The sequence below is a fragment of the Salvelinus namaycush genome, chromosome 15, assembly GCF_016432855.1.
Source record: "Salvelinus namaycush isolate Seneca chromosome 15, SaNama_1.0, whole genome shotgun sequence".
NCBI lineage: Eukaryota > Metazoa > Chordata > Actinopteri > Salmoniformes > Salmonidae > Salvelinus > Salvelinus namaycush.
The window spans coordinates 25,421,520-25,565,698 of NC_052321.1; the positions used below are offsets into that span (position 1 = coordinate 25,421,520).

General features: G+C 42.5%; 5 protein-coding genes and 2 pseudogenes across 21 annotated transcripts; 2 read left to right on the top strand and 5 right to left on the bottom strand.

The window, feature by feature from the left end:
* Positions 1–8,618: 8,618 nt before the first annotated feature.
* On the bottom strand, positions 8,619–47,866 carry LOC120060351 (annotated as a pseudogene).
* Positions 33,311–36,516, top strand: LOC120060350 (BTB/POZ domain-containing protein 6-B-like). Of its 2 annotated transcripts, XM_039009583.1 has the most exons (5): positions 33,311–33,647; positions 33,877–34,162; positions 34,370–34,460; positions 34,556–34,674; positions 35,113–36,516. In XM_039009583.1, exons 1-5 carry the CDS (start codon positions 33,557–33,559, stop codon positions 36,143–36,145), a joined length of 1,620 nt encoding a protein of 539 aa, XP_038865511.1. In that variant the 5' UTR covers positions 33,311–33,556; the 3' UTR covers positions 36,146–36,516. The 2 variants fall into 2 exon arrangements, with proteins under 2 accessions (XP_038865511.1, XP_038865512.1); XM_039009584.1 differs by lacking the exon at positions 33,311–33,647 and having other exon boundaries at positions 33,843–34,162.
* A 6,442-nt stretch (positions 47,867–54,308) lies between the features above and the next one.
* Positions 54,309–61,220, bottom strand: LOC120059901 (zinc finger FYVE domain-containing protein 21-like). The gene is made up of 7 exons (XM_039008973.1): positions 61,059–61,220; positions 57,697–57,747; positions 57,320–57,488; positions 56,811–56,886; positions 56,528–56,619; positions 55,004–55,134; positions 54,309–54,835 (listed from the first exon to the last, which is right to left on the bottom strand). The coding sequence occupies exons 1-7, from the start codon at positions 61,182–61,184 to the stop codon at positions 54,800–54,802; spliced, it is 681 nt and encodes a 226-aa protein (XP_038864901.1). The 5' UTR covers positions 61,185–61,220; the 3' UTR covers positions 54,309–54,799.
* Positions 61,221–63,684: 2,464 nt separating this feature from the next.
* On the bottom strand, positions 63,685–96,879 carry LOC120060352 (kinesin light chain 1-like). 7 transcript variants are annotated; one of them, XM_039009587.1, is made up of 17 exons: positions 96,425–96,482; positions 96,063–96,161; positions 85,299–85,569; positions 84,798–85,028; positions 84,601–84,679; positions 79,641–79,869; positions 78,445–78,532; positions 77,829–77,930; positions 74,397–74,570; positions 74,161–74,260; positions 73,876–73,928; positions 73,349–73,416; positions 73,148–73,256; positions 72,683–72,838; positions 68,338–68,468; positions 66,651–66,717; positions 63,685–65,764 (listed from the first exon to the last, which is right to left on the bottom strand). In XM_039009587.1, exons 3-17 carry the CDS (start codon positions 85,566–85,568, stop codon positions 65,699–65,701), a joined length of 1,923 nt encoding a protein of 640 aa, XP_038865515.1. In that variant the 5' UTR covers position 85,569; positions 96,063–96,161; positions 96,425–96,482; the 3' UTR covers positions 63,685–65,698. The 7 variants fall into 7 exon arrangements, with proteins under 7 accessions (XP_038865515.1, XP_038865516.1, XP_038865514.1 ...); XM_039009588.1 differs by having other exon boundaries at positions 72,710–72,838; positions 96,063–96,501; XM_039009586.1 differs by having other exon boundaries at positions 96,063–96,499.
* An 800-nt stretch (positions 96,880–97,679) lies between these two features.
* Positions 97,680–105,281, bottom strand: LOC120060355 (cytochrome c oxidase assembly factor 8). The gene is made up of 5 exons (XM_039009604.1): positions 105,007–105,281; positions 99,075–99,272; positions 98,352–98,415; positions 98,155–98,245; positions 97,680–97,831 (listed from the first exon to the last, which is right to left on the bottom strand). Exons 1-5 carry the CDS (start codon positions 105,151–105,153, stop codon positions 97,714–97,716), a joined length of 618 nt encoding a protein of 205 aa, XP_038865532.1. The 5' UTR covers positions 105,154–105,281; the 3' UTR covers positions 97,680–97,713.
* Positions 105,282–105,532: 251 nt separating this feature from the next.
* bag5 (BCL2 associated athanogene 5) lies at positions 105,533–120,126 on the top strand. 10 transcript variants are annotated; one of them, XM_039009597.1, is made up of 5 exons: positions 105,729–105,812; positions 112,748–112,848; positions 115,535–115,719; positions 116,461–117,309; positions 117,437–120,126. In XM_039009597.1, exons 4-5 carry the CDS (start codon positions 116,495–116,497, stop codon positions 117,972–117,974), a joined length of 1,353 nt encoding a protein of 450 aa, XP_038865525.1. In that variant the 5' UTR covers positions 105,729–105,812; positions 112,748–112,848; positions 115,535–115,719; positions 116,461–116,494; the 3' UTR covers positions 117,975–120,126. The 10 variants fall into 10 exon arrangements, with proteins under 10 accessions (XP_038865522.1, XP_038865528.1, XP_038865525.1 ...); XM_039009595.1 differs by lacking the exon at positions 105,729–105,812 and adding an exon at positions 111,606–111,803; XM_039009596.1 differs by lacking the exon at positions 105,729–105,812 and adding an exon at positions 111,846–112,029.
* Positions 120,127–137,401: 17,275 nt separating this feature from the next.
* The window catches only part of LOC120060358, a 14,023-nt pseudogene continuing 7,245 nt past the window's right edge, over positions 137,402–144,179 (bottom strand).

Sequence of the window (144,179 nt, forward strand, 5' to 3'; positions counted from 1 at the left end):
CATTACATAACATGAATTCCAAGCAAACCCGGCTCCAACCAATCAGAGAAGCCATTTGATACCAGTTCCCAGGGGGTGGTGAGGGGTTGCTTAGTAACAAGCCTTGTTGACCCGGCCGCTCGTGGCAATGTTTCTTCCTGGTTGCTGTAGCCTGCACTGGGAGATTCCATTAATGGCTGCCAAAACCACATGAGAGAAAGATGGAAAGGGAACAGAGCGGGACACAGCAGCAGAGGGATGAAGGGTGGGTGAGAGAGAGGCTCCCTCCTGTATGTTCCAGCCCACACCGCCTGAGTGCATGTGAACAACCCAGCAGGACACGGCCACATTCCTCTCCCATTAGTGAGACTGCTGCTGAAGAATCACTCTCCCCCATCTGGTTCATGGGAGACTAGAGGCTTGGTTATGTCAGTGATGTTGTCCACAGCAATCAGTCAGAAAACCATGGGTAGTGACAGAAAGGTATAGTCTGTTTTGTGTGTTGTGAGTGTAGGGTGTAAGAGACAGAGGCAGGTGTATCATCTTACCTGGTCCAGAGCCAGCTTCTTATGGGGCTGTGCTGATATGAAGGGCCGTAACCTGAGACAAGAATACCTTTGTGAAGACTAGACCAAGTGACATAACTGCAATGAATGGCAGAGATGATAGAACAAGACACAAATGATGGAGATACATATCATAATGTACAAAGACAGAGACAGACAGAGGTGCTAACAGCAGCAGTAAGATCTCCAGTGGATGAAATTAGCATCTCTCCTGGAGGCTCCCCCCTCCCCCCTGCCTGCCCACCCTGACAAGAGAGGCTCCCCCCTCCCCCCTGCCTGCCCACCCTGACAAGAGAGGCTCCCCTGGGGGCTTACTGTAAGTGCCTTACTCACACTGATAAGAGTGGAGAGAGAGCGCTTTTAATTAATCTGCTTTACAAGGAGGAGGGAGGAGGAGAAAGGGTGTGTGTTCACTGTTTAGCAAGCAGGGCCTCTTCACTCCCTTTGTCAGAGCTCATTAGAAAAGTATCCAGCAGCACCAGCCTATCCTGGGTTTAGTGAGGTGGGCCCACAGAGCTTGAACTAGGCAGGACTAGGCTAGAGGGGTTCCCAAATGTGTCCCTGTCACTTTAGTCTCTGATCACAAACATGATCTTGGAGGCACCAGCAACTATACACATACAGTAATCTATCCACTGTTGTGAGATGAAAAATGCTAATGGGATTTTAATGATATTAGTTGGATGAGGAAGCTACGGTATTAATAAATAATGATGATGATAATAATCAGGTCTTCAAACTACATTTTCCAGGCTGGGCATCAAGTCTCCCCTCAATCAAACCATGCATAAACATTAACCACATACACGAAACTGTGGTGCCCACTCCCTCTTTCCCAGTACACACACACACTCTCCCAGTCTCTCATTTGGCAGGCCTGGGTGAGAGCCGCCTATTCAGCCTGCGGTGCATTCTGGGACAGACAGAGCAGAGCTTGGCAGCATGAGACTGATGCGGCCAAAAGGAGCGATTGTTCCCTCTCTCCCCCTTTAGTCTATCCTGAACCACATGGCACTGACACCATTCATTCTCTAGTATCGCATCTCACACAAAAACACTTCTCAAACACACGCTTGAGTAAGTACACACACTCACAGTGTACAAGCGTCCAATGTTTATGATGACTTAGGCCAGGGGACCAGCCTTGTTTGTTACAAAACATGGATGACATTTGAGGATGAGGACGTTTTAGGGCTCTGTGGAGGGGCAGAGATATTAATGCTGCTGTCCCTGGGGAATTCTGACCTCTAAAGAGGATTTTGTCATCTGTGGCCTGAGATTTGCCCTGCATTCCTATGGGCTCCCAGCAGCCTCTGGGTCTGGGCTAGACAGACATTCAGTCACACATAAGAGTGTTGGGGTGGTGTGGGGCGGCCGGGCAACATGTCGTCTGTCAGGGATCAGGCTGGGGGTGTCAGCTGGAAGAGTGACAGCGTCTGTCTGACACCATGCCCACCAGGGGAGGATCACAGAGCAGGCTCACCACACAGACAGACAGGGAAGATCAGACGACTACTACTGTACTACCATCATACTATTACTACCCTGCCTGGGAGTACCACAGGCTCAGTATCATCACACAGAGTGGGAGGATCACACACTACTACCACCCTGACAAGGAGGATCACACACTACAACCACCCTGACAAGGAGGATCACACACTACTACCACCCTGACAAGGAGGATCACACACTACTACCACCCTGACAAGGAGGATCACACACTACTACCACCCTGACAAGGAGGATCACACACTACAACCACCCTGACAGGGAGGATCACACACTACAACCACCCTGACAAGGAGGATCACACACTACAACCACCCTGACAAGGAGGATCATACACTACTACCACCCTGACAGGGAGGATCACACACTACAACCACCCTGACAAGGAGGATCACACACTACAACCACCCTGACAAGGAGGATCATACACTACTACCACCCTGACAAGGAGGATCACACACTACAACCACCCTGACAAGGAGGATCATACAGTGCGGTCAAAAAGGCAGGCAGTCAGAGACCCTTTGGTATTTTCTGACAAACAGTCCAAGTACTTATTATTGCGACACCACTTCAGCTAGAACAGTAGACGTGTTCCAAAAGCCAACTTCTCCCTCACAGAAGAAAACATGTCTGACACTTCTCTCTAATAAGGTCAGGTGTGGTGTAGCTGTGACAGGAGTGACAGAGATGCCAGCCCAGTCCCCCTCCATCCTCCTTCCCCCTGCCTGTTCCCTCTCCCACCATGAGCCCATTCCTTGGTATGGTGCAGGCATGAACACAGCTCAACCTGGAGAGCGACACAGTAACACAGCTCAACCTGGAGAGCGACACAGTAACACAGCTCAACCTGGAGAGCGACACAGTAACACAGCTCAACCTGGAGAGCGACACAGTAACACAGCTCAACCTGGAGAGCGACACAGTAACACAGCTCAACCTGGAGAGCGACACAGTAACACAGCTCAACCTGGAGAGCGACACAGTAACACAGCTCAACCTGGAGAGCGACACAGTAACACAGCTCAACCTGGAGAGCGACACAGTAACAGCTCCCTAATGGAACAGTAGTAACACCACCACACTGTCAGATGTCACAGAGCCAAAACGATACATTGCTTGAGAAAGCCCTGAAGACATCAAAAGTAGTTATTGCTTCTAAACTTCCCAGAAAAAGCTCAAATCTAAGGCTACAGATATTCCATTAAAACATACATCCAAACTACTGGGGACTACTCGTTAGTCCCTAGTGTGTCAATATCGCCATAGTAATAGTCTGTAGTTTTATATCCAAAGTAATGCTGCTTGATACTGATTAAGCATTGATCACTTTTAAATCATCACTAACTCTGATTCAGAGGAGTTGGGTTAAATGTGGAAGAAACATTTTGGTTGAATGTATTCAAGTTGTGCAACTGACTGGGTATCCCCCTTTCCCTTCCCCCAAATATCCTTGCGCTATCCACTCCTAGCGCCTCCTTGTACCTGCAAGGGACACATCTTGCCTTAAAGTTCAGAGGTAGAGCTGGTGTTCAAAGTTGAGCCTGCAGCCCACTTCCCCCTGGACATTGTTAGCAGCAGCGGGGAGCGCCTCTTTTGACAGAGGAGTCATGTGACATGTATGAATCGCCTCTCCCAGTACAATGGAACATATGAAGCACTCCATTGTAGTGACGACCCCGCCGCATGCTGACTGCCTCCACCTCTCTAAAAAGGTCAGACAGGAGACACTCCATCACTCTTCTCTTTCTCCGACTGCCATTCACTCTTTCCCTCTCCGTCTGCCACTCCTCTCAGACTCTCCCTCTCTGTTAGACTATTACTCTATGCTGGGCTTAACGGCATGTTTCTAATCAGCTTACTGCCAATGAGACTAAGCCTGAGCTGAAAAGGCGATTGACGGAGAGTGTTTAGCCAGTGGCTAGTGACTGCTTAGAGCTGGGGGATGGCAACTATGAAATTAGAAGAAAATCATTCAAGCTAAGAACGAGGAGTGAGACAGACAGTATGACGGTGAAAAGGAGATGGAACTCTTGAGGATAATGTTACATCAAATCAGTAATATAACAAAAGAAACGGAGACGATTAAAGAGAATGAGAAACAAAAAGAAGGCAATTGACCCTTCGCTAAACCTCACCCCCCTTGATTATTGTTATTTATATTTATTATTATTATTATTATCATCATCTGACAACATTTTCCTGAGAAGCCCAATTCCCCATTCAACCACTAGCAAAATCCCCTCACAATGGTCCAAACTGTGTTTCTAATACACAATGAAATTAAACACAAACTACCCCTTGCTAATCAGGAAACCCTTAGTTATGTTGTGGTGTGCTGTCATTACAATTGCTTCACAGGAACCTCGTAAAATTAGCGTATCCTGATGTCGACAGCAGATGGGAGTTGTATTCAGAACATTGCTAACTTAGCTAGCTAACATACATTTTGAGAAAACATGTTCTATTAATTGGGTAGCTACATTTGGTGGTCAATGAGGCGGGGCTAGCTAACCAGCTGTGCAAGCAAACATGCCACTAGGGGTCTTTTCACTGTCCAACAAATCCAGAACAAATTCAAGAAAGCGTACAGTATTATGTAACTCTGTTCCATCTCATATTGCTCAAGTGAACAGCAAACCTGGTTTAAAAGAACAGATCTATGCAACACCTCACGGCACAACGCCTCTCCCCTATTTGACCTCATATGTATTCTACATACAAACTATTTTTTAAACAAAAAAGTAGTTTTGTCCTTGAGCTGTTGTCTATTAATGTTCTGTATTACATCATGTTTCATGTTTTGTGTGGACCCCAGGAAGAGTAGCTGCTGCTTTTGCAACAGCTAATGGGGATCCTAATAAAATATAACAAAAAAATAAACATTTCAGGAAAAAAAAATGCTCCATCAGGCTCTGCATTTCAAGAATCACAGAAGCATGTCCTCCTGATCCACTGTTAAATTATTTAGCTATTTATTTATTTATTTTAAAGAAAACTATATTTTTCATAGCCCTCACTGGCTCTCAATCAATGTAAACGTGAGCTTGTCTGAGGTGTCGGACTCAACAACAGTTATCCATTGGAACGCTGTGATTTTTTGGCCAACATTTTGAAGCAGGGCTTAGACAAGGGTCAATTAACTCTTCATATAAAAGCATAAATCAGAGATTTTCACAAAAGCAAGTCTGTCACTAGGTGATGAGCACTTCACACTGGAAGAGGGTGAGAAAGCAGCAGTAGTGAGAAAAGGAGTTGGCTGGTGCCAACAGTCAGTCCTTGTCCTTTGGGATCTCCAGACAGACCACTCTGGTTCAGACACTTCCACTGTTTAGTAGGTCCCTGTGCTTACAGTACTGACAGATTGATCGTCTGAGTGTTGTAATTCCTTGATGGCTGCCTTTGTCACCAAGGCAGGTGCTATACATAAGTGGTGACTATAAAACAATGTACAGTGAGAAAGGCACCGTGTACTGTAAGTGCAGTCGTCAGTCCCTTTCTTACTTACTCAAGAGAGACTATTTGACTGGTTCAGGGCAGGCTGCGGAGCCATGAACTATGACTGCAATATCAACTCTGTCTCAACAGTTCCCGTGGTGCTTCCTGGGCGGTGGATGGATATACACTGGGATGGAGTCCAAACCGCTCACTTTGGAGCTCGTCTGAAAAATTCCACTCTTCATTGTACCATTAGTTACAGTGGGAAATCGTAAGAAGAACAAAGGCTTGGCCGTTAATGGCAGTTTCAAAACCAGGGGGAGAGGAGGCTGCTGCTAATGGAGCAGGATATCCACAGAGAAGGAAATGTCGTTTCCCAGCAGTCTAGGCCAATGTATGCCACCTCAAGTGGGGTGGATTGCCTTCGAGTCTGTAGCATTGTAACAAATGGAGCCTCAACCAGGCAGTGGTACCCAGAGAGTTCTCTGTTGGTTCTTGTGTGAAGCAAACAGAGGCATCCTATGGAAATGCTTAGTGGTCAGTCAGTCAGGGGGTGCAGTGCAGTGGGGGAGGTCAGAGAGAGGCTGGAAACCAGAAGGAGACTATACTCTCCCGTGTGGCTCAGTTGGTAGAGCATGGCGTGGGTTCGATTCCAACGGGGGACAAATTTGGAAAAAGTATGAAAAATGTATGCACTCACTACTGTAAGTCCTCACTCCCACCTATCTGAGATATCTACTGCAGCCCTCATCCTCCACATACAACACCCCAAAGCACACATCTCTGGGTTGCTCGACTTTTCAGTTCGCTGCAGCTAGCGACTGGAATGAGCTGCAACAAACACTCAAACTGGACAGTTTTATCTCAATCTCTTCATTCAAAGACTCAATCATAGACACTCTTACTGATAGTTGTGGCTGTTTTGTGTGATGTATTGTCGTCTCTACCTTCTTGCCCTTTGTGCTGTTGTCTGTGCCCAATAATGTTTGTACTACGTTTTGTGCTGCTACCATGTTGTTCTGATGCCATGTTGTGTTGCTACCATGTTGTTGTCATGTTGTGTTGCTACCATGTTGTTGTCATGTTGTGCTGCTACCATGTTGTTCTGATGTCATGTTGTGCTGCTACCATGTTGTTCTGATGCCATGTTGTGTTGCTTCCATGTTGTTGTCATGTTGTGTTGTCACCTTGCTATGTTGTTGTCTTAGGTCTCTCTTTATGTAGGAGTCCTTTTATGTAGGCGGCCTTTTGACTTGTAAATAAGAATTTGTTCTTAACTGACTTGCCTAGTTAAATAAAATGTTAAATAAAAAATAAGTCATTCTGGATAAGAGTGTCTGCTAAAATGTAAAACAGCTGCTATCTTACAAAAAAAATATATATTTTGAATGGACTGGAAATAAAAAGTGTGAAGCGTAGTGGTCCATGTGGGGGTGATGGGATGTCTACTCTGCTGATGACACCGGCTCAGAGGCTGAATAGGAATGCAGAGAAAGTGATTTCTACACAGGCAGCAGGGAGAAAATCGATAGTCAGAAACTCACCACAGCCCACTCCCTTAGTGGAAGCTCTGATCCAGAATCTGGTCTAAAACTTTAGGGTCAGATTTACACTTCTGAAACAGACTGAAACCACCCCCCCCACACAAAATATGCAGTCAAGAATTCCCCCCCAAAAAGTGTGGAATGGGCAAAGGGCTTTAAAAGTGAGAAGAAAGAAAATCAGCTTTGAATGGAAAAAGGGAACAGATGGAGGAGGGAAGAAAAAAAGCGCTTGAGGGCAATTATCTGGGCTATTTATGGAAGAGTGCTTTTCCATCCTCCAGTAGGAATGGAGGGAACAGGGAGGCCCTGTTTGGCAGCTGGCTGGAAAGGCATGGAGTGGTATGGCAGGAGAGAGGGAGAGGGATGGAGGGACTGGCAGGTGGGAGCGAGGGTCCTGTAAAGTACAAGCCTGTGACCGGGTGAAGGGCTGGGGGAAAGGGAGAGCTCAGAGGCCTTCCCTGGAGGCCAGGCTGGCCGTGACTGAGGGGAGACACTGTACAAAGCAGGCCTGAGACAGGACCAGGGGCTGGTTCCTACAGTGGAGAGCCCTTAAGTGAAGTGGAGTGTGGGGAGCAGAGCCGTGGTTGGAGGAAGGGGAGTAGGAGCACAACGCCTCAGTGTAGCAGTCAGTAAGGCCCGGAAGCAGGCAGCACAATGGAATTACTGTCAGCCACCGCTCTCCTCCACTTCCCTAGGTCTCCCTGACACCATGTCTCCCCTTTTAAATAACCACACAAACAATCTTTTTAGAGCTCCAGTAACAGTCAGCTCCTCAACCAACCAGTGAAAGGTCTCTTTCTACTGTCAACAGTCAGTCATGTTCTCATTTAAAATGTCAAAATTTACAAAAAGGTACAATGTGCGCAAAGATACCAAATTATCAACATATTATACCATGGATTTGTTGAATCCTTGTTTCTGATTGGCTTGAAGGGCATTCTAGAGTGTGCATTATTTCCCTAACGCACGGTATATTTGCGCGGTAGAATTCATTCTTACATGTTCGAGCTGCTTTTGAAAGCAAAAGTCGAATTGAAAACATTATTGGCATTGTTGAATTTGATTTTCCTAATGTCAAGCTAGGACTGATGGTTTGGTTAGCTAAACTACCAAGTCTGTGTTTGGCAACTAATGTAGCTATCTAATAAACTTGCTAGCTTACATTTCTAGTGTCAAAATGTGTTAAATTATAACCATGGTATAAAATTATAATCCACATGGGGCTCGATGCGTTGTCTGGAAAATAACGCAACTCCGTGGAAGGTCAGTTCCACTCCACTAGCGAGTCATGGAACACACCTAGCACATGGTGTGATCACCGTCCTGTGGTTTAAAAAAAACTTGTTGAGCAAGCAACACTAAAGTGCAAAGCTCAGCTTTTTCTCAGCAAGTGGATGTGAGTCTTAAAAGCTACCTGCTAGTAAAAGCACAGTCACATTCAGCAAAAACAAGTGAAAGTGTACAATGAATGATTCAAAAACCATGTACATGAAATATTTATTGACGTGACATTAATGCATTTTAAAAATGTAACAAGCGGACAGTTAGAGGGAAATGGCCATTCTTAAAGAAAGGTGGAAAAGATTTGTCAATGACAGCCTCTTCAATAACGGAAAGTATTCTTAACTGGATATGTCTTCAACGTGTAGGCCTACAGTCAATGTAAACTTTTCAAGGAAGTGCTAGGCCACTGACTGGAGCCACTAGTAGTGGACTGGTGCTGTTAAAAAAACATTACCCTCCACTCCAGCCCTCGCTGGGTTATTTCTAAAGCCGGTGAGATCAGAGTATACACAGGTTTGAGGGTTGGGCTGGTTGGAGGGAGGGACTGCAACCAGATGACTCCAGTAATACTGACCACACCAGGAAGGCGGAGGAGCCTCACCTGGTTCCACCACTAAAAGGTCTAGGCTGTGCTGGGTCTAAGACTCGTACACCTGCAAGACGGTTTCACCGAAATTAGATTTAGTGTAAGAGGTTTAAAAGCGGGATAGTTGGGAAACCAATTTCAGTAATACCAAGCAAACAGAAAACGTCAAATGACTTTTCTCAAAGCTGAAGAAACAGATTAATTACAGCAGAAAGTCTCAGTGGATCATAGCGTACTGAATGTGTGCGTGTTGAGAAAGAGGGAGAGGAAAAGAGAGAGAGCAAATGAGAGCTCAAGCAAATCCCGGGAAAGAGAGAAGGTAATTCTCAGGGAAGTAGAGTCCCACGGGAGTGAGTGGCAGGCTGAGAGTCCACAGCCTTCCAGGGGAAAAAAGGAAATGGAATCATCTGTCTGCCTGTCGCTGGTGATCATTCTAGGCTAGGGGAAAAGTGCAGCCTCATCATTATTAAGAACAGCAGCAACATTGCTTCAACAGGCCGGGAAGTGGGCATGTTGCCCCCAGTGACAGACCGGAGCCTTGGAGAAGGACAAAGTACTGTTGCATCATTCTGAACACTGTAATCCTGATAGCCTCATACTCACATTTCTAGTCATCTGCCCTTTATTCTACACTGCTGCCGTAATTCAGTCTTGAAGCTTATTCAGCCGATACTGAATATATTGAATAATATATGACAGTGAACAGCAGTGGGATTATTAAATATACTGAGTCGCACTGTGGTTCTGCTCCACCTACCTCTTTCCCAATGTGCTGAGTGGTGTGCCCAGGCTCAGAGGAACGTTGGTAGGTTTGTGGTATTGTCCAGTCAGCCTCTGGGCTCCAGGGGTGACTCTTTTTGGGGACTCTGCTATCTGGCGGGCTGGACTGGTGCTGGGCTTAACGTTCAGCTTCTTTAGGATGTCGTAGTTGATCTTAGAGGAATTTTTCTTCTGTTCCAGCATCTTCTCTATAGCCTCGTCGGCCGTGCTGGCATGGATCAGAACCTTCTTCTTGGAGGCCGAACTCTTGGGATGCAGGGCACACAATGGGGTTTCAAATCACCCAGTACCTTGTCAATTGCAATTACTTAGGACACATTGGTTCTTTAGCTCATTGTACAGTTTTAACTATACTTTGCACAATGAAGGGATGCTCTAGCTATGCTAGAGTATATGGGACGGGGCTGATTGTGACATTGGACAGCATGGCATACGGTTGTTGGATCAGTGCTTTCAAAGCATCCACACCTCATTAGCTATATGTTGCGCTGCAGTTAATCTAGCTAGTTAAAACCAGAGAGCAGATGTTGGACCTAACAAAGGGCCTGGGCCTTGCCAAACCCTGACGAGAAATTAGAGAGAAACCCATTGGAGTGGAAAATATGCACACACACATTGACACACGAGAGCTTAGTGTCTGTCTGCTCGGCAGCGAGAGTGCTCAGAGGGCTTTAGCAAACCCAGGCCATCCCAAGCTCATTGCTTCTTTAGAATGGCAGGATGTTGTTGATTTACCTTCTCCTTGTAAATCCCCAGCTCCTTCTCTTTCGCTATCCTCTCTTCCTTTCCTGAAAGTATAAATGGGGATTGGGGATTAAATTGGGAATGTAATTATCAGTAAGGAGAGTCAAGACAAAACAGTATGTTACAATATGAACATAGTGTGGTGTGGCTGAACCTTTCTGCTCTTTCAAGTCGTCTTCGTTCTGTTTCATCCAAAGCTCAGTCTTGATTTTCACCTCTTTGTCAATCAGGAGATACTGCAGTGAAGGGAAGTACATAAATTACCTTAGTTATGCATTTCCCATTTTTATTCGCCGGCAATCCTGTCATTTCAGAATGAGTGGATGTTTCAATAGAAGGTGCCCTCTAAATGTCAAAATGCAGTACATACCAGCTCAATCTCATCAATACCACTTAGGTCGAGCTCTCTATTTTCAGTGTCCCCATCTGAAAAATAAATTAGACATCATCATCATTATTATTGTTGTAGGTTCTCAGGTACGTCAACTCACTCTGGGAGAAAGAGAGAAATTCCCCAACAGATAACACTTTACAAACACTCATCAATTGTGTTTCTGCAAAGAAAATTGTACCTGGATATTTATCAGTAAATAATAAGCACAGCAACTTCTGATAACAATAACTAATAGGCTTAACTCTGCTTTAAGTTGATCTGCCTGTACAGAGTTTCTTTTCAATTACGATGTGCTTTCAAGATTGCAGTAGGCTTTATTTTGTTGCTGAAACAACAATTTGCATTTTGATGCGAGACAATGGATGCCTGAGCTGCATTTCCATTTTTACCCTCCTTCCTCTGATGATTACTCAGGTTGTCAGAGAAGAAACAGCCACCTTCATGCCGAGACAAGACAGGAGATCGTTCAAATCCCAGCGCACTCAACACTTCAACGATGGAAGGGGGGGAAAAAAACTAGTTCCACAAAGGAAAAGTTTTGATTACCTTTGATAATGGAGACAAAAAGGATGGAGGGTTTGACTTCGGAAAGAATGAAAAAATAAATACAACAGCTTTCACACAGACTCTTCTCCTTGATTAGCCATTTTCCAATAAAGTAGGACTCCGTCACCTGCCTAAAGACATCAGACACAGTCCCAGTCAAAGGGAAGAGGAGAATCGCATCTTAAGAGGCAATATGTTGCAGGTTTATGGGAGTCGTTTAACTTCTGTCAGCTCCCAGTCTTTTGACGTGTTCAGAGAGCCCTCCTTCCCCGGGTTCACACTTCAAAGCCGTGCCAAAAGCATCCACAGGCAGCCTTCCCAGTTAATTAAGGAGAGACAGGTGCACAGGACATACACACACACACAACCTACCTTCAAGGTTGGGGTATAGTGAATTGCAATAATACTACAGAAGCAATCCAGCCAGTCGAGTTCAGTTGAGTAGCAGCTAGCCTCTCAAAAGAGCTACACAGATAGGTCCCAAACTGTCTAGGGATGTGCATCTTTCCCTTTCAAGACGATTCGATATGTATCCAGATACAGCGCATTCAGACCCCTTGACTTTATCCACATTTTGTTACGTTACAGCCTTATCCTAAAATGGATTAAAATCGTTTTTTCCCCATAAATCTACACACAATAGGCCCATATTGACAAAGCCAAAAAAAGGTTTAGACATTGTTGCTAATTTATAAAAAATAAACTGAATTACATTTACATAAGTATTCAGACCCTTTACTCAGTACTTTGTTGAAGAACCTTTGGCAGTGATTACAGCCTTGAGTCTTCTTGGGTATGAAGCTACAAGCTTGGCACAACTGTATATGGGAAGTTTCTCCCATTCTCTGCAGATCCTCTCAAGCTGTCAGGTTGGATGGGGAGCGTCGCTGCACAGCTATTTTTAGGTCTCTCCAGAGATGTTCGATTGGGTTCAAGTCCAGGCTCTGGCTGGGCCACTCAAGGACATTCAGAGACTTGTCCTGAAACCACTCCTGCGTTGTCTTGGCTGTGTGCTTAGGGTCGTTGTTCTGGTGGAAGGTGAACCTTCGCCCCAGTCTGAGGTCCAAAGTGCTCTGTAGCAGGTTTTCATAAAGGATCTCTGTACTTTGCGCCGTTCATCTTTCCCTCGATCCTGACTAGTCTCCCAGTCCCTGCCGCTGAAAAACATCCCTACAACATGATGCTGCCACTACCATGCTTCACCGTAGGGAGGGTGCCAGGTTTCTTCCAGATGTGACGCTTGGCATTCAGGCCAAAGAGTTCAATCTTGGTTTCATCAGACCAGATAATCTTTTTTCTTTCTCATGGTCTGAGACTTTAGGTGCCTTTTGGCAAACTCCAAGCGCGCTGGAATGTGCCTTTTACTGTGGAGTGGCTTCTGTCTGGCAACTCTACCATAAAAGCCTGATTGGTGGAGTGCTGCAGACATGGTTGTCCTTCTGGAAGGTTCTCCCATCTCCACAGAGGAACGCTGTCAGAGTGACCATCAGGTTCTTTGTCACCTCCCTGACCAAGGCCCTTCTCCTCCGATTGCTCAGTTTGGACGGGCGGCCAGCTCTAGGAAGGGTCTTGGTGGTTCTTAACTTCTTCAATTTAAGAATGATGGAGGCCACTGTGTTCTTGGGGACCTTCAATGTTGCAGAAATGTTTTGGTACCCTTCCCCAGATCTGTGCCTCGACACAATCCTGTCTTGGAGCGCTACGGACAATTCCTTTGACCTAATGGCTTGGTTTTTGCTCTGACATGCACTGTCAACTGTGGGACCTTATATAGACAGGTGTGTGCTTTTCCAAATCATGTCCAATCAATTGAATTTACCACAGGTGTACTCCAATCAAGTTGTAGAAACATCAAGGATTATCTATGGAAACAGGATGCACCGGAGCTCAAATTTTGAGTCTCATTGCAAAAGGTCTGAATACTTATGTAAATGTATTTTTAATTTGTAATACATTTGCAAAAAAAAAAATCTAAATACCTGTTTTCACTTTGTCATTATGGAGTATTGCGTGTAGATTGATGAGGAAAATATGTTATATTTAAATCAATGAGAAAAAGTCTAATATACAAAATGTGGAAAAAAAGTAAAAGGGGTATACAGGAACAATATGTTTTAGTTTAAAACGATTCGATTTGATTAGAGAAACGAATCAATGAAATTCAGTGTACTAACATTTGTTGCATAAACACATTAATTTTCCATTTTAAATTAAAATATGCTGCTGGTGGAGCTGTCTGAGCTGTGTGTACTGTATGTAGGGATCTCATAAGGAGTTATAAGGGAAACTGGGCATCCCCCCCAAAATAAATATTTGCAATTTTTGCATATTAAACAGTATTAGAGCTAGTAATGTATCAATATTTATCTTTTAAAAATTGCTATGATTTAACCCCCGTCTCATAATCGAATGGTTTAAAGCTCAGACACACCGGTAGGATTGTCAAACATTTGCCTGCCGACAGTATTTTGCCAGAGCCCCACCTGTTTTTTGTTGTCTGTTTTGCATGTTATTTTGACATTACGTGTCACATATCAGTTTGCAAATAATGTTTTTTTTTAAAAGAGTTAATAAAGCCGCATAGAAGCATGGTCTCATTTTTGCTTTCTTGAGTAAGGCAGCTCCAAAATACAGGCGTTTCAGCCTAGCTCAGTACTTTGTGGTGGTGGTGCGGCAGCCAGTGGAAAATATGGAGCGTAGGGGTTGATAATGTTCTCTAGTTGCGCCGTGATTGGTTCAGTGTTCTGTCACTCATGGCGACACTACGTCACAGCAAAATCTACAGGGAGCGCTTGAAAATTCAAGCCCATTGGGTGCTGCCATAGAGTTACATTAAAAGTGCACTTCCAAGAAGGCTCAAGGTCATTGGCCACAGATAAAATAACTTCAAATCACAAAGCTACCGTATCTTTGATTGGACTGACCATGTCAACATCATACTTTCAAAATCTTTGCTAGCAAGCTAAACAAGCAGTCATCATGTATCAAGTCGACAATCTACTGGCAAATCCTTTTCAATCCTTGTCATATGAAGAGAAATTATAGATAAAACGTATCGGTGCTCATCGGCCATAAACATTACACAAGTTGGAAATCGCAAATTCAACAATGAGTGGTTTGGAGGGAATCAGTGGCTAACTGCAAGCGTTGAGAAGTAATCACTAGCCTGCTATTTAGTGGAGTGGGTGTGTGGTCCATGTCTGGGTTTAAGGGTCTCTTTTCCAAGCTTAAAAGGATAAACATTCACATACAATATCATGCAGAAGAAAAAGGTTGAATAAATTGGCCATGCTGTCAATCCAGCATGACTTCTGCCACATTCAAAACAACTGGGAAATCTCAGACTTCAGTGAGTTCAAGACAACTGGAAATTCAGGGGGAAAAAACGATCTCCGACTGGGAAAATACGTTTTGAACGGTCATCAAACTCACAATTCCAAGTCGGGAACTCTGGCCTCTTACAAGAGCTCTGACCTGAAGATTACTGATGTCATGATTCAACCTTGTTTTTCCCCCCAAATTCCCAGTTGTGTTGAAAGCACCATAAATCCAGAGAATGCCAGACTTTGATGATCAAATTTGCCCACAAGGACCGCCGCACCACCTTCCTGTTCAAGTGAGGACAACACAAGGTGAGTCCGAAAATGTATTGTATGCTGCTGCATAATGATGTAATACGCCAGGGAGATATGTATACTGTAGCTAAGAAAGTAATACTAAGTGTATGTTGTGTAGTAAGCTGTTAGCAGTCCATGTACCTCACCATAATAAATTTGGTCCCTTTTCCACACTTATTTTCGCCTACTGTTCTGACTTGGTGGTGCACATGTAGTCTATAGCCTGTTTTAGAGAAATGTAATCATTTAATATTGTAAGAGCTTTCATTAACGTATCGTTTTGTGTTGTGTAATGGCCTTGCATCTTTAAAAAATTGGGGAGTGTAAATGCTAGAATCGTACTTAGCAGCTCTGGACAGTGTCGGCAGTCAAGCTCTTTTGTGTTCATACAGAAAAATGTGGAAGTCATCAGCCACTCAGCCTTGTTAAAATACTCCAAAACAGAAAGTGGCAGTAGCATTGTTTGGCAAAGCATATCCGTGCATATTACTTATGGTCTAGATTCCAAGGTATTTGCACTAAATGTTGCTATTTTGTAGAAAGCCCTTGATGATACTAGCCAGAATGCCAAAGCTAAATAACTAATGTAAACTCACCCCATTCCGTACAAATGTGCACAACCGCGACATTCAAACGAGGCTACAAAGAAAACTAATGGGACTGTAGCGACTGTGTTGACTTCAAAATCTGGGGTGTGAACTACGTTTCTATTTAAGCATTGATCGACATGGTAATGGCTCTATAGTATTGGAGAAAAGTTGAGAAAACTGACCCTCCGTTACATCGTGACGTGTCATGCCGTAACGTACAGCACGCATAAAGCAACTATTTCTGTCTTACAATCTCTCTCCACCAGGTGTAGCACTTCTCTCATCGTTTAAAAACAAGAAATGGACAGTGACGGGGGTAAGGGGGGGATACCTAGGCATTTTCTGCGTCGACACAGCAAGCATCATGACTTTCAAAGCCGCTGTTGACTTCTGAAGATCACTTTAGCACCGCCCTAAATACCCAATTCAAATTCGACACAAACCTTCAAATAGGTATGTAATGACACATTATATAAACTCTTTAGTGTTTTATTTACATTTTAGAGGCGGTAAGGTGATAAGTTGGACAGAGAGTGAAAAAAAGTAGTTCTCACACATCTCCTCTCCTTCTCACTATCACGCATTAGTTTCGCTTCCCCTCCTGCCATTTTTAAAAAGACCCGAAGGAGCTCATTGCCTTCTTGAATTATGCAGAAACGGGCCGCGTGAAGGTCTCGGCATGAATTCTGTTGGAAAGGGGAGAAATTGTGCTTTAGAATGGTATTGAAATTACAGTTGATCTGGAAGTATTACGTTTTTGGGGGCGCTAAAATAAGGTAAATTGTACGGACCAAGGCGATGTACAAAAGTGAGTGAGTTTACGTTACCTAGAAAGATGACTTAGAAACAATTGAATTCACTCTCCATAATACCATACTGCCAGCCCATAGCCAAATGTTTAGCTAGCTAGCTAACGTTAGCATATTCGCTAGCTAGCACAACAGTTACACTGCACTAACTTGTCAGCTGTTTCATGGAAACTTGCTAATCCATTGTAATTTAATTATAATGTCAATACTAGCTACAGTGGTTTGTTAGCTTGGAGGAAGTATATTGTGTCATATGCATTGCGTCTGTGCACTTTGCTAGCTACCATCCCATAGCCTACATCGCATATGAAGTGTGACTGGCTCAGTTGTGAATGTAAGTAGAAAATTGCCAATTTATTAATTTTTTATTGGCTGCCCCACGTGGGGGTTCGTGATCTCTGTCTCAAAGTCAAGTTGTTGGCCATTGACAAGAATTGCGATTCTAGCTGTCCTCTTTATGAAATGATCAACTTTATACTGTATATCTAAAAATGACTATATATACAGATTTTTTTCAAGCAAAACTATTGCAGATGGTGAACCTGAAAAATGGAAATAAAATATAGTGCTAGAGGCGGTGCTAGAGGCGTCACTACAGATCCAGGTTCGATCCCGGGCTGTGTCGGAGCTGAACGTGACCAGGAGACCCATGAGGCAGCGCACAATTGGCCAAGCGTCGTCTGGGTTAGGGGAGGTTTTGGCTGGCTGGGATGTCCTTGTCCCATCGCGCTCTAGCGACTCCTTGTGGCGGCCAGGCAAATACACGCTGACTTCGGTCGCCAGCTGTATGGTATTTCCTCCAACGCAGCTGGCTTCCGGGTTAAGTGAGCAGTATGTCAAGAAGCAGTGCGGCTTGGCGGGGTCGTGTTTCAGAGGACGCATGGCTCTTTACCTTTGCCTCTCCTGAGTCCGTACAGGAGTTGCAGCGATGGGACAAGACTAACTACCAATTGGATATTACAAAATTGGAGAAAAAGGGGTAAAATATATATTTTACCACTGTTTTAATTCAACAGTGCATTTGATTAAAATAACGTAGCTAATTACATTGGTTGTCACTCAACAAATAAAGCCTGATATTGCTTAAGCCATTTCTACAAACATTTGAATGCTGAAGGTGACGCACATCTGTGCCAGATTAGGAATAAGCCTACCGCTCGTTGGTCAGCATGCGAAACTGAGGTTGTCAGGCATGCAAAATGACTTATAGATTAATGAGTGTCAACACAATTACATGCTTACTTTGACACTGGAGGACGCAGTTGTTACAAAAGAGCTATTTTCAGAAGGTAGAAAGAAAGTAATTTGAGCAACAACAAAAAAGAAAAAGTGAACCGGTGATTCATAACGTTTGAATCGATATTCTGACCAATGAATCGGTTTGGGGTCCCGCAGACCATATCTTATACATTTGAACAGGGACCGATGTATTTCGGTGAATCGTTCCATCTCTACAATTTACACATTCTACTCTCCTTTGATAAAACCCTACTAAAAATGATATCATAGTGGGGGATTGTTTTGAGAAAAAAACTGGTTTCTACAGTCTCGCTCTGCCCCTCCCCAGCACCTAGGCCTGGGCTGGCTGACGGGAGCCTGAGGAGTTTTGGCAGAACCTCAAGTACCCCCAGATCCCAGTACAAGGCACAGCACACCCTGCATATCGATGCCATGAGCCCCAGGATTTCTTGGGCCTTTCCTTTTCCAGGGAACATTTATTTTCCAGCAGATTCCCCTCCCCCTGGAGCACTCTGGAATGCACTCTCAATCCGCCACAGAGGGGAGAGGGAGGCAAGGAGGAGGAAGTGGAGGAATAGACCACTGTCAGATCATCAATTGTGTGGGCAAGTTAAAAACACCCCATTCTGTCCAGATCCTCAGATATGGGTAACCTGACTCGTGCTCACCCCCACCCCAATCCCCTGCACGGCTCGGTCTCAGGCGGCCTAACTGATGGCTCACCCCATCCCCATTCCCCGCACTGCTCGGTCTCAGGCGGCCTGCCTGTGATGTGGTCAGAGATTAGACGCTACACGCAAAGCTTCACTGATATAAATAAAGAAAAGAAATATGCCCTCAGGAACAAACCCTAGCAGGTGGAGAGAGCCTTTTGAAGATGGAGAGAAAGAGAAAGAAGAAGAGCATCGCTGAAGTTCATTGATCTCCTTGAGCCCATATTTCATTTCAGTCTTCAGAGGAAAAAAAAGTGTGGTTCAGCAAATGACAGGGACCATCGGTGCTTGTGTCTGCCGTTCCTTCTCACCTGCATCCTCCTCTCCTCTACGCTCTCTTCCCAGAAAACAAAAGACTCTCCAGAGTTTGTGTGATCCTCAGGATGAATCAGCTAGTGACATGGTGCTGCTCACAGTGGATCACCATTACCCAGACTTCAAGACTACCTTGATGTTCCCAACAACACTGCTCCAAGCATATCAAACACAGCCTTTCCCTTAACCTGAGAACATGACAAGCCTCATCATTCTCAAAAGTTTCCATTCAGAACCAGCAATCGTATCAAATAGACTACATGGCAGCTCTGCCCTGAAGACAACCAAACAAGGAGAGCAGAGGAAATAAAATAAAAAAAGTGTAATACTCTCCATGACTGACAGGGGCAGGCCAGGCTGAGGCGAGGAGAAGAGCACCCATTAAAATGTGACCTCCCTAACCTTGACAGAGCCCAGACAGACCCTACTCCCACACAGCCACCTGCTCCTCATGCCTGGGCCCCTGCACTGAGCCAGAGAGGGAAGGAGTGCAAGAGAGATCGAGACGGAGGGAGATCGAAAGGGAGCTAGTGAGAGATATAGTGCTGCTGGGGGCAGGGCATTGTGCTGGTTCATCATATTGAGCGCATCTCTAGTACTCAACCTTGGGAGACAGGGATCCACCAGGCATTACAGCCCACTTCATTATCCTTCCCAAGCCTTTAACATATCTGAATTCTGTGTGGTTATCTTTTTCTGATAAGAATCAATTTTATGAAAAGACAGTTTCAAAGGCTTCCTTGCAGACAGGCCATGCGTAGCCATTGTGATTTAAAGGATACTTATTTTTTTTATCCGGATATTTTCTATCTGCAGGCTGCAATGTATTTATTTGTTGGCTTTATGTCAGCTATTTTCACATAATGGCAATAGAAGTCAATTTTAGATCTGTACCATTTTCATTTAGATATCATTTTGATTAACCACATGACATTGACTTCGAGATGAAGACTTTATTCTAAATTAAACTGTTCCACAAAAATGTGCTTATGAAAATCATAACTAGCACACAGATCAATAGAAATGATACAATAACTTGGCACTCCAAATGGAAAAGGTTGCCGACCACTGGTGTAGCCGGTTACAGGCAAATTCAGGAGCTTAACGGCAAACAGCTGGAGGAGGAGGGTCAGGGGGACGGTCGGGAACAGGTTTTTTCCCCTTCTGGTTAGGCTATACTGATATCTGGCTACCTCTTTAGTAACATGTGCATCTTCATTTTTAATTGCAGTGCTTAAAGCATCAGACAAGCTCAGTATAGTAGTTTTATTCAGTATAGTAGTCTTTATATATGGAAAAATACACGTTTAAAAATGTTGACCAATTGACTGGTTGAAAGAACAGTCGACTCTCGGTCAACTGAGATTTGTTTTTGTTGGGGACAGTTCTACTTCTGACCCTATACTGCATCAAGGTCATTCTGTGGTGAATGTCCTGAAAACCACCAATCTGGTTTCTTGTGTGTGTGGCATGCGTGATATTACAGCCTGAGGCACATGCTTTCCTGCTACTGCATGGTAAACGGCTGCCGTCATCTCCACTCAGGTTGGGAGCTGCAGACACACCGTTTCCCTTCCCTCCCCAGGCCAGGGAGACAGATCATGTCCAGTCAGGACTCTATCAGATGACATGTCAGAGACTATGATGCAGCATCTCACTAAGCCTAGGAAACACTACTGCAGCTCTTCAGAAAACACACATATTTCAGCCTGTTCACATTCAGAAAAGGGCTTTGTGAGACTTGCTGAAAAAGTGTAGTAGGCCTGTAGAGACAGAGGCTTAAAATAAATACTAGAATCTTTTTATTTCTTCCACATTTTAGCATCTCTCTGTGTTGTCATCAGTCATCACCCCACCACACCATTCTTAGAGTGGCTGGCCATCCAGCCATCTGTCAAGCTGGCCCCAGTTCTACTGTACCGCCCCCAAGCATTGTAAACACCCCACATCTCGCCTTCTCACTGTGGAATTGAGGCATCCATAGCTGTCAGAGACAGAGTGTAATGACTAAGCGGAGGATGGGTGTGTGTATGTGTGGGTGGAGGTTAGCTCCATCTGACCTCTCTATGATTGCCTTTTTGTTAAATGGGAAGGAGGATAGAAAAGCTGTGGTGTTTACAATGGACTACATTTTTTTTAAGGCTAGCTCTGGTAGGTCGGTCACATGGGTGGTGCTGCTGATGCAGTAAACATTTGATTCTATTCCACCTTTAATAGCTTCTAAATATATATTTTAACAGCCAAAATGAAGAAATGGCGTTCCCGTCACTGCTCAGTTAGATCTGCTGTAAGAAATTCTCACACACAGGTTGTTATAAATTGGTAGGTTTAGCTATAAGTGTCCAGAGTAGTAGTTGTAGTCTTAGAATTGGAGAGGCAGGATTTCTGCTTGGGTGAGTCTATTTACAAATGGCTTTAAGCACTGGCAGCAATGCACAACTTCAGTCCTTGGGTGACTAATGATTATCAACACCTGACAGATGTGGGGAAAACGAGGCGTGAGTTTGGTTTCTGGGCAATCAACTACTGAAATGAAAGTGCTGAGATTAGAATTGCAAAACTACCGGTAATTTACCAAAGTTACCAGAATGTTCAGAGAATAGAGGTGAAACATTAAAGAGAAAAAGGAAAGGAAGGCAGGCTAACGTTTTATATCTGTGTCCATATTGTCCATGAGTTTGCAGTGGATAGGTCATATGGTTCAAGAGGAAATAGCCTAATTAATGAAAAAAGCATCCAAATCAACAACGGCATTTGTCATAAACGTACTTTTCCAACTACTTAATTTTTTCACAACTGCCACTAGTTGTGCCAAAACACAGACATGGGACACTTTTTATAAAAGTTAGAAGAAAAAAAATCATGCTGAAACCCTCATATTAAAACACCAATGGTATTCACTAAGTTGATGATACTAAATATATAAAGGCCACACAGAGGGCCAGAGATAATTACAGACACCTGTGTTAATCTGAAGTACCCAAAATGTAATGTGATAAAATAAAAAAAACGTTCAAGTTACAAAAGTTCTGATAGTTAACTGGTAAAACATACAAAGTCACCAGTAATACTGTATACCCTTCCCTTTGCAACCCTAGATAAGATTCACCTACATTCAGAAGCCAACACTTTTAAAACGGCCCTTGCGGAGCGCTGACATTCCCAGCCCATAAAAGCAGAGCCGTTTAAAAAGTGCCAGAGGTTGACTTTGCTCAGTGAGGCAGTTAAGGTCAGCCAAAAGTCATTGATTGGATTAAGTGCCTGGATGAAAGCACTTCAATCAATGCCTGCTCTAAATGGTACAGGACAGTGCTCCCTTAAGACAAAACTGTGTAGACCAGGGCCGCCGGCAAACGTGTGGCGAGCAGGCATTTGCCACAACACTTTTCAGTCAAAATTATATATTTTTTAATGATTCAACCTTTTTTTTTAACTAGGCAAGTCAGTGAAGAACAAATTCTTATTTACAATGACGGCCTAGGAACAGTGGGTTAACTGCCTTGTTCAGGGGCAGAACAACAGATTTTTACCATGTCAGCTTGGGGATTAGATCTAGCAACTTTTTAAACTCAGCAAAAATGAAACATCCTCTCACTGTCAACTGCATTTATTTTCAGCAAACTTAACATGTAAATATTTGTATGAACATACGATTCAATAACTGAGACAAACTGAACACGTTCCACAGACATGTGACTAAAAGAAATGGAATAATGTGTCCCTGAACAAAGGGGGGGGGGGTCAATCAAAAGTAAGTATCAGTATCTGGTGTGGCCACCAGCTGCATTAAGTACTGCAGTGCATCTCCTTCTCATGGACTGCACCAGATTTGCCAGTTCTTGCTGTGAGATGTTACCCCACTCTTCCAACAAGGCACCTGCAAGTTCCTCTGCCCTGACCCTCCAATCCAACAGTTCCCAGACATGCTCAATGGGATTGAGATCCGGGCTCTTTGCTGGCCATGGCAGAACACTGACATTCCGGTCTTGCAGGAAATCACGCACACAACGAGCAGTATGGCTGGTGGCATTGTCATGCTGGAGGGTCATGTCAGGATGAGCCTGCAGGAAGGGTACCACATGAGGGAAGAGGATGTCTTCCCTGTAATGCACAGCGTTGAGATGGCCTGCAATGACAACAAGCTCAGTCTGATGATGCTGTGACACACCGCCCCAGACCATGACGGACCCTCCACCTCCAAATCGATCCCGCTCCAGAGTACAGGCCTCGGTGTAACACTCATTCCTTCAACGATAAACGTGAATCCGACCATCACCCCTGGTGAGACAAAACCGCGACTCGTCAGTGAAGAGCACTTTTTGCCAGTCCTGTCTGGTCCAGCGACGCTAGGTTTGTGCACATAGGCGACGTTGTTGCCGTTGTCTGGTGAGGACCTGCCTTACAAACAGGCCTACAAGCCCTCAGACCAGGCTCTCTCAGCCTATTGCAGACAGTCTGAGCACTGATGGAGGGATTGTGCGTTCCTGGTGTAACTCGGGCAGTTGCCATCCTGTACCTGCCCCACAGGTGTGATGTTCGAATGTACCAATCCTGTGCAGGTGTTGTTACACGTGGTCTGCCACTGGGAATATATGCAAATTAATATTACTACCATTTAAATGTAGATTTTTTTGCATTGGATATACAGTTGAAGTCAGAAGTTTACATACACTTAGGTTGGAGTCATTAAACTTGTTTTTCAACCAATCCACAAATTTCTTGTTAAACTATAGTTTTGGCAAGTCCGTTAGGACATCTACTTTGTGCATGACAAGTCATTTATCCAACAATTGTTTACAGACAGATTATTTCACTTATAATTCACTGTATTACAATTCCAGTGGGTCAGAAGTTTACATACACTAAGTTGACTGTGCCTTTAAACAGCTTGGAAAATTCCAGAAACTGATGTCATGGCTTTAGAAGCTTCTGATAGACTAATTGACATCATTTGAGTCAAATTGGAGGTGTACCTGTGGATGTATTTCAAGGCCTACCTTCAAACTCAGTGCCTCTTTGCTTGACATCATGGGTAAATCAAAAGAAATCAGCCAAGATCTCAGCAAAAAAATTGTAGACCTCCACAAGTCTGGTTCATCCTTGGGAGCAATTTCCAAATGCATGAAGGTACCACATTCATCTGTACAAACAATAGTACGCAAGTATAAACACCATGGGACCACAAAGCCGCGTTCTGTCTCCTAGAGATGAACGTACTTTGGTGCAAATCAATCCCAGAACAGCAGCAAAGGACCTTATGAAGATGCTGGAGGAAACAGGTACAAAAGTATCTATATCCACAGTAAAACGAGTCCTATATCGACATAACCCGAAAGGCCGCTCAGCAAGGACAAAGCCACTGCTCCAAAACCGCCATAAAAAAGCCAGACTATGGTTTGCAACTGCACATGGGGACAACGATGGTACTTTTTGGAGAAATGTCCTCTGGTCTGATGAAACAAAAATAGAACTGTTTGGCCATAATGACCATCGTTATGTTTGGAGGAAAAAGGAGGAGGCTTGCAAGCCGAAGAACACCATCCCAACCGTGAAGCACGGGGGTGGCAGCAAATGGGTCTTCTAAATGGACAATGACCCCAAGCATGCTTCCAAAGTTGTTGCAAAATGGCTTAAGGACAACAAAGTCAAGGTATTGGAGTGGCCATCACAAAGCCCTAACCTCAATCTTATAGAAAATTTGTGGGCAGAACATAAAGTGTGTGCAAGCTAGGAGGCCTACAAACCGGACTGTTATACCAGCTCTGTCAGGAGGAATGGGCCAAAATTCACCCAACTTATTGTGGAAAGCTTGTGGAAGGTTACCAAAAATGTTTGACCCAATTTAAAGACAATGCTACCAAATACTAATTGAGTGTATGTAAACTTCTGACCCAATGGGATTGTGATGAAAGAAATAAAAGCTGAAATAAATCACTCTACTTTTACTCTGATATTTCAAATTCTTAAAATAAAGTGGTGATACTAACTGACCTAAGACAAGGAATTTTTACTAGGATTTAATGTCAGGAATTGTGAAGAACTGAGTTTAAATGTATTTGGCTAAGGTGTATGTACACTTCAACTGTATTTACCACATCATATGAGGACAGAAAGATAAACATTTTACTTTATCATAAGTAGACAATTGCAAATGATTAAATCCTTCCAATAGAAATAAAACAATTTAGTTATGAATTGAACTTTAATTAAATGAGTTGACTCTTCACATGGGGTGATTTCACTGAACAACAAAAGGGAATATTGAATGATCCCCAATGAGCCATCACATCTCCCAAAAACATTTTCAACATACATCTGTAAAATGATAGTCTAGAAACTAAAGCTTTGGTTGTCTTCCTCTCAGGCTTCCATGTCTTCTCCCTGGACCTCCTCAATGTCCACCTCTTGAACATCAGACTGAGGTGGCCCAAGGTCATTGATGACTGCCTTCAGCTCATCTGCAATGTAGAGACCGGTGTGTCTGTTGTCCCTTGTCTGTGCTCTTGTAGAATACTGGTTGAGGAGTGGAGGTAGTTAATTATTCCTTGCCCACGAACATTCGACCACCCATCAAAGATGATTGTAATACAGTCTGCTTTCTCTATGATTTGCTTGACCTTCACTTGAACTCTGCATCCAGCAACTGAGTAGATAAAGCATGTCTGGTTGGAGGGGTGTATGCTGGGCAAAGAACATTCAGAAATCTCTTCCAATACACATTGCCTGTGAGCAGAGGTGAACCAGTTGCATACACAGCTCGTGCAAGACAATCAGCCTTTCTGACTACGTTCCTCCGTTGAGTATAAAAAACGTCTGATTCCAGGAGGACCATGAGCTGTTGCAATCGATAAAGTGTCCGATTCATAATTTTCACTTCAAATAGAAGTAGAGGATTTTTTCAGTCTGCTGAACTGTAGCCTACCTACAGTATGTGTACTGTCCCATCTGGCCAGTGGAAATTAAGCGGTAATGTTATGCATTTCTAACCTAAGCCAATTTATTTGTGTTGAGAAAATGTGAATGTGATCAAATTTGGTTAATATTCAAACTTAGGTTTGCTACGCTACCTAGGTTTTTTCAATCCAATAGGCTAGACTTAACTTTTTAATTACAGATGCATAGGCCAACATGATGCAACCCTGCATAAAGCCAGCTCAGCCATGATAAATATATGTTCAAGTCACAGTTGGGTCATTCCACCAAATTGGGTGCTTTTTGATTAACATTTTGTTTCACCCAATTTTAACATGGTCATAAAAAGCTAAAATGTTCATCTTAATAAAACATGTTGATGGGGTTGACGTGTTATGCCCAACCCACTCAGTTTTCCAAAACAAAACACCAGAAAATGGCAAAAAAAGAAAAAAAGTAGAACAAGCTCACCTGCCTTTTACACTAGGGTTTGACTACAAGATGTTTAATGTTTCTTTTGAAAAAATAAAATTAAAATAAGGAATAGTTTCACCATATTAAAACGAGAGTTCAGTTCATGTAACAGCGTTGACCTTAAAATGATATTTGTTCTCCATCAAATAAATAAATTGCCAGAAATGACTTTGTGATGGTGTAAACTTGGAGAAATGTTGGGGTTACGCAGGTTAAAATCTTCCTAGAGGGTGCAGAGGGACAAGTCGAAACAGTCTTTATTCATTAAAAAAAAAATGATTTACTGCACTTTCCATGTGGTCTATATTAAAAGTGCACTTCATTTAATATATCGGCTTTTCAATAGTTGTGCACAATCTCTACTTACAATATCAAAGGGACGCAACAGGCACTCATTTGTGGAACAACCTAGTTGTCTCTGTAACGGAAACCCCTCCGTTAGTCTAGTTTTAAATAGAATTCATATGAACAAATACAAGGCTGCTGCAGTTTGACAGGGGTTTCATCCTCCCTTGGGCCAGGATTTAACTATGTGACCTGGTTAGAAACACTCTGATCCCATCATCATAGCCCATATTAAAACCATTTTACAACTAATTCAGGGTTCGTACAGACATTGGCAAGTTGGCATTTAAATTATCATTACATTCTAAAATGTCAGAATAATGTGGACATTTCATGAGTAAATAGATTGGATTCATGATTGGTGATTTTCCTACCTGTAGATGTGGCCGATGCAAGCACACAAAGCATATACAGTGCATTCGGAAAGTATTCAGACCGCTTCACTTTTTCCACATTTTGTTATGTTACAGCCTAATTCTAAAATGGATTAAATCATTTTTTCCCCCTCAAACTACACACAATACCCCATAATGACAAAGCGAAAACAGGTTTTAAAATAACAGAAATACCTTATTTACATACGTATAAAAAAAAAAAAGAGGTTCATTTTGTCAAGGCTTTGTACGGAAAGCCATGTTGAAACCAACATTCAATGTTGTCGTCCTCATAATAGCTGCACTTGGTTTTCACGCAAAAAACGCAACAGAGTAGCCTAACACCTGTCAACTGAAACAGCGGGAAACAAATGAAAGCGGCAACATCTCTCACAAAAACTGATCACAAATTAAAATCACAGATAATTATAATTGGAGCAGAAGAACTCGGATACAATAATTGCAATAAGTTTTCAACCACCAAATTGAGGAAATTATTTTCAGGGGCTCCAAATAAGTACTTCAAGCACTTCTAGCACCTTGAGCGAACCCTGTGATTAATCACTGTCATACCCTACACAGGGATTGACATTTAGGTCTGAAAAGCACTTGACCATCAGGCAAGTCAGCAGTATTTTTTGGCTCCCCAAAATGATGGTTACTTGCCCAAAAATGTGATAAGTTGTTTACATGCAGAAATGCCATAACTTAGTCACTTAATTACACAACAGGGAGGAATTACGCTTTGGTTCTATTTTCAATATTGAATCACAGCTCAAGCCCGAGCGCAATAGGATAGTGGCTTGCAATCTGCTCGTCCTGAGCAAACTTAGGCTTTCGGTGTAGTAGGTAAAAGACATACAGCTTTAGCGACACCCCAGGGTAGGACTTTATTAAGACTCGCACACATAGCACCAAATGTCACATCTGACCACCAACATTTTTCACATGATTCTACATGCAAATTACGTTCAGAGGTGCTAAGTAATCTCGGCCACCAAACGCTATTGGTGCGTCTGAGCACTTAGGTCACTGGAATTCTTTGCAGTTTTATTGTTTTCAGGTATACTTTTTTTTAATCACCTGCCTAATGGGGTAACCACAGAGCAGGGTCAACTTGCCCAGCTGTCAAATTGTCCGCCTTTCAATTTAAAAATGGGAATAATGGTAAACAGAAAATAAAATCACCAGGGGAAACTTTTGGGGGAAAGTTGCCCGACTGCTCAGTTCAGTTTGCCCAGGCAATAGGGCAACCCTCAATGTCTCTTCTACAACTAGGTTCCAGAATTTTAACTGGTTACCATCAGGATAAAAAAAATATCCCCACCACTCTGAGAACTGTGGTGCTACCTCTGATATAGACATCAGGCTGCCGAGTCACAAATCTATGCCAAGACTGGCTGCTCTCCTGACTCAAGTGTAAATGAGTCTAGAGACTAAGGAATCTAGACTAGAGGAACACTAAAAATTGTAAAAATCTTTCTAGCCATGCCTCTGGTTTCCACCTTTCAATACAGGCTTGATGGATGGATGACAGATTGAGTGGACTAAAACAATCTTTAGTGTCTTAAACGCACGAACAGGCTCTCATAGGACCCCCTCCCCCCTTTCCTCTTAAGTAGTGCCCAAACCAACAGTGCACGAAAACATAACAGAACACACACACACATACACAGGGGATGAAAGACACCACACTAATGACAAGGTACTACTCTGTCCACTTAATGCTTTAAAGATTGAGCTGGGGAGCCCTTGAACCTCTGCCCCTCCCAATCGCACCACAATTAGCCAGGCCTGAGAGACCTCTGGCAGCCTGCATCAACAATCTTCAGCGATACAGCTCCAAATGAAAACAAAAGAGGCACACACACACACTAACACTGGTTTCCTTTAATCATCCTCTCTCACTATGAGATCAGCCACATGTTAAAAGAGCAGCATATTAAAAGCATATAAAAACGTGTCAAAATGTAGGCTAGTACTGATTTTTCCCATTCCGGACATGGAGGATGAGATCCACATAAATGTACAACGACAATATCAGTCAATAAAACCTTTTGATCCGTTCATTTTAAAGAATATGTTTCAAGACGATTTTGATCACGGAATGGTGCACCTTTTTAAACCAACCCCATCTTAAAATCCATTCTTCTGACAATAGAAGGTCAAGATGACATTTCTGTCTTAGTGGCCGCACACTAACCCAGCCCCTCCTTCGACTAACACTTCACCTTTCACCTTCTCTCTACACTCCCCAGATGCCCACTCCCATGAAAATCAATCCCCTTCACCACATCAGAGAGAGTCAACATACTCTTCATCTCTCACACCTATGAAAACCCCCACATCTTGACATTTCTAGAAATGGAAGACAGGGTGACGTGAGTGACAGTGGAATATCAAAATGAGAAAGTAGCAGTAAGGAATATCTTCTACGCAACAAACAGCATACATTAAAAAAAAAAGCATCTACAGTAAAGGTATCCGCATGCTTCCCAGCCGAAACAGTTCGGAAGAGTTTGTGCATATATTATGATGCGAGCACACTTGTTCGGTTCACCTAGCCGACTTCGGCTAGCCGGCAGCCGAACTGAAGCATGTGGACGCCTTAAGCGACAGGTTTGCTCACCGTTTTCCTTCTCCTCTTCGGTGCACTTGCTGATGGACTCTGGGAGGCCCAGGCTGGCTGCGGTGGGCAAAGGCCCTAGGAGGGAGACCAGCGATGGGCCTCTGCGTGGAGGTCTTTCCTCGGGCCTCTCTCCATACCCTTCCTCCTCCTCTCCAGGGAGAACCTGGTCACACAGGTCCTTGTTGAGGTGCTGGGCCACAGCTTTCAGCTCCTCGTCCTCCGTCTCCTGCCAGCCAGGAAGAGATATTTCATCATCATCATCATCATCCTCTTTTTCCAGGGGATCTAGGAGAGGGGGAGAAAAAGAACAAGACATGTACTTCCGTTTCGTCATGAAACTGACAGCAAAATTATCTGACATGATGCAGAAAATTATTTCCTCAATAATCCTATGGTACCATTAAGCTGTCAAAGTATCATCATGATGACAGCCCTCTTAGTGTTGATAAAAGCCCAGTGTGTGTGTTATAATTTGGACTCTCAGCCCAGGCAGAGGAGCAACAGGCCTGCCAGTCAGACAGCCAGCAGCCTCCCCTGCTAAAGGCCATGCAGTGGAAAGAAATGCAACACAACCAGCTAGAGGGGTGCAGATGGTTAGAGAGTTTAGCCCATTACAGTTAGACAGCAAAGGTGCGTCATAACATTCTCATTTGCACTTTGAGTGAACATCATCAAATTTGGTCACCTAAAAAAACATTTGTGTATTTAGAGAAGTTTCAGGCTCTAGCGACAATAGACTGGCAGAATACGGAGATATTCCCTCCTCCACAGGGGGTTCTAGCTGGAGGACTGGCATGGCTGGCGAGCGCAGCAGGACCCATCCGTGCCGTACCGGTTTTTGCATAGGACCCATACATCCCCTCTCAACTTGGGCCGGCTCTGCTCCAGCTCCATCACAATCTCATCCTGGTACTCATGGATCTCGCCTGTTGAGATAAAACCCAAACAACTCTGCTGACTCCACTCTAACTTTATACTCTTTGGAACTTTATGAAGAGTTTAGTTAAAACTTGACTAGACACTGATCATTACGGTACCTTGAACATCGCCAATCTTCTTCTCTAATTCTTCCTCAAGCTAGAAGAAAAAAAGACAAAAAAAGAGCAGCATGTGAATGAAAAAAAGACAACCGTACCACATTGGGACAAAACAAAGGTTAAAACACGGGACAAGATAAATAAACAAGGCCGGTACAGTTGTATCCTCTCGGCAGTTCCTCCTCACCAGCTTCATTCTTTTATTCCTCTGGCCAGCGATGAAAGAGGGCGGGTCACATTCCCGGTCGAGATCCACTTTGATGAACTCCTCAATGGTCAGCTGACTGGTGGGCGCGTCCTCAAACTCATTCAACCTGAACCATGAGAAAGAATAGTGTTAGTGTACTCCTCATAGAGATTAGTGAGAACGCGCAAGGCTAATCAGATTTCCTTTGAAGGATGCTGTAATGTGCTTCTCAAGCAGCTCTCACCTCTTTCTTAGTGTGGCCTCACACACCTTCACTACACTGATGGTACGGTGGAACTCGTGCATGCAAGCAGCGACCAACAGGGCTGAGAATACAAACAAACTCACAGGTGAAACACACTATCCATCCCACACACCTTGCCAACACTTATATTTACAAATGTACTCACCAAATGTTGTGTAATATTCATGTAACAACGTCATAATACCCTATTAATGATAATCTAAGTCATTAGATAAATCATCAATTCAGTTTTACAGTAACCCATGCTACTGTGCATGGAGTCAGTTACAAAACGCAATGTCAGTTTAAAGACGGATGTACGGTTCCGTTTTTACACAAGCAGTTTGAATCATCTGACGTTCTAGTAGCCGGCTTTTAGCAATCCCACAGTCTCGCTCACACATTCACTTCCTATTGAGTAAGAAGCTCATCTAAACTTTTCCATCCTTCATGTAAGCGAATCCTCTCAATGATTAATGATGAGCAATTAATTATTCAGATATTGCAGCTGCAGAGGAGAGAAAGGGAGAAAAGTGAAAATAGGAGCGTAAATGTCCACATGCCCAGGGAAGTTGGCTCTTCAGTTTCAAGATGTCTTGCCAGCAATACATCCGAGCAGGGTTCTGTTCAGGTCCAGTAAGTAGGGAACAGACTGCAGTACACTGTCGCTGATTGGAGCCTGTGGTTACTTATGAGCGTTACCTGTGATTAGTGGTAACCTATGAACAAAGATCACCTGTGATTGTAGCCAAATCTGACCTAGGATTACAGTTCCCTGTAGTTTGGATTACCAGTGGATATGGTTCCCCTGTGGTTTCTGTTATTTATGATGAGGGTTAGCCTACCTGTGATTGTGGTGCTAACGTGTGGTGGGATTTAACTGTTGCTCATGGTTACCTGCACCACACAGTCCTAATGGCCTCCGTCCAGTGTGCATCCAGTCCCTCTTCATCCTCTGCAGCAGTCGCAGTGCTGTCGTGGACACCTCATGGTTCTTCTCCCCAAACTCCAGCATGTGAGCAAAGCGAGGGATGTACAGGCAGGCGTCTAGAATGAGAATGATACACTCTTCAAGATCCAACCAAGACAAGCAATAGTAATATGCTAATATATGCACTGCAGATGTCTCAATGATATACGGGGTTTACAACTGTGTGTAGACTACATTGATCAGAAAGTGGTATGTCTTCAATGAAAATATAAGAAGTATTGGATATCTTCATACCATTCCCAGTGGATCACATTGTGACCAATAAGGACAAATAGTTACACTTAGTTATGTTGGATCAAATGATCTCTTAGTGTACAGTTGGGATAGAGAAAGCACGGTGTCAAAATTGCAGCTGGGGATCCGAAGTGCCCTGTGAGAGAAAGACTGCCAGAGTTCGAGTGGGGCAGAAAGTTTCCTATGCTCAGGCAGTGAAGAGAGTAGAGGATAGCCCAAAGGTGAGTGATTTGACTGGGAGATAAATAGCAGATAAATATTTGGTGCGAGTGATTTTAGTACAGAAGATCTACAGGAAGTTGAGAGAAGTGGTTCCATCCTCCCAGGCAGATGGACGGGATCATTTAGGGCCAAAGTACTGGGATGGTGTGGTGGGTGTTTGTGGATAGTGTTTAGGTATAGGGTTAGATGACTGTGCAATTTTCCCCATTCCCCTTTTGTTTGTGACTAAAATGTGCAGTCCACACCCCGACCTGCAAAAGGCAGCAATATGCAACACAGCGTCTAGTCTGATAAAAATGTACATCAAGACGACAAATTATCCCTTTGGCAGCAGCAGAGCCCTCTGACTGGTAATAGGATATGGCCAGACCCCAACCCCTGTCCCTAACCAACCTCTTCTAAGCTAACATGGCTGCTGGGCTGGCTCTATTCAAGTTAACGAAGTAAACTTCAGGAACCATCCCTTCTATGATCTAACGCGCCCACATTCACCGAAAGGTAAACACCAGTGCGGTCTCGTGCTCTCAGATTTTGCGCGTGCCATGCATCCAATAAAAAAGAAAAAAAAAGTGGTGCGGCTGATGTTAACTCAGCAATACAAAAAAGGAAATAAAGGTTAAAGCTCAACAAATTTTGCGACATCCCAAACTTTGCCTAATTTCTGACGAGTGGAGCTATTACACAACTAAACCAATCGGATATGACATGAACAGTTTAAAGCCAAATTACACAGTGATTACGCATAAACTATAATAAGTTATTTAAAATAAATGTAGGCTATTATTACATCAGAAACAATGACCGGGTTATTTTCACTGTAACAGTTTATATCAGTCGGACGCTGCAGTGAATTGTAGAGTGGGAGCTGGTGAGTTACTTTATTTTTTTAGCTGGTGAGTGGCTTGGGGGAGGCTCTTCTGGGCTTCTGACGTTGACGGTATGCGTAAATCTGATTTGTTGGCAGCGAGCTGGGCGTCCGAGAGGATTACACCAAAAATAAAAAAAATAGACAGCAACTAAAACTCTCGACCCGACAAATGACCATTCACATCGTATCCAGACTGCAGCTAAGGAGTAACCCACGCCTTGTCCTAGTTGATAAGTAGCTTTTGGAGAAAAACATCTGCCAGTATTTGCTCAGGAAAACAGCGGACTCTAAGCGAGCAACGATTATATGGATTTACCATCTGCTCGAAAAGCGAAAACATAATACGTTTTGGGGAGACAATTCAGCGGCAACAAGAGGATGAAATGAGAAAGAGAAAAAAAGTATTCAGCTTGAAGTTGGAATACAACCCAATTGGACGGATATTGTTTATGTTGCTCTTACAATTGATTCGGGGTTAGTAGACTTCATAATCGCTGAATTTATGCAGCATAGTTCTATAAATGACACGATTTGTGTATCAATTGTCAACACAGAATAATAGCTACTACAGTAGATCATAGAGTTCGTGGTTTATTTATAGGAAAGGGATAAACGCTTTGTGTGCCGATGCCAACAGCAGATTGCAGGTTGCTCCATCATGGTCGGATCATGAAGTGTTTGACTTTTTTACTCTTACTTCCAGAAACACTGAAAAAGTCTAAAAAGACTGGGAAACACACAAGCAGGTTACCAGTATGCTATGAGATTCTAACCCTGTCCCTGAAGAAGAAGATGGCTGCAGAACTGTACCCTGCGACCACCAATCTAACCAACAACGTTACTACGGTGACCGCCAGTGACAAGAAAAGCGATGTGCAGGTCACCCAGTCAACAACCACTGCAACAACACCGACCACCCAGCAAAACATAAACAACAACAACGTCGATCCTCCCAGCTGGCAGTCCTCTCACCCCACGCTACGGGAGAGGTAGTCTCAACTATTTACTTATAATTCATTATTTCTATTTAGTAAAAGTTTGACTTGGTTTACATTAGCTTATTATGTCGTTTGTCCATAATTAGAATGACATCGCATTGTGCATTCTATAATATATGTATGACTGGCAAAAAACAAGCCCTATATGGAATAGCCCACGTTGTCATTATACCTAATTCATAATCTTCTCCCTTCTAGGAATGCCTTGATGTTCAACAATGAACTCATGGCCGATATACATTTCATTGTTGGTCCCCCTGGTGAATCTCAGAAAGTACCAGTGCACAAGGTAAGCTCCATCTCCAGTTGGAAAAATAAGTTTACTTTTCAGAACCGTCACAAATATGATGAGTGACTAATGTGTCCGTTTGTCTTTCCCTCCAGTATGTGTTGGCAGTGGGTAGCTCCGTCTTCTGTGCCATGTTTTACGGGGATCTTGCAGAGGAGGAGTCCGAAATCCATATCCCAGACGTGGAACCTGCTGCTTTTCTAATTCTGCTGAAGTAAGCCACTCGCTCCTCATACATGACAAGCACAATGTTACTTCAAAATAAATGATTACTCAGCCAAAGCAAGACGGGTTAAGTGCCAAAATGCTAGAGCACCAAAGGGCATGGGCAGTAGTGTAGAGCACTAATTCCAGGTCTCTTTGCTCTTTGTTCATCTTGAAGAAAAAAATATTCAAAGCCAATGATTTACCCGAAGGTAATAGGCAGAAGAGAACATAATGGCTCTTTTTGTTGTAGATTCTATAACAATGTCATCCGAAACCAATGCAATGAGACATTGCTTCTTTTTTATCCCCTTGAGAAAATAGGGCAAGCTGTGCCAAGTCCTCTACCTCTTTTCTTCAAAAGAATATCTATCATGAATTCTCCACATGCTGGTCTGCCTTTACTAAACTAGAATCTCATTCTCCTCCTCCATTTTGTTCCCTTCAGTTACATGTACAGTGATGCGATAGACCTGGAGGCGGACACCGTGCTGGCTACCCTGTACGCTGCCAAGAAGTACATTGTACCAGCCCTGGCCAAGGCCTGCGTCACCTTCCTGGAGACCAGCCTGGAGGCCAAGAACGCCTGTGTGCTGCTGTCCCAGAGCCGTCTGTTTGAGGAGCCTGAGCTGACACAGCGCTGCTGGGAGGTGATTGACGCCCAGGCCGAGCTGGCCCTGGGCGCAGAGGGCTTCTGTGAGATCGACTTGCAGACCCTGAAGATCATCCTGCAGAGAGAGACCCTCAACACCAAGGAGGTGGTGGTCTTTGATGCCGTGATGAGCTGGGCCACAGCTGAGTGTAAGAGGCAAGGACTGAGGGCAACCACCCACAACAAGAGATCTGTCCTGGGCAAGGCACTCTACCTGGTGCGCATCCCCACCATGACCCTGGAGGAGTTTGCTGATGGGGCAGCCCAGTCAGACATCTTGACACTGGAGGAGACACATGACATTTTCCTGTGGTACACAGCGGCCACCAAGCCCAAACTGGACTTCCCACTGGCACAGAGGCAGGGCCTGGCGCCCCAGAGGTGCCACCGCTTCCAGTCGTCAGCCTACCGGAGCAACCAGTGGCGCTACAGGGGCCGCTGTGACAGCATCCAGTTTGCAGTGGACAAGCGGATCTTTATCGCTGGACTGGGTCTGTACGGGTCAAGTGGCGGAAAGGCCGAGTACAGTGTCAAGATTGAACTGAAGCGGCAAGGGGTGACCCTAGCACAGAACCTGACCAAGTTTGTGTCGGACGGATCAAGCAGTACATTTTCTGTGTGGTTTGAACACCCAGTTCAAGTGGAGCAGGATGCCTTTTATACGGTGAGTGTCGTGCTGGACGGGAATGAGCTGAGCTATTTTGGCCAGGAGGGCATGACGGAGGTGCAGTGTGGAAAAGTGACTTTTCAGTTCCAGTGCTCCTCGGACAGTACCAATGGGACTGGGGTGCAGGGGGGACAGATCCCTGAGCTGGTGTTCTATGCATAAACTGGATTGGTCATAAAAGGAGCGGTAGAGAACATATAGACTATACTGTACATCCATATGTTCCAGCCTTATAAATAATGTAGCATTAAGACACTAGAGTGTCAGACTAAACAAAATACTATTTTTAAGTCAAGGAACGTTTTATCTTATTTATAAAAATTTAAAAAATGTTATTTGTATTATTTTAATTAACGCTGCAAAAAGCAGTCCCTTGTAAAAAGTCATATTGCACTTGTGGACAGTCTCTGCAATGTTGTTTTGTACATAGAACACAGTTAAATGGTTTGCAGCTTGATGCTGATCAACCATGATGTTCCTGTTTGAGAGCTTACGAACCTGCAGAAAATCATAAAAATGTTGTGAGATAAGCCACAGATGTTGCTGCTCATTATTATACAACTCACCTGCATGTGTGAAATCTGTTGTTTTGGTGGGATTATTCAGTGTCTCGGTACACTGAGGAGTGCTACAACCAAGCTGGTAAAAGTGATGTGGTCAAGACGCCATCATGACACCTTTGCTTCCAAATATTTGTTGTAGCGAAGTGACCAATTTTAGCTCAGACGTTTAATGAATGGTAAATACTGTAGGTGTCCTTCTCAGCAAAAAAAGACAACACTTCAACCAACAGCATTTGTCCAAAAACACTCATTCAACTGTATAGTTCTTTGTTTACAATAAGAACATAGGGAGTATGGGAGGCAGATGATAGGTACCTATGGCGGGGGCGTTGATGCAGAGCTCTCTGGCCAGCACCAGAAAGGTTCTACCCAGGACGTATACATTTACCTGTGAGGGAAAGACAGGGAAAAGATTAAGACCAGAAATACATGAAGGTAGTGCAACTGTCACTGAAACCCACCCTGTCATGTCCAGAATGTCCTCGTAAGGATACATGATCCAGAGTTACATAACATGAGTAGCGTGTGATCAAATCTGGTATAGTAAGTGTAACTTAATGCTTAGCTGGCATACTATCTAGAAAGCCCAGTGATTTTCCAGACCAGGGGATGACTAAAGCTCTAGTTTCTAGCCCAGCTCCGTCTCATTCCTCCAGGCTAACGCTCCAGCCATTAGGGGGTTTGGGTCTCTACCAGACACAGACAAGCTTTCACTCTTGGGTCTATGGCAGCCACAGTCTGATCTATTTTAGGAGACGGGTCCTGATTAAACATTTGTACACACAACAAATACATTGTTAGCCAAGCACCATAGCAACCAACAGTGGAGGTGGCACATGTCAATCCAGACAGAGCGTGGAGCAGCCTCCACCTGGACCCTGTCCATGTCATAGTGTCCCCAGGGATTAGAGAGCACACGCCTCGGATGATGGGGAGGTAGATCACCATGCATTCCCATGGGAGGGGGGGGGGGGTGACTACTGCACTGGCCTGGGTGAGGCTCCACAAATGGGGGATTAGTGGAATATCTACACATAGCACACTGACCCTAGACTGGACAGGCACCCCCATTCCACTCCTACCCTTCAAATACCAGAGGGGGGGGGGGGGGGGCAGCTCTTCAAGGACAGCTGGGAGCATAAAAATAAAACTGTCCAGCAGTGTCTCTGAGAAATGTCCCTCCACCCTAACACTGACTTTATATGCATAAAAATTGACCTATATTTATACAGTCCCTGGCTTTAATTACAAAGCACAACATACTGCACGGGCCAACATCCATCTTGTTGGATGTAATAATCATGGTCAATATGGGCATGGGATCATGTATAATTTTACAACAAAAATGAGGAAACAACTTTGATGTATGCGACTGTTCAATCATATTCAGAAACGCTTTCATTTCTATAAATTATGGATAAATGTCAAAGCGCAAAAACTCGATCACAGGGTTGAAAAAAAATATAGAAAATTAGTGTAGGCCTACTCATTGGATACTCACCTGCAGGAGGTCGCTGAGGTAAAGCAGCATGTCTGAATGGGGTGGCTTATAAGTCAATAAAACCACAAGATAGTAAAAAGTGTCACCTCAGGCCAGCAGCATTTGTAAATACATTTAGCGACAGCTTCTGGGGGAATCAACCACCCCGTGACCTCTGAACTCCCTCCAGCACTCACCCCCATTAGCTTCTAGAGACACCCGTCTCCTGCGACCAACACACCCCCTGCATCAGTTTCCGTGGCGACAGGTGCACCCATCCAACGGCAGCCAAAGTAGGTTTGCGACAACCCTTTTTTAAAAGCCTCACAATGGGGTTATGGTCACCACTGAAATGGAAAAAAATAATCCCACACAGTCTGGAGATGAGATTACGGACGACTCCCTCAATCGGTCATCATAATAACAAGTTCCTCAGAGATAATAACAGTCGCTTAAAGCAATGCCATTTCAGTAGTATGGGGAAGGAGGGAGGGAGCTTACTTCCGAGCCCTGCCTGTGAAACGTGACGGTTTCATTATGATGTGAAAACTTGGCTGTCATTCATCAAGATCATGGATGTGACCATAGCCTAAACCTTTAACAACAGCACCTGTGGGAACGATCCCACTAAATGTATTAATTGATGGTCCCCTGAGCCTCCATCACAAATATCAAGACGTCCCTCCGCTGAGCTACATGCCATTTCAGCTGTTAGACACACTGAACAAGGTTTGCCTCGTGTCCTCATTCTCAACTTATCATGTCAGTCCTCTGTGACAGTACTACAGACTGTTCCCCAGCTGTGGAAAAGGAAGTAAAGTAGAGCTATTTTTACTTTATCAAACACTCCATCTCCAACAAACACTGAAACACACACACACACACACACACACACACACACACACACACACACACACACACACACACACACACACACACAGGTAAACAATGTAAATGGGAAAGGCTTTGCTCTGCTCCCTCTTGTTCTATCAGATAAAAACGATGTGTCCTGCCCTTCCTGTGAAACCACTGGCTGGTACATAACCACATCATACTCAGAGGCAATGACAGGGAACAATAAACCAAAAAATGGCAGCAAAATTATGGGATTTGAAAAGTTGATCTGCTTAACATTAGGACAGTACAGAAACGGTATTTAGTAGGGATGCACCGATATTACATTTTTGGCCAATACCGATATCCAATATTTTCCTTGCCAAAAAACCCGATACTGATAACCGATATTTTAAATTTCAGAGGCCTTTTAAGCATTCTAATACAGTTAAAATGTTCACAGCGGTCTAAGGCACTGCATCTCAGTACAAGAGGCGTCACTACAGTCCCTGGTTCGAATACAGGCTGTATCACATCTGGCCGGGATTGGGAGTCCCATAGAGCGGCGCACAATTGGCAAAGCGTCGTCCGGGTTTGGCCAAGGTAGGCCGTCATTGTAAATAAGAATTTGTTCTTAACTGACTTGCCTAGTTAAATAAAAAGGTTACACACACACAAAAAAGTTATTTTGTTGGCATTTACGTATGTCCCCATTACCAGTGAAACATAATCAAAACCTATTTCTTTCACTTACTTGCTGTGCTGTTTCATTGTTAAGTTGTTCAGTCTCAACCAGGATTTCATCATACATGTCAAGCAGTGAAGCTTCAGCTCTGTCCATCCGTGGCCTCTCTTCATCTGTGCGCACTGTCACTGTGTCCATTTCCATCTTGTCCAGCTGTGTGTGTAACATTTCACGTAAAACCTGTTTCTTGTCTGCATCGAAGTAGCGGTCATTGTACCTAGCATCGAGCATGGTGGCGACACTGTAAAGAGGCTCAGAGAGAATGCCACCGAATCGCTTGTTCAGTCTCGAGTACTTTTGTAAGTTTTAACCCCACGGTCTGTGTCGGCAGTTTTGTTGAGCAGGCGTTTCAATGCCATGACAGAGGGTATCACGTCTGCTGCAGACGCAGTTGATTAGCTTATTTCTCGAGTCAGTTGTTTGAATGGCCCTAGGAGTGTGTTCATGTTTCAAACATGTTCTCAAATGCCATTGAAATGGCAGCAGCGTATGAGAACCAGCACATTCTTGAACATGCAATACGGCTTTCCTCTGTACAAAATCCTCGTCGACCCACTGTGCTGTCAGACTCAGCATGCTCATGGGGCTGACATCGCTGGTCCAAATGTCAGTCGTGAAGCTAATAGCAGTGACGCTCATGGATGTGAGTTTCAACAATACTGTGTAACTCCGGTAGGGAAACATCTGAAAAATAGTGTGTACCGGGGCTCGACCAGTCGGCGAAAGCCAACATCATCCACGACAGAGAACGGTTGATTGTCAAGGGCAATGAATTCCATTATCTTGGTGTTAATGGATTTTGCCTTTGAGTTGTCTCGCTGAAATTTTCTTACTCTTATATATGACTGCTTGACTTGAACTTGTTAAGTTGTTGGAAGTGTGCCCTTAGTATTTTTCTGCTTTTGTTCTCTGTTGCTCTATTTTTCGTGGCATCATTACGTCATCTACACACTTTATATAGGTAATACCTATTAGGTATGCACGTCAGCTTTGACATCGGTTTTGCACATCGGCGTTAAACTAGACATCGGGCCGATGTTGGCATTTTTAGCTAATATTGGCCGAGTCCGATATGCTCACCGATATATTGTGCAGCCCTAGTATTGAGCACAACACAACCAGTGCATTAACACAATTCATGCCCAAAACTACTACAACTGCTGGAGATTGATGCTACAGCTAACGTTACAAATATAAAAAGTGTTTGTTGTAGTATAAACATTTTGCATTCCCCTTTCACCTCACTCATCTCCTTCCTTCCTGTTACTCCCCCCTCTGCAGTGTGAAAGGATACGAGGTGTCCCCTCTGTCCTGCAGACAAGGTAGATGCATGCAGCCACCACGTGGGCCACCCGTCAGCCCCTTGTCAGGTGTTTACACACGGCCATCTTGTAGAAGTTAAAGGCCGTGTCCAGGCAGTGCTGGTTCAGCTGCAGCTGGTGGCCCAGCGTGTTGATCTGACGTCTCCCTGGAGACACACAAACACAGGCATGTCATTACACAGCCCACACATGCATGTCGTATTCGTACACACCTACACTCAGACGCACCCTCAGGTGCACAATAAACAGAGTAGACAGACAAATATACACACAACTGACAGGGCATGTAATTACTGTAACAGAGGTTCAGGTGTTTCCAGATCCATGTGTCCTCTGTTCGCCTGATGAATTTTGCATGCAAACACTCAGACATTATACACAAGCAGATGTCCCAGTCAATACACATAAGTACTTGAGAGATGTGTGTGGGAAACTACTGCTGCTGTTGAGGTAATGCAAAATCTTACTGCGCTACAATATTCCCCCTGCTTTGCTGAACAAATGTCTTGAGATTACAGGGCATCCGCACACCACCAGCATTACTCATACCACTCCCTCCACATTCCCCTCATGTCATCAAGTTGTCTGAAAAACTAAAGACCCTGATTTCTATACAGGCCTTGTCTAAACTTCTTCCGAACCCCAACCAGCATTACCATCTGGTACATTTACTGTGACAGCTGGATAAAATCTAACCACCCTGTCAGGGAGAAGTTGGAAAGCTCCCACACTGGAGATATATTGAGGCCATATGGGTCAACCGCAGGACATATGGGATGTTCTCCAGTAATAGGAAAAGCAACCTGTTAGTCATTGTGAGGAGACGTGATGAGTTGGGGCGGGGGGCGGGGAGCCGTGCCGGTGGGGAGGGATGATTCCAGTCATTAATCAGAGTGTTGGTGGGTGAGAAAGAACAGAGACACTGGATGTTTAAGGAGGAGTGTTCCATCACAGCACCACTCTTGTTCTCTCACAGACAATCCACACAGCATGACATACCTTTCACACAGCTGTATCCACGTCTCTCTCTCTCTCATCATCAGCACTTAACAGCATTGATCATCAGTATTGATCAACAGCAGGAGGCGCCTCAGATGACTACAGGTGACTGGGAGATAACTGAGTACAATACTTTTACTCAGCCAAAAAAATTTAACTTCCAAATAGACATGACTAAACAAACAGGACAGGAAATCATCAAACCAGGGAGCACAGACTGATTGAATGTACCTTACCAGACAAAGGAAATTACATCATCATCCCTTTCCTGAGGCATTCCAGCATGCAATGGATGTTTGCCTTTGCCAACCAAGATTTACTGTAGACACACCCTGTTTACCTCCTATTGGACATAAAGGAAATGGGTTGTCCCTACCAAGTTTGTTGGTGAAGGCAAAACCACTTTATAAGTACTTTTGAAATAAAGTGCTGATAAGGAAACCACTTAAATAGGGGCAGAGGCCCATGTAAAGCAGATGGTATCAGTTTAGTGTGTCTAGCATGAGGCAAAATGCTTTTCTTCCCAAGACATTGAAAGACAGCATTAAAACAAAGGTTCATCTCCTAGCACACCTACATTTACTTGTTATTAGGCCTGTTGTAAGTGCAATTAGTCCTCATGATGCATGCACACCCATGCTTTAGGAATAAAAGTGCTGACCCTTAATGTTGACTCACCATTCTGCAGGGACTGGGCCCGGGACTCCCTTCCAACACCTGTATAGAACCCTTCTCAAAAATGTGGGTTCCTTCCAGAGGCTATAGATACAGGAGAATGAGAGACATGACACCCCAAGAGTGCAATCTTAACATTTACAAAACAACAGGCATTCATCAACATCTGCTATAGTTTCAATTACAAAAATGGTAATATAAATTTTAATACAGCATTATTATATTATTGGACACAAAATAAATAAATTTGAGTGTGGTCAACAAACTTTTTTAAGTGTGACAACACCGCATGACAACAAATTGGTCAAAGACAGTGAGCTCATCTCAAACTAAAGCTAATACAACACTGCACTCTAGTGGGGATTCAGGAGAACTTCAAACAGATGTGCCAGGAAAATCCAACCCCACCAGAAAGCCAGTCTACAGCTGACTGTCCCCTCTGAACAATCAGCTGGGAAGCTAGCCAGGGGCTGTGGGCCAGGCCACATCACTGGGTTAGGTTTGGGACTGCAGATTACAGGGTCTGGGAGAGGGTGGGGAATGTCATGCACCCTGCTAAAATGTCATTTTGCAATCCAATTGACTAACTTCATTATGTCATGAAAAACTGCATGAAAAATGGGATATGAGTTTCTTATAACCAACCTCTCAGAATATTATGATTCATTTTATTATGGCATGTCATTATTTAATGTCTTGACAGTCCAGTTGCACCCACCGTCTCCAGCTACGAACTGTCACACAGCCGAGGAGCCTCCCCCTCCTGTCTCCACGAACTGGACCTCAGACACAATGACGTTGTCCTCCAGGACAGAGCCACAGCCCATGCACACGGCATCACCTCTGGCCTGGTCCACATCGATGTCCGTGCCCTCACAGTTCTTACACACTCTGGAACTCATGGTGAGATCTGGTCACACAGCACAGTCTAGAGAAAAGAGAAGAGACAAGTCACATTTTGGTGTATGAGAAATGCTGTAGACATATGAAATGTTGCATTTATTGGATACATAAAAATGTGTTGTACTCTTCCAGCCAAAAGGTCGTGGTCAAGCAGGCATAAACTACTACCACAACAGTGTCCTACACTTAAACTGCATGAGATGATGTCTATGAATGAGTTTGGAAGTAATAACAATTGACTATTACAATAAAAAGATGCCGGAGAAGTGAACACTTTCTTACATCCTCTGTAACCTGACCCTGGATCAGGGCTTGGGGGATAATTCCACCACTACAACCCTGCTACGTGGCAAAGCCTGGTGTGGTAATCTAGCTAGCTAATTGTACATTTAGACATTTCTGTAGGATGCACTGGTAGTGGTGCAACATCAATGATCTTGGCATTGCCGTCAATGATTGTTCAGCATGTTTAATGTGGCAGCTAGCTGTCAGCTAGCTCTTCATCTGCAGTGAGGGTTGGAACCTGTCTGGCAGCAAGGTTGCTAGACTGTATTAACTAAGTTAGCTTGCCTGTGTAAGCTAATGGGTAACCACGGTTTCCATAGTGTGGTGATGAATTGTTGAGAAAATACTGGATAATGAATACGCACCCGCCAAATCCAACAGCAATACAGAGGCGATACTGACCGCGATGTGACCTAGTAGGAGGTGGCTAGCAAGTTTCCCGAGCAGAATTCCAGAATTCCCGAGCGTCAGCTTCTTATGAGTATTCCTTCTATATATATATGAGTATAGCCTTCTATATATATTTAAATGTTTTGTAGTGTCTTGACGAATGTATCTCACCCAAATGTACTGTTATTTGGGTTCTAAACCGCACATTATTTACTGTCATGCCATAACTAGCCAGTGAAATACCATGCAAGCAGGGGCGAAAATCTGATATCAACTTTGGAGGGGACAATTACATGAAATTTTCTCAAGAGCAAATCCTGAGGGGGACACCAAAAGTAGTGCTGTAACACATAGCCTACGTTGTAATATGTTAAATGTATATTGAGGAACCATAATCACTACTACTGGATAATTGTTAGGTACAGTAGTTAACTGAAGGGTTGTCCCAACTTGTTCAAATGTTTAAATCATTATAATACTACTACTAATAATAATTATAGCAGTGTTCCTTATCAGTCCAGTATGTATGCAGGTATTTGTACTTACAACCAGCAATACCAAGAAAGGCCAGTAGGTGGCAATGGTACTGTACACTGTATGGGTGCAGTTTTCGTAAATACAATGAACATGGTGTGATCTCGTCTAAAATAATCTCCATAGAGAACCATCACAAAGTTGGTCTCCGTATTGAATTGACCTTTTAATTTGACTTTTTCTGATACATTTATATAGTCATTAAATATGTGCCACTGGCCTGAGTCTACTACAATAGCTTTACAAGAACAAAAATATACAAATAAGTACAGTTCTAAAAGCAAAGTAACTACTTCAATGAATAACCCAAATAAATCAACCAAAATATCCTTCAGTCAGTGTCTCAACTCTTCAAACAGCAGCTATGGACAAGTATGTCACACAAAGTATGCAATTTTAAATAAAATAACATTAAATAAATAATTAGTAAGTGTACTGTCATGTACTGAAAACTACTAAACAAAAGAACAAATATCATACTATACACCAGGGGTTGTCAAACAGGGGTCCGTGAAATTGCAAGGGGTCCGTGAAATAAAAAAGTGTAATGAACGTATTCAGTACCACAAGGTTTCCAGTAACTTTACACATAATATAGAGGGGGTGGAGGTCCCTGAGGACCGCTCAAAACCTTGCCTGCCTTGCCTCAAAATATACAGGGGTTCCAATACCCCAAAAATGGTTGAGAACCACTGCTATACACACTACTGAACAAAAGAACCAAACATATGTTTGTGGGTTTCAATGGATCCAACAAATTGCTGGCAGACATTTTCCCTCTTGAGACTGTCCAGCCTGTCTATGTACATTACAGACAACTACGCCGTTCAGTCTCTCTTGGCCCATGCTAGCCAGTAGCCAAGTCTTTAACCTGCGGAGTGCACTGAAACTCCTCTCAGCCTCACATGAAGACACTGGCACCACAAACAAAATTCTGATCAGCACCTCAACTTGGTCAAACAACCCCCGCACCTCCACTGGAAGCCTCCTGAGGACCTCTGCTGCCTCTCCACTGCTGCTACAGGGGTATTTGTTGTGAAAAAGAGGGATCTGCACTGAAAGAGAATCTATGTTCACCTCAGGGTATTGATCTAGAGACTCATCCAACTCCCCCGTGAGAAGCGCACTTTCCAACTTTTGCAGGACGTGTAGATTGTCCTAGTCAAAACGGTCGCCAAACTGAACCTCCACACCATCCAACACTTAAAAAAATTCTGCCCTATAGTGATCCACTGCTTTGCCAGCAAATCGTCTTGAATGCGTCTCAATGGATTCAATAGAGTCAATCAATGTTGTTGCTTTCTCATACAGTCAAAGGTAGCTTTCGTCATTTCTCTTGCCCCTAAGAGATGACCGCACACACTCGACTGCAGCCTGCATACCAGAGACAGTCTGAGTTTTCTTCTGCAGTGAAATGTTTAGACATTCAAGCTCTCCAAGAACAGCAGAGGCAAGTGTGAGGCCCAACACAGTCTTGCCTTTGCTGAAGTGCTCAAATATGCCACTGGCAGTTGAAGCTGTCTTGGATGCAGTTTTTGCCATCTCCTCTAGGCTGCTTAGTACCCGCTCATACTGCCCTAGCACAGCTCTAATAGCAGTATTCAGCACAGTCCACCTTGTTGGACATAGGGGTTTCAGGGTGGTCAAATGTGTATCTTTGGACGTGGCAATTGATTCAAACATGCTCTTAAACTTTCCTGACTGGCCATAGAGGACACCTAACTGATGGACCCAAGAAAGGGAATCCCGGATCAGTGGGGAGGCTGAGCAGCCAGCCTGTGTAATCAGATTTACACAGTGTGCTCCACAATGTACATAGAGGGCTAATGGCTGCTGCCTCCTCATAATTGCCTGTGCACCTGTGTATTTTCCTGCCATGTTTGAGGCACCATCGTAACTCTGCCCACGTAAGCCAGACATGGGCAAATTGAGCCTCAACAACACATCAGTTGCCACTTTTGCAATGCCCTCGCCTGTTGTCTCCGACACCCTGTATAGCCCAATAAACTCCTCGTGAGGGACAATGCCATGGTCAACATAACGCAGACAGACACTCTCCTGTTCAGAACCAGAGACATCTTGAGTACCAACCACAATTACTGAAAATTGTACAATCGGAAGAGACCTAATCTCAGCTGCAATGCCTCGAATGACTGTATTGGCCATGATGTTTAGAATTTCATTCCGTGCTTTGGGGCCTTTGTACATTGTGGTACGCTCTGTTAACCACTTCAGTAAAATGGGATCATCCTCTTCTGCCCTAAGTTTCTAAAGCTGGTTTAAATTCCCACTGTCATCCGTGTGGCCTCTAAAGGCTTGTCCCTGTCTTACTACATGCCGCACCGAACTAACAATTTTCATCAAGCAATGCCTTGCATCCTCCTGCTGTTTACCCCACGCGCTGGATAACTGGACACTGATTGGATTTAGCTGGTGTGCTGTTACAGTTACAAAGTGGCGGTGGGTTTGGCAGTTTTGGTGTGCTGTGAATTTTTCAATGGCTTTACTCCAGTTCCTAAATCCTGCACTAATGAAGGCAGCATCTGCTCTTTGGCCAAAATATGGCTGGCTTGAAAACCCTTGGCAACAGTGAAAACACAACACTCCTTTTATTGATGGATTATAATGTAGCCAGGGGAAATCGCGAAACCATCTCTCTTGAAACGTCAACACTCTGTTGGCAAGAGTTTGCGGTTCTATAAATTGTGGGTGTGGCTGATATGGTTTTGTGCCATCACTGAGGTAACTGGACAATGCTGTGCCACTGTCCCCTATACTGGTCCTGCTGGCAACAAGGGTGACACCTGGTCCTGCCGTGGCTGTGACACGGTCCTCTGAAGTCTCTCTCCCTAGCTCTTTCCCCACCCTCACTGACTCAGTCTGTCTCCTAGAAAATAAATAAGGTGTTTGCAGTACTCGTAACTACCGGTACCCAAAACTACACAATCACAACAGCAATACCATTGCCTTAAACAAATCTTAGTTCAGTCACCAGTTTAAGTTGAGAGTGGGGGTATCCATGGCCTTTTCCAATTATGTCCCTATTTTACAAAATAAAAAAATTGAGAACTTTTCATAATGTAGCCAAATAAAGACTCAACAAACTTACCTGAGACTCCCTGTCTCTGCCAGTCTGTCCCTGTATATCTGTCCCCAACTCTGCTGTCTGTGTGCCATCTGTTGCCTGCTCTGCCTAATGACATCATTGTGAAACATTTCCATTAGCATTTCACTTCTTTCTTATGAACATTTTATCAAATAGTCTTTGAGATATTAGGCTACTAGGGTTCTTACTTTGCGTTTTGGTGTACTGAAAAATACTCTGATGTCCGTCTTTATTCTGCCATTTTTCTACCTGGCTGGCTGGCTGGCTGGTTACACACACACTCAGTGTGTAGGTTATTTACAGTAGATGGGCTTCTATCATCTTATCTTCTATCATTCTATATGTGCTTCGATCTAAAAGGTAGCTAGCAAATGTGAAACGGATTGCAGTGACAAGAGTTGACAGCTGTATGAGTTCACCATTTACACAACATATGCTGCAACCTTTCGTAATTTTAATATAGTTTGTTTCATATTGGCTGGCTTCCAACAATAGCTGAATTTGCAAAGCTAGCGAGCACCAATTCCGTTTCTGTGGTGTTTGCTATAATCTTTGCTACCTGGTTAAATAAAGGTGAAATAAAATTAAAAAAGTTCACTAGCGACAATTTAGCTTTTGCAACGAGACCATTATATATATTTGGTATGGTAGAAGAGAGTGTAGTTCTGTTCTGTTCAGTTTGGACTTCAGTTTATCGCTAACCTTATCACAGGGACTTTGAAGCACTCCAGCTGCATGCTGATCTTGGAATAAACTGACGATAGCAAAGATTCCATCTTTGACGACGCCACATAAATGGAATAGGTACTAGCTAGCTTGATAGTTAATGTTTGCTTTAGTTTGCGTGCTAGCTCTGCAAATTCAGCTAGTGTGTGTGTGAACCCTACCAACATAAAAAAAGCATTGCTATGGCCGATTGACTTGATAAACCTAACGTCTGCTACGTGCATTGAGTGCCTTTCACACAGTAGATACGAACCCTTTTTTACCTTGCCAGCTAAGGAACTGGCAGTGGATCAAACCATTGTGAGGAAAAGGGCGGGGGTCGCAATCTTTTGAAACTTACAAACGCGCTATTAAGTGTCTATAATCAGCATAAGTGCTTTCGTTGCGTATTAATAATATTATTGAAATTACATAGTTATGTTTACAGTGCTATATTGGGGGGGATAAATCATATTTTTCCCAGGATGGGGGGGATCGTGTCCCCCCCGTCCCTCCTGGGATTTCCGCCTATGCATGCAAGTATTGATCAATCCACATCGCTAACATGTGCGTTTTCATACTTGAGAAATGGATTGGTCCAAGCTAACTTTTGAGGGTGATATGCCCCAGCGTTGATAATTCTCTATCCCTTAGAGAAATGTCATGAGATAATTTAGTTCCTACCTTATACGTGATATTCAATTATATTTGTTGACCCAGTATATATTTTAAAAAAAACACTCATTATGCTCAAATTTAAAAACTATATCAGACTCTGCTACTACAAACGCCCCGTTTAGCTACACATGATAGTGACCCGTGTCCAAGGTACAAACTACGTCACTGAATACAACATTCTGACATTTTAAAGAGTCAGGACCCTACATCATTGTCTTGTGACAGGCAGGGCCATAATTAGGTCTGTCAGAGTTAAGCAGTAAACTTTTGGTAATTTTAGAGCACTCATTTTTTATCGTGATTAATCGCATTGCCTGAAAGCGTTAAAAAAACACAGAAAATATCTAAAATAGATAATCTATACACTTGAAGCTGCAATGTGTAACTTTTTGGGTAACAGACCAAATTCAACATAGAAATTTGAGTTATAGAGCTGTCATTCTCATTGAAAGCAAATCTAAGAAGCGGTAGGTCTGTTCTATGTACACTATTTCTATGCTTCCAGTTCTTAAAACAAAAACAAACTATGCAATAGAGTAGCACAGAATGAGTCATAATACCCATAAAACCTAACGGTCAAACAAGGAAATGGTTCCAAAGGGGATTAAATTGTAGACCAGATAACCAAGAGCTTTAAAATGAGATATGATTGATATTAATGAGGTGAGGCCAAATGTAAGATGAGAGCCATTTTGATAGACGTGTGGCAGAAGAGATAGCACTCTGAGCATTTATATGAGCTCTGAGCATATAAATGCACTCTGAGCATTTATATGCCCTCCAAAGAAAGGTCAGTATAACAAGATTCAAAAGTCAGATTAGGAAGAAAGTTTGCTCAATTGCACCTAGGACTTTGTACATTGAATTTGTCATTACATCTGGTTGGCAAGCTTGTGAATAGTTTGTGTCTGGAGTAGTCGATGAAACGGTGGAGCATGTGATGTTATATTGTAAGTATCTTGAAGAGAGGGAAAGATTGAAGTGTAGGGTCATTGAGGTTGGTAGGGATTCTGAGAATGGGGAAGGGTCTATTAGAAGGGCTCTTTTTTATTTTCTCAGAAGTACTGAGTTAGGTAGGAGGATTTAGAAATATGGAGCTAATGATGTCAACAGTGATTGACCACACACACTCCAGCACAGTAGGTGGCAGCATGCACCTTTAACGTTTGTTTGCGGAATACCATTATATCATAGGAGGAGGAATTGGTACCAATCGTTTTTCCACAGGGGATTTTAGAAACACTTTTATGTAGGCTTACCCTGGCATGACGTTTTGATAACCGTGTAAATCGCTAGGACAAGGTAACTTATCAATATATTCCCCTACAAAATGGAATGCTAATTAGCTAAGTTTTGTATTTTTATTTAACTAGGCAAGTCAGTTATTAAGAACAAATTCTTATGTACAATGGCGGCCTACACCAGCCAAACCCGGATGACACTAGGCCAATTGTGCGCCGCCTTATAGGACTCCCAATTACGTCCGGTTGTGGCTATCATGAACAAGTACAAATGCCACGATAATTGTAATGTGATATTGTACCCCCTAGCTCGATTGTCCATTATATATCATCTATATATACTTGTGTTCCCTTATGTACTTTCTGTTTTGATTTGTTAATAAAAAATCAAATAAAAAAATGCCACGATGGTCTGGACGAGATTGCCGAATCGAAGCAAAGGTAAGAATCTCTGGATGAACTAATGTTACCTAAATTTAGTAATGAATAAATTGGCAAAATTCTGTGAACTGTCCTGTGCAAGTTTTACATTGACACAATACCTGTTAGCAAAGGCGTCAGCTAGAAATGACGTGCGGGAGCTTGCAGGGATTTGTAGTCTTGCATGTCTACTTTGATGCTAATTAGCACTTTCGAATCTGAGTAAATAGAACTGAATATATTGATAAGTCACCTTGTCCGAGAGAAATTTACATGGTTATCAAAACGTCACGCCAGGGTAAGCCTACATGAAACGCAGCCCATATTTAAAGTGTATCTAAAATCCCTTATGGGAAAAGTGAATGGTGGAAAAACGATTTGATCCATTTCCCTGTTTGACCGCTAGGTTTTATGGGTATTATGACACCACTGTGGGGCTCTGTCAAAGCAAGTTAACATTAAGGTTAAAGAAAGTGTGCTTTAACAATTTACTAGATTTTGCTTACCACTACATTGGACAAAAATCAAGACGTCAATATTCTTGGAACGCTTTTTGTATAAAATAATCTAAAACTATAGCTAAATTTGAGCAAATGATTAATCACAGCAAAACCTGCGATTAAAAAAAATATTTTTTTTTTAAATGGACAGCCCAAATCTAAATACATGGCTCTGGTGACATGTTGCTTTTCAGTGTCATAATAATCTCATTCTAAACAGAATATATTTGTCCCATTCTAAACAGAATATATTTGTCCAAAAGGTGGTTTACATGTCTAATGTATTGCTCTGACCTTGTAACCTGAAATGTAGGACTATCAGGGCTAGATGAGTACACTTGCTGTCCCATGTGTACTGTTCCACCTTACCCATGGGCCAATCAAATTGGTGTTTCAAAATTAATTACTGACCTTTTATTTAATAATGCACTTTTCATTGGCATGGGTTCTGTGATTTGTAAATACAAATGTTATGAGAAGATACCATTACAAACACTTTCATTTATTGAGTTAACAATAAAAAGAGGACATTGACACATACAATTAGAAACGGTAATAGAATTACTATTAGGTCAGTGATTGTAAAAAGAGAGACCATAAAGTGCAGTGGTACTTCATAACTGCTGAATGTATCAATTTGACAATGCCATTTAGTGCAAAATTTCAACTTGAATGAACACAATGTAGATAACAAAGAATTGAGTCTAACCATCTCAAATACTGCTGCATGATGCAGCAACAGATTCAATGTCCAGCATCAGGGAATTCAAATAGGCATGTAGATCACTTCAGAACCATAGCGCAAGGATGTATAAAAGATTACACGATTTCAAATAATAAATGCATCCTAGATAACATCCTTGTGAACTAAGCAAGGACTACCAAAGGTCCTTTAAGTGAATTACCATATTAATGCCATTTCATTACACACAATGCCTCAAGCACATCCAGCAAAAAACATTTCAACATGCCTTTTACCAAATTAATACAATTGATTAAGGAGTGTAGCCTACTTATGTGAGCAGTACTCATGACAAAAATTTGACATTTTATCCAAAAAGGTAAAACCATAGAATATCAGTAACTTTCTAGATTTGGTCAAAAATGAAACCTCTTAAGTATTTTGTTTGGTATTTGAAGCATAATAAGTTGGATATAAGCAAACAAAACTGAAGAGTAAAAGTGTTGCTTCACACTTCAGTTTACCCTTATATTAAAGGGCTAGTTTGTTGGGGTTGTGCAATTCATTTATAAGCAAAGCAAGCCAACATGAGAACAAAATGTTTAAGTCATCTTGTAAGAAAAAAAATTAAGTATACAAGTGCTACAAAAACTATAAATACTTTAGCAGTAAAAAGTACATACACAGCATGTTGTGTTAAAATAGGAATATTTAACAAAATACTTAATACAAAAATCCAATGGATGGGATTACATTTAAAGCATTTCATAAACTGTATACATACAGTATACATACATGTACACTACCGGTCAAAAGTTTTAGAACACCTACTCATTCAAAGGTTTTTCTTTATTTTGACTATTTTCTACATTGTACAATAATAGTGAAGACATCAACTATGAAATAACACATATGGAATAATGCAATAACCCAAAAAGTGTTAAATAAATCAAAACATTTTATATTTGAAATTCTTCAGATAGCCACCCTTTGCCTTGATGACAGCTTTGCAAACTCTTGGCATTCTCTCAACCAGCTTCATGAGGTAGTCACCTGGAATGCATTTCAATTAACAGGTGTGCCTTGTTAAAAGTTAATTTGTGGAATTTCTTTCCTTAATGCGTTTGAGCCAATCAGTTGTGTTTTGACAAGGTGGTGGGCCATACAGAAGATAGCCCTATTTGGTTAAAGACCAAGTTCATATTATGGCAAGAACAGCTCAAATAAGCTTAGAGAAACAACAGTCCATCATTACTTTAAGACATGTCAGTCAATCCGGAAAAATTCAAGAACTTTGAAAGTTTCTTCAAGTGCAGTCACAAAAACCATCAAGCGCTATGATGAAACTGGCTTGCATGAGGACCGCCACAGGAATGGAAGACCCAATGTTACCTCTGCTGCAGAGGATAAGTTCATTAGTTACCAGCTTCAGTAATTGCAGCCCAAATAAATGCTTCAGAGTTCAAGTAACAGACACATCTCAACATCAACTCTTCAGAGGAGACTGTGAAACAGGCCTTCATGGTCAAATTGCTGCCAAGAAACCACTACCAATAAGAAGAAGAGACTTGCTTGAGCCAAGAAACGAGCAATGGACATTAGACCAGTGGAAATGTGTCTTTTGGTCTGGAGTCCAAATTGAAGATTTGTGGTTCAAACCACCATGTCTTTGAGATGCGGTGTGGGTAAACGGATGATCTCCGCATGTGTATTTCCCACTGTAAAACATGGAGGTGGTGTTATGGTGTGGGGGTGCTTTGCTGGTGACACCGTCTGATTTATTTAGAGTTCAAGGTACACTTAACCAGCATGGCTACCACAGCATTCTGCAGCGATACGCCATCCCATCTGGTTTGGGCTTAGTGGGACTATCATTTGTTTTTCAACAGGACAATGACCCAACACCTCCAGGCTGTGTAAGGGCTATTTTATCAAGGAAAGTGATTGAGTGCTGCATCAGATGACCTGGCCTCCACAATTCCCCGATCAACCAAATTGAGATGGTTTGGGATGAATCGGACTGCAGAGTGAAGGAAAAGCAGCCAACAAGTGCTCAGCATATGTGGGAACTCCTTCAAGACTGTTGGAAAAGCATTCCAGGTGAAGCTGGTTGAGACAATGCCAAGAGTGTGCAAAGCTGTCATCAAGGCAAAGGGTGGCTATTTGAAGAATCTCATAAAATACATTTTGATTTGTTTTACACTTTTTTGGTTACTACATGATTCCATAGGTGTTACTTCATAGTTTGTCTTCACTATTATTCTACAATGTAGAAAATAGTAAAATAAAGATTAACACTTGAATGAGTAGGTGTTCTAAAACTTTTGACCGGTAGTGTATATTTCACTAGAATCAGTGAATAATCTGTCTGCACTGAAAGCAGAGCATAGACAGAATATATAAAGAAACTTCACTTGAACTATGTGTCACAGACCCTACATAATGCTTTTAAGGTAATTTGTCACATTAATGGTGGTGAAGGGAAAGGGTTATGCCAAGTGTCTTATGTCTATTATAGCATTACATAGATAGCAGTATTAGGATGGGTTATTGGCCAAATAGTTCAAGTGACGTGTGGCTAAAATGCACTGTCGGCATTTAGAGAATGAGAGACTTAAGGGTAGGAAGGAAAACACTTGGTCTTTGCCATCTCACTCTCTAGTCATCTTTGCAATGAAAGGGAAAAGGGGGATACCTAGTCAGTTGTACAACTGAATACATTCAACTGAAATGTGTCTTCCGCATTTAACCCAGTCACTGGTCCCGAGCTTCATACAGCAGTTTGGCACCCTGTTAGGGAACAGATGTAGTACAGGCAGAGCTATACAAAATAACTATACAGCCATATACACACACAGTACGCAATGGCGGGTCTGAAGCTTGGATATCACAACATACATTTTAAGTCAAATATAACATTCCTATTAAAACACAAGCCAGACTGTTATTGTGGTGTACCTTGTGCATGGCAGCAAGCCAGGAGGAGGCGGTTTTCTTGTCCTCTGCTGCCTCCATGCGTAGCTGCTTGGGGTCCTGAGAGCCCATTGGTTTGTAGTGGAGCAACATGCCACTGGCCCTGCAGTTTCCACCTGGATACAAAACACAAAGTTAGGCAAGGTTCAGTAACACACTCACTATACTTGTATAGACTCAAGGCTTTAGCTCAGATTGAAACCAAAACAGCTACCGGATGTTCAAACTAATGAACTTTGCGAGAAACGTACATAATAACAAACAAAATGATAAAGAAACCTAGCAATAGACTTAACAAAATGAGAACTTACAGCAAGTGTACAAAACATTAGATACACCTGCTCTTTCCATGACAGACTGATCAGGTGAAAGCTATGATCCCTTATTGATGTCGCTTGTTAAAATCTACATTCCAATCAATTTATGAAGGGGAGGAAACGGCTTAAAAATTCGTGCTTTATTAACCTTCGAGACATGGATTGTGTATGTGTGCCATTCAGAGGGTGAATGGGCAAGATAAAATATTTAAGTGCCTATGAACGGGGTATGGTATTAGGTGCCAGGCACACTGGTTTGAGTCTCAAGAACTGCAACGCTGCTGGGTTTTTCACGCTAAACAGTTTCCCGTGTGTATCAAGACTGGTCCAGCCAACTTGACACAAATGTGGGAGGCATTGGAATGCTTTCAACACCTTGTAGAGTCCATCATCTGATGATTTGAGACTGATGAGGGCAAAAGGCAGTGCAACTCAATATTATAAAGGTGTTCCTAATGCTTTGTACACTCAATGTACATTTGCTATGGTGTGCCCTAATGAACATGAGGGGCAATGAGACAGGCAGAGGGGCAATGAGATTCACTCTGGGTGTATAATCACACACATAATACCCCCCCCCCATGGAAGCATGCATACGACAAGGATTTTAAGGATGTTGCCTTTGTTCTACCACTGATATCAAATGCATGTACAATGATGGCAAAGGCATCCTTATCAAAAGCAGGGCCACAAACTGCAGGCAGATGAAGATAAGATGGGGATGAATAAGGGAGAGTGGGGGGCAAGGGAATATAACAGTGCTAACCTTCAGAGATATACTGACTGTCCAGCAGACTGGTGTAAGTGTGTATGTCATTCTCTAAGGCCAAAAGCAGAAGGGCCAGGCCGCCCAGAGGCAGGGTGAGAGAGGGAGAGAGTGTTAATAATATAGCAGAGAGGAAACAGTCAGGTACCAACACCAACTTACTGTACTTACCATGCTGTTGGATCAGTTATGGGGTTTCAAATCAATACAATGAAGAGACAAAGTAATCAGAATTTTACTGTGGATTTATGATTACACTTCTGGTCATAAAGAGGAGAGAGCTAGTTCCTCCACCCACCGGAAGCCATAATGTCACTTGATCAATAAGCTTTCAACAAGCTGCACTGTATCACTGCTGTACTCTCGTACTGAGGGAGATAAAGCCAGGCTGTTAACAACCACAGGACATCTGATCCAGAGCCTTACCTTCGGGGGTGGACTCCTCTGTCAACACCTGCATACTGGAGATCCGAGACAGCTCCACCTCAAAATGGCTCTCCCCATCTAAGAAGAGATACCTGAGGAGAGGGAGAAATAAAAGAGCAAGAGAGGAGTTGAGACAAAGTGATGTACTGAAAGTCTTTCAGGTGAACAATTTGTATTTTTCTAGTGGTTCTATCAAAGCATGTACTTTCAGCATTAACCTAAATAACTCCATTCTAGATACGTTTCCTGTGTGCCTGTGTGAAATATAAAACACTCACGATACCTGTGGTTGTTGGAGAGACGACACATCATGGTCTCAGACTTCTCGGAGGTGCCCAAAGTGACAATAAATGTACCACCTGAGTTTGACAAAGTAGTAATGTTACCAATGAGTCAAATGAGTACACAAGCATGCCAATCAAAAATCCCTAAGAATCCATCAAACTGTAGATACCTCCCAGTCCACTGGTGTTGTTATACTAAGAATACAGCATTGATTGACCATGCTAACATGACCCCATTAGTCCAACATGCTACAAGCCTTTGTCTCCAGTTCCCCCTCCCCACAGTATGTCCCTGCCACTGCAACCAGCCCTTGCCCTGGATCTCATCATGCTGCTAATGGGTTTTTCATTACAGGCCTGGCTGAGTGATGCAGTGTGGAGGAGTCTATTTAGAACCACACTGGCTAGCCCTGCTCACTACAGTCCCTATACACACAGCTGTTAACATAGACAGGTCTGTGTGTTTGGGTGTCCTCCTGACACGATTGATTCTTCCCTTTAAACTCACCTCCCATAAGCACTTTAAGCTGTTTGTCATAGAACTCCATTTCCTTCTGGGAGACCCGGCTGCACTCTCCACACTGCCGGACCGGGTCAACGAAGCACATCCGGGGAAGAGTCACCTTCTTACTGCAGCACTTATCACAAAAACACCGGCCACACCGCCGGCAGTGGTGCTGAACACCAACAGAACAGGAGAAGGAATGCAGAGGGAGTGATGAGGGTAAAGAAGGAATGCACAGTCCCATACATTCCAGAGATCTTAACTTTGCAAAAGCATTTAAGGGCTACAAAAACAGTTTGGGTCCACAGTCAGGTAAAGCCTAGGCCTATAACTTGTAATTTATCTGATATATTATGGGATCATAGTAAAGTAAGTCAAACCTTTCTTGTAAGGAAGTCAAATTTTTTGGTGCACTGCATACAGCTTGGGCACTGTAAGAGGAACAGGACATTAGCCAACAGTTAGTTGGTTCACTCAAGTTCAAACATGGACACAACAACCTCTATCACAGTTTAAATGGATTACCAAAATACCTCTCCCTTTCAATAACACAATCATCACAAACCTCATAGTAGCATAATCCCAGACTGTAAAGTAACACTGACTGTTTTAAAGTAACTGTCCAATGAAAATATCACTTTAAAAAAAGTGAATATTCTGTTAACTCATACCCAAATAATGTTGTTGACTCATCCTATACTCATATGTGGCCAAAGCAGAAATTGGAGAGAGAAACCCCAACTCAAACACGTATCTCAAACAGATGTTTTAAAAAAATGCTTGCCATTTCCTCAGGACGAGCTGGCCAATCATCAGTCTACTTGCATGAATATTTTTCATGACATGTGTATGCCCACACTATTCCAACTCAGAAAAGCTGCTTTTTAACATTAGGGCTGGGAATTGCCAGGGACCTCCCGATAAGTTATCGCGATACTTAGGTGCCGATACGATATGTATTGCGATTCGATATAGAGATGCACAATACATTGGTGAGCATATCGGAATCGGACGATATGAGCTAAAAATGCCAACATCGGCCCGATGTCTAGTTTAACGCCGATGTGAAAAACCGATGTCAAAGCTGACGTGCATACCTAATAGGTATTACCTATATAAAGTGTGTAGATGACGTAATGATGCCACGAAAAATAGAGCAACAGAGAACAAAAGCAGAAAAATACTAAGGGCACACTTCCAACAACTTAACAAGTTCAAGTCAAGCAGTCATATATAAGAGTAAGAAAATTTCAGCGAGACAACTCAAAGGCAAAATCCATTAACACCAAGATAATGGAATTCATTGCCCTTGACAATCAACCGATCTGTCGTTGATGATGTTGGCTTTCGCCGACTGGTCGAGCACCTCGAGCCCCGGTACACACTACCAAGTAGGCACTATTTTTCAGATGTTGTCCTACCGGAGTTACACAGTATTGTTATAATGCACATCTATGAGCTACTTGTTATGGGTGTCACTGGTATTAGCTTCACGACTGACATTTGGACCAGCGATGTCAGCCCCATGAGCATGCTGAGTCTGACAGCACAGTGGGTCGATGAGGATTTTGTACAGAGGAAAGCCGTATTGCATGTTCAAGAATGTGCTGGTTCTCATACCGCTGCTGCCATTTCAATGGCATTTGAGAACATGTTTGAAACTTGGAAACATGAACACACTCTTAGCACCATTTGAACAACTGACTTGAGAAATAAGCTCAACTGTGTCTGCAGCAGACGTGATACCCTCTGTCATGGCATTGAAAGGCCTGCTCAACAAAACTGCTGACAAACTGTGGGGTTAAAACTTACAAAAGTACTCGAGGCTGTGAACAAGCAATTCGGTGCCATTCTCGCCGAGCCTCTTTACAGTGTTGCCACCATGCTCGATGCTAGGTACAATGACCGCTACTTCGATGCAGACAAGAAACAGGTTTTACGTGAAATGTTACATACACAGCTGGACAAGATGGAAACGGACCGAAGAAAAACGCACAGAAGAAGAGGCAACGGACAGAGCTGAAGCTTCACTGCTTGACATGTATGATGAAATCCTGGTTGAGACTGAACAACTTAACAATGAAACAGCACAGCAAGTAAGTGAAAGAAATAGGTTTTGATGATGATTTACTGGTAATGGGGACATGCGGAAATGCCAACAAAATAACTTTTGTGTGTGTGTGTGTGTGTGTGTGTAACCTTTATTTAACTAGGTAAGTCAGTTAAGAACAAATTCTTATTTACAATGACGGCCTACCCCAGCCAAACGCAGACGACGCTGGGCCAATTGTGCGCCGCTCTATGGGATTCCCAATCACAGCTGGATGTGATACAGCCTGGATTCAAACCAGGGACTGTAGTGACACCTCTTGCACTGAGAAGCAGTGCCTTAGACTGCTGTGTGTGTTAACTATTTAACTGTACTAGAATGTTTAAAAGGCTGCTGAAATTGTAAATATCGGTATCGTTTTTTTTGTCAAGGAAAATACCAGAATCGGCCAAAAATGTCATATTGGTACATCCCCTAATTCGATACGGATTTTATTGCAATGCAATGTTCCAAACATATTGCTCACCATATTTCATGAGAAAACAAGTTTTGATGTCATGGAAATAAGTGCTGAAAACTAATTGTCTCCCTATTTAAAAAGATGGAGAACATGCTATGAAGGAAAAATACTGGAGTTGGTGCAGGTACAGCTAACTAGCACAAAAATAATTGTTATTGACAATACATCAAATCATTTTGACTAAAACAATCCCGATTTGTAACTGTTTTGATTTCCCCCCCCATTACTATTCAACATAGTTAATTACCATTATCTGGAAGGGAGAAAATTTGAATTGTAGTTAATTATCGATCATATTTCATAGAAATGTGGAAACACTCGATAGTTACTTTAATACCACCACATCTTAAAGCTGTGACCATTCAAACACACATAGGTGGAGAGGCAGTGAGGTGTGAAGCTGCTGGGAAGGATTACTGTATTCCATCACACAGCCATGTCCCATGCCCATCCCCCACATTCATTCCCTCACACCCTCCATTGTTCCCTTTCTTTGACATTCTCTTGCAGTCCAGGGCAGCATCACTGACAACAAAACAGTGCTTTCAAATGTAGACCCAAGATCATGGACCACTGGCATGTGTACATCTCGCAGAGAAGGCGAGAAATAAGGTTTTAAGCTAACTTGCCGTCATATGAACAGCAATTACTTGCCGAGGCAGGTGACAGCTTTTGTTCTCTATTTTGGTAGACCCTGTTGGAGTTGCAAAATACTGTAGCTAGCTAACGTTAGCTACTGTAACGTTAGTGATGGCTCCATGTTGCCTACTTTAGAACGTTAACAACTGTGGCTAGCTACCGGTAGCGCTTGGCATTTACAGTTAACAAACTGCAGAGCACTGTTAAAACGAAACCCCGCTATTTCTACAATTATCTTCTTCAAATTAGATTTTAACCTAACCCTAACCACACTGCTAACGTTATCCTTATGCCTTTTTTTTTTTTTTTTTACAATAGACAATTGTGACTGTGGTAACTAGCTAGTGACAACCCTACCAGATAGAACAATGAGTCTGGTCTACTAACTTTGGTTAGCTAGTTATACAAATATTTGACCCTATTGTACTGAGTGGCCAGCAGCAGCAAGTATGCAAACGCCCAGTTCAGGGGGCCAAGTCCGTTTGTCTGAGCGGCGTTGCCCTCTTGTTATTTCAGCCCCAATAGTCACTTACCTCTTTGTCCGGGACCCACTGAGGTTCATCTAACGAAAAAGGGCTGTTAAACGCTCCATTCTCCGGGACCATTCGAAGTCCACTTGGGCTTCGAACCAATTTCTTGCCATCAGGCACTGAAGACATTTTTCCACAACCAGCAATTATAAAAATTAAAAAAATCCGCCCATACCCCAAAGACACGCCTATTTAATTGATTGACATATCCGTTATCCAATATAAATACTTGGAGTAAAATTACTGATGTCATGTGATGAACTGTATTGCGTTTTATATCAAAATGTGGGTTGGACTTCGCTGTCCGTGAGACGAGAAAAACATGCTCTCGTGTTTGTCAATAAAGCACTTCTGAATAAGCTACCTTCTTATTTATCATCACTCATCAATATTAGAATTAGAATTCCTAAAACCAGGTCTCAAGCATGGATTACACTTGAGGCCCATGCGATTTCCACAGAGTTGGGTATGGCTGCCTTTTCCTGTTACGCTCCTTGACTATGGAATAGCCTGCAGACTAAACTTAAACTTGACTCTTGTCCCCCTTGCCCATTTTAAATATTTATTGGAGAATTTTTATTTTTGTATTGCTTGTAACTGTTTCGGGTAATGCTATTGTGCTGTTAGGGAAATAACCTATGTGTAAATGTAATCTGTTGCTGTATTTTTTTGTGTTATCTGTGATCGTTTTGTTTGTCTTGTGTAGTTTCTTAATCATTGTACCTAAACTGTATGTGTAAACATGTATACGCAGGGCCCAGCTGTAAAAGAGACCTTGGTCTCAGTCTGTGTTCCTTGTTGAAATAAAGGTATAAAAAAAAAACTGGAGCAAACGCAAAGTGATGTTGTTTTGGTTTTATGACGCCACCCATTGGCTGTGCCAGTCAAAAAAGTCATGTTTTTGCTCATGAAACAATTTCTTTGCAATAGAAAATCCTACATGCTTTTTTGATTATAAGAAATACATACAACCATTAAATAAAAAGCAATTTACGGTTTCTATGCCTGTAGTTTTCCATGTGGGCCAATCAGTGAATTCTGAAAACTATGCAAGGATTGTTCCATGGGGTGTGGTTTTTGGGCATTCTTTTAGAATCCGTTTCTTTTCTTCCATTTGTTATAGTGTTCTAACGATTAATATGTTATTGTTCTTAGCTCCATCCGTTGACAACAGACATGTGAAACGATTCTGGGGATAAGCATGGGCATGGGCATGGGTGGCGAGTTGATATGTAAAACTTGACTATTCAGATTTATATTTGGCCATATAGTCTGTTAAAAATAAAATAAATATAAAAACTTTGGGAGCCATGCCATTCTAAAGATGTTTATTCTATCAGTAAGATTCATGGGAAGATTGTTCCATTTAATTAGATCTGCTTTCATGTTGTTGATTAATGGGATAAAGATATCTTTATATATACAGTGGGGAGAACAAGTATTTGATACACTGCCGATTTTGCAGGTTTTCCTACTTACAAAGCATGTAGAGGTCTGTAATTTTTTATCATAGGTACACTTCAACTGTGAGAGACGGAATCTAAAACAAAAATCCAGAAAATCACATTGTATGATTTTTAAGTAATTAATTTGCATTTTATTGCAAACAGTTTTGCGGACAGTCTGAGCACTGATGGAGGGATTGTGCGTTCCTGGTGTAACTCGGGCAGTTGTTGCCATCCTGTACCTGTCCCGCAGGTGTGATGTTCGGATGTACCGATCCTGTGCAGGTGTTGTTACTTGTGGTCTGTCACTGCGAGGAAGATCAGCTGTCCGCCCTGTCTCCCTGTAGCGCTGTCTTAGGCGTCTCACAGTACGGACATTGCAATTTATTGCCCTGGCCACATCTGCAGTCCTCATGCCTCCTTGCAGCATGCCCAAGGCACATTCACGCAGATGAGCAGGGACTCTGGGCATCTTTCTTTTGGTGTTTTTCAGAGTCAGTAGAAAGGCCTCTTTAGTGTCCTAAGTTTCCATAACTGTGACCTTAATTGCCTACCGTCTGTAAGCTATTAGTCTTAATGACCGTTCCACAGGTGCATGTTCCTTAATTGCTTATGGTTCATTGAACACGCATGGGAAACAATGTTTAAAGCCTTTACAATGAAGATCTGTGAAGTTATTTGGATTTTTACAAATTATCTTTGAAAGACAGGGTCCTGAAAAAGGGACATTTCTTTTTTTGCTGAGTTTACATTGGATACTGCCACTTAAATACTGTTGTCAGTGTGTAATACCTTGTTAATTAAATGTAAGTATAGTGGCTGGTGGGGCTCTACTTGGGGAGACCGAAGTGAGATGAGTGGAGGCACCACACATACTTCAGGGAAGTGTCTGATGCACTCCCAGCCACCTCAAACCCTCCACCTGCATTCTAATATTGTATATTTTTTCAATTTGTTCAAGACTCATTCAAGATTTTAGATTCGATAAAACATGATCACTTTTGAAGTGTTTGTATGAGGATTACAGATAGGGTATTTAATAGTCGTTGGATTTAATGAACATCCAGTAGGGGGCGCTGAGAGAACGATAATTCTCCTGTGTGTATCTCCTCTCTCCACTGCCATGCTCTGCTCTGTGATCATGCTCATTTATCAGACCAAAGAATCATAGAGAGACTAAGAAAAACATTTGTATAGTTTTATTCAAACAATTTATACCATATAATATATTTTTTCAGAACAAACACTTCACCACAGGTCAGGCTAAATGGATCAGGCCAGCACAACAGTCATCCTAAGGGAAAGGGGCTGGAAGTTTGGGTAGTTACCAATTGTGTTCCTATTGCCAGTCTAGCCCAGGACATCCCCAAACATACACACACTCAAGCCCAACCCCAAACAAAAAAAAGTTAACTTGGACAGTCTGGTGCATTGACTGTGTCACAAATAATAGGGTGATGTCATCATTAAGATTTCCCAGCAGTGTTTCACTAGTTCAGGGCGTGTTGTCCTTCTCCATAAGATTCTGTGCACCACCTCAAGTGACTCAGAAGCTGTGTTTACACTGCCAGCCTAATTCTGCTATTTGTTTTATTTACTGGTCTTTTGACCAATCGGATCAGCGCTGAAAAAGATCTCATGTGATTGGCCAAAATGCCAATTTGTGGAAAAAAGGTCAGAATCGGGCTGCCTGTGTAAACGCAGCCATTGTACCACTGCTCATAGGATTACTTGCAAATTACTCACTACTCCATGGTTCACTCTGCTCATGACAACTTGCTTGTTTATCATAAAAATATGTCCTGTTCCTTGGATAGTGTAACCGGTCTTGTCAATTTAACCCTAATTAGTAATGTTTCACCCCTCTTTAAGTCATCCTGGTGAGGGACTGGGGAGGTTCCTGGGCCTATGATGTCTGAAGTCAAATGTAACAGTCACCTTCCTTACATAAGAGAACGCTATCACACATCCCCATCAACAGACCACATTAACAGTCCACCCAACAAGCAACCCAAACCCATGTCAGTAGGATCATGTCTGTGGACCTAAAAAAGGCACACTTCGGAAACGAGCAAACATTAACTTGAAAGTTTTGAGAACAAAGTAAAACGATGTAAATGTGGGGGTGACAGCAAGTCCTATAATGGATAAATAAAAACATTTGTTGAATTTTTTGGTTGGATATTTAATCTAATGAAGTCCAAGTACTTCAGCTTAATTTCACTCTTTATACATAGTCTTACTCTTGATTCATCATTCAACATACTGAAACAGATTGGTACAAATTAGTAAACAATGTCTTTACTCCAGATTGTAACAATATTTGTATGCTATTACTGGAAAATGCATTTGATTGTAACAGGTTTTTGTGTTAAATATCTAGTGCAGTCAGTGTATATCAAAACTAGCTTCGCTAGCCATCTTCTGTTCTGTGACAATCCTGAGAAATCGACCAGATCTACTTAATGTGCCAACAGAACGATCCTGCCTCATAACTTCACATACATTTTGAGCAGTCTCTTGACATTGCAGTAACATCATGAAACTAGAAGCAGAGCTATCAGTTTTTATAGACCTCTGATACAAAGAAATAAGATTCCCCAGATCAGCATAGGAAATAAAATAAACCATAATTTACACAACCCAAATGTAAAACATAAAACTTAATACAACAAGCACATCTAGCACTTCAATAAGAACACACAGGACATCAATTTGGATGAAAGGGGGTGAGACAGCAGAGTTAAGTACTCTATTGGGACCTCCTGAACTGCTCACATATTCCATTCAAGTGACAACCAAATGATTTAAGTTACGATTTAGATCTGTGGAGGTAAGGTAGGACAAAGTAACCACACACACAGAAAATACAAAAATGAACATTCTCTCATTTGAGCACTTAACTATAAAATATAGGTGCATACTTACATCCACACACACACACATTTACACTTGACTTAGCGTTATACATTTGTCATTCATTATAACTCATCTCATATTGCTCAATATATATTGATAGAAAAAAAGAGAAAACATTTCAATAAAAACACCTAACCAGTGATGAGATCAAAGTGCAATGAGATTGTGAAACCTACGTACTGTAGCCAGCTGTATACCTACAACGGGGAGGGGGTTGTTCAGGAGACTGACCCCATGACCTCTGTCACCTCTCCACTGGAACATTCTGAGTTCTGACCTTCAATGCGCCAGGTCAGTGTGGCTGGCACTCAGGTCACGACTCTTTCTCAGATGATTATTTCGCTCCTAGAGTAGGCAGCAGAGAGGGCATAGGGTTCAGAATAGGTTGAAGAACTAAAGAGAAACAGTTAATGTACACGGTCCACATCACAGACAAAACATCCTTCACATTTCCATGGAGAAAAGGTCTGTTTTGCTTGAATATGGAATACAGACATGAAGGGTTCATGATTGATTACTGTTGAAGTATTTGGGGGAATGTAGTATACAATATAAATGAGATGCCAATATGCTGAAATCTGGTGCACTACTGTACTGCAGTCACACCCTTATCGTATGGTAGGTTGGCAGAACCAATATCCCATCATGTAGAATGGTACCATAGTCCAGTGATGCATATTCTCAAATAAATCCAGTCATATTTATCGTGGTGAACAATTGATAGCAGTCAGTTTATAAAAGGATTAACATTGGAGTCAATTAATGTAGAACGTTGCAAGTAGAATTTTGAATGGTTGCTGTTGATCATCTGATTACAGACTACTATACCTGGTTCACCTTAAGTCTAATTTCCTCATTACAGCCACATAAATCAACTGTCAAAAGGTATCATTTCCTACATCTACCGTGCACATCATTTATTACTGTGAGTTGTGACTAAGGGGTTATAGATTAGTGTACACACAATGAGAAACATGTTAGTCATTACATTAGTGACCAGTTTTTGAGATGACTGCACAGGTGGACAGGGGCAAGGGCCAGCTTGACCACAGATCACAACCAAGAGGACCATTGGGGAATTGTTGTTTCATAAAGTCTCAGAGAGTAGTGTGTAAGAAAGAGGGAGGAAAATTAACACAGGGGATGGTGAGGGAGAAGAGACCCGGGGAAAAAATGGGGAAAGATTGAGTGATGTGAAAGATGGAGTGAGAGAGACAGTTAGGCTCCTTACTTGGTAGAGGTCTCCGGTAGCCTTGTCCACCACGTTTAGAACACCCAGTGAGCTGGCTCGCTTCATGCTGCACCCAGAACAGTGGCATGCAAGGAGATGTCAGTGAGAGCCGGGTTGAGGGGTCAAGAGTCAGGGGTGAGGAGAGGGACATGTGGCCCATGGAGATGGTATGTGGGTTAATAACAAAAATGAGACTCACTCACGGGTTAGTTTCCCCAGACAATGCCCCGACACAAATACATAAAGCCATCTCTATGAGCTAAATCATAACATATGGGTTAAAGGACACACTTAACAAAAGTTGAAGAGAGTGTGACAACAAATTGATTAAAGGGAGTAGTATTCTGTGCCAAGTTCATTGAATTCTGTTGATACAGCGCTCTACTGTCTCCTGGATTAGAGAGGTCATCATAATGGGGTTAAATCGTCATTGATAAAGAGTTAGGAACGTTAAAATGGTCTGTGACAGAAAGAGCAGAAGAGAGGAAAATGAGTCAGAAAACAGAATGTCAACAAACAGATGAGGCATGCAGTAGCCATTCACTTGGAAAAGTTTATTAGTCATAAATAAAACACAGCATAGATAGATGTATTAGAATATTAAAATAAAACAAAATGCCCATGCAGACAAAAATAAATTCACAAAAAAAACACTGATATTTGCACCTTCTTTTGAAAATGTGGTGAAAAAAGGAAAACAAATAAAATATGGTTTTCATATGCAGGCATTTCAAAGCAGGCAATTAGTAGTCGTTTGGTCATCTAGAGCTCTTAACCATTCTCTATTTAGTCCTGTCTCTAGGCCAGATTGTCCCTCACAGCTGATTGAGAGTACTCTGTGTACACATGGGAGGTTGTTTTGCGTTGTGCGTATGTGAGTATTTTTCTCCGCTCATACAGGAGTAATAATGGCCTAGTTCACTATTTTTGTGGAAAAACCATTATTATTTTTAAAGCAGATGTTACTTTTTATACAAGTTATAAGGACATAAAATAGAGAAGCTCACTGCTGACTGAGGCACTAGGAGTCGGAGTCCTCTGTAGTTTCAGAATCAGTCCGACTTGCTCTGCCTGTCAGCTCAAAGCACTTCCCTCACTGGACATATCCACACAGGCAATGTAGTCTGGAATAGTACCCTGTTTCTAGAGCGTGACATTGAGCCAGTAAAAGTCTGTACCAGTCACAGTATGTGGCATTCATAGTGTATGCAAGTGAAAATGCACAAGTAACAGGCTCTTGAATGTGTTAGTTAGTGCAACCCCCAGTGGATCATTAGCTGTGCCAAACAGGACTCAGAGTTACACCAGAGTTAACCCACAGCAGAGTAGAGATCCCTCCAGGAGCAGGGTGGCTTAGTCTTTTCTGGGGCTCCCGAGTGGCGCAGCAATCTAAGGCACTGCATCTCAGTGCTAGAGCAGTCACTACAGACCCTGGTTCGATTCCAGGCTGTATCACAACCGGCCGTGATTGGGAGTCCCATAGGGTGGCGCACAATTGGCCCAGCATCGTCCGGGTTAGGGTTTAGCTGGGGTAGGCCATCATTGTAAATAAGAATTTGTTCTTAACTGACTTGCCTAGTTAAATAAAGGTTAAATACAAAAAATACTTTTTTTGAAAAATAATATTTATTTAACCTTTATTTAACTAACTGTGCATGAAGGGGTCAAAGGTGAGGAGAATAGTTACCCAGAGTTTTTGGGGTCCCACTCCCGTGAGCTGCCACCCTTCAGCTTGCGGACCAGTTTCTCACTGCTGCGGCGAATAGAGGCACGGAGTTTACTGAAGGAGCCGCTCCGCTTCAGAGAGCCGGAACCGTCCTGATGAGAGAGGTCAGAGGGTTACTTTCACACTCACATCTTGCATACACACAGGTAGAGACAAACATGCATGCAGAGTTGCACACACCCCCACATGCACGCATACTCAGTACAGATATGCATGCACGCACAATCAAAATACAGAGAATTGGTTCAGCAACTTCTTCTGTCTGCATATGTGATGGACTGTGCATGTGCTTGTTTTTGCATGTGCATCCGATTAGACTCTCTGTTGAGACAAAACATGTCGGCCTCATCCGTGTGCTATTCAGAAATGATGCTATAAAGAAATTAGAGAAGCCCTCCGAAAACATTGTATAAGGTTATGCTCACAATAGTTCTCTTGGGTCAACAGAGCAGAGCAATGTAAATTCCTTCTAAAGCTTTTCATGCTTTATTCATCTACAACAAGGTAGCAATATCCATCCTGATCAGATCTTGGAGTAACAGCTTTTCATGCTCTGTGGTTATTCACATAGCTCTGACCCCTAACCTCTGACCTATCCACTAGGACACCACCATAGAGAAGAGAAGGAAAAGAAGGAGGGGTCACTTTACCATGGTCCCGGAGTTGATCTCTACCATCAAGATTTAGACACACACACACACACACACACACACACACACACACACACACACACACACACACACACACACACACACACACACACACACACACACACACACACACACACACACACACACACACAGCAGAGAGAAAGAGAGCACACAAAGAGGCTACAGGCAAAGATGTGGGTGAGCAAAGAGTTACGCTTTATTAGTATTTAAGAGATACATACTATAAGAAGCACAGACAGGACAGAGTAGATTAGTAGGAGCCATGAAGAGAAGTGTCCAGATTCCACTCTGCAGAGTGAGGCATGTCCCACCCCTCTGTCCTATACCACCCTCTACACTCCCCATCCCCTCCCACCATCTGGCTCTGTATAGACAGGAGTACACAGGAGCTGCATTGTCTTCTGACACCCCCTCCTGATCAGGACATGACAACACTGTTAAGTTTGACATCAATAGGACCATATGGAGCACAGGATCAAACACTACTAAAGAAACTGGACAGCAGCCTAGAGCCACCACGGTACTCTGAGGGAGCATACAGTATGATGATCATGCCACCAACTCATAGAATTCACAGTATGTTAGTTAAATCACTATGAGCAAAAGCAGACCGGTATGCATCATTACTTCTAGTAAATGCTGGAAACGCAACATCACACACACCCTACTGAGAGATAGAACAGATAGTGAGGAGACAGAGTATTTAAGTATAGCAAAGAGCAAGATAAGGTAATGGCAGGAGGCAGGAGTGGCTTGGTTTGGTTCTGAGACATAGAGCCCAGCCCCCCTGTCCCCTGGTCCCATTGACAGTGGATAGGAGGATAGAACTAGGGACAGCTTGGCCCAGTAGAGTCACCAGACAGACAGCCCAGAGGAGGAGAGAAGAGCCTGAAGAGAAGACACAACTGCAAAGCTGGAGGGGTGGCAGGCGAGCTGGCGTCCGTCATGCAGAAGACAAGTACTTAGAACCACAACAAGGCATCTGGGATTATGCCTGCCGGTCAGACAGGGTGCAGAGAGAGAGGAAGAAAGAAAGAGAGACAAATTAAAGGAATACCAAGAGAGGCAGAAGAGGGTATTGAAAAACAGAGATGAAGATGAAGTAGAGTAAAGTGAGAAAATGAGGAAGAGAAGGAAAGCAGAGCAAGTCAGACAGACAGACAGAGAGCAGTGTCAGACAGACAGACAGAGAGCAGTCAGCCAGTGTTTCCCCTACAGAGACAGTATTTCTCCAGGTAGGGCTGTGGCGGTGCTTTACAACTGCAGAAGGCATCAGCACTCAAAACTAGCAACAGCTAACGAGATTTATAGGGCAAAGGAAACTCTAAGCAACCACACAAATCCAGGGACCAATGGTAAAAATAGTAGCCTAAAAACGAATTGAGGAGTGAATTAGATCAGTCCTTATGGCACTTGAATCCCTTATCAAGTGCATCCAACTGAAGCAAAGGCAGCATGGATTTGGAATTGCTCATTTGACCTCAGAGCCTAAATGGTCAGTTAAAGTATCTCTCAATACACTGAGGTCCTAGCCAGTATGAGCTAACCAGTATCCTGGTCATGATGGTACATTTGGTACTTGTGTCATTTGGAAAGCGAATGAATAGAACTATAGTTAATGAATATAACAGGCTCAATTCAGCCGATCTAAAAAACTGTGAAGTTAATCCACAAAACAACCAACAATGTGACTATAACCCCAAACTAAACTAAAACAACTGCCTGTGTGTTCTAACCCAGTTAGGTTTCTATAATAAACATTAGTCAATTCCCTGTACAAAGCCATCAGCCATTTTCCATTGCCAAGTTCAGAGGACATGAGGCTCATCCATGGGCAAATCAAATCAAAGCTCCGTAAAAAAACAAAAAGACGACAAACAAATGGAAAATTGGACTAAAGTGGGTGACAGAACACCAAACAAAGCAGAAGTGAAGGGGGTATTCTTGGAGAGATACTGTGTCTGGGGAACAGTCTGTTTTCTAGCACACTTAAATCATAGTTACACACACAGTAGTACAGGTTTTTCTCAGAGAGGAAACAACAAGTTAGCCCACCACAGCACTGCATGCACAGACAAAGGGATGCAGACAGTAAATAGACACTCAGAATCAGCTAGAATAATGGGACAGGTTGTACAGGTTGAATGCTGTCCCACCACTCTGGCTGGTAATAACCTGCCACTGGATGCAGAGAAAAAGACAGCAGGGGTACTGTATCACAATCATCATACATGTTTAAGTCTGTCCATCCATCCTTACCAGTATGTACTGTGTGTGTCTGACAGAGGTTTCAGCTCTACAGGTCACACAAACACATACTGTGTCTGAGCGCAAACACACACACACACACACACACACACACACACACACACACACACACACACACACACACACACACACACACACACACACACACACACACACACACACACACACACACACACACACACACACACACACACACACACACACACACACACACACACCTAAGCAGCGACCAATGGGCAGGAGAGGCACATACAGTAAACACAAACACACATGATGAAAGTGTCAGAGGGACATTGAAGATGTACAGTACAGAGCCCACATGCATCAGTAGTGATGAGAACATGAATGAGTCACCATGGCGACAGAGGTGTTGTTTAACACACAGGTTAGTGTCTGACAGACAGTCCGATAGGTGAGCAGTACAGTAGAGAACACAGGTTACGAATGTGCCTGAGCCCAGTCTCCCCGGAGCCTTGAGCTGAGGGCAGACCAGGCAGGCAGGGGACTCCAAGGAGGAGATGCTGATTGGTTGTCTTGGGCACTACGACTACTGTTGCTATGGGAGCAGGGCAGTTCTGAATAGCAGACTACAGCAGAGAGTGTGGTGTGATTTGCAAACATATGCTGTGACCAAGAGGACTTTACTGCAGTAATCGGATAGAGCCCGTGGGAATAGCATACCTTTCCAGGCTAATGCATGGAAAGGACGAGTTCGTTGTGTGCAATATACTGTTTGCTGAAAACAAAATAGAACCATACAAAACATATGACTTCTATACTAGACACAGTAACTTGCTGGCACAAAGGTTTGAGAAGTAATTTTATGTAAGCAGCTGGAGTGTTCACTCAGTTGAGGACTATAAGCATGAGTGTAGACTAGAAGCATTAGTATAGAACAGAGGAGGTGATTATAACTACAAACTAGCCAGACAGTCAATCAGCATTATAACTTTAGCTATCACACAAATAGTATGGAGTCATATAGAATCTAGGACATTTACCACCAAGGTTACCACTGGCAACTCAGTCCTCATCAAATAATTGACAAGTGGTAGAGGATATGCACTTTAAGAGTAGGTAAGAAATAACTTGAAATGTACAGTAATATATCCTCCTTGACAAAAGCCACTGTTCACTGCTCATTAGTAGCTTAAATAAATCATCAATTGTAATGTATAATCTTAACATTGATCATTTCTAGAGACGTTTTCAAAGCAAATAGAGAAATCAGATGAGATATTAATCACAAAGCCAATCATATCAAATATTTTCCATCCCAATTGGGCTTTTCTCTAGGAGGATCTAAGGGGTGTGTCTGTACCCCTCCCTACTCCCTGTGTGTGGCCTGGGCTGTGTACTGTACTTACCCCGTTCCACTCCACACTCATACTCACTTCCTCGCCCCCGTCCGGGCCACTCTCGTACTTGACGGAGGTCAGGCTCTCACGGCTCCACTGCTTCTCCCGCGCCTCTGGCTCACTCAGAACATCCGCCACACGCTGTTTGTGCACCGTGTCCAGACCCTGGCCATGTGGACAGGAAACACACACACACACACACACACACACATTATGAACCAAATAAACACGTACAAACACAGAAAAAAAACATTCTCAGTGATCAACATCGCATCATGTGTTGGATTTTGTTATGGATTGGTTTACAACAGATGAAAACCAAGACCTGCTAATATTTCAGTTTAGACAGCTGGACCAACGATACTCCTCCAGTCTGTTCACATCCGGTTTCACATTACCCTGGGCTATTATTACCCTGGGCTATTAAATCTATTATTCAGGCAGGTAAGTGGCAGAAGAGGACAGTGGTCACACCTGTTTTCTTGAACGCATAGCGGCCTCTTCTAGGGTCTCTGCCGCCTCAAATTTACCCTGCCGCCTGTAGAGGGCGCCCAGGTTCTTCAGGGTGGTGGTCACTGTGGGGCTGGGGGCAGACATTATAAACACATCATGAACTAATGTAATCACATACAGGTCCATAGGCATTCCACTATAGTTTCCATACTTAATACTGACCTGTCTACTTTACAGGCTTTGTACCAGCCTCCATACTCTCCGAACGGGGAGCCGTCCTGCTGCTTTCCCTAGAGATGAACCACCACATCCATCAGTTGTCAGGATTTAAGGACTTCAAACGCTAATGACAGAAATCTACCACCATAGTAAAATGGTTGGTCATTAATTAACAGCCTAAATATTCCAGCTAATACTTGACAAATGACACTGAACCGTGAAAGGAGATTTGGATTATATCAGATATGAAAAGATGAAATTAGCCGATTTGAGAGATCGGTAATGCGGCCCCAAAATACATGAGTGTTTAGAGTGTTTAGTGGTGGTAAATTGAGAGATTACGGTCGGTCACGATTTCTTCTTCAGCTGTCTAAATCGATAAACCTTTCACACCGTGACGGAAACACTTTCCCCTGTCAGTTGTGAAAGTTAATCCACAGCATCAGCAGTGACTAATACCATGGCCCTTAGTGAAAGTGGACTCTCCATCATCCACACCACACCACACACACACACACACAGTCTCTCACCTTGCTCTGTTCCTCTCTCTCCTCCGCATGCATCCAAATGGGTTTGTTCTCATCTGCAGTCAGAGACAAACAACAACCAACCATCAGACACACGCAGGTCAAAAAAAATATTGACTGACATTCAGGCAGACAGCAGGGTATGGTCTGGCTCAAACCATTAGAGCATTCTTCTGAAAGGTCATTGTTGTTTTCAGAAGCTTTTCAACTAAAATGATGACAGCAGCGTGAAAACATTCACCTTTACATCAAACGACAGACGATACTTGATTACTGTGTGTGTCTTACCGTCTACAGAGCCAAACTCCCTCTCATGTGCACGGGTAAGGATCTCTTTGTACAGAGTTTCAGCCTGCTTGAACTTCTCCTGCTTCAGGTAACAGGACGCCTGTGAGAGGATGAGAGACCGAATGTAAGAATATGACCTTCAAAACGTAAGAAACTCTTCTTCTCATAACTCATTCTAAAATGTGCAGTCATCACTCAAAGTCAGTGATCTTTTAACCCCTATGTGACCCTCTCACCAGGTTGTTCTTGGTCTTGGCAACGTTGGCGTCATCAGGGCCCAGTTTGGTCTGGTAGATCTCCAGGGCCCGCTGGTAGTAGTACTCCACCTCCTCGTACTTGCCCTGGTTCTGACACAGCAGGGCCAGGTTGTTCAGCTGCTTGGCCACATCCGGGTGGTCCTTACCCAGAACCTGGGCAGGAGAAGATGGGGGCAGGCCATGTTAATATAACAAAACAGTGAGTAATAAAGCAATAATGGTTCACGCTAATCAAACCATCTCAAAGTGAAAGGATGAAAAGGGAATATTTATAACAACAGAAAGAGACCGCATCACCATTACTTTGGATAGAATAATAGTCTCAGTTCTGTCCTTTATGTGATCTGGCTGGACCATTAGATAGGCGGGTGAAGTCAGAGCAGAGCTGGAGGAGATGTGTCATTAAGGGGTTGGGTGAGGAAGGAGGACAGAGCTGAGGGCTAACTCTGTCTCTCTGACTGACTCACTGAGAGAAAGACACACAGAGACTCGGAGTTAGGAGTGAGAGGCTCACTGCTCATTAGCAGGGAAATGATGATCTTCCTTCCCTCTATACAGTGAGTGACAGAGGCCTGGGTTGGAGAGGCTTGCTGGTTAAATCAAATCAAATCAAATGTTATTTGTCACATGCGCCGAATACAACAGGTGTAGACCTTACAGTGAAATGCTTACTTACAAGTCCTTAATCAACAATGCAGATTTAAGAAAATACCAACAAAAAAAAGCAAGACATAAGAATCACAAATAATTAAAGAGCAGCAGTAAATAACAATAGCGGGGCTATATACAGGGGGTACCGGTACAGAGTCTAAGTGTGGGGGCACCGGTGTCGAGGTAATATGTACATGTAGGTAGAATTACTAAAGTGACTATGCATAGATAATAACAGAGAGTAGCAGCAGCGTAGGGGGGGGGCAATGCAAATTGTCTGGGTAGCCATTTGATTAGCTGTTCAGGAGTCTTATAGCTTGGGGATAGAAGCTGTTTAGAAGCCTCTTGGACCTAGACTTGGTGCTCTGGAACCACTTGCAGTGCGGTAGCAGAGAGAACAGTCTATGACTTGGGTGACTGGAGACTTTGACAATTTTTAGGGCCTTCCTCTGACACCGCCTGGTATAGAGGTCCTGGATGGCAGGAAGCTTGGCCCCAGTGATGTACTGGGCCGTACGCACTACCCTCTGTAGTGCCTTGCGGTCGGAGGCCGAGCAGTTGCCATACCAGGCAGTGATGCAACCCGTCAGGATGCTCTCAATGGTGCAGCTGTAAAACCTTTTGAGGATATGAGGACCCATGACAAATCTTTTCAGTCTCCTGAGGGGGAATAGGTTTTGTCGTGCCCTCTTCACGACTGTCTTGGTGTGCTTGGACCATGTTAGTTTGTTGGTGATGTGGACACCAATGAACTTGAAGCTCTCAACCTGCTCCACTACAGCTCCGTCGATGAGAATGGGGGCGTGCTCGGTCTCCTTTTCCTGTAGTCCACAATCAACTCCTTTGTCTTGCTCACATTGAGGGAGAGGTTGTTGTCCTGGCACCACACAGCCAGGTCTCTGACCTCCTCCCTATAGGCCATCTCATCATTGTCGGTGATCAGGCCTACCACTGTGGTGTCATCAGGAAACTTAATGATGGTGTTGGGAGTCGTGCAGTCGTGAGTGAACAGGGAGTACAGGAGGGGACTGAGCAAGCACCCCTGCACGCACCCCCGTGTTGAGAATCAACGTGGCGGATGTGTTGTTACCTACCCTTACCACCTAGGGGCGGCTCATCAGGAAGTCCAGGATCCAGTTGCAGAGGGAGGTGTTTAGTCCCAGGGTCCTTAGCTTAGTGATGAGCTTTGAGGGCACTATGGTGTTGAACGCTGAGCTGTAGTCAATAAATAGCATTCTCACATAGGCGTTCCTTTTGTCCAGGTGTGAAAGGGCAGTGTGGAGTGCAATAGAGATTGCATCATCTGTGGATCTGTTGGTGCGGTATGCAAATTGGAGTGGGTCTAGTGTTTCTGGGATAATGGTTTTGATGTGAGCCATGACCAGCCTTTCAAAGCATTTCATGGCTACAGACGTGAGTGCTACGGGTCGGTAGTCATTACGAGGTAGTCTCTCTGAATTAGACCTGAGATGATAAACCAAAAATGATTGATACCGACCATAATGAACAATTATCTCAGGCATTTTGCTGATATCGTTCATTACGATAAGTAGACTATACTAGAGAAGTTTTAAAAGAAAAACGTTTACTAATACGGCTGATTCTTAATGGGACAATTGATGGCTACAACCAAACTAGTAGCAGCAGTTTAAAGGATCATTTAAAAAAAACTGTGGTGCACATTAATGTTATACATTTTTCGTTCTGTTTATCGTTATCGCATCAATTCAGGTAATTTATTGCGATTTTTGTCCATGTCGTCCAGCTCTACTCTGATTGACGGTTTCTCTCTGAATTATCAATAGCAACCTGTGCTCCTGGATGTGTACGAGTCTCACTCCCCCTCTCTCCTGTGAAGCTTCTACGTGGATTTGAAGGGTTTACTGTTAACATCATTAGAAGTATAGGATTTCAAAAAGGAAACAACTGCTAGGTCTGGGTGATATATTGAGAGAGTTTTATTGAGGAGTGCTTCTTTTGAACTCCAGACCAGGCTAGTGCATGTTACTGGGGAACTTTTCAGAGAGACCCTCCCTCCTCCTCCTTCTAATCTTCATCCCTAGGGATAAACCAAGGACTGAGGCTGCTCACACAGTGGGAAAAGCGCTTGCTATTAAAAGAGAGAACTGCAGGAAAATTCCTCCTGCATCAGCAAAGCCTTCTTCCTTCCTCTGTTGCCGAAAGCTGGGTGGCAAATCTCTAAGCTCAAGAGAGAGCTTTATCATCAGTTTAAGAAGTGGAAAATATAAATAAAATGTCTCCGCTGTCCTTAAGCTCTAGCACAGACGACATCACAGAGGGAGTAGACATGTCATTCTTAGCACAGAGGGAGAATGAGAGGAAAAGGCACAAAGGGAGAGAGCGAGAGAGTGAAACAGAAAGGGAGATAGATAAATAGAGAGACTGCACTTTGCATCTCCAGGACTGCTGAGCTTCTCCTTTATAAGCATCCCATTTTGTGCAGCCAAAAATAATGAACCCTCCCAGGACTTAACTCTCTCCAAAGTCACAGTTCCTCTTTGAACAACACAAAGCTATAGGGAGGCTTGGGAGGAGGGAGTGAATGCAGGGGAGAACATATAGACAGAAAATAAGTTTTAAAAGTTGTGTTTAACTAAGGGGAAAACTTTCGAAAGAACAGCAAAGTTCTTTGAAACTTGAGCAAGATATATTTGGAGAGGAGCAGGAATCAGGATCGTTCTGCAGTGTTAGCACTCCATTCCCACAATGCCCTGCAGTGACCAGCACCCTCTGACCCACCTTCTCCCGGATCTCCAGAGCCCGCTTGCAAAGTGGCTCCGCCTCTTTGTACTTCCCCCGTTTCCCGTAGAGTACGGCCAGGTTGTTGAGTGTAGCAGCCACCTGACACACACACACACAGAAATAGCAAGAAAACACTCTTAGGACAGCCTTAAATCATCTGTGTATGTATAATTGAGTGTCCACAAGGCTCAACCACGGCAGCAGAGTGCAACTGATCTGGTGAATTTAACCAATTAGAGGCGTAACCGACGGATGAGAGGAAGACAAAAAGGGGAAACATGAAGTGATTACTGCTATGTAATTATATCCCAATCAGCTGGATGATTCTCCACCATGTGAATATCACTCAGACCACCAGACCACTGAGACCCCAGAGGGACCCACAGTGACCTTTGATTTAGACTAGGGTGGTCTGGGGCCCACATGTGACAGACACGAGGGGGTGATAGAGAGCCTAACCTCTGCTACTCTGAGTCTGCACTGAGGGAACTGGAGGTCCAGGGAGAGTCAGAGACACAAGCCTGTTGAGGTCGACACAGTTAGTGGACCTTCCTGGCTGGCTGGTTACAGAAATACTGCTGAGACACAGAGATTGATGAGAAACCACACTCACCGCTGGATGGTCCCTGCCCAGAGTTTTCTCCCTGATCGCCAGAGCGTCATTCAGCAGGTTGGCTGCCTCTTTGTATTTGTTCTGGTCCCTGGTAGAAGAGAGAGAAAAAGAGAGAGGACTCATGGGGCATGTTACCATGGTTTCTCTGACAACGAGGTCTATTACCACAGGGCAGTGTTGTAGTACTTGAGTCCAGGACTCTGACTTCACTCGGACTAAAGTCGTGATTTTCATATTGTTGGAAAGCTATCGTTAGCACTACCAAGGGACTCAAGTATAAATGATTCGGACACCACGGACTCGACCTCGAGGTTTAGTGACTTGACTACATCACTGCCACGGGGTCTCAAGTACAAGTTTGACAACATTGGGGATCATAACCAAGTCTCTCCCCACATAAATAACAATTTTGTCCAACACAACCTTTTGTTATGGACGAATGTTTTGTCTTGGATAGACCCATATTAAGTATTGTCAGGTTTAAAAACATGCAATGCAATCAATGATTCTTCCCATTTCCCAGAACTAGCAGCTGACAATTCTTACTATACAAGCTGACATCTTGTCCAATCAGGATCAAACATACACCAAGTGTACAAAACATTAGGAATGACATAGACTGACCAGGTGAATCCAGGTGAAAGCTATGATCCCTTATTGATGTCACCTGTTAAATCCACTTCAATCAGTGTAGATGAATGGGAGGAGACAGGTTAAAGAAGGACTTTTGAGCATTGAGACAATTGAGACATGGATTGTATGTGTGCCATTCAGATGGTGAATGGGCAAGACAAAAGATTGAAGTACCTTTGAACGGGGTATGGGAGTAGGTGCCAGGCGCACCGGTTTGAGTGTGTCAAGAACTGCAACACTGCTGGGTTTTTCACATTCAACAGTTTCCCATGTGTATCAAGAATGGTCCACCACCCAATGGACATCCAGCCAACTTGACACAACTATGGGAAATATTGGAGTCAACAAGGGCCAGCATCCCTGTGGAACGCTTTCGACATCTTGTAGAGTCCATGCCCCGATGAATTGAGGCTGTTCTGAGGGCAAAAGGGGGTGCAACTCAATATTAGGAAGGTGTTCCTAATGTTTTGTACACTCAGTGTATATTGACTATAATTGATCCACAGCCAATACCAACCACCACGACCCACCTCCCCACCCCAGAGCCCCTTCCCCAGGCTGACCTGTAGACCAGGGCCAGGATGTTGAGCATGGTGGCCACGTCAGGGTGGTCGTGTCCGGAGGTTTTCTCCAGGTCCTCCAGGGCTTGTTTGCAGAGGGGCACGGCCACCTCGTAACGGCCCTGGGAGGCGTACTGGATCACCAGGTTGTGAAGGGTCCTGAGGCGAGCCGGGATCTCATAGCCACCCTGCTGGGCGGCGGCTGCTGCTGCACTACCGTGGGGCTGCTGGACTGGAGACACACAGAGGAGGAGGAGGAGGAGGGGGGGGGGGGGGGGGGGCGGGCGAGGGGTTAACATAACATAAACTATATTCACATGGACTATACATGCACGCACACACACAAAATTACTGCTGGAGTGGAGAAACTGAGACACTGTACAGGCACATATGAAGTATGTTGGGTCGGGAAACCATCCAAATGTCTCATATCACTGCATGAGAGATTGTGTGAAAATATGTACGGTTGAGGTGTGTGTGTGCGTGTGTTATAAGCGAGAGGTCTGGAGACCACCTGATTGGGTTTCTCATTAGACGCCCACAGCTCTGTACTGACTCTGAAGGAGGGCCAATGGGCTGAAGAAGCAGTGGTCCTCTGCAGTAATAACCCTCCCCACCACACCCAAAGTACCAAAAATGTCTCTCCAGTAACAAATGATCCCAGGTGTTCCATAGAGCTAAGACTGTTTGCGAGTTCGCGACAAGAATGACAAATTCTATCGACATGCATGGAAAAGCTAGGGCTGGCACAATTACTGTGTAATCGATGGTTACGGATAAAGACCGTCATGAAAATAAAATAACCGTCAAAATAAATATATACACACAGGGTCATTCAGAAAGTATTCACACCCCTTGACTTCTTCCACATTTTGTTGTGTTAAAATTGATTAAATTAAGATTGTGTGTGTCTCTGGCCTACACACAATACTGAACTAATTGACAGATTGAAATGAAGGAAGCCGGTACAGAATCAAAATATTCCAAAACATGCATCCTGTTTGCAACAAGGCAGTAAAGTAATACTGCAAAAACTGTGGCAAATCAATTCACTTTTTGTCCTGAATACAGAGTGTTATTGTTTGGGGCAAATCCAATAAAACACATTACTGAGTAATACTCTCCATAGTTTCAAGCAAAGTGGTTGCTGCATCATATTATGGGTATGCTTGTAATCGTTAAGGACTTGGGAGTTTTTCAGGATAAAAAAGAAACGGAATGGAGCTAAGCACAGGCAAATTCTGCCTGGTCCGATGAATCCCGGTTCCTGTTGTGTCATGCTGATGGCAGAGTCAGGATTTGGCGTAAGCAACAAAAGTCCATGGCCACATCCTGCCTGGTGTCAATGGTACAGCGGTGGTCTAATGGTGTGGGGAATATTGTCCTGGCACACGTTAAGTCCCTTGATACCAATTGAGTGGCCCAGCCAGAGCCCGGACTTGAACCCGATCGAACATCTCTGGAGAGACCTGAAAATAGCTGTGCAGCAAATGTACAACCTGACAGAGCTTGAGAGGATCTGCAGAGAAGAATGGGAGAAACTCCGCAAATACAGGTGTGCCAAGCTTGTAGCATCATACCCAAGAAGACTGGAGACTGTAATCGCTGCCAAAGGTGCTTCAACAAAGTATTGAGTAAAGGGTCTGAATACCTAAATCTAATACGTTTTTTAAAATTTGATAAATTAGCAAACATTAAAAAAAAAAGTTTTTGCTTTGTCATTATGGGGTATTGTGTGTAGACTGATGAGGGGAAAAAACAATTGAATACATTTTAGAATAAGGCTGTAACCTAAAAAGTGGAAAAAGTGGAAAAAGTCAAAGGGTCTGAATACTTTCCGAAGGCACTATATATTTATATTATTTTTGTGAGGAACGAGCAGCTAACTGAAGACGGGACTGCCGGGCATTCGTGCTGTTGAGCCTGTTCTGGTTGTCACTAGTTACCCTAGCCACAAAGTCATGATTATGGCTAAACCCCAACTATTTCTACAAAGGAACTTCTTAAAATCTTAATTTAACCTTAACCACAATGCTAACCTTATGCCTAACCTTAAATTAAGACCAAAAAGCAAGATTTTTTACAATATACACAAATGTTTGAGAACACCTACTCATTCAAAGGATTTTCTTTATTTTACTTTTTTCTACATTGTAGAATAATAGTGAAGACATCAAGACTATGAAATAACACATATGGAATCATGTAGTAACCAAAAAAGTGTTACACAAATCAAAATATATTTTAAATTTGAGATTCTTCAAATAGCCACTCTTTGCCTTGATGACAGCTTTGCACACTCTTGGCATTGTCTCAACCAGCTTCACCTGGAATGCTTTTCCAACAGTCTTGAAGGAGTTCCCACATATGCTGAGCACTTGTTGGCTGCTTTTCCTTCACTCATATAACCAATCCTGACATTGTGGTTGTGGTAACTCGTGACAACCTGCCCGCCAGTCGACCCATTATTGACTTGAATGGGAATTACCGTTCTATTCATTCTATTTCTATGGCAGCACATGCAGTCAGGAACGGTTATTACAGTCATTAATTACTTCATTTGGCTGGCCAATTACGGTCATCCAAAATTCCATGATCGTCACAGCCCTAGGCAAAGCCAAACATATCCAATAGACGTGAAAAGGTAGCGCTGCATTGCAAAAAGGTCACTCACAAACAGGTCACTTGTCATGGTCTTTTCACTTCATATATGCGAGGACAGGAACAAACGTTCACTACACTGTAACTCCCTAAAAAAAACTAGCTATGCTCCATCTACACTACATGACCAAAAATGTGGACACCTGAACATCTCATTCCAAAATCATGGTCATTAATATGGAGTTGGTCCCCCTTTGCTGCTACAATAGCCTCCACTCTTCTGGAAGACATCTACTAGATGTTGGAACATTGCTGCGGAGAGACTTGCTTCCATTCAGCCACAAGCATTAGTGAGGTCGGGCACTGATGTTGGGAGATTAGGCCTGGCTGGCAGTCGGCGTTCCAATTCATCCCAGAGGTGTTCGATGGGGTTGAGGTCAGGGCTCTGTTCAGGCCAGACAAGTTCTTCCACACCAATCTCTGCAAACCATTTCTGTATGGACCTCGCTTTGTGCACGGGGCATTGTCATGCTGAAACATGAAAGAAAGGGCCTTCCCCAAACTGTTGCCACAAAGTTGGAAGCACAGAACCGTCTAGAATGTCATTGTATGCTGTAGCATTAAGATTTCCCTTCACTGGAACTAAGGGGCCCAGCCCAAACCATGAAAAACAGCCCCAGAACATTATTCCTCCTCCACCAAACTTTACAGTTGGCACTATGCATTTGGGTAGGTAGCGTTGTCCTGGTATCCGCCAAACCCAGATTAGACTGCCAGATGGTGAAGCGTGATTCATCACTCCAGAGAACATGTTTCCACTGTTCCAGAGTCCAATGGTGGCGAACTTTACACCACTCCTGCCAACGCTTGGCATTGAGCATGGTGATCTTAGGCTTGTGTTCGGTTGCTCAGCCATGGAAACCCATTTCATGAAGCTCCCAATGAACAGTTATTGTGCTGACGTTGCTTCCATAGGCAGATTGGAACTCAGTAGGGAGGGTTGCAACCGATGACAGACAATTGTTATGCGCTACAAACTTCAAATTAAGACCCTTTTTTTTTTTTTTTTAAACAATAGTCAGCGGCCCCGTTCTGTGAGCTTGTGTGGCCTACCACTGAACCGTTGTTGCTCCTATACGGTTCCACTTCACAATAACAGCACTTACAGTTGACCGGGGCAGCTCTAACAGGGCAGAAATTTGACAAACTGACTTGACGGTAAAGGTGGCATCCTATGACGGTGCCACATTGAAAGTCACTGAGCTCTTCAGTAAGGCCATTCTACTGCCAATGTTTGTCTATGGCGATTGCATGGCTTTGTGCTCGATTTTATACACCTGTCAGCAATAGGTGTGGCTGAAATAGCCAAATCCACTAATTTGAAGGGGTGTCCACATACTTTTGTAAACCTAGTGTAGCTGGGGACAAGCAATTAAACCATCTCCACCACTGCAGTGAGAGGGACCTAAGACATAAGAGTATTTCAGGGAGGTACCAGTCAGGACAGGAGAGGAGTCTAATCCACTTCACACTACACAGACAGACACAGAGTCCTGTCTCAGTCAGCTCTGCTTCATGTGGCGGCAGGATTAATGTGAGCGCACTCAGGAGCATTTGAAGCTTGCCTCCCCCACATTCTGGAGAGCTTCCTGGCACTACCCACTCTTTCCTTTGATCCTCTCTTTCGTTCCCTCTCGCTCTTTAGATTGTGCTCATTAAGCAGGCAGAAACTTGGAATAAAATAAAGTATTAACAGCCCAATACAAACACAACAAAGGACTAGAGAGATCCTGCTCCTCTCTCTCTCTCTCTCTCTCTCCCCCTCCCTCCCTCCCTCCCTCCCTCCTCCACATCCCTGTCTGCATCTTATTAGCTCTCTATGTGGTTGGGCAATTACTGGAGATGTACCCTTTAAATCCCTGCAATATGTTACTAATGCAGATTACTGATGTTTTTTCCCCATTTGCTGGAAGTGGTTCTGTGTAGGATCATTATACGATATTGTACGTAGAACCCCTTTGTTTAATTTTGTCAATAAATGCCCAGCTTAGTGGGGAGTGGGTGTTGTCCCTCTGCCTCAGATCCTCTCCTGTACATGCTGGTTGCTGGAGTGAACCCTACCTGGTGACTGTGTGATCTGGCTCCCTGGGTCCATTTCCATTAGGCCTGCCTCCACACTCAACCAGCTCTGACTAATAGCACTTTAAAGCTCACAGCGATAAGGACTTTCAGACCAACAGGAGGAGAAATGGACTAGTTAATGTATTGGAGGGAGTGGGGAGGGAATGTGGGAAGTAGGAACAAGGAGAGGAAACGTGAAGTGAGGAACAGAGAGAGACATGGGTACAAGAAGAAGACTCACTGCCTGGAGGTTGGTCATCCTGGTCGTCTGGGAACAGATCATCCAGATTCTCTTTACTGGAGTCAGAGTCCTTCTCCTCCTAACAGAGGAAAACAGGGAGGACAGACGATTGTTATTGTCATTCAGTGTAAACCAGGCAAATGAAAAGCGGTGGTGTGCGTCAGTCTGGGTGTGTGTGTGTGTGTGGGTTATCTCACCGATGGCAACAGGTCCTTATCGTACTTCTTCAGCTGGTTCATGAACTCCAGGTGTTTCTTCTCCTCCTCCAGCTGAGCCACGCTCTGCTCGCTCTTCTGCAGCTTCTGCTGGGTGCCTGCCAGCTCGTCCCTCAGCCACTGGTTCTCCTGGCACAGCCGGCGCACCTGTGCCCGCAGCTTCTGCTTCTCCGACTCCACCGAGCTCAGATGGCCTGACAGCGCCATCATCACCTGGGGCAAACACAGCGAGGGGGTTAGGGGTGAGGCAACTGGGCAAGAGGTCCAAAGGGTGAGGAAGAACACTGAAAAGACTAGTAGTAAATAATTCATGGATAATCCTTGGTTGTAGTCTGATTTACTGACACAGGTCATTTAGGTGGTAGGTGCCTGTGGGTTCTCCATCTAGCTGTCTAATTTGAAAGTACATTAGATTAGATCCCAGAGGGCTCTAGCTCTCCCCCAGCCTGAGGTGTGTAGCCTAGACCTGTACAGTGTACTAACCTGTGCCTCGCTCAGGCCCAGCTCCAGCATCTCCAGGGACTTGCGGATCATGAGGGACTTCTCCTCCACCAGGACTCCCTGGTCATCCTGCTTCAGGCAGTGCAGCGTGCCCAGAAGGCCCTCCAGGATGGAGTTGTGCTCCTGCTTTAGAGCCTCCAGGCCCTGGATCACCTGCTTGGTCCTGGAGATGATCTCATCCTGGGACAGCTTCTCCCCAGGGTCCTCCTCCTCCTCCTTCACACACACCATGGCAGACATGTTCTCACGCATCCTGTACCAATCACACAGAAGAGGAATGGATTTAGTTAAAATTGTGTAAGTAGAAGTATGAATACACTGGCCCTTTATTTCACTGTTGCTAAATGCATATGCATATCAGTTTACTCCTGGCTGTATCCCAATGTGTTAGAGACTAATAAACTTCTGCTTGATCTTAACTTCCGTCCTCACAGTTGTGCGGCATATTACATTTTATCATCAGACAGCCTTTCCAGCATCGAGCCTACTCTTATCTATTGAGCGTTTCTTAATCAATAGTGTACGTGTACGTGTGTCTGCGTGGTAAAATCACTAGGTTTGTTGCACAAAGTGTGCTTATCAACCAATGACACACATGCAGGCAGGGCTTTTGAGAAAAGAAAGAGGAGTGCCTGTGCGATGTATTGGAAGACCTTCTGCTCTGACTGCTGCCTGTCTGTCAGTGTAAACAGAGCCCAGCTGAGGTGTTGACAATGTAGATATGCCTGGACAGATCAAGCGCTTGGGTCTAGAAGGTTCTATCTGCATTTTTGTCAAAATGTAGTTATTGACATATCATTGAACAGAACAAGGTTCTCTACCTATACTGAACAAAAATATAAAACTCAACATGCAACAATTTCAAAGATTTTACTGAGTGACAGTTCATAGAATGCAATCAGTCAGACATAAATTCATTAGGCCCTAATCTATGGATTTCACATGACTGGGTAGGGGTGCAGCCATGGGTGGGTGGGCCTGGGAGGACATTAGCCCACCCACTTGGCAGCCAGGCCAACCCACTGGGGAGCCAGGCCCAGCCAACCAGAATGAGTTTTAACCCACAAAAATGGCTTTATTACAGACAGAAATACTCCTCAGCAACCACTCCCCACCCCTCAGACGATCCCACAGGTGAAGAAGCTGGATGTGGAGGCCCTGGGCTGGTGTGGCTACATGTGGTCTGCGGTTGTGATGCAGGTTGGACTTACTGCCAAATTCTTGAAAAGCAACGATAGATAAATCAACATTCAATTCTCTGGCAACAGCTCTGGTGGACATTCCTGCAGTCAGCATGCTAATTGCACGCAGCGCTCTCTCAAAACTTGAGACATCTGTAGCATTGTGTTGTGTGATAAAACTGCACATTTTAAAGTCTCCTTTTGTCCCCAGCACAAGGTGCACCTGTGTAATGATCATGCTGTTTAATCAGCTTCTTGATATACCACATCTGTCAGCTGGATTACCTCGGCAAAGGAGAAATGCACAAAATTTGAGAGAAATAAGCTTTTGGTGCATCTTGAAAATTACTTTCAGATCTTTTATTTCAGAGCACGAAACCAACACTTTACATGTTGCGTTTATATTTTTGTTTAGTGTATTTTCATCATGAGCAAAAGCTATTGCTTTCCTACTGAAAGTTGCAAAGAAAATGTGATCCATTTAATAAAACACAAGAGACCAGCGAAAATTAATAAAAGTATCAGGACCAGCGGCATCTAGTGGACAAAACTTGATACTTTCACATTAATTTATGGTAAATATGCAAGCGACTTCAATAGTAATTTCTCTGAACGGGAGGAAAAAAATATCACCAGATTCACAGGGAATACATTAAAGGATGAAGAAGCAGTACTCCAAGCAGCAGCTCCATACTACTTGTCAAACAGCAAACTGATAGTGTATACTGGTTGATGGGGTGGGATTGGTCCGTGGGAGGTTTTTGACCATTTTATTCTTCATGTCTTACTCATTGTTAGGTTAGAATTGTGGTCCAATTCATATTTCGTACTATATTTATTTAAGATTATATGAATTCTGTAAATTAAAATGGCCAATTTGGGTGCAATTAATTAGCTTAATTTCTCAGATATCGAATTATATTTCAACAAAATGTTTCAGGAACGCTGATCTTATCCGTTTCTTACTACATAAACGATGTCACAACAATCTGAGATTGTGCGTGTCAAAATCCTCTTTCTTGTGTTTTTTCAGGTGGAATGACTCATGTTAGTCATGGTCCTCCTCGCCACCAAAGGGATCGACCTGGTGTCCTCTTCATTTTAGCCAATCACTAGGGTACTAAAATGAATAAGAAACACTATGGCACGTGTATATAAGGCGCTAATCACTGATAGAAACTGCCAACAACCATGGTAAATTAAAACAACATACACCCCTGGAGTCGTAAAACACACATGAAACTGACAAACACCATATCTCTGTATCAAACTTCCAAGTAGAAATCACTGCGCAGTCTGGATTTTTCATGCTGCGGGCGGAAGCGGGCAGTCAGACACACAACTTTGGGATGAAAAACGTTTAATTTGGAAACGGTCGTCTTTGCGTTAGCCTTCCTATTGTATTAAAAACACCTCTGTCACTTTATTCACACACTCAGCATTCGCCGCTTCAAGTTTAGTAGCCTACCTCTTCTACAGTATGTGGTCTCAATGAAACTGGGAGCATAGAAATAGCGCACATAGAACACATCTAGCGCTTATTAGACTTGCTTTCAATGAGAACGACAGATTTATAACTCATATTTCTATAGGTATTTGGTTAGATCGCCCAAAATGTTACATATTGCAGCTTTACATTTTACACTATAGTTTACTACAGTGTCTGTAAATAAATATTGATAATGGAAAGCAGCGGAGGGTGCTCAACCAACATAAATCGAGGTGCAATCAAAAATATATGATTGAAAAGGCGCAACACACACATACCATGTTGAGCGAGCGTTGCCCTTTTCAATAAATGTTGATTACCCATTTACTTGTCTCTGCCTGAAAATCATCGAACTCCTAAAAAGGTAGGCTATGTCCTATCTCTCCTCTCCTAGTTGGGCGTGCGAGATCAGGTGCGCAAGTGTTCTCAATTAAATAGAGTAGGCCAATGCACGGACGGAGAGGCACGGGGCAGTTATCTTTCCAAGGAAATTAACTTCCTAAATTAGAGCCTAACTGATATGGGATTTTTGGGACAGATACTGGTTTTAGGGATCAGGCAAAAGTAATGATTACCGATATAACATTTCGCTACACTTGCAATAACATCTGCTAAATATGTGTATGTGACCAATACAATTTGATTTAAATCTGCCAATATGTTGTTTTTTAATAGGTGGAATGAAAAATCCCTGAAAATATTTTACAAATTGTGCTCCAAAGGATTAACAGAATATAAAAATGCACACTACTGGTCAAAAGTTTTGGAACACCTACTCATTCAAGGGTTTTTTCTTTATTTTTTACTATTTTCTACATTGTACAATAATAGTGAAGACATCAAAACTATTAAATAACACATATGGAATCATGTAGTAACAAAAAAAAAGTGTTCAACAAATCAAAATATATTTTATATTTGAGATTCTTCAGATAGCCACCCTTTGCACACTCTTGGCATTCTCTCAACCAGCTTCAACCAGCTTCACCTGGAATGCATTTCAATTAACAGGTGTGCCTAGTTAAAAGTTCATTTGTGGAATTTCTCTCCTTCTTAATGCGTTTGAACCAATCAGTTGTGTTGTGACAAGGAAGGGGGTTTACACAGAAGATAGCCCTATTTGGTAAAAGACCAAGTTCATATTATAGCAAGAAAAGCTCAAATAAGCAAAGAGAAACGACAGTCCACTATTACTTTAAAGACATGAAGTTCAGTCAATACGGAACATTTCAAGAACTTTGAAAGTTTCTTCAAGTGCAGTCGCAAAAGCCATCAAGCGCTATGAGGAAACTGGCTCTCATGCGGACCGGCTTCATGGTCGAATTGCTGCAAATAAACCACTACTAAAAGGACACCAATAAGAAGAAGAGACTTGCTTGGGCCAAGAAACATGAGCAATGGACATTAGACCAGTGGAAATTTGTCCTTTGGTCTGGAGTCCAAATTGGAGATTTTTGGTTCCAACCGCTGTGTCTTTGTGAGACGCGGTGTGGGTGAATGGATCATCTCTGCATGTGTATTTCCCACCGTAAAGCATGGAGGAATAGGTGTTATGGTGTGGGGGTGCTTTGCTGGTAACACTGTCTGTGATTTATTTAGAATTCAAGGCACACTTAACCAGCATGGCTACCACAGCATTCTGCAGCGATACGCCATCCCATCTGGTTTGGGCTTAGTGGGACTATCCTTTGTTTTTCAACAGGACAATGACCCAACACACCTCCAGGCTGTGTAAGGGCTATTTTACCAAGAAGGGGAGTGATGGAATGCTGCATCAGAAGACCTGGCCTCCATAATCCCCCGATCTCAACCAAATTGAGATGGTTTGGGATGAGTCGGACCGCAGACTGAAGGAAAAGCAGCCAACAAGTGCTCAGCATATGTGGGAACTCCTTCAAGACTGTTGGAAAAGCATTCCAGGTGAAGCTGGTTGAGACAATGCCAAGAGTGTGCAAAGCTGTCATCAAGGCAAAGGGTGGCTATTTGAAGAATCTCAAATATATTTTGATTTGTTTAACACTTTAGTTACTACATGATTCCAAATGTGTTATTTCATAGTTTTGATGTCTTCACTATTATTCTACAATGTAGAAAATTGTAAAAATAAAGAAAAATCATTGAATGAGTAGGTGTTCTACAACGTTTGACCGGTACTGTACATTAAGAACATTTTATTTGTGGTTTACAGGATATCCATCAAAAAGCAACTACACTACATGACCAACAGTATGTGGACACCTACTTGTCAAACATCTCATTCCAAAATCATGGGCATTAATATGGAGTTGGTGCCCCCTTTGCTGCTATAACAGCCTCCACTCTTCTGGAAAGGCTTTCCACTAGATGTTGGAACATTGCTGCATTCCACTTGCTTCCATTCAGCCACAAGAGCATTAATGAGGTTGGGCACTGATATTGGGCGATTAGTCCTGTCTGGCAGTCGGTGTTCCAAATAATCCCAAAAGTGTTTGATGGTGTGGGGGTCACGGCTCTATGCAGGCCAGTCAAGTTCTTCCACACCAATCTCGATAAACCATATCTGTATGGACCTCACTTTGTGCACGGGGGCATTGTCATGCTGAAACAGGGAAGGGCCTTCCCCAAACTGTTGCCACAAAGTTAGAAGCACAGAATCAACTAGAATGTCATTGTATGCTGAAGCGTTAAGATTTCCCTTCACTGGAACATAGGGGCCTAGCCCGAACCATGAAAAACAGCCCCAGACCATTATTCTTCCTTCACCTAACTTTACAGTTGGCTTCATGCATTCGGGCAGGTAGCGTTCTGCTGACATCCTCCAAACCCAGATACATCTAGATGGTGAAGCATTCCTGAGAACGCGTTTCCACTGCTCCAGAGTCCAATGGCGGCGAGCTTTACACCACTGCAGCCAACGCTTGGCATTGCGCATGATGATCTTAGGCTTGTGTGCGGCTGCTTGGCCATGGAAACCCTTTTCATGAAGCTCCAGATAGACAATTATTGTGCTGACGTTGCTTCCAGAGGCAGTGTGGAACTCGGTGAGGGTTGCAACTGAGGACAGAGCATTTTTACACGCTACATGCTGCAGCACTCGGCGGTCCCGTTCTGTGAGCTTGTGTGGCCTACCACTTTGCGGCTGAGCCGTTGTTGCTCCTAGACGTTTCCACTTCACAATAACAGCATTTACAGTTGACCGGGGCAGCTCTAGCAGGGCAGAAATGTGATGACCTGACTTGTTGGAAAGGTGGCATCCTATGATGGTCCCACGTTGAATGTCACTGAGCTCTTCAATAAGGCCATTCTACAGTCAATGTTTGTCTATGGAGATCGCATGGCTGTGCATAAGATTTTATACACCTGTCAGCAATGGGTGTGGCTGAAATAGCCGAATCCACTAATTTGAAGGGGTGTCAACATACTTTTTCTTGCCACTGTACACTATATATATATAAAAGTATGTGAACCCTTTGGAAATACCTGGATTTCTGCATAAATTGGTCATAAAATTTGATCTGATCTGATCTTCATCTTATCTCCAATTGCCAAAATTATTATAGCCTAATTAGTATACTCCTGTCTATACATAAATAAATAAAATAATTCACAATAGGCTACTAAAGCATGATTTGGCCACAGCGGATCATTAGCTTCCTCTAAGGTGTGGATTGTTTTTAATTGCATCGCCTACAGTCGGATGGAAAGGCAGCACGCACAATTTGGAAAGCGTGCATGGCAAATACCAAATAGATGACTGTAGAGTAGCGACTTTCAGTGAAAAGTAGGCATATCACATTATTTAAATATTCAACCACTGGAAAATATAGTTTGGAAAGCAAATGGCTATTGCTGTAAAGAGAAGTCAATGAAAATGCTAATCTGTATTTTAGTTATCAAAATTCTTAACTTAATTGAGCGAAAAACAGTAGGCCTATAGCCTATCTTATTGGCACCAACAGAGAGCATCGGCCATATCCCCGGTGAGTGCGCACTGCGCATATTCACTCTTTAGGCTATCATTGATGGGTCAGTGCCACTTAAAAGTTTGTTTTTGGATAATAATTTCCTCCTCCAGTTTAGATGGACGTCATATTATATTTGTGTCTCCCCTTCTCGTAGTCCTATTATGGTTAACATCGTTTTTATTGATCTGTTTGTCAGTGTCAGCGGAGCAGGCTACTCTGTAATTTGTCATATTAAAAAAGATTATGACTGGAGACATGAGCAGAAAGTGTAGTAGAATTGCATTAAATGTGTTTCTCCCATGCAAAGAAAACGTATCTTATATAGCCTATAGCTCAGCCATGCATTGAACAGTATTTTTTGCGAAACAGTGATTGAATTATATTATTAGTCTAAGTTATGACTATACAATCTACTCATCACATTACGAATATTATCTTATATAAGTCTACAAATGCAATGATGCATGGAATTCTTTATTATTAAGGTGAACTTATGGTGAAATCGTGCTTCGCCAAACTTGAGACGGACGCGCCGCCTATGCATACTGTCCGTTACTCGTCTTGTTGGCTGAGGAAAAGTAAAATCGACAGTTATACTAACATCTTCAAAGTGCGCGGTAAGGACACAGGTCATTACATCCTCGATGTACATGTTCTGTTAAGATTACAGGCAAATCCTTGCAGCACTGGTTTTAGTCACACATTTGAATTTAGCTAGCTAGGTAACGTTAACTACTTATGTCATCATTAATGCAAGCACATGGCCTGAATGATCGAGCTGTGCCAACTTTCTTGCTTTTTGCAGATTGCATATTTTAGAAAACTAAATAATCCCACTACCTAACATAATAGACTCAGACAGTAAGTGTTATTTCTGTATCACTTTGGCGCCAGTCCACTGTCAGCACATAAGTAGCACATACTGCTTGCTTGCTAGCTAACGTTAAGTAAGTGAGAATGTCATGAGGTCAGAGATGCTTGCTTGGTGAAGTGTACTTTTGATTATTTACTTATTTGAATAGGCTGGCTGTGGAAAGATAGTCACAGTCAAACCACCATGACCACTCTCTCTCACGTAATAATGATGTTCAATGAACAGCTCGTAGAGCGCACTCTTCAGGCAACCATTGAACATTTTAAAAAATGGCTGCAAATGAGCAGACGGATTTGTTTATTTTATGTATATAATACCGATACAAATATTTATGTGAAAGGCTAATAGCGACCGATAATATCGGTTAACCGATTTATAGGCTAGGCTCTATCCTAAATATGATTAGGCTATAGTTTACTACATTGCCTAGAAATAAATATTGATCACCCATATTTGTCTCCATGTAACGGTTGTCGTTGGAGGAAGGAGAAGAGGACCAAAGTGCAGCGTGGTACGTATTCATAATAATTTAATAAAGAATGAATACTGACCAAAAAAAACGACAAACGAACAGTTCTGTAAGGTGCAAACAAAAACACTAAACAGAAAAGAACTACCCACAACCCATAGTGGGAAAACAGGCTACCTAAGTATGATTCTCAATCAGAGACAACGATCGACACCTGCCTCTGATTGAGAACCATACTAGGGCAAACACATAGAAATATAACGACTAGAACAAAACATAGAAAAACAACATAGAATGCCCACCCCAACTCACACCCTGACCAAACTAAAATAAAGACATAAAAAAGGAACTAAGGTCAGAACGTGACACTCCATCTGAAAATCGGCCAGCTCCTAAGAGGTAGGTTATATGCAAAATGTGTCTCATTTTGCTCTGCTCTCTTCAAACTATGTCTAGCCTATTGGCAGATATAAACTCAGTAATACTGATAGCTTAATATAAATGGGCCATGATAATCCCTAGTAATTTAACCTGGTTATTGTTGCGCATTTTGACATTGCCTATAGGGTGCAAAATTGCTTGGACCATGGCTGGCAGGTGAGCTGCGTCACATAGCCTACACCTAGACTGTGGTTGGGTTTGGGACCAGTTCTTGCAGGAGCAGGAGGGAGTGGGCTGGTGCGGTATGAAATGCTGCTGGTGCGGGCGGGAGCTGGATTAAGAAATCAGTCCCATGCAGATCTCTATTTACATGCTCTAGTTTTTGTTACTTTCTTCTTATGAAACCCAGAACAAAAAGCACTGTAGGGAAGGAGAGGGAAGTATTTTGATGTTATCGTTTGAAATGTAAATATCTGGCTTGAAGTGCAGCCCGGGGAGACTCAGTGCTCTCAAAGGGATGTTAAACTCGTTCAAGCACTTCCCTGGAGTCAGGTTTGTGCTGTTATGGAGATTCAGAGAGGCGGTGGGATCCTCAACCGATTCCCTGCCCAAAACTGCAGAACAAGCTGTTGAATGGATTTAAGGAATGAATGCATACAGTAGGCTATGTTTAGAATGCAAATAGACCACAGGTGACCAACAGAAATGTTCTTCATACTAATTGGGTATCAATGCTGCTGCTGTATGAGCCAAAGTGAGAGAGCTGCCCGGAAGGCACCTCCAGACCTCTCTGCATGAAATCACCGACAGTTACCATCACCATCATCTCAGAGTTTCTCAGTCTTGAGGTTATAAATGTAAAAAGATTTTTTGCTTTAGGATGTCAACATTTTCCTTGCAGCAAGTTAGGTGACAGTTAAGATTATGCACACACACCCTTACTCATTACCCAATAGGCACAGAAAGAAAAAAAATCAGCAGAAAAGAGGAACTAACCAGTGCTTGTACAGACATTCTTGCATGAAGATGTAGATATTGTGTAAGACTACTCAGAGGGTTAGTCAGCGATGTGAAAGCTGATAATCATCAACTATGACTCAGGAGCGAGGTTGCTGGGAGAAACTTCCCCACCCAACCAGACACCACACAGAGACAGAGAGTCACATCTCACGCACAACACAGCATCCACATTTTAACGTTATAGACGGCAGCTTCCTCTGGGTCTGCAGCATTTGTGTGTGTACGCCCACCAGCCAGAAACATATTTACCTCAAACCAGAAATAACCACAGAGTGAAGTCTGAACCACCAACAAGAGGAAAGGGAGCAGAGACCTGACTGTTGGCATGCCTCCCCTACTGAAGAGCAGCCTAGTATAATTAAAATTCACTACCACATTTCAGTAGGGCCTGACTTTCAAACCCCCAGCTGTCAGCCCAAATACACTGGTCTCAGTATCCCTGGCCAACACAGCGTCTGCATCCTCCTTTCTGATTAACTTCACCAAGGAGTGGAGCCGAGACCAGGCTTTGTTGATTCTAGCTCCGACTACATCGATTCACCTAAGGTCAATAGTTTTAAAATAAATAATAACAATAATAATATATAAGGACACGCCCACCTTGTACCTATGCTTGTCCTCTGTAGTTGTGTGAAACTTCCTTTACAATGAAGTGGAGTTTAGTACGATACCCCCTCATCAACATAGGCACGCTTTCAGAGGGCACAAGAGTCCTCCTAGCGACAGAACATTGGGATGGCAGGTAGCCTAGTTTAAAAGGTTGCTAGATTGAATCCCCGAGCTGACCAAGTAAAAATCTGTCGTTCTGCAGCCTGAATAAGGCAGTTAACCCACTGTTCCTAGGCCGTCATTGTAAATAAGAACTTGTTCTTAACTGACTTGCATGGTTAAATAAATTGTGAATTTCAATGAAAACCATCAACACTAGGCTAGGCAGGCAGTCATCGAAATAAAAGTAGCTCTGGGTGAGAACACAAACATGTATGGATATTTGGCCAACTGAACTGGTGTTTTCAGTAAGGTCCCCTTCTCAGTTTTCTAGTTAACAATTATATAAATGGATGAACCTGTAGAACCAGTTCAGTGTCCTTAAACTTACCTAGCCACAGTTCAGCCTAGTGCGTGGTTATTACTGGTTAATAACGTTATAGCAGCTAACGTTAGCTAGCTAGCATAACAAGCTTCCTCAATCCTAGCAACCTAATCTCATGAGAAGTCAATAACAAGTGTAAACAAGAAAACATGTGTCAAATGAATTACAAAAACTGACTTTTGTGAATTGAACAGAAAGAGATTGCGTCTAAAACAATATCGGCATCAGTCGGTAGCTAGCTATCGTTAATTAGCTGCCAGTGATAGACACACAGTCCCAGGTAGTCAAATCTTACCGTTCTGTTGGACATCCGTTGCCCAACACAGTACAAGTGAGGAGTTAGTCCGACTTCAATGCAGTTTCTGATTGAAAACACTGAAATGTTGTATATATTCTGAAAGAACAAGTAAATTTTTTTGTTAGATCGACTTTGCGAGAACAGAAACTAAGCTCACTCTGTCTTGTCTCTTGCGCTGTTCTTCCTGACTGACCGCAGATGCATTTTAAACCAATGCGGTAGCTGTCACGGCTTTATTGCTTATCGCTGCATCATCGGTGACTAGCTAGCTACATGTACGGGAAGTGATATCTGAACCAAAAAAGTATTACATGATCTTTCATGTTAAATAGACAACGTTTCATTTAACTAGGTCTTACATCTCTAGAAACACATTTGTTGGCTACTGAACTGCTGGGCGAAAATGGCGTTACCATAGTTTCTAAACTCAGAGGAGAAACGTCGCGAGACTTTGGGAACGCTTGCGAAACAGACCAAACAGCCCAGGCCGGGGTTGAGAAGTCAATAAGAGAAGTGAAAAAATCTTCCTCAATTGTTAATTTTCTAAAATATAAAAGGCACCACCTAAATTCGAGCCAATGTATTACGTAGTTAAACATTATATTACTCCAACCTCGTGAAAGTGATAAACTGACACGTTCTCATTTTCGTCAAAAACAGATTTATATTGAAGGAGTGCCTTTGATTTAACGGCCAACACATGCGCAGTTCGACGCTAGACGACAGTTAGACCCGGTGACGTGTCTCTACGCATGAGCTTAGCTAGCCAACGTCGCCTACAAACGTGTCTCTACGCATGAGCTTAGCTAGCCAACGTCGCCTACAAGCGTGATCGGGGATTTCTTTTGGAGAAGCAGTTTTAGCCTATCTTCACACTGTACTGTCTTTGGCGTCACAGTCCTCGCGCCTCAACTCCCCTTCCTTGATCATGATGTCATCCAGTTCAGATTAAAGGGGAAGTGACACTGACAGTCCGACACTGACATTTATTGTGATAGCAAGCTCAGAGATTTTAGAGGGTTTCTATACCGTCTCTGGCTAGCATCATCGATTGTATCACGTGAGGGATTTCATTTACTTTAGTCCAGGTTTATTTAGAGTAATACAGTATTGTCATCAATTTGAATGAATGATTGTATGCACAAAAGTGCTGTCATTCAATCAATCAAAACCACAATATAAAACTGGGTGGCAGGAAGCATAGTGGTTGCTAGTTCGAATCCCTGAGCTGACTAGGTGAAAAATCTGAGGATATGCCCTTGTGCATGGCACTTAACCCTAATTGTGCCACTGTCACCATCAATAATGGCTGAGCCCTGGGTGTAATGCCACTCTCTGAGGGTGTCTCAGGGGGAGAGGGATATGCAAAAAATAAATAAAAACTTTTACATTTCACACCACACACTTGTACAAGTTACACACTTGCACATATGTGAAACAGGACAAATATAAGCCCCCCCCTATTTATTAGATTTCTAACCCTCTTCTTTTCATTCCCGATCCTATAACAAGTGACTGGGTTAGTAAAAGTATTATCATGACAGGTGGGGGGAGTGTTGTGGGAGTTCCTCACTCAACTGTTGCACCAAATCAAATAAAAGACAAACACTAAAGTGAGAGAATAGAAGATAACGTATTTAATGGGGTATCATGTGGTAGGGCCGCCTTTCTTCCAGCCTCTTCTCTCAGCAAGCGTTCTCCAGATGCTGTGGAAAGCCACTCTGCCCATAAGCAATGTGATTGTGAAGTTACGTCTGTACCAATCCCTGTCAATGAGATGAAGGGAGGGAAAAGAGACAACAATACCGTAATAAATAGGAGAGAACTCATTATATTCACACAATGGCTTGCTTATGCACATACTAGTTTTACATGTACAGCAATACCTAGTTAATGCCTGGTTAAATAAAGGGTCAATAAATAAAAAAATGTTGACCCTGAGTATGAGTTATATCACATTAATTAATAATGATATTTCCAGACCTGCTATTGATGACCTGCTATCTCACCCCTCATTAAACAGTAGGAAGATACAGGGCATCATTTTGCACCTGTTTGATAAACTGTAAGCAATAGTTCCCAAACTTACTTATTGTAATTGGCATGTCTTATGCAGTTTTCATCAAGGAAATGTTTGTAAAAGACTGCCATTTCTTCACTGTTTAAAGCCATTTTCCTTCCTGAGAAAATATAAGGAACAACAAACATTAAGACATATTCCAACCACCCCCCTGTCATCCATCAGTTTGATATCCTTCATAATTTCAAATCACAATATCAGCTAACCTTTCTCATCTCTCTCAGTCAAGCCTTTCTCCTTCAGTTGTGAGAGGACGAAGGCATCCTTCTCCTAAATGAGAAAACAGAAATAGCCTTTGAACCCAAACAAAGTAAATACATGTTGTTGTTTTTTTAAATGACACACTACTACCGTACTGGAAATATATATATATATTTACCTCAATATTTGAGATCAGTGCAGTGCTGCCCTCTGGTGGACAAAATGTGTTGTCTAAATTTAAGCAATAAGACCTATGAACAGCCCTTAGCTGTGCTATATTGGCCATATACCACAAACCCCCGAGGTGCCTTATTGCTATTATAAACTGGTTACCAATGTAATTACAACAGTACAAAGTCATTTTTTGCCATACCCATTGTATACGGTCTGATATACCACAGCCTTCAGCCAATCAGCATTGAGGGCTTGAACCACCCAGTTTATAATCTATTATAGCTAACTCAATACACATTTACTGATGGGTTTTTGCTTAGCTTGGCAGTTACAACTTTGATTACATTTCATTTTGGGTCCAATGAGGCTTATGCTAGCCAGAGACTACTGAAATTAAGTAAAATCAACAAGAAAATCACAGAAAAAGTGTATCAACAACAGCTGAGCTAAATAGTAAATAATTTGTGATTGCACTACTGCTTTAGGTGTCTCTGAGATGAGTCAACAGATAATTAAGGATACTGTTGAGTAAATTGATAATTAAGGAAGCAAACCTTGTTGAAAGTGATATTCTGATTGGTCCAGAATGCATGGTTCCAATCCTCCGTCTCTTGCCTCAAGGTTCTAAGCTGCTTCTCCAATTCAGTCTCATTCTCAGGGATGTGGTATATGATTGGTCGCAGGTTTGACAGCCTGTGAGGGGGACCAACCCAGTCATGCTTAGATTCAGCAGCTGGGAAGAACTGAGATCTCTGTTTAAAAGATAAATAAAACATCCTAATCATGTTACTTCTATAAACAGACTGTACTCAGCAAAGGGGATGACACAGAGGATGTATTTTAACCATATCAATTCAATATTTAAAGCCAGGCAATGTTCTTATTGAGAGGGTTTGGTTATTAGGTGACAGTATAGCCTGGTAGCGCCTTGCATCATTTGAGCTTTGTTTTATGACATCATTATACAGTGCCAGTAAAAGGCTTGGATACACCTACACTGTAGAATAACAGTGAAGACAAAACTATGAAATAACACAAATGGAATCATGTAGTAACCAAAAAAGTGTTAAACAAATCAAAATACATTTTAGATTCTTCAAAGTACCAAGCCTTTATCGCAGTGCTAGATGTGTCACTAGAGATTCTGGGTTGAAGTCCAGGCTCTGTCGCAGCCGGCCACGACCGGGAGACCAATGGGGCGGCGCACAATTGGCCCAGCGTCATCCGGGTTAGGGGAGGGTTTGGCCGGCAGGGATGTGTGCGATGGGACAACGACTAGCGACTCCTGTGGCGGGCCGGGCGCAGTGCACGCTGAAACGGTCGCCAGGTGCACAGTGTTTCCTCCGACACATTGGTGCGGCTGGCTTCCGGATTAAGTAGGCATTGTGTCAAGAAGCAGTGCGGCTTGGTTGGGTTGTGTTTCGGAGGACGCACGGCTCTCGACCGTCGCCTCTCCCGAGTCCGTACGGTAGTTGCGGCGATGAGACAAGGCTAACTACCAATTGGATACCACGAAATTGAGAAGAAAACGGTGTAAAAAAATGTTTTGCCTTGATGACAACTTTGCACACCCTTGGCTTTCACTCAACCAGCTTCACGAGGAATGCTTTTCCGACAACCTTGAAGGAGTTCCCACATATGCTGAGCACTTGTTGGCTGCTTTTCCTTCACTCTGCGGTCCAACTCATCCCAAACCATCTCAATTGGGTTGAGGTCGGGTGATTGTGGAGGCCAGGTCATCTGATGGAGCACTCCATCACTCTCCTTCTTGGTCAAATAGCCCTTACACAGCCTGGAGGTGTGTTGGGTCATTGTCCTGTTGAAAAACACATGATAGTCCCACTAAACCAGATGGGATGGCGTATTGCTGCAGAATGCTGTGGTAGCCATGCTGGTTAAGTGTGCCTTGAATTCTAAATAAATCAGTGTCACCAGCTAAGCACACACACACACCATAATACCTCCTCCTCCATGCTTCACGGTGGGAAACGCACATGCGTAGATCATCCTTTCACCTACTCTGCGTCTCGTAAAGACGACACGGCGGTTGGAACCAAAAATCTCAAATTTGGACTCATCAGAACAAAGGACATATTTCCACCGGCCTAATGTCCATTGCTCGTGTTTCTTGGACCAAGCAAGTCTCTTCTTATTATTGATGTCCTTTAGTAGTGGTTTCTTTGCAGCAATTTGACCATGAAGGCCTGGTTCACAGTCTCCTCTGAACAGTTGATCTTGAGATGTGTCTGTTACTTGAACGCTGTGAAGCATTTATTTGGGCTGCAATTGCTGAGGCTGGTAACTAATGAACTTATCCTCTGCAGCAGAAGTAACTCTAGGTCTTTCATTCCTGTGGCAGTCCTCATGAGTGCTTGATGATTTTTGCGACTGCACTTGAAGAAACTGTAAAAATTCTTGACATTTTCCAGATTGAAAGACCTTCATGTCTGATGAATTGTAGTTTCTCTTTGCTTATTTGATCTGTTCTTGCCATAATATGAACTTGGTATTTTACCAAATAGGGCTATCTTCTGTATACCACCCCTTGTTACAACACAACTGATTGGCTGAAACGCATTAAGGAAAAAAATTCCACAAATGAACTTGTAACAAGGCACACCTTTCAATTGAAATGCATTCCAGCTGACTACCTCATGAAGCTGGTTGAGAGAATGCCAAGAGTGTGCAAAGCTTTCATCAAGGCAAAGGATGGCTACTTTGAAGAATCTGAAATAAAATATTTTGATTTGTTTAACACTTTTTTGGTTACTACATTATTCCATATGTGTTAGTTCATAGTTTTGATAATTTCACTATTATTCTACAATGTAGAAAATAGTTTAAAAAATAAATGAGAACCCTTGAATGAGTAGGTGTGTCCAAACTTTTGACTGGTACTGTATAAAGCAGAGTGACATCCTGCATACAGAAATCAACAATTCAATTCTACCAACCCCTATTGGCCTTACCAATTTGCACCCTCTCTTTTAGGCATGTTCACATTAGGAAGAGGCAATAGGAGTCTTGGCAAATATTTTTGTAAGCAGGAAGTCGCCCTATTGTGTATGATGATGGCATGACTTGTTACTAGCAGTAGGAATACGCTCTCTCCTGGCCCCTTACAGGGTGGCCTAAACTGGGACGTGGCCTAAACTGGGACGTGCTTAAACCACCTGACCAAATCCTAAAGCAATGGGACTCCCTAAATCGTTCTCAGATTATTACCAATCCCACAAGGCATGACTCCAAACACCCAGAAAAGGCTATTCTCATTGATGTTATCGTCACAAAGAATCCTGATCGCGATCACTGTTTTACAGCTTGTTTTTGTAATGGCTGCTCAGTGAAACGACCTGTCCTAGACGCTTGCTAAAAAAACTTTAATGAGCAAGCGTTCCTTAATGACCTGGCCACTGTAAATTGGTATAGAATCAGCTTTATCCCCTCTGACGAAGACGCTTGTACCTTCCTTTTTTATATTTTCCGTGGTATTGTTAACAAACACACCCCCATAAAGAAAATTAGAATTAAAAACAGGTTCAGCCCCTGGTTCGACCGTGATCTGGCAGTTACTCCCCTTCAAGAATTCCATTTGGATAAAGGCTCGGCACACGCTAGGGCTGGGCGGTATACCGTATTTTATGATATACCGGTATTAATGCAGGGACCGGTTTAGGTTTTTACTTTACCTTCTATACTGGTATTTGAATGTTTGGTTTGTTAAATGTGATACGCCATGTGTAATGTCAATTTGTATAGTTTACTTCGCTACTTGAGTCATCTCTCTTCGCTCTCTCTCTGCGCTACTATCCACATAGTTAGCCCCGCATTTGTTATTCCTCAACGAGACACTTGCGTGCAGTCTGCATGGTCAATGCAGCACATGCAACAATGTTGATGACAATGCTGTTTTCACTTTGCTTCTTAATATTAATCAACTATCGTTCTATAATGACACCATTCGTTTATGTTTCTTACATCAGCAAACAGCTAGTTTGTATTTTCTTAGCTAGTTGCCCTAAATCTTGTGAGACACTAATTGCTAGCCGCTAATACTAATAGCTAGCTAATACATGTACTGAGTTAAAGCAAACGTAGATAGCTAATACAACCTGATAATACCAGTGATGGTGTAGACCTAAACCAGCATGTTTGTGCAACAGTATCTCCTAATTCAAAGAGGAATATGTTAGCTATATGAAGTAGCTATAAGAAAACATGCAAGGTAGCCAAAGCTTATAGGGTCCCCTAGGAAACACGTGCCAACAATTTAGTTCCTACCCTGTCACAATAACTCCTCCCTGGTATATTAATTCGTTGACATCTCAAACACTGTATTCAAATTTCCCACCATTTTATTCTAACTATAGAATTAGAACAGTAGTTATATTTCCATGATTCCAACAGTTTTGCTCTAATTTGCAACATTTGGTTAAAAATAAGTCCTAGATTATTTGCCCATATCGTGCAGCCCTATGTGGCAGTGTGGAAATTCTCAATTGAGCAGTGGTGTAAAGTACTTAAGTAAAAAATACTTTCAAGTACTACTTAAGTCGATTTTTGATATCTATACATTACTATTTTTTATTTTTGACAACTTTTACTTCACTACATTCCGAAAGAAAATACTGTACTTTTTACTCCATACATTTTCCCTGACACCTAAAAGTTTGTTACATTTTGAATGCTTAGCAGGACAGGAAAATGGTCCAATTCACGTACATGTCAAGAGAACATCCCTGGTCATCTACTGCCTCTGATCTGGAGGACTCACTAAACACCAATGCTTGGTTAGTAAATTATGTCTGAGTGTTGGAGTGTGCCCCTGGATATCTGTTAATAAATTTGAAACAAAAAAGAAAATGGTGCCACCTGGTTAAGGAATTTGAAATAATTTTTACTTTTGCTTTTGATACTTAAGTACATTTTATCAATTACATTTCATACTTATGTATATTTAAAACCAAATACTTTTAGACTTTTACTCAAGTAGTATTTTACTGGTTGACGTTCACTTTTACTCAAGTATGAGTACATTTTTAATTTTCTATTAACGTATCTTTACTTTTACTCAAGTATGACAATTGGGTATGCAATTAAGTGCAGGAAATGCAGAAATGATAAGTGCTGAAATTATTTTGGGTTGAAGTTGAACAGTATAAAACAATCATAAAGGAGAAAGACTCATTGAAATCACTTAGAATGTATGTGTTGCCACCCTAGGATCACTCACTAATCATAAAGCATATGTAAAACTTGTATTATTCAAAAACTAAAAATACCATCATACCGTCAAAAATAATAATAATAATACCGTGGTATAATATTTATTTATCATCCATTTATATGCAGATGATACAGTCTTATACTCAGCTGGCCCCTCCCCGGATTTTGTGTTAAACGCTCTACAACAAAGCTTTCTTAGTATCCAACAAGCATTCTCTGCCCTTAACCTTGTTCTTAACATCTCCAAAACAAAGGTCATGTGGTTTGGTAAGATTAATGCCCTTCTCCCCACTGGTGTGATTAGTACCTCTGAGGGTTTAGAGCTTGAGGTAGTCACCTCATACAAATACTTGGGAGTATGGCTAGACTCTCAGCACATATCAAAGCTGCAGGCTAAATTAAATCTAGACCTGGTTTCCTCTATCGTAATCGCTCCTCTTTCGCCCAAGCTGCCAAACTAACCCTGATTCAGATGACCATCCTACCCATGCTAGATTACGGAGACGTAATTTATAGATCGGCCGGCAGGGGGCTCTCAAGCGGCTAGGTGTTCTTTACCATCGGCCATCAGATTTGCCACCAATGCTCCTTATAGGACACATCACTGCACTCTATACTCCTGTGTAAACTGGTCATCTCTGTATACTCGTCACAAGACCCACTGGTTGATGCTTATTTATAAAACCTTCTTAGACCTCACTCCCCCCTATCTGAGATATCTACTGCAGCCCTCATCCTCCACCCGTTCTGCCAGTCATATTCTGTTAAATGTCCCCAAAGCACACACATCCCTGGGTGTCTCCTCTTTTCAGTTCGCTGCTGCTAGCGACTAGAACGAGCTGCAAAAGAACTCTCAAACTGGACACTTTTATCTCCATCTCTTCATTCGAAGACTCAGTCTTACTGACAGTTGTGCTGTGTTGTCATGAGTTGCTGCCATGCGGTTGTCGTCTTAGGTCTCTCTTTATGTAGTGTTGTGGGGTCTCTCGTCGTGATGTTTTGTCCTATATTTTCAATCCCAGCCCCCGTCCCATCAGGAGGCCTTTTGCTAGGCAGTCATTGTAAATTATTTGATCTTAATTAACTGACTTGCCTAGTTAAATAAAGGTTAAATAAAATAAATACAAATTCTCATCAACCAACATAAGCAAACAATGCTTCTGGAGGTAGGTCTCTGAAACTCAGACCAGAGACGTGCAATAAAGAAGCACATTAAATCAACTCATTGATGAGAAACTAGCTAGTGAGTGGCCCACGCACCTTCACAGAGTTCCCTTGCTTGGTTGGTTCACTCGAACTGCACCGACGACTGTCGTTCACTGATATGCGCCGTATATGCAATGGACCTAAAAGATTACAAGGCCATAGTGACCTCCGCAGAAAATATCCTGTCGTTTTGCCACTCATTTCAGGGCCTCTTCTACAATGTATTTTACAGCATCGTCGACCTTCTGGACGTAAGTAACATGAAAATAGCCACTGTTTACTTCGTCTGTGACCAATTTGCAACGCTACCACGTGACAGAGGACGTTCCATGTACTTCCTGTATTTAAATTAGGTTGGACGACCAAGGTATATCACAACGTCTTGCTGTTTACTAAGTCAAATTATTTAACATAACCATTTGTCTGCGGAAGCGCGAGTGTAATTTATTAGCATTGTCCACATGTGTATTTAATGTAACGCCCAACACGGCTTTCATATATTTCTTTTGGCCAGCCTGTCATTCATCGTATTTCCACGGTATCGACTAGATGGGATACAGTTTGTCAGAATTGTCCAGAATGTACTTTTCGTAGCAGGTTATGAGAATTAACGTAGCAGTTTAGGGGAATTAGGTTAAGGTTAGGAAAAGGATTTGGGTTAACTAAAATGCAAATGTTTTAAACTTTATATATCAGTTTGACATAAACCGTATACCATCTAGCCGTGATCTCATTTGTCCTGAAAAAAAGCTAGTAGTAGCCAGCTAGCTAGTAGCTAAATCTCAGATTGTGGTTGTGCTTGGTAATGTTTAGCATTATATCGATCTTTTCCCTATTATGGCTGTACGTTGGTTATGCAGGTAAGCATGAGGACATGTAGCTTATCATATATTCCTGACAGATTATAATAGTAGCTATCTCTATTATTTCAAATTTATTTATTTAGCTAACACCGTTCAGATATCTACAACGTAGATAGCTAGCCTACATTTAGCTTGTACCTAAAAGAAAACAAACAAATTACGCCACAGTAATGTTTTCATTCATATGTGTGGATTTATTGCACTTTGACTGACATTTTATGTTCTCAGAGAGCAAAATTGCTGTCAAGGGACAGGTGAGGTGACTGGGAGTCCATTGTTGACCAGCGGTGCACTTGTTCCAAAGAGGACCATTGTCCTCTCCAACATTTGGAGCCCCGTTAAAATTCTACAAAAAGTAGCTAGCTACAGCTTTCCTTCCCCCTTCCATCACTGATTAGAACTTCAAAATAACTGGACAGGTAAAAGTAATCTGGTGGAGCCGGTGCGTTCACATGTCCAATCATGTGTCATCAGTCAGTGATTACTGAGGAAGGAAAGGTGCACTTTAAAGGAATTCTAATGGGGCCTTTGGACTTTTGAAGGTAGAGTTAGCAGTATGACATCATACAAAGCGGGCGACTTCCTGCTCAGAATTACATGAACATGTCCAATAAGAAAACAGATTTGGCAATGTTGTGCACTACTGAACACAACCCATGAGTGGGAAAAAGACTCCAAGGTGACTCAGATGGAGGTCTAATAGGCCTGTAGATGATGCTCATTTGAGATGGGAGCTAGAAGGTAACATTCTAGGAACATACAGAGAAGGAACTGTCAGATGAGTCAAAATACCCCTGGAACAAGCCACACTGGGAGCCACATTTGAAATACAATACATTGTATACATGGAGCAGGGTGGGAAAAACGCATAAAAAACCATTTAAATGTATTTTTGGAAGAACTGTGGTCACCATTCATGTAATACATTAAATATATAGTCTGCATAAGACTGAATTGGGGAGTTTTTTCACAGGTAGGCCTACATTATTTTCCCATTTCAATCTTTTAGCAACCATATTCTTGGAGTGACTGTTATGGGCAGAGCAGACCATCCCATATGCATTTAAATATTTTGATATGCAACCTGGAATTAAATTTAATAGCACCAGTGCTTCAATAGTGAAACAACTCTCACATTGGTGCCATTTGCGAGCGATGTTGTTAGGCTACATGGTATTGTTGTTTCTTCAGAGTGCACTGGCAATAACAATTTCATTTCACAGAGACAACACGGGTTCTTCAACTTTAGCACTAGCCAATATCCACACATTTTTGAATGATCTGAATGAAGATGATGGTGAAGGGGGTGATTGAATTTACAATATACAATTGGGGTTGGCCTCTAGCCAATTTGTTCCTGAGCTTGTAGCTACTCGGCGGGCCAGAACATATAGCCTACTATCTGCCCAATTCATATCCCCACTACACATTTAACATGTGGTTAGTGGGATAATCAATTAAATGACAATGTGATCATTTCAATCTGATTACAGTGGTTAATTCACCAATGTCTCTATTAATAGGCCTTTACCTACTCTATTAAAATATATTAATCTTAAATGTATTTCTCCAATGCAAAACCAGTGTGTCTTGTTTGCAACGAAACTGTTGCTGTTTGCAAAGAATTTAATCTGAGATGTCATTATGAATCTAAGCATGGTACTTTCAGAAGTTGATTTTCCACCCCAGACATGAGGCCAAAGTCTGATGCAGAAAGCAGATAGGCCTATTTAAGGAGTACATGGTGACAGTATTGGAGGAAATAGCTATAGTGACAAATATATGGATAACATAATTGCGTCTGTCAAACAGGTGTGGTGGAAAATTCTAACCAAGTTAGAGATACTTTATTTCTTCAAACAATCAATCTTTATTAATAAGAATTGCAATAATGAAGCTGGTCAGTTATGCACTCTGAGGTGTACGTCCAAGAGTTCGATGACACGAGTGAAGCCTTATATAGATAAACTATCTTATGCAAGCATATACAAAACACGTTATCTTGGTACGTGTGTGGAGAATAAGACGAAACTAGGGTAAAAGGTACAGATGTGAATTGGTCGTCTCGTTCTGTGGCAACAGCTAGGTATTCTAGTCTAGTGAGTCAAAACAACAGGAAATCACTCTAGACAGTTTCTCTGAAGTAGATCAACGGTTCCCCATTTTGAAATGCAAGAAGCTATACAGCCTTAAAAAGATCATTCATTATACAAGCATCAAAGAGGTTTGACTAAAATTCCCCTTCCACAGGTAAGCCTACCTCTTATTTTTAAAATAGTGGTCCAACAAAGCCCTCTTGTTAGTACATTTGCCTACTCAACTTTCAGCACCGGGTGCTGCCCATATTGATTTTAGAAACCATGATCCACATGGCTGCATCTCAACAAATATTTTTTCTAATTCATCAAATTGTATTGTATTCTCTGGTTTTTACCATGGACCTATTCCCCTAATATTATAATTAAGCTTTCACGTGTGTTTTACACTTTTTATCAAGCTGTTGGTGCTTGCTTCTATTTATGCCAAATCAGTTGACCGCTGTAGGTTGAACTTCTTGTTTCCTAACATTATTCCTTTACAATTTTTTGTAGCGAATAGAGAAGACCCTATACCCATCATATCCTACATATGTTAATCAAATCAGTGGTGGAGTGGCTTGTCTGTCCTGGAGATCATGTTGCGGGCTTTGCGCTGTGTAGTGTGTATTTTCAATCAGTTTAGATGTCGTGAAAAAATGAAATAGTAAGCCTATAGGCTACTCTAGTGACATGTAATATAGCCTATTCACTTTATTTTTATGCAAACCTCCAGAACATACATTGCGAAACTTGAAAGAACTCGTGGTTCTCACGGTCAAGCGAAATAATACAATGTATCACTTGTATTCTCTGAAGAGGAAGAATAATATGATTTATTTGACTTATTTTTTATATATATATATATATATATATATATATATATATATATATATATATATATATATATATATATATAACCACACATGTTGATCCAATACATTTAAAAATCATTCAAGATAACACAACAAAATTTAGAAAAGTATTTCCATTGTGGTCCTCTTAATACAATACAATGTAGCCTAACAACATCGCTTGCAAATGGCACAGATGTGAGTTTCTTTTTACTATAGAAGCACTGGGCCTCTTAGATTTGAATTCCAAGTTGCATACCAAAGTATTTAGGCTCATATGACGGTCTGCTCTGCCATTCCTCTCTTTCACACCAGGGCTGCCAACAATATAGGGTTGCTATAAGACGTAAATGGGAAAATAATGGACCTGTGAAAAAAACTATAAAATAGCTCCACTACCATAAGATGTATTAAAGCTGCAATATGTAACTTTTTGGGGGACTGACCAAATTCACATAGAAATGTGAGTTTTAGATGTGTCATTCTCATTGAAAGCATGTATAGGGAGTGTTAGATCTGTTATGTGTGCCCTATTTCTATGCTTCCCATTCTTAAGTTTAGTTTTTGCTTCTTTTACTTTTGTACACCAACTTTAAAAAGCTTTAAATACAATATTTTGGGTTATTGAAAATATATTTCACAGCGGTTTAGACGGTACAATGATTCTCTACACTATACATTGCTTGTTTTGTCACAAACTTAAATTAGGCTAACTATTAGAATTTTTGCAACCAGGAAATGGCAGAGCAATTTCTGCATATTGCACCTTTAATTGAATAGTGACCACAGCCCTCCCGAAAATATACTGAACAAAAATATAAACACAACAATTTCAAAAATAAATAAATTAGGCCCTAATCTATGGATTTCACATGACTGGGAATACAGATGTGCATCTGTTGGTCACAGATATCTTTAAACAAAAAAAGCAGGGGTGTGGATCAGAAAACCAGTCAGTATCTGGTGTAACCATCATTTGCCTCATGCAGCGCGACACATCTCCTTCGCATAGAGTTGATCAGGCTGTTGATTGTGGCCTGTGGAATGTTGGCCCACTCCTCTTCAATGGCTGTTCAAAGTTGCTGGATATTGGTGGGAACTGGAACACTGTCGTACACATCGATCCAGAGCATCCCAAACATGCTCAATGGGTGACATGTCTGGTGAGTTACTGTATGCAGGCCATGGAAGAACTGGGACATTTTCAGCTTCCAGGAATTGTGTACAGATCCTTGCGACATGGGGCCGTGCATTATAATGCTGAAACATGAGGTGATGGAGGTGGATGAATGGCACAGCAATGGGCCTCAGGATCTCGTCACGATATCTCTGTGCATTCAAATTGCCATCAATTAAAATGCAATTCTGTTCATTGTCTGTAGCTTATGCCTGTCCATATCATAACCCCACCGTCACCATGGAGCACTCTGTTCACAACAATGACATCAGGAAACCGCTCGCCCTCACACGACGGCATACACATGGTCTGCGGTTGTGAGTCTGGTTGGACGTACTGACACATTCTCTAAAATGAAGTTGGAGGCGGCTTATGGTAGAGAAATTAACATTAAATTATCTGGCAACAGCTCTGGTGGACAGTCAACATGCCATTTGCACGCTCCCTCAACTTGAGACATCTGTGGCATTGTGTTGTGTGACAACTGCACAATTAGGTGGCCTTTTATTGTCCTCTGCACAAGGTGCACCTGTCCAATGATTATGTTGTTTAATCAGCTTCTTGATATGCCAAACCTGTCACGTAGATGGATCATCTTGGCAAAGGAGAAATGCTTATTAACAGGGATGTAAACAAATTTGCGCACAAAATTTGAGAGAAATACGCTTTAAGTGCGCATGGAAAATTTTGGGGATCTTTTATTTCAGCTCATGAAACATGGGACCAACACTTTACATGTTGCATTTATATTTTTATTCAGTGTACATTTAAATTGTGTTTTAATGCAATTTTGTCCCACCCTGCTCCATTTCAAATTTGGCTCCCAGTGTGTCTTTACTTCCGGGCTATTTTGATGCAACTTGCAATTCCTTCTCTGTATGCTCCTAGGTCACAGTTAGCGATGCAATGGTAAAACAATGGATGGATTAACGCTGATTGTTGTGCATTTACCCTCCACTAAACCACTGGTCATAGTGTTTACAAATATGGCCATAAGCCAAAGTTTTATTCAGGGTCAGACTATCTCATATTCAGTAGGCAGCAAACAGAGAAGATACCTGGGACCTATTCAGGTTCAAATGTTGCAGATACAGGCTAAATATGAACTGACACAATTACCTGTCATATTCTGCATTACACACCATATGTAGGGGGCCCAAGACCGACCATCGGTCATTCAGTGGTCAACCATCCTCCACAGTCCCCATAATGTGTTCTACACTGTTGCCAGTAGGTGGTTATGAATCATGGTCAAATTTTCCGATTCTATGTCTTGGCCGACCAGCACTCAATTCTTGTAGTCTGTTCTAGGCTATACACTTCTGTCTGAATGTCCTGCAATATTATATTCTCCTGAGTTTAAGCCCCTGGGTCGTAACTAATCCATTTTGTGTACAGGCAGTCTTACCTCTTAAATCCGGTATGGATATGGAAGTTGGCATAATATTTGCAAAAATTTAATCTATGTCATTGTGGTATTCCATCAGCACCTTAGTTGGTCTCACGTTTTTGATGATGCCAAGTGCTTGATATCCCATGTAAATACAATACATTTCAAATAGTTTTTAATAGGAATTATAACATCAAACTCCTGCGCAACTCTATATACGATCCCTTTGTACAGTCCACTGAAGACTAGTTTATGACGCGCGTGAACAAACCCTCTGAATTGGTGCGTGGGAGGGGCAACACCGCAGTGCATAGTGCTGTTGGACTGTACCGAGGAAAATCAGCCATTGAAAACAAATTATCGTTACATACCTACATAAAGAGAAAGGATACGTATTTGGATGACACAACATCGATTATGATCATTGTTGGCTAGCTGATGGAAACGGACATCTTTAGAAATGTGCGCGAATGTCTTTGGCGCTTTGAAAAGGTGAGACATTTCATGCGCAGCTGGGAAGGTGGTGAGACATTGCTGGCGTCTGTTACATTGAAACAGCAACCTAGGAACTGACAGTTTTGAAAATACGTTTTGTCTGAGAGATAGGCCAGAGGCAGCACTGCAAGCCTATGTGGCGGTATGTGAGTTGGTGCATGCATTCTTTGCGGTGACACACACTGTTGTTGTGTTCACTGCTATTTCTATCTCCATTCGGTCGGTAAGTAAATTATTAGATCGGTTGCTTACGATTACATAATGCTTTAAGCCCTCTGTAGTAGGCATGTAGTAACGTTACTGTAGATAGGCATGCATGTAATGCAAAGTATTTGCTCACTGATTTGCTGCGTTTGAAGAGGGACTGTTCTAGAACTCGTATTGGAGAATGGGTCTCTCAGACAATAAGCCTCACGGAGCATCACCTTACACCGGGGTTCCCCAACTGGTGATTTTATTTGTCCCCCCCCCCAAGTTTTCTGAGCCAAATTCTTTTAATTTTGTTTCATTGTTGGACATAAAATAGTAAAAACACCAGCAAATCAGCTCAAAGTGATTTACATTTAGGAAAGTTTTCCCACGCATAATAGAGAAATGGATGTGATCGTATACAAACGTAAGCAAGGTTTGAAACGATTGTTTTAGTCAAATGTTATATCTGTTTGGGCTTCTTGCGGTCAATTTGCAGTCTACAAATTATTTGTAATTATGTTCTGACCATCCGCTCCCCCAAAAATAGTCCCGCAGCTGAATTTAGTTGATGATCCCTGCCTTACACAGCTCAATTGTAGACTACAGGTATCAATGTAGTGACCTGGGTCTAAGATATGTAAAGATATTAGCCATGTTGGCAGCCCACAGAAGACATCAAGTTTGATCTGTTTGCTCTTATCGGGTTCTGTGTCGGGCAATTTTTGACTTGTAAACTGTTGGCCTTACAGGTAGCCTAAGCCGTGCCCCATTGTGGCCAGAAAAGGGGCATTTGCCGGTGGCATCCTGGTTTGGAGACCTTTCCGGAGATTCAGAATGTGGTCATAACAATGTATGTCCCTTCCTGATAGGCTACCACTCTCTGACATACAGAATGAGGTTACATATCTGGGAGGTTTGACTAGCCTTTCGGGTTTTATTTATTACTCATCCTAAACTGACAGCAAAATGAAATGTATGCTGTTTTATTCAATGTACCTCATGTAGATAGGATTTTGTTTGCGAAGGTCTAGTTGTCGATTTGTGTGGATTCGGCCCATGGTCGTCACCATGCGTTTAGGTAGGAGTACAATAGCAGCACAGTATTATTTGAGATGGTCTTTCATACTACTGTGTCTGGTTATATTAATTCAAAAGACAACAAGTAGCCTAGTGTCTGTCTGTCTCCTGAGGCCTGTTCTGGAAAAATTTAATAATTTTCTCTTTCATTTCTTGTTTAACCCTCAGAAATACCTCTTGTCCTTCCTGTGTCAATCCATCTCAATTCAGCAAGCCATGACACCCGCCATCTCACATTATTCTCAAATCGTTTCTGTAGTTACAAACAGATAAGATTCCTACAACATTATTTTGGTGAAATGTCATTTGATCTCTGATATAAAATAAGCTATAATTGCACCCAAATTGACCATTTTAATTTATAGGATTCATATAGTATTCAGTAAATATAGTACGTAACATCTTATTTTGACAACTTTTTTTTCTAACAATGTGTAAGAAAAAATAAATGTTCAAAAGCTGATCCCCCGCACCCCACTCCAATCCCATCACAACAGCGAGTATACTGTATCAGTTCTCTATGTTTAGTAGTATGGAGCTTCGGCTCTGAATATTGTTTCTTCATCCTACATAATGTATTCTCAGTGAATTCGGTAATGGTTTTCTTCCCTTGTTCAGAGAAATTTGTCATTGAAGTTAAGTTTGTCCCATCCTACATCCTGATATTGCCAGGTCTGCCCACTAGATGGCGTTGCTCCTGCTAATAGGTGAAAAGGGTTGGAAGATTCCCCCCTCAATGTTAAAGGGATAGTTCACCCAAATTACAAAATAACATTGGTTTCCTTACCCTGTAAGCAGTCTATTCATAGGGTGCACCTCCGTCACTCAGTCGCGTTATGAACGTTCTCAAAACGCCCTCTATCGGTGGCGCTACAGTGGTGCCCTAAAGTGGTGATCAGCAGTCATTCTGGATGGAGGCTAACGGTTTAATCTAAATTACACTATAGTGCCTGGAAATACAATGGCATTGCAAAAGTAGTCATATTTAGTAGGAAACAACTTTATCAGCATTATCGCGTCATTAAATTTACTTTAGACAGATGGTAATGTTGTCATTAGCTATTAAAGTTTGTCAAACATAGCTAACAATGCTAACTTTAGCCAGCTAAAATCCAGTGGCCTCCCCTCAATCTTAGCTAGCTAATGTTCTACTGCATCTAAAGTCAATATGTTGACCTCAAAATGATGACAAAAGGTTTTCCTACTAATTATTTGCCTCCTTTTGAATTTCATTGTATTTCCAAGCCACAGTAATGCACTTTTGATTAAATCTTCATCAGCACTCATTGACGATGCATTGCGTAGAATGCTCAGTCGGGTATCAGTCCAAAACGAATGTTCAAAACAATATTTTGACAAAACATCCAACCAACGAATTGATAAGGTATGACATCAACCCATGCTTTGGTTTTGTTGGCCACGGTTTCAAATGCTAACTTTTAAGCATTTGTAGCACAAATCCAATTCAAGTCAATGGTACCTATATTAGCATTTTCACGCGTCATGTTTGCCACAAATGCAAAAAAGTTAGCATTTGAAACAGTGGCCAGGTAAACAAAATAATGGGTTGCTGTCATACATTGTCCATAGATATGCTTACATGGTAAGGAAACCAATATGTAATTTGGGTGAACTATCCCTTAAACATTGAGGAGGGGTCCTTAAAAAAAATCACTTAAAAGCTGGAACAGCACCATTTAGTGGTCAGAACCTGGTGTTATCAGGATGTGGGATGGGACATAAACCTAACAATGTCAATGACTAATTGAACAGGGAAAAACAAACAAAAACATATTCACTGAGAATACATTACATAGGATGAAGAAACAATACTCCAAGCTGCAACTCCATACTACTTGTCAAACATAGAGAACTGATACTGTATAGGCCTTGTTGGGTTGGGATTGGTGTGGGGGGTCCGTGGGAGGCTTTTGACAATTTCTTTGGATTCCTCATGTCTTACTCATTGTTAAAAAAAAAAGTTTGTTCCAAATCAAATGTTAGTTCCTATATTTATTGAATATTACAAATCCTATAAATTAAAATGGCCAATTTGAATGCTAATCTTATCCATTACTAGCAACAAAATAGGTTTCAGAACAGTCGTGTGGCATGTAGGAGAATACTATAAGCCCTAGGTCTATATTGTCTCAACTGACTGTTTCCAATGGCTCTCCTTAGACAATACTACATATAGGCTATAGTCAAAACCTATGTCACACCGACATTATTTGAGGCTTTTCATTTGGGTTTATTATCTGAGTGGTATTGCAATGTAACCAATAGACTTTTTGTCCTCGGGACTGTTAAATGGACCCTAGTAATCCCATAATGACTGCCAAATCGGCACTCTCTCTCACCATAATCCCCTTTTGGAAAAATCCCTCATATGGTGAACAACAGTGACACACTGTCTCTTTAAGAATGAGAAAAATGACCTGTCTATTGTGACATTACAGACACATCACTGTGGAATAGCAGCAGAGGAACCGCCTGCAAATACAATATTTTGAGAGCCTCTCAATCTGCAGTGTCTGGATGCCGATGGTGCAGAAGTTAGGCTACTGGTGTGTTCTTCTGAGCCAGCTTGATCTTACCTGAGCCAGCTTGATCTTATTCATTGAGTTTTCCCTCTGGAGTTTTTGTAAGTAGTGTTGACTATTTTATACAATTAAGGAAACAGTCATCTTTGAGTGAGAGGAATTAGTTCTGTTGGGTGTCATTTTCAGTCCGCTCAGACGTTCTTTGAAGAATGTAACTCAATTATGGTTATTTCGGACCTGGGGTGTAAAACGGCATTGTTGTCGCTGCAGTAATCAGACTTAGTTCAGTGGTGTTCATTAGACAGCCTTGGACATAAGCTGAAATAGTAGCCAGCACTGTGTCTAGAGCTGTAGCCTACTTTCAGTAAGGAGTTTAATGATTGTCATGCTAGTGTTATCATTAAATGTTTTAATTAATTTATTGCCTGTTTTTAGGACATGCATGCATAATTCTTGTTGGTTAAACTGTCACACTAACAAATTGGTATTGTACTTTGATCAAGTGCATCAAGTTAATTTAAACCTACAGTAACTATTTGTTCTTTGAGGTAATAACAGTGTACAAAAGCGTCTTGTTCACGCTTGATTTATTTTGGGTGGAGCTTGGAAAACCGCAGGCAACTTAGGTCAACATTACATAATGGAAACAAGAACACCTGGCCTAACATACTGAATTGGACAAGCCTCATACTGATAAGCTTATTTTTTTCTTCACATTTTCCTATTTTAAAGTTGAACAACTGATTGAAAAAATATTACATTTTAGAGAGTGTAGATTTTGCCTATGAATCTGTTTAGTTATGAACTTTTGTTATTGCATTTGTGCTGTGCCTGTTTTGCAGCTTGTTTGGAAAGCCCTTTGATGGTGGAAAGAGGATGGACCATGGCAGCCAGCAGCAGCAGCAGCACCCAGCCATGATACGGCTCTATGAGGTCCAGCGGGAGGTCCAGTCTCTGGGCCCTCAGGTGTGCACTTTCAGCGGGTTGAAGAACGAGCGGGAGTATCGGCGGCTGGAGCGCGAGCTGACCCGGCTGCTCCTGGAGGTGGACCAGGTGGACACGGAGGGCAGGGCAGACCTACAGGGGGCACGCAAGAGAGCAGCCCAGGAGGTGGAGGGGCTGCTGCGCTACCTTGAGGAGAACGCCACCCACCCGTCTCGCCTGGCCATCGAGGAGCTGAGCCGGGAGGCCCAGAGGCTGGTGGAGCAGGGGGTGGTGGAACCGCAGCGGGCCGGGGGCACAGCAGAGATCAGTGATGAGCTGGTGGATGCCGTGCAGGAGCTGATACTGAGGCTCACCCAGGTGAAGACAGGAGGGAGGGTGCCCCTTCGCAAGGCTCGCTATCGGGCCCTGACACGACTGTGTGCCGTGCAGGACGTGATCGAGGGCCGCACACGCCAGCAGACCCTCCCCCTGTCAGAAGACACGCACGTGGCCGTGCAGAGGATCAACCAGGTGATGGTGCAGGTGAGTGGGGCGCGCAGCCAGCTGGTGGCACTGTTGATGGGGCTGAGTGGGAGGGATAGCTGTGCCCACCTGTCCCGCGTGCTCACTGAGCTTCTGGTGGAGCTGGATGCCCTGGACGTGTCGGGGAACGCAGCGGTCCGGAACTACCGCAAACAGGTGGTGGAGGAGATCAACGGCCTGCTCAAACACCTGGACCTGGAGGGAGAGGGAGACGACACGCGCAGGTACACAGCTTTACTACCATTACAAATAATAGTACAGAAAGGAAATACAGTATGCATGTGTGTATACATGCTTTCAGGTACATATTGGCTCAGAAATGTGATGTTGTATACATCTTTCTTTTTTCAGGTATGACTTGGCGCAGAATGACTCAATCCGTCAGATTGAGGCGGTGCGGGGTCGGGTGGGCCAGCTGCGCGGGGAGGTCCTGCGACACTGTGGGGTGGGCGACCTCTTCAGGCCCAAGCCTGAGCTCCAGAGTCTCCTCACACATCTGGACCAGGTGGATACGGCCCGTAACCCCTGTATCCGTGAGGCCCGCCGACGCGCTGTGCTGGAGGTCCAGGCTGTCATCACCTTCCTGGACCTCCGTGAGGCCCTGATCTGCCGCCAGCCCGGCTCCAACGAGCCCCCACAACACAGGGCTGTGTGGATGGTCCTGGGCAGCCTGTCAGACCTCCAGGCCCAGGTACTCTGCTTCAACGGCAAGCGGGCCGACAAGAGCTACATATTGCTTGAGGAGCTTCTAACTAAACAGCTGCTGGCCCTGGATGCAGTTGACCCACAGGGTGATGAGATGACCAAAGTGGCCCGCAAGCAGGCAGTCAAGTTTGCCCAGAACATCCTCAGCTATCTGGACATGAAGACAGACGAGTGGGAATACTGATCCACTGGAAAAGACTATACATAGCTGAAGTATGGGTACGCCAACCTATTAAATTGTATATATACACTGGTGTATCATCACTCTAAGAGTTGGGGTCTGTACATTTTGACTAAATCCCAGAATGCACTGCAGCAGCGCTTTTGGTCTCTTTGTTGTCATTGTCGCTGGCCTGTGGGTAAAAAAAAACAACCCAAGAACATTTTTGTGAAATAGAATTTGGAGAAAAGTGTTATGACGTGCTTTTGAAAGTTTATTGAGCATCTTTTTGAAATCTACTGTATGTATATGAGTTTTGATCAGTGTTGTTGTGTGGTTGTAAAGCCTGCGGCCAAAAGCACTGAAGCCTGTTATGGTGGTGGTCAGAGTAGTTAAGATCCAGTCACGTCGTCTGTTTTTCAAAAGCAGGAGTGGGACTAGAGTAATTACATCTCAATGGTATCCATGTTTTGCTTGACTACTTTGGAGGTCAGTTGTAAATTAACTCAGCCAAACGATGTCTGTGATGTCTCAAAATACTTCTTTACCGAGATAAACAGAGTGTACATCAGCACTGTGAGACAAGATCTTCACCTGTTCATTTTGCTTATCCTCTGCTCTCTTTCTTCCTTTATTATTCAACACTTCTGAGGCAAACTCCCCTAACCATGGCTGGACACACCAGTCTCTGGCAACTGTTCAAATGAAAAGGAGAGCTTCTTCATGGCTTTACCCACTGTCCTACAATAATGAGGATGGGCATGGAACTCGGTGAAGTTAAACGGCCTGTGAGATCCTTTGTCAACTTAGAGGGTTAGTTAAAGGCCTAGTTGTAAAGAATGAATATTTGTAGACACGATAAATGACTATGTTTGTCTGTAATTTGTAGCTAAATGTTGATTGTGACTTGTGTGTTTGTGAGGCTATATCCTGTCTGCATTGAATTTAGTGAAGGGGAAAAACAGAGTGTGGAGGTGGTTTTGTTTTTGTCTGACTTTTCTATTGTCAGAGGAGTGTGTATGGGAGCCCTGGTGAGGGTCACTGATTTTACGTTACTATTATTATAGCTGTTTACAGTGATCACAGTGTGCAGGGCAGTCTAAAACCGCTTCAGCAGAGGTAGGAACAAAGCAACCCCCACCATACTCCACACACAAGCTAGGGAGGGACTGGCTGCTACCTTTTACAAAATAATCCTGAATGCACAAAGAAAAGAAAAAGCACTAAATGGGTGACTGAGGAGCACCTAGGCTATTGTCACCGTGAGAAATTTGCACTTTTTACAAATTTTCAGCATTATACCTCAGCTGTTCGTAAATGGACCCCTGCATGCCTGGTAGATAGCCCTAAGTACTAACAGAGCATAAACAGTCCTCGGTTAACTCCCACAGAACTCCCAGACTCTCAACATGACAGGGGTTATTCAACCCTTCCCCTGCTGCTGTTGAAAAACATATGGCACAAAAACAGTGAAATCCAGCTACACGGTCATGGGATGTCTGACTCATAAGTGAGATAATGATTCGATTAGACAGTGTTCAGTGTGGCCTTCATGTAATGGGTTTTTGTTCACACAGCAAACCTAATGCTGTCTCAAACCAACCAACCCTGCCAGATCAGAGGCTAACACTAGCTACTGTTATAATTCTCCTCTTGATCTGCTCACGTACCAGTAGGTGTGATTATCAACGCACAGTTGCACACAACCTTGCAAAAATAGAACATACCTCTTATCTGAAAGCAATGCAAGGTGTTCTATCTGAACTATGTATGCATCAGTTGCATCCAGTGTTTGAAAATGCATTGAACATTTTAGGGGTAGAATGTATAATTTTGTCAGTGAAGAATGTTATAAGTTTGTTTTATTTTTCCAAGTACCAAAGCTGATTTATTTCAAGGACACTTTATGTTCCTTACTCTGTGGTGGACCTTTTGGTTTGCTTACTTTGCAAATGGCAGGAATGTGTCTGTGGGGTACAGTATTAAATGTTTTAATTTGACGATCTGTTTCTCCAGTCGCCTTTGACTAAGTGGATTGTGACAGGCTTTGCTGTGTTTCTCATACAAGATGCACGTGTACAAACGCACACTGAGGTTTAAATGATGTGTGAATGCTTCAATAATAGGTTTGTTTGACTTTTTATTCCCACTCCAAAATAAAAAGGTGTGTCCCGGATCTAGTTGTGTAAAGACCTTTTTATTTTTTTATTCCTGGTTTTGCCGTTCCCATGACAACACTCATGAGTAGACAGATTACAAAACTCCATGTATAAAAACAACTACAATTTGTTAACCTTCAAAATATAAATAATATATTTAGAAGAGTTTCCATTGGGAGTAGTATATCTAGCTAGATTTGTACTGCCAATGTACTTTTTATCTGCTTTTAGTCTGCTACAGATTTGAAAGGCCACCCAAATGAAGCCCAATGTATCACCCATTTATGTATGCACATACACTACTGTTCCAAAGTTTGGGGTCACTTAGAAATGTTTTTTTTTATAACATCAAATTGATCAGAAATACAGTGTAGACATTTTTAATGTTGTAAATGACTATTGTAGCTGGAAACGGCTGATGGAATATCTACATAGGCGTACAGAGGCCCATTATCAGCAACCATCACTCCTGTGTTCCAATGGCACATTGTGTTAGCTAATCCAAGTTTATCATTTTAAAAGGCTAATTGATCATTAGAAAACCATTTTGCAATTATGTTAGCACAACTGAAAACTGTTGTCCTGATTAAAGAAGCAATACAACTGGCCTTCTTTAGACTAGTTGAGTATCTGGAACATCAGCATTTGTGGGTTTGATTACAGGCTCAAAATGTCCAGAAACAAAGGAACTGTCTTTTGAAACTCGTCAGTCTATTCTTGTTCTGAGAAATGAAGGCCATTCCATGCAAGAAATTGCCAAGAAACTGAAGATCTCATACAAGGCTGTGTACTACTCCCTTCACAAAACAGCGCAAACGGGCTCTAACCAGAATAGAAAGAGGAGTGGGAGGCCCCGGTGCACAACTGAGCAAGAGGACAAGTACATTAGAGTGTCTAGTTTGAGAAACGGACGCCTCACAAGTCCTCAACTGGCAGCTTCATTAAATAGTACCCGCAAAACACCAGTCTCAATGTCAACAGTGAAGAGGCGATTCCGGGATGCTGGTCTTCTAGGCAGAGTTCCTCTGTCCAGTGTCGGTGTTCTTTTGCCCATCTTAATCTTTTATTTTTATTGGCCAATCTGAGATATGGCTTTTTCTTTGCAACTCTGCCTAGAAGGCCAGCATCCCGGAGTTGCCTCTTCACTGTTGAACTTTTAACTGTTGAACCCCAAACTTTTGAAAGGTAGTGTATATGGTCACATTCCATCAGGTTAAGTGGTATGAGTTTTGGGGCACTAAAGTGCCTGTTGCCCAGCCTTGACCTCTACCTGAAACCAAAGTATCCAATCAACCATAATCCGAGATTCCTCCCAATGCCCACACTTCATAAAGACGTCAGTGACCTTGGCCTCAACACACACACATACACAGAGGCTGACTGATGGATTTCAGAAAAGCCCCCAGCGGTCTACATTAAAAGTCCATCATATAAAGTCTTTTCAGACCATTAGCTCAGAAGCAGAACTGTGGGAGGGACAGGGCGACTGGCCACACGGAACATGTCCAAACGTAAACCCCATGTGTGGGGTCATGACCTTTCACACGACAGGGTGTCTCAGCACGGGCTCACTTCCGCTCCATCACCTGCAACTCTGTACAGTATCACTATAGCATTACTACAGTATCAGTTGAGAGTGCCTGCCAACTTAAACACTGGGTAATTTCATAGGTACTGTGCCAAGTTATTTTTTGTCTCTGTTTTCTTTCTCCCATAGGGCACAACTGTTCCTACTTATGGCCACTAGAGAGAGCCAGATAACAGGCCACGCACACACCCAGTGACCCTGTCAATGTCCAGAGAGAGGGTGTGTGTGCTGTTAATCAGGGCGAGGCCCACTCACACATATGGACTGCACCTTGCAGCGTGTTTAAACTTGGGGTCGCTATGAGGACTGCATTAGTGTGTCGCATTAACGTGAAAACATGCCAAGCATTTCAGTTCCTCACAACATGGTTCAGTGCTGCTACACGGTAACGCTATGTGCAACAACCTGTCAATGATGAGGCTACTGACTCCACGGTCCAGGTCACACGGTCCAGGCCAGCTAGCTGCTTAGTCAAATCAATCCCCCTGCCTGCCTCCCTCCACCCATCCCCCCCACCCCCAGATCAGTGCTTCTGTAGTGGTGGGTTCTTTGTATGCAAGTTACGTAACATTCTTCCCTTCTGCATCTGCACCATTACTCTGGCTAAAATAGAAACCCTACTGGATGACATAACCATCCACACATAAACACATTGTCCTCCCCCCTTCATCACTGTTTATGTTTCAGCTCTTCTTCTCCCCATCTTTTTCTATTCAAGTTTCAAGTGTTAATGTCACATACACAAGTACAGTGAAATGCCTTTCTTGCAAACTCAAAACCCAACAATGCAATAATCAATAACAATGTAATACTAGAAAAAAAACTAGAAATAAGAAGAAATATGAAGAAAACAATAGCTAAGTAAGTAATATATACAGGGTCAGTTCCAATACCATATTTACAATGTGCAGGGATACTGCAGTGATGGAGGTACTGTAGATATATATAGGGGTAAGGTGACTAGGCAACAGGGTATAAGATAAACAGTAGCAGCAGCTTGTATGTGAGTGGGTGTGCGTAGAGTCAGTAAAAATGTATGTGTATATTATGTGTGAGTGAGCAGGTCATGGAGTGAGTGTGTTTGTGAGTGTGTAGGGCCCTGTGAGTGCTCATAGAGACAGTGCCAAAATAAAAGGTTAACTCAGATACTCCGTGTAGCTATTTTGTGAGCTATTTATCAGATATTTTTGCTTGGGGATAGAAGCTTTTCTGGAGTCTGTTGGTGCCAGACTTGCACCGGTACCGGGAATGCTTGCTTTGCAGAAGCAGAAAGAATAGTCTGTGGCTTGGGTGGTGGGGGTCTTTAACGATTTTCCTTCCTACCACACCGCCTGATATAGATCTTGGAGAGCTTGGCCCCACTTGAATGAATAGTGTAGTGTGTGGGTGCTCTTGTTTGCTATGTGTGTTTATGAACAGTTTGGAGCATTCTATACTGTATTTTGTGACTCATGTCATGTAATGTGTCGCTAGAGTAGTTACATACATGAAATGTATTATAATTCTATATAGAAAGACAGGGTAACGTGAGGTCCCATGATCGTCCAGTGATTCTCTTCATTGGCCCGGGTCCGAGCCCCATCTGTCTGTAAGTAGGTTATGATGAATTGAGTTTGCGCCGAACCTCGGCAAATAAACACGTAACTCAAGGACGACAGCTGTGGAATTAATCCCCCCCCACATGGTCCCTGTGAGAAATTCTGTGGGTTTCCAGAAATGATTACACCGCCAGCGGTGAGGTCACAGAGAACAGACTGGAGGAGAGTGGGGGAGCTGGAGGGAGACAGTTGGAGGAGAGTCAGCCAGTCAGAGGGAAGATATTGTGCTCTAATGTACATAACTTATCCAGCTGCAGGGCAGCCAGAAACTATCTAGAGCAACAAGGACTGCTGACGTCTGTTATATCCTGGTTCAATTCACTGATAGGGAAAATCTCAGGACAGAGCTGCAAGGCCCATAAATGATGTAGAGTAGCAGTTGGCTGGTTGCCACAGCAACGTGAATGACTCACTCCTCCACGGAAACTGCCCCTTGTTTGCACTGTGGATGTTGTTCTGTTTTTCCACTCCCACAAATGTACTGCTGCCCATCCCTCACCCCAACCTCAGGGACTCAGAGTACACACATGCAGACATACAAAGATCCAAAGAGGCATCTCCACATATTTACTGTTGTCATTAAATCACCCTCAAAACAGAGCAAAGCATTATTCCATTGGACAAGAGAGCTCAGCTCTACAACAACATAACTGTCTTCTGAGTGGACTCTTCAGTGGCTCTACACAGCCTGTCTTGTTTCTACTGCATATTTTGCTGTGTTTACACTATCTGGTGAGCATCAATCTATGTTTGAAACCTTTGTAAACAGATCCCTTCTGCGGCAAGCTCAAAACCAAGTCCTACATTCTCAGTTCCCTTAAAAGCCATGCTTAAGGCTGAGAACACATATACAAGACATGCCACAACTATTTACACTGTATCTGGTGGGTAGTGTCTAATCTTAGAGGTTGGCATGCTCCAGGGGGCACTCGATCATTGTGGCATCCCTACCACGGCCAGGCCAGGGCAAACATTTCACCTTGGACAGTGGGCTTTGGAATGGAGAAAGCAACACAGTGTCTTGATGTGTTAGCTACTGTATTTCAGGGGCCATTGTTCCCCCAACCTGAAGTGTTCTCATTCGTCTCAAAGGATCTGTCCAGGTTTCAGATTCTCCTTCTCTCTACAGTGTTCACCTGCCCTTCAGCACGTTCTGTTGGACACTGGCATAGCCTACTGTCTGTCTAGGAATACTAAGAGGAATGTGACACACCTTGGTCTCTGTTCAAATGGAGAAATACTAAAATGGAGTAGAAAATAGAACCCCACACCCCAACTCTCACCACTACCCGTGCTAAACAAATAGTGGTTATATTCTTGGCAGGGGGTTAGCTGTCTCAGTGTGGAATCTGTCGGACAAACCTACCAAGTTGGAACTTAGAGTATCCAGCGACTATGCTGTTCTCAGAATAAAGGAAACACAGAGACAAACAATGACTCAGTGGCTGCATTCATGTCTACATAGCTGTCTGTCTCTGATTGAGATGTGGAAGGCTGGATGGACCACACTGGCTACTTCACTAACTGGAGGAAGCAGTATTTAGAACAGTTACGTGCAGTTTGACAGGTGCCCTTCAGACTTCACCAGTGGTAGACTTCCTCATAAACGCAGTGGCAAGGGAGGAACTGCCTGGAACAAATAGCATATTAAAACAGCAGGCAAAAGTCCACCAACCACTGCCTTACCATATACACAGATCTTGTGACAGCCTGGAGTTGTGGGTATGGGGACAAGACAATAAACATATACATTTTTCTGCTCCAAGGTCCCTGGGCAAAAAAAGCTACTTTTGTACCCAGTAAACAAGTAAACAACATTTATCAGAGGGGCTGCCACAGCCACTGGGTGGCTGTAGGAAGTATAGAACAGTACCAATGTCCTTACACAAGAATCATAATAGATTAAGATTTTGGGAAGATTTGGTTTTAGGTACAATTTCATCTCATGGATACGTCTGCTCTATTCTAATACTACGGCTAGCGTACACACCAACTCTCAACATTCAAAATACTTCCCCCTCTCCAGAGGGACCCGTCAAGGGTGCCCTATGTCCCCGCTCCTTTTTGCACTTGCGATAGAACCGCTTTCCTTGGCCTTAAAATTATCATTATCATTCACTGGAATCCACTGAGCTGGTGAAGAACACAAAGTGTCACTGTATGCAGATGATCTTGTAACGAGTGCGCTGAGAGTCGGGAAGCAAGTACAGGGAGTGAGTGCTTCAATAAATAAACAAAACAATAAAAACGAAATACAAACAATGCACCGACATGAAACAGAGTCAATAACACCTGAGGAAAGAACCAAGGGGAGTGACAGATATAGGGAAGATAATCAAGGAGGTGATGTAGTCCAGGTGAGTTTCATGAGGTGCTGGTGTGCTTGACGATGGTGATAGGTGTGCTGGATAATCAGCAGCCTGATGACCTAGAGGCCGGAGGGGGAGTATACGTGACAGTACCCCCTCCCTGACGCGAAGCTCCAGCCGCAGGACGCCGACAAAGGGGGCGAACCCGGGGATCAGGAGCGGACCGGTCACCCCTGCTGAAGCGCGGGAACCTGTCACGCCGGCTGAGGCACGGGAACTTGTCGAGCCGGCTGGGGCGCGGAACCTGACAGACCGGCTGAGGCAGGGGAGCCAGGCGATCTGGCTGAGGCATGAGAGCCTGACGAGCGGGTGGAAGCAGGGGAGCCTGGCAATCTGGCGGAGGCATGAAAGCCTGACAAGCCGGCTGAGGCAGGGGAGCCTGGCAATCCGGCGGAGGCATGAAAGCCCAACGAGTCTGAGGCAGGGGAGCCTGGCGATCCGGCTGAGGCATGAAAGCCTGACAAGCCGGCTGAGGCAGGGGAGCCTGGCAATCCGGCTGAGGCATGAGAGCCTGATGAGCCGGCGGAGGCAGGGGAGCCTGACGATCTGGCTGAGGCATGAGAGCCTGTAGCGGCTCCTGGACCCGACGTCATTTACACTGACACAAAAAAGTAAAAACACTCCCTGATGCTTCCCTTAGGTGAGGTGTTATTCTGTAACGAGTGCGCTGAGAGTCGGGAAGCAAGTACAGGGAGTGAGTGTTTTAATAAATAAACAAAACAATAAACACGAAACACAAACAACGCACCGACATAAAACAGAGTCAATAACACCTGAGGAAAGAACCAAGGGGAGTGACAGATATAGGGAAGATAATCAAGGAGGTGATGGAGTCCAGGTGAGTGTCATGAGGTGCTGGTGCGCTTGACGATGGTGACAGGTGTGCGGGATAATCAGCAGCCTGATGACACTAGAGGCCGGAGAGGGAGTACACGTGACAGATCTAATATTATATATCACTAACCCTGTGAACTCTGTCAATAACATACTGCATATTTTAAATACATTTGGATCATTCACGGGTTACAAATTGAACATTCAGAAAAGTTAACGTTTTCCGATCAACCCCGCTGCCAAGCAAATTCCCCCTGGAGTCCTGCATTTCCGTCTGTCTCCCTCTGGTTTGTCCTATTTAGGTGTGAATATAACACATTCTCAGGCTACCCTCCATAAAACTAATTTTGCAAGTCTAGTCATACGAGATGAAGCAGACTTACAATGCTGGGATAGTTTGCCTCTCTCCTTAGCTGGCAGAATCCAATCTGTTAAAATCTCAATTTTACCTAGGTTTCTATACCTTTTTCCAATGTCTTACGATCTTTATGCTGAAATCATTTTTTACCAAGTTGGATAGGCTCATCAGTCATTTTATCTGGGCAGGCAAATCACCTAGGTTACGTAGAGCAATAGTTCAAAGAAGGAGACAAGATAGAGGATTGGCACTTCCAAATGTACTGCTTTACTAATGTGCAGCCAATATTCAAAAGATTATGGTCTGGTGTAATGCTCCAAGTACGAACTGGTGCTCAATAGAAGCACACTCCTGCCAATCATACTCCCTTTCTGCTCTTACTTATGCCCCACTGTCCTTGAGTCCTTCAAAGTATACTGGAAACCCCATTGTGCTCTCTGCTTTGAAGATCTGGAGACAATTTCGTCAACATGTTAGACTTTCTGCCCTTTCTCTTCTAAGCCCTATCTGTAACAATCACCTATTTTTACCCTCCAAACTCCACCAGGCTTTTGTTTTGTGGCGAGAGAGAGGTTTGGTATGTTTCAAATATGTATTTTGAGATGGGAAGTTTGACCGTTATATTGATCTCGTAGCTAAATGTAATCTGGCTCATTCTAATCTTTTCTGCTATTTTCTTTGTTCGCTCTCATTTTCCCACCTTTCCTCAACTACCTCCCAAGACGTTGCTAGAAAAGATTTAACCTGATTTCTAGATTATTTTACATTATACTTTCCTCTGAACCCTCTCCAATAAACAAAATTAAGACAGACTGGGGTCGTGAACTTGACCTTACAGATGACTGGTGGGAGAAGGCCCTTGTTAGGATTAACTCCACACCCTCATGTGCTCGATTAAGTTTAATTCAGTTCAAGGACTTGCACAGAATTCCCTACACCAAAGAAAACGTAGTAAATTCCTTCCAGACACAAATGACACGTGATAGATGTTCAATCACTCCAGCTGTCCGAGTATTGGTCATCCTTTTTTAATACTCTCTCTAACATTCTCAATATTGACCTGCAGCCTTGTCCTTTGATAGCTATATTTGGAGTTCCATCTTTGTTTCCTAGTCTCACTAAAAGTAAAACAGACGTTGTAGCGTTTGCTTCCCTCATAGCTTGCCGGCAGATCTTGCTTAATTGAAAATCCTCCAAACCTCCCACTGTATCAGCCTGATTGAAAGATCTAATGTCTTTTCTACACTTAGAAAAAATGTAATACACTTTGAGAGGTTGTACTGATAACTTTTTCTTGGGATGGCAGCCTTTAATTTCCTTTTCTGAACAGTTGCCTTCTATTGATCAGGAGTAATAATTTTGGCCAACAGGCAAAATGAGAGAGTGTGGGAGGGAAGGGATAGTATGTTGTGATATTTTTGTATGTATGTATGTATGTATGTATGTATGTATGTATGTATGTATGTATGTATGTATATATATATATGTGCATATATATGTATATTTATATATTATTATTTCCAATTGTATGTTTTAATAGATTACATTTTTGTGTATATGCTGCTTTTGTTTTTAAGGGGAGGGAGGTATTTAATTAAGTATAAGGGGATAAAAGGATGTGTCTGTTCAATTTGTAATTTGTATTTCTTTATATGTCCAATAAAAATATATATGAAAAATATATTTACAAAAATAATCATCATAGACCATACACATGTAATGAGTCTCATAGCCGCAGAACTAAAAAGGTGAGCCCATCACATGTAATGAGGGCAAACTTAAATGCCCTTTTATAAGGGCCAGTGGCGAGCACAGTGGTGTTGTCACAAGGTTGGTCACATTCAAACAAGTCCTTTAAGACCTTGTGATTAGGCTGATAGCATGTGTGACACAAGGTTCATGTTTGATATAAACTTTATGGCTTTTCCTCCTGAAAAGTACAATGTTCAACCATAATTCCTATTACATTGCAGCAAATTTGCCTGACATAATGACTTTATAACAACGTATCTTCCCTTTTTATGTGTAATAGTGAAACCTGTCTTGTAAAACACTGACCTAGGAACCAAAGGAAAAATACACTGGTAATATCTTATCTGTACAAACTGCATGACTGGGTAGCCTGTACGTCCAGGCAGCCAGTGTACATATAACAACAGATATGGTTGTCCAACACAGGGCACCATAATCTTTATAGGTCTACTCAATGAATTGTCTTGCTATTTTTATCAGCACTCATTGAGATTATGAATGCCCACAAGTCCTCGGTAGAAGAGCTCCTCTGTGTGACCTGTTTATACTTCAAATCTATCACGTTAGTTCCAAAATGGTTGTGGTAGACAAATGTTTCATATGACCCATGGCGAAAATAAGTCATACAGCGTTCTATTTTAGTGGTAGGGAACAGGCAGTGTGTGGGCATTTTGTGGAGTGTTCTTGGACAACCTAAGTAAAATGGTGGGCCTTGGTCAGCTGTTTTCAGTTATTACAGTAATGTAGGGATAGTTTAAATAAAAAGGAAAAGTTTGGTGCTATTCAGATCCACAGTAAACGTGTCCTCTATATTGCACTGGGCACAGTTGGGCAACGTTCCAGTTGTGGAGAATAAATGTGACATTTTCAGAGTAGATAACAGTCTCAGCACCCTCCTGCTCAGCTACCAGACTAGCCATGACGTCTGTGCCAGAGAGAACAAAACATCGACGTTGACCCCGAAAGAAGTGACTACTGATAAAACATACAGACATCTCTGTCTCCATTCACATCTAAAGACATGGCAATTTCCCCTCTCAAATCTGTGTGTGCATGTGGTGCTTCAAAAGTGAAGGGTAGGGAGTGGCAAGGGGGTGCTCCTGATGCCTCAGAGAACTGGTAGCCTTCACTGTCACTAGAACACAGGGATCACCTGGGACAGGAGTCATGGATCACACCCCCACCTCACCCCTCTTCCCTCCTGCTGCCGAGCCAGGATCTTAAGACAGCTCGCCCAGCAGGTGCCCATCCCTGATCACTGAGCCAATGTAATGCAGCCCTGCGTATTAACCCAGCACATTAACCCTGTGCAACCCTGCTTGGAAATGTGCCCTAGAGGCCTCAGAACCATCAGCTGGAAGACTGCCTTTAATTTAAGCTCTTAGAGGACTATCAGCATTCAGCTGCATGATCAAAGTATAATAATAAAGTAATTTGGGTAAAGTATCTTGTATCTTGCCATGGCGTCTCTCTCGCTTTCTTTATCTCAGCAGGTCACCAGCTGACTAAGCTATGCTGACAACAGCAGCATCCGACCCTGATGCCCTGTTGTGTGTAGCAGTGCTTGACATGCATGGAGGAGCTGAGATGTTTAATGGGCGTGTGATGATTTTACTGAACTGATGCTGTGTTAGGGAATTGGTACAGGAAACTTGTAGTAGCTGCAAAAATCTATTTGCTATTACAGCTCTTATGTAGGCAGCCAGAACTCAACATGGTGACATTGTGTCAATAAAGATGGAACTTGGGTCTGGGAAAGCAGTAGTGCACTTTGTTTACACTTACTGGTAAGATTAAAACTAAGATAATAGGGATGGAAAGAGAAATAGCAACGAGGTGGGCTGAAAGGTATAAAAGGAGAGGGTATGAAAGCATGATGTTTTACAACAGAGATACAGGAATAGTTTCTACTGTACCTGTTTGGCTCTCATCCTTGGTTTAGAATAATCTCATCACAGCCTGTGTGAAGTGTGCCCTAGCCTTTGGGCAGGGGTAAACAGTCATGGGCTTTTCATCACAAAACCAATCAATTTGGAAATCAATCTCTTTCCAAAACCAAAATGACCTCACATACAAAATATGGATGTACAGAGGACAAATGTTTGCCTGTTGGGAGAACCAATCAGCAGAAAGAATAATGCAGCACTGTAGAATAAACAGACTTGTCTAATCCAGTGACCAGGAGTATTGACCTCAACCTGACAGACTACACACTAATCACCTCTGATTGGTAGTGCGGTTCAATGTAAGCATGCAGTTCAAAATATGTGTTTGTGTGGGAGGGAGATTTACAATTTAAATCATATTTTACATTTAGAAATAATGTTGCTCATGATCTATGGATTTGACAGGCACCCACTGTAAGTAAGTAGTAGTAAGAGTAGGACACTTACTAATTGCCTTGTGAGATGAGACAGTGACCAAGCAGTTCCTACTTTTTTATTTTGTTTGGAACGTCTCTATGACCAATGACCCTGATGTCTGTGGACCATTATCTATGGGAAAAGGCTGCTCCACAATCATGTTCCATTTCCCCTCTGGCAGTACCTACAAAAATAGACCCTAAAGCAACCCCCTATCTCTCCCGCACCAAAGGGCTCAGAACTCAATAATTATGTTGTTATTGTGTGCAGAATTGTAATGCAAAACATTCAGCTTTTTCTGTAGAGGTGTCCACCGTCTTAATTTGCTTAACTAATTTTCAAATATGTTTATCAGACTCAGTATTATGACCATAGAACTATGCTGAATAAAAATATTACCATAACATGCAACAATTTCAAAGATTTTACCTAGTTACAGTTCATAAATAAATTCATTAGGCCCTAATCTATGGATTTCACATGACTGGGCAGGGGCCCACCCACATGGGAGCCAGGCCCAGACAATCAGAATGAGTTTTCCCCCACAAAAGGGCTTTATTAAAGACAGAAATACCCCACATCTCTCCTTTAACAGTCCCGCAGGTGAAGAAGCCGGATGTGGAGGTCCTGCGGTCGTGAGGCCGGTTGGATGTACTGCCAAATTCTCTAAAACGACGTTGGAGGCAGCTTATGGTAGAGAAATGAACATTCAATTCTCATGCAACAGCTCTGTTGGACATTCCTGCAGTCAGCATACCAATTGCACGCTCCCTCAAAACTTGAGACATCTGTGGCATTGTGTTGTGTGACAAAACTGCACATTTTAGAGTTGCCTTTTGTCCCCAGCACAAGGTGCACCTGTGTAATGATCATGCTGTTTAATCAGCTTCTTGATATGCCACACCTGCATATGGAACATTTCTGGGATATTTTATTTCAGCTCATGAAAGCTGGGACCAACACTTAACATGTTGCGTTCATATTTTTGTCCAGTATAATTTGCAGCTCAGTTTACAGGGGATAGCTAGCTATGTGTGACACATAGAAACATGACTGGTCTCTACTGACATTGCTTGAGTTGAAGAAGCAAACCCTGTGACAGAGGTAGGGGCACTTAGTGTCGCTGATATGGGATGGTTGTCCTAACCCAGAGTAGGTTCCGTAAGAGGGTTAATAGCCACAATACCGACAAGAAGACACAGCTTTACCCTGAGTCGATTTTCCTCTATAATCTCATCAATGCTACATAATTGTATTTTGTTTTTTAAACTCCCAGTGCGCAGAGGGGACAGAGGAGAAACAAGAGATACAGAGATGAGGAGCAAGAGAGAGATGGGATCTGTTTACAGTCAACAGTCATCAGTTCAAAGTGGTTGGATCAATTGTAGTCTTTGTCCGGACAGCTGGATGGACTCAGAAACACATTTGGGATGTCCTTGAAGATCAGAGCATAAATATAAATCATAGATCCTATCACATACACATTCCAACACTAGCTCAACATCAAAGAAAAGAACAGTGGCCAAAACACTATTTTCTGTGCTTGGACCCCACAAACACTCATCCCTGGTCTTCACAGTGGGTCAACACTCTTTTTAACCATTAGTGGGCGCTGGACGCACCCTCTCTTCCATCCGAGGTCCGACCTAGGTTCTATCCTAATGACTGCTTTCGCAAGCCTGTCTGTCAGTGCTCTGTGATTTGTGCCTGTGCCATATCTCAGCTCAGGAGGGCAGATGACAAGCTGATTAGGAGTGGAATTTCCAGGGGCTCAGAGTTGCTATTCCCAGCCTGCATCCTCTAGATTAGACCCTTTCTAGCTGGGGACAAGCTGATGACACCCGGGCTACAGGTGAGACCGTTATATCTCATAACAACAGGGTCAGCTTCAACACAATCTGACCACACAGGGCTGTTTATAACCCACATAAATGCCAGGATTACGTCATTAACTCCCCACCCCATATATACACAAATACACTTTCTAAACATGGTTGGGGGCTTTATTCTAAACATGGTAGCGGGCTTTATTTAAAGAACATAAAACTTCCAAGTAAAAAAAAAGTGTTGATAGGGGACAGAATGCAGTCGGACGATCAAATAATCGGCATATACAGTGCATTCGGAAAGTATTCGGACCCCTTGACTTTTTCCATATTTTGTTACGTTACAGCCTTATTCTAAAATATATTAAATTGTTTTGTTTTTCCTCATCAAATCTACACACAATACCCCATAATAGAAAATCTTAAAAATGTATTACAAATGAAAAAACAGAACAATTACATTTACATCAGTATTCAGACCCTTTATTCAGTAAAGACAATACTGTGCAGCCGTATTCATCGACCTGGCCAAGGCTTTCGACTCTGTCAATCACTACATTCTTATCGGCAGACTCAAAAGCCTTGGTTTCTCAAATGACTGCCTCGCCTGGTTCACCAACTACTTCTCTGATATTGTTCAGTGTGTTAAATCGGAGGGACTGTTGTCCGGACTTCTGGCAGTCTCTATGGGGGTGCCACAGTGTTCAATTCTTGGGCCGACTCTCTTCTCTGTATACATCAATGATGTCGCTCTTGCTGCAGCTGATTCTCTGATCCACCTCTACGCAGACGACACCATTCTGTATACTTCTGGCCCTTCCTTGGACACTGTGTTAACTAACCTCCAGACGAGCTTCAATGCCATACTCCTTCCATGGCCTCCAACTGCTCTTAAATGCAAGTAAAACCAAATGCATGCTCTTCAACCGATCGCTGCCCACACCTGCCCGCCCGCCCAGCATCACTACTCTGGACTGTTCTGACTTAGAATATGTGGACAACTACAAATACCTAGGTGTCTGGTTAGACTGTAAACTCTCCTTCCAGACTCACATTAAGCATCTCCAATCCAAAATGATATCTACAATCGGCTTCCTATTTCGCAACAAAGCATCTTTCACTCATGCTGCCAAACATACCGTCGTAAAATTGACCATCCTACCGATCCTCGACTTCGGCGATGTCATTTACAAAATAGCCCCCAACACTCTACTCAACAAATTGGATGCAGTCTATCACAGTGCCATCCGTTTTGTCACCAAAGCCTCATATACTACCCACCACTGGGACCTGTACGCTCTCGTTGGCTGGCCCTCGCTTCACACTCGTCGCCAAACCCACTGGCTTCAGGTCATCTACAAGTCTCTGATAGGTAAGGCCCCGCCTTATCTCAGTTCACTGGTCACCATAGCAGCACCCACCCGTAGCACGCGCTCCAGCAGGTATATCTCTCTTGTCACCCCCAAAGCCAATTCCTCCTTTGGCTGCCTTTCCTTCCAGTTCTCTGCTGGCTATGACTGGAATGAATTGCAAAATTCACTGAAACTGGAGACTCTTACCTCCCTCACTAGAAGATCTCGTACACAGCGTTGTACGAGATCTTCAGTTTCTTGGCAATTTGTCGCATGGAATAGCCTTCATTTCTCAGAACAAGAATAGACTGACGAGTTTCAGAAGAAAGGTCTTTGTTTCTGGCCATTTTGAGCCTGTAATCGAACCCAAAAATGCTGATGCTCCAGATACTCAACTAGTCTAAAAAAAGGCCAGTTTTATTGCTTCTTTAATCAGATCAACAGTTTTCAGCTGTGGTAACATAATTGCAAAAGGGTTTTCTAATGATCAAACTTGGATTAGCTAACACAACATGCCATTGGAACACAGGAGTGTTGTTTGCTGATAATTGGCCTCTGTAAACCTTTGTAGATATTCCATAAAAATTAAAAACGGCTGTTTCCAGCTACAATAATCATTTACAACATTAACAATGTCTACACTGTATTTCTGATCAATTTGATGTTATTTTAAATGAACAATTTTTTAAATTTTCTTTCAAAAACATTTCTAGGTGACGCCAAACTTTTGAATGGTGGTGTGTATCAAACCTTTTCTGATGTACCCAGAGGACCGTTACTAGCATGTTTAAACCACTCCTATGAAAATGGTTGATCAGATACTCAACAAAAAGCTCTGATTTCACCATTACTGAAACAAGTAAATATAAAGATCCAGTCCACTGGAGGTCCAGTCCATTGGGCTCCCTAGTGGTGCAGCGGTCTAAGGGACTGCATCTCAACGCTAGAGGCGTCACTACAGACCCTGGATTGATGCCAGGCTGGAACACAACTGGCTGTGATTGGGAGTCCCATATGACGACGCACAATTGGCCCAGTGTCGTTAGGGTTTGGCCTGGGTAGGCCGTCACTGTAAATAAGAATTTGTTCTTAACCGACTTGCCTAGTTAAATGAAGGTAAAATAAACATTTGAGTTCCCTTACACTTCAGTGGTGTGATGCAAAATGCATAGCGCAAAGAATTAAAAAAAGGTATTGTCGATATTATTCACTCAAATCAGTTTTGGAGATAAGGTACTCATAGCTAACTTTGAAAAGGATTATGATAAAATACGACTGGAATTTATATAAATATTTCAATTTTGGAGAATCTCTTATACAATGGGTTAAAGTTATGTATAGTAACTCGAGGTGTAAAATCATAAATAATGGCTACTTCTCAGAAAGTATTAAACTGTCTATTTAATTATGGCCATTGAAATGTTAGCCATTGAAATCAGATCCAATAACAATAATATCAAGGTGCAAGAAATCCAGGGCTTAAAAACAAAATGTGTCATTGGACGCTGATGATTCGTATTATTTTAAATACAATTTTGATCTCTCCACAGATAACAAAACTATGATAAGTGTACAATATTATGTATTGTTCACTCAAAAATAAAACTTTTACATTACTGTGAAATGTACCTATAAAATGGTCTGACAGTGGACATACTCAGTATTCATATCCCTAAAGAAATGATATCACTGTAATACATTTTAAGAGAATGTTACCAAAAATAAGACCTTGCTACCATGGAAAGGAAAATACCTGTCTATTTATGGGAAGAAAAATAAAAATCAGCCTGATTTATTCTTTAGTTATGTCCCAGTTTACACATTTGCTTATGACCCTGCCTACACCTAACAACTTGTTAATTATTCAATTTTATTTGGAAATGCAAGCCAGACAAAATAAAAACAGGCTGATTTATATAATATGAATTTGAAGGGCAGAAATGATTAAAAATTAAAGCATTAGACCTCTCACTAAAGGCTACAAATATCATGGTTAAACTCAAATATACTAATTGATTAAAAAATATACATAACAAAAGGTAGAAAAAAAAACTATAATCTTCAAAAATTATATCATAAATACGACTGGAAATATATGGAAATGTCTGCTCTATCCAAAACTACAACCAATTAATTGGAGCATTACCGGAAAAATGGAAGAGGCAAGTGGAAGGGGGAGAAAGTAAGGCACTTGTCTGTCAGCCCTGCATTAAAGACCTAAATTGGTTCAAGAGAATTGTGATAAATAAAAAAGTATACCAGTTTCATTTAAGGACCAAAACATATACAGCTGTGCCATACAGCTTGCAAAATAGTTGTGAAGAGATTTGATGTACCGATTCCATGGCACATGGTTTATGAACTGATACACAATGACACTGGATTCAAAACCGTCCCAGCTCTGCAGATGTTGCTGCAAAGAGACAGAATCATTCGATCATTTGTTTTGGTACTGTCCTTATGTAGGTTGTTTTTAGTTACAGGTTCTGGAATGGCTGAAGAATTGAAACATTTACCTGGAGCTAACTCTGCAAATAGCACTGCTGGGTGATTTGAAAAGTCCTAGTCAGTCAATCGATCAATAATACTCTTAGCAAAAATGTTCATCTTTAATTTACAATCTGTAGAAACTATGAGAACAGAAAGGTTCAGAAGTTTTGTGAAACATCACAGCACAGTTGAAACATATGGCAAATACAAATCAAACTGGATGGTCTTCAGAGATAGATGGGAGGGGTTGAGGGTAGCTGAAGGATGGGACTAAAAACAAAAGATAACTAATGTAAAATATACTGTGTCTGTAAATGTATATAGTATGTATAAGCTGGAAATAGAAGCCTAAGTGTTGTTGTCCATTAGTTTACTCCAATTAGGATAGGGGTGGTAGGGTTAGGGGAAAATAATAAATAAAAAGTGCTCAACCCTAGGTTCTCCCATTGATATATATATTTTTAATTAGCAGACCTGTACACAAACTCATTGGTCATGTGTGATGAGTACAGACAATGTAGAAAATCATTGGGCAGAGGTTGTGTTCCTTTGTGTAATGGTCTGTTTCTTCTACAGTAAAATGTTTACAGTCCCTCACACAGAGGAAGAGGGGGCAGTAGAGCACATCTGCACCTCCTCCTCCCAGCATGAACGGCTGCCATTCTTCTGCCTTTTTTGGTCTGGAGCCACAGCTCTGTTCAGTAATGAAGATAATAGCACACCGTAAGTTAAAGGAAACATATCACAGTACAAGCAAGGCAGTAGGAAGGATAGTACGGTGTTTATTTTGCAGAGGGTGATGCTGTAACGAGGCTGAGACAAAACACCATCTCCCAAACAAAGTGCAAAACAAATATAAAAATATGTTTAGAAACAAACTGAAGAGAGAAACTGGGTAGTAATGGGAGATTATAACCATCAATTGGAAATAAGGTAGTATTATTTCAATCCTGAATGATGCAAGAAGATATCGGTGGCATGATAAGAGTGATTGTACATGACAGACTAAGAGCAAATCTCTCAGACAGCTCTCCACAGCCCTGTGTAGAGACCCTCAGCAATCAGCTACCTATTAATAAAATCCTATTTAGCTTTCTCTTCCCTCCCTCTGTGACAATGTTTGAGTATGTGTGGGTACGTGTGTATGCACGCATTCATCAAAGTCCACGGAAGACTAAAACAGCAGCAATTTCTCAATCACGTCTCTCCCGAAGAGGATGTCGAATGAAATGTAGAGTTTTAGCTGAGCAGGGGAGAGGAAGGGAAATACAGTAAATCAGTCTGTGAGCAGAGGTTAGGACCCAAGTCACCAGCACTGCATTTAGATCTTGGAGTTCCCCTGACATAGCCTCCTAGACCAACAGTATCTACAACCTCCAGCAGTCAGTCCTCTACACCCGGGGTTTGGTGGCAAAGGTGAGGTAGCCTGTGTGCCCTGCCATCTCGCTGGGGGGGCATAGTTGTCTTAGAGAACAGAGGTGTTGCTAGGGACTGGGGTGTCGGTGGGGATCTCCAGGGGCCGGTCAGTACCAAAGTCTGGTAGGGGGAGCATGATGGTGCGCACGTCATGCACCTTCAGCAGAACCACCAGAGTGCTGATCGCCTCGAAACCATCATCAGCCAGCGTCTCACACGTACGTCTTCTGCACCTGCTCAATACATGGGGAGGAGCACACACATGTCCCCCTGCAGAGGGAGAGAGAAAATGAGACAGGGGGATTACAGGATGGAGACAAAGGGTAAATAAGGGTAAAAAACAAAAACAAGATGGAGTCAATTATTCTGTCTGAATCTCACACACTTTGCTTCTAGGCGATTTCTATGTAAACGTCCTAGGTTTGGTATATTCATCCCTAATGGAGAATCCTCTAGCTATGTTTAAGAGATTCAGAAAACAGGTTTAGAGAGCAGAAACACTCGGCTCCTGACTTGGATTCCAATGTTGGAATCAAAAACGTATATTTACAAAGTCATTAATATATATATATATTCTTTTTTACATCCATCCACAACAATGTAATCTCAGTTAAGTCTTGCATAATTGGTCAGCTGTTCGATTAAGTTCTGGGTCCACATTTATTAAGAGAAGACAAAGATGCTAAAACGAGGAGCTCCACCCTCGCTCTTTGCAAGTTATGGGCCAGCCTATGGGCCGAATGTCCCCTCCCAAAATTCTAAAGACGTGATACACCTACGAAAAATAGGGCCTTGTCCAAATAACCAGTGACGAAATACCCAAGCACCGGAACTATTGCTGCTTGTTATCCATCGGTGCCCATAGTATAACTTCTTATGGCTGCAGGGGCAGTATTGAGTAGCTTGGATGAAAGGTGCACAGAGGTGCACAGAGTAAACAGCCTGCTCCTATGTCATAGTTGCTAATATATGCATATTATTATTAGTATTGGATAGAAAACACTCTGAAGTTTCTAAAACTGTTTGAATTATGTCTGTGAGTATAACAGAACTCATATGGCAGGCAAAAACCTGAGAAGTTCCACTTCCTGTTTGGATATTTTCTGGGGGTGCCAGATTTTCAACCAAGCTCTCATTGAAAATACAGAGAGATATGGATGGGTTTTCACTTCCTACGGCTTCCACTAGATGTCAACAGTCAATAGAACTTTGTCTGATGACTCTAATGTGAAGGGGGGGGGCCGAAGGAGACAGGAATGAGTAATCACTTCCATGAGGTGCCCACGCATTGAACTGGCGCGTTCATGTGAGAGGGAGCTCAGTTCCATCGGTCAATTGAAGTCAATGTAATTCTCCGGTTGGAACGTTATTCAAGATGTATGTTAACAACATTCTAAATATTGATTCAGTACATCGTTTGACATGTTTCTACTGACTGTAACAGAACTTTTGGACATTTTGTGACGTTATAGTGGACGCGCTTTGAGACTTTGGTTAGGGCGTTTGGTAAACAATTTGAAAGTAGCTAATTGGACATAAATAACGGACATTATCGAACAAATCAAGCATTTATTGTGGACCTGGGATTCCTAGGACTGCATTCTGATGAAGTTCATCAAAGGTAAGGAAACATTTATCATGTATTTTCTGGTTTCTGTTGAGTCCAACATGGCGGCTAATTTGGCTATTGTTCTGAGCTCCGTCTCAGATTATTGCATGATTCATTTTTCCGTAAAGTTATTTTTTATTTTAATTTTAAATCTGACACAGCGGTTGCATTAAGGAGAGGTATATCTATAATTCCATGTGTATAACTTGTATTATCATCTACATTTATGAGTATTTATGTTGAAACGATGTGGCTAAGCAAAATCACTTGATGTTTTTGGAACTAGTGAATGTAACGCGCCAATGTAAACTCAGATTTTTTTGTTATAAATATGAACTTTATCAAACAAAACATGCATGTATTGTGTAACATGAAGTCCTATGAGTGTCATCTGATGAAGATAATCAAAGGTTAGTGATTAATTCTCTCTCTATTTCTGGTTTTTGTGAAAGCTATCTTTCGCTGGAAAAATGGCTGTGCTTATTGTGGTTTTGTGGTGACCTAACATAATCGTTTGTAGTGCTTTCGCTGAAAAGCATATTTGAAATCGGACACTTGTGGGATTAACAACAAGATTACCTTTAAAATGATATAAGACACATGAATGTCTGAGGAATTTTATGAGATTTCTGTTGTTTGAATTTCGCGCCCTGCACTATCACTGGCTGTTGTCATATCGATCCCGGTAGCGAGATTGCAGCCATAAGAAGTTAAACCCAACATTTCTCCAAGTCTCTCCATCATTGTAAAGCCTTAGTTATTTTGTTGCTTTGAGAGTCATTTCTGAAGATTTTTTATTTCATGTGATTAGTGACTTATTTACATCTTTCCCTCAGCCCTGTTACGTCAACTGAACTCGTTTTAATATGGTGAAACTTGTTTTTCCCCCCAGAAGAAACATTGAACATCTAATAGTCAAATAGAGTAAAAGCAGGTGAAAACGGTTCTACTCTTTTTGTCCATTTTCTAGTGTTTTGTGGTAGAAAACTGAGCAGGTCGAGTATAACACAGTTTGGCCTGGAAAGGCAGTGTAGGTTCAGTGGAGGGGGTATCGAGAGTACAGCCAAGGAGTAACAACCCTGTTACTTTGTCACTTAAAACAGACGCCTCACAAGTCCTCAACTGGCAGCTTCATTAAATAGTACCCGCAAAACACCAGTCTCAGCGTCAACAGTGAAGAGGCGACTCCGGGATGCTGGCCTTCTAGGCAGAGTTCCTCTGTCTAGTGTCTGTTCTTTTGCCCATCTTAATCTTTTCTTTGTATTGGCCAGTCTGAGATATGGCTTTTTCTTTGCAACTCTGCATCCCAGAGTCGCCTCTTCACTGTTGACGTTGAGATTGGTGTTGTGGGTACTATTTAATGAAGCTGCCAATTGGACTTGATGCATATGTTTCTCAAACTAGACACTAATGTACTTGTCCTCTTGCTTAGTTGTGCACCGGGGCCACCCACTCTTTCTATTCTGGTTAAAGCCAGTTTGAAGTGTTCTGTGAAGGGAGTAGTACACAGCGTTGTATGAGATCTTCAGTTTCTTGGCAATTTCTAGCATGGAATAGCCTTCATTTCTCAGAACAAGAATAGACTGACGAGTTTCAGAAGAAAGTTCCTTTGTTTCTAGCCCTTTTGAGCCTGTAATCAAACCCACAAATGCTGATGCTCCAGACACTCAACTAGTCTAAAGGCCAGTTTTATTGCTTCTTGAAATCAGCACAACCGTTTTCAGCTGTGCTAACATAATTGCAAAGGGTTTTCTAATGATCAAATTAGCCTTTTAAAATTATAAACTTGGAGTAGCTAACACAATGTGCCACTGGAACATAGGCGTGATGGTTGCTGATAATGGGCCTCTGAACGCCTATGTAGATATTCCATTTTTTAAAAAACAGCCGTTTCCAGCTACAATAGTCATTTACAACGTTAAATGTCTACACTGTATTTCTGATCAATTTTATGTTAACCTGTTTGGGCTGAAGGGGCAGTATTGAGTAGCCAGATAAAAGGTGCCCATTTCAAACGGCCTCGTACTCAATTCTTGCTCGTACAATATGCATATTATTATTACTATTGGATAGAAAACACTCTCTAGTTTCTAAAACCGTTTGAATTATATCTGTGAGTCAAACAGAACTCATTTGGCACAAACTTCCTGACCAGGAAGTGGAAAGTCTGAAATCGGGGCTCTGTTCTACTTCCTGCCTATAAAATGGGCATGATACGTAAGAGTATACGTGCACTTCATAGACCTTCCCCTGGATGTCAAGAGGCGGTGAGAGAAGAAATTTAGTGTTTATCTTGGTCTGAAGTGGAATACAAGCTCTTTGTATGACGTGTCCGCCCATTTCCTGTTTTCTGGAGAGCGCGAAGGGGGACTTGGATTTGCCTTCTGTTTAGCTGCCGTTATAGGCGACTAATATCTCCGGCTTTGATTTTATTTGATACATGTGACCATATCATCGTAAAGTATGTTTTTCAATATAGTTTCATCAGATTATTGAAAATTTTTCGGGAGTTTTGCCGTGTTCCGTTCTCTTCCGTTTGTTGACATGGAGAGCTTCGAGCCACTTGGCTAGTGTGCTTGCTAAATCGAGAGGGAAAATGGACGTTCTAAATCCAAACAACGATTGTTCTTGACAAAGGACACCTTGTCCAACATTCTGATGAAAGATCAGCAAAAGTAAGAAACATTTTATGATGCTATTTCATATATCTGTCGTACATGTGAACTAGTCGACGACGCCAAACGTTTGGGTACTCTAGCTATACCAAAGCTGCATATCGTAATGAAGTTATTTTTTAGAATTCTAACACTGCGATTTCATTAAGAACTAATGGATCTATCATTTCCTATACAACATGTATTTTTTAGTTATGTTTATGAATAGCTATTTGGTCAGAATATGTGTCAGAAAAAGTGTCAGAAAAATATCGTTGCTGTTTAGACGTTGTGGAAAAAGTAGCTAAGTTAGCACAATGTGTAACCACTGATTTCAGCTCTAAATATGCACATTTTCGAACAAAACATAAGTGTATGTATAACCTGATGTTATAGGACTGTCATCTGATGAAGAATATCAAGGTTAGTCAAAAAATATATATCTTTTACTGGTTTGTTACGATCGCTAACTTTTACTGCTGGGAAATGGCTTGTCTTTCTGGCTATTGTGGTAAGCTAATATAACGCTATATTGTGTTTTCGCTGTAAAACACTTAATAAATCGGAAATATTGTCTGGAATCACAAGATGCCTGTCTTTCATTTGCTGTACACTATGTATTTTTCAGAAATGTTTTATGATGAGTAATTAGGTATTTGACGTTGGTGTCTGTAATTATTATGGCTGCTTTCGGTGCAATTTCTGATTGTAGCTGCAATGTAAACTATGATTTATACCTGAAATATGCACATTTTTCGAACAAAACATAGATTTATTGTATAACATGTTATAAGACTGTCATCTGATGAAGTTGTTTGTTGGTTAGTTTGGTTGGTTCTTGGTTAGTTAGGTTGGCTTTGTGCATGCTACCTGTGCTGTGAAAAATGTCTGTCCTTTTTTTGTATTTGGTGGTGAGCTAACATAAATATACGTGCTGTTTTCGCTGTAAAACATTTTAAAAATCGGACATGTTGGCTGGATTCACAAGATGTGTACCTTTCATTTGCTGTATTGGACTTGTTAATGTGTGAAAGTTAAATATTTAAAAAATATATATTTTGAATTTCGCGCCCTGCACTTGAGCTGGCTGTTGTCATAAGTGTACCGACGTCGGGCTTGCAGCCAGAAGAAGTTAATTTAAAATGTACAATATCTTTTGGGTTTTTCTTTCAAAAACAAGGTCATTTCTAAGTAACCCCAAACTTTTGAACGGTAGTGTGTGTATGATTCTCATTGAAAGCAGGTCTAAGACGTGGTAGATCTATTGTATGTGGATTATATCTATGCTTCCCGTGCTTTTTTTACAAACAGCTGAAAATACAAACATTTTGATTATGGAAAATATTTCACAGCAGTTTAGACGGTACAATGATTCTCTACACTATACTTGCTTGTTGTCACATGCTAAAATTCTAATAGTTCACTTAATTTGAGTAACCAGGAAATGGCGGCGCGATTTCTGAAAAGTGCATCTTTAATAGGCACTTAATATTTATTTTTAATTTAACCTCGAGATGGGAAAGCATGTTTATGGAATTGAACATGTGCTCTTATGAAATAATGTTAAAATTAGGTGAAATAAAGTAATATTTTTAAGGCACCAAATTGATGGAACGACCCATTTATGTTTACATAGTCTGCGCACACAAGAGTTTAACAAGATATTGACCCAATCATAAACATTTCATTGTTCTTGTGTGTTATGTTGAACACAAAAGCAAGTCAATCATTTTAAAATGCTATACATATAACATCAGTGTTTAGTAACAGAAGAACACATGGCAATTTTTCACTGGTTGCTCAAGAAGCATTGTAATTGCTATGATGATGACCCTTGTTGACCAGTGGTTGATTGAGAGAA

Coding starts and splice junctions, on each gene's coding strand:
- LOC120060350 (XM_039009583.1), top strand. CDS start 33,557: ATGAGAAAGAGAAAAAAAGTATTCAGCTTGAAGTTGGAATACAACCCA. Junction 33,648..33,876: donor GCTCTTACAATTGATTCGGG/GTTAGTAGACTT, acceptor TCTTACTTCCAG/AAACACTGAAAAAGTCTAAA. Junction 34,163..34,369: donor CACCCCACGCTACGGGAGAG/GTAGTCTCAACT, acceptor TCTCCCTTCTAG/GAATGCCTTGATGTTCAACA.
- LOC120059901 (XM_039008973.1), bottom strand. CDS start 61,184: ATGTCTTCAGTGCCTGATGGCAAGAAATTGGTTCGAAGCCCAAGTGGA. Junction 57,489..57,696: donor TTGACTTCCTTACAAGAAAG/GTTTGACTTACT, acceptor GTTGGTGTTCAG/CACCACTGCCGGCGGTGTGG. Junction 56,620..56,810: donor CGTCTCTCCAACAACCACAG/GTATCGTGAGTG, acceptor CCCTCTCCTCAG/GTATCTCTTCTTAGATGGGG.
- LOC120060352 (XM_039009586.1), bottom strand. CDS start 85,568: ATGCGTGAGAACATGTCTGCCATGGTGTGTGTGAAGGAGGAGGAGGAG. Junction 73,417..73,875: donor AGAGAGAGGAACAGAGCAAG/GTGAGAGACTGT, acceptor GTTCATCTCTAG/GGAAAGCAGCAGGACGGCTC. Junction 73,257..73,348: donor AAAGCCTGTAAAGTAGACAG/GTCAGTATTAAG, acceptor GTCTGCCCCCAG/CCCCACAGTGACCACCACCC.
- LOC120060355 (XM_039009604.1), bottom strand. CDS start 105,153: ATGAGTGGCAAAACGACAGGATATTTTCTGCGGAGGTCACTATGGCCT. Junction 98,246..98,351: donor GACTGAGAGAGATGAGAAAG/GTTAGCTGATAT, acceptor ATATTTTCTCAG/GAAGGAAAATGGCTTTAAAC. Junction 97,832..98,154: donor AGACATGCCAATTACAATAA/GTAAGTTTGGGA, acceptor TCTCATTGACAG/GGATTGGTACAGACGTAACT.
- bag5 (XM_039009593.1), top strand. CDS start 111,772: ATGTGCGCGAATGTCTTTGGCGCTTTGAAAAG. Junction 111,804..116,460: donor GTCTTTGGCGCTTTGAAAAG/GTGAGACATTTC, acceptor CCTGTTTTGCAG/CTTGTTTGGAAAGCCCTTTG. Junction 117,310..117,436: donor GAGGGAGACGACACGCGCAG/GTACACAGCTTT, acceptor TTCTTTTTTCAG/GTATGACTTGGCGCAGAATG.